Genomic DNA, 144,179 nt, shown 5'->3' with positions numbered 1-144,179 from the left:
CCATTCAGAGCTTGTATTTTTTTCCAGATAATCCGAGTGTCAGTATTTTTGTTAATAGTTGAGGCGAATTTAATCCAGGAGCCACGTTTTGCTTTTTTCCTAATTTGTCTTGCTTTGGCTCTTAGTTTTTTGAAATCTATAAGGTTGGCGGTAGTGGGGTATTTGCGAAATTGGTTCCAAGCACGGTTTTTTTCTACTTTAGCTATGGTGCAATCTTGATTCCACCAATGGTTTTGGTGTACCCGCTTGCTCTGTTTGGATCTTGGAATAGAAATTTCGGCTGCTGATAATATATGGCTGGTAATGTGTTCCGTTACGTCATCAATATGTTGTTGCTGTACATACTGTTTGTTTAGTAGGACACAAGTAGAGTAGTTTTTCCAGTCTGCTTTGTGGAAATTCCAAGATAAATGGGCTTTCGGGCATGATACGACCTGTGTTTGAATTGAGCTGATGATGGGAAAATGGTCACTGTGGAATGGATCATTCAACACAAACCATTCCATACTTGGAAAAAGAGATGCTGAACAGATAGATAAGTCTATGGCAGATGTTGTACCTGTAGGTAATTGAATATGAGTTGGAGAGCCAGTGTTTAATACAGTCAGATTATGATTATCTAGGAATGTTTCAATTAATTGGCCTCTCTTATCCATAGTGGAGGATCCCCACAATGGATGGTGACCATTGAAATCACCGAGTAAACAGACAGGAGGTGGCAGTTGTGTTAAAAGGCTGTCAAGTTCAGTCTGGGAACAAGGATAATTAGGTGGTATATAAACAGATGCAAGAGTTAATGATATTCCCATTGCTATCCGAACTGCTACAACTTCTAGGGAGGTTACTAGTTGGAGATGTCTTGATGGCATGGTAGTTTTCACAAGAATACCTACCCCTCCACGAGAAGAGTCAGAATCCCTGTCTCGCCTAAACATAGTATAGTTTTTGAATTTGAGTGAAACTTTTGGTGATAAAAATGTTTCCTGTAAGCATACTCCTAATGGGTTAGTTCGCATGAGTAAATCATTCAGGTCATCTATATTACTGCGTAGTCCTCTGCAGTTCCATTGAAGGAATTTGTTCATTGATTGGGTTTATTTGAAGAAGATTGATCTGACTGTTTTTTCTGAGGTTTCTGTCTATTTTGTTTTGATTTTTCATTTCTGGGAAAGGTTGGGCGTCCTGTGTCCATGGTATCATTGGCATGTAGTTCTAATACTGTGTCTTCGTCCTCTGACTGAACTTCCATTTCCATGTTGCTATGGCGTGGTTTCGTTGTCTTTTTATTTTCAACACTAACAGATTTTGTTCTTTCGGGTAAGGTTGAGATGGCATCAGTTGGGATACTGATTGGTGTGTTGCTAGTTTCATTAACTGTAGATTTTTTATTGTACGTTAGCAAAGTTTTGGCCCAGGTGGCAAATGAAATGTTTGGTTCTATGGAGACATCTGTTTGAGTTGAAATTGATCGGCTATTTTTAGTGACCGATGCGTATGATCGGCTAGGCATGGTTAACAGAATTTGCTTCCTTGCTTCTGGGTATGTGACTTTATGCTCTACCTTATATTTCTGGATTTGTTTGCCTGTTTTCCAAAGGTCACATGCTTTAGAAAAGGCAGGATGGCTTCCTTTACAGTTAGGGCAAGTAGGAGTGGTAGCTGTACAGTCACCTTGGGAATGCTCCTTAGAGCCACAAATAGGACACACAGCATCGCCTCGGCATGCCGTCTGAGAATGGCCATACTTTTGGCGCTTAAAGCAGCGAATGGGATTTGGGATGTAGGGCCGAATCTTGCAGTTTAAATAACCTGCTTTAACAGAAGATGGAAGAGTCGGAGTGCTAAATGTCAAAATGATGGACCTGGTTGGTAGTAGATTGCCATCTTTTTTGGTCATTATTCTCCGCGCTTGAGTCACTTTTTGTTCCCTGAGTTCTTGCATTATCTCTTCTTCTGACGCAGATAGCAAGTCCCATTCGCTGATAACGCCTCTAGAGGTGTTAAGGGTGTTATGGGGCGTAACTGTCACTGGAATACTGTTAAATGATGTTAACTTTAACAGCTTCTCTGAGTGAGTTGTCTTAGAAGTTTCAATTAGAAGGTCTCCAGATTGGAGACGCTTAACCATTTTAGGAGATCCACAAACCGATTCCAAACATTTCTGTATAAGAAAAGGCGATAATTTGCCAACAGGTTGCGTGGATAACGAGTGCATTATAAGAAATGCCGGCACGTCTTTATTCTGATTTTCCGTCCTTAGTCGCTTTGGACGATTGGAGTCATGGTCAATGTCAGGAATTTCTGACCTTGAGCTCGAGGGCTCTAACAGTGGATAGTTACTTATATCCATGTCAGCTCCTTTTGGCCCTGGGGGTTTGTCTTTACCACCCAGGTTACCGGCCCCGCCACGGGGAGGCAGGAGCAGTGCCACGAGGTGACCAAGCGGCTATTAGTTGTGTTAGTAATAGAGGAAAAAGAAACAGAAAGGTGTCTTTCCTTTCTGGGCCTTTGCCTACTACTTGTAGAGCGAAAGAGCTACTGAAATATAAAATGAAATGAAGAAAACGGTATTCAGAAATAAACAGAATATGTACTGGCAAAAGCTCTTTGGATAATTCGCTTGGAAAAACGCACTGAGATCGCTTGGCCACGGAACGCTTGGCACCCGGGGCCCCTACAATGGGCACGCCAGCATCGAAACTGGACCTTGAGTGATTAGAAGAAGATCGTCTGGTCCGATGAGTCACGTTTCTTGTTGCACAGTGTGGACGGCCGAGTACGTGTGCGTCATTTACCTGGGGAATTGATGGCGCCTGTATGCCTTAACGAAAACAAACCGGTGGTGGCGGTGTCATGCTTTGGGTGATGTTCTCCTGGGTCCAGTCATCCATGTACCGGGCACTCTGACGTCTACCACCTACCTAAACATCACATATAAATGACCCATACACTGGCCTTTACAGTGAACTGTTACACCCACAATGAAAGCAATGAGAAGATGGGGAGAACCCCTGGTGCCGTTTGACACTAAATACAATTTACTAAACATCAGTGGCACCCGTCGATATTGCACTACATCCGGCTGGTGCGGGATTTTAGTGCGCTGAGCACTGACAGTAAATAATGGACCTGGACCTGGCTCCTCGAGCTTGGGTCGGGCATTAGGTGGCAGCTGCCCAGGTGTTGACTGCTGCTGCCTAGTAGGAAGAGGCCTGACACACGTTTTTCGGCCCGTTTCACAGAGGTTTTTCTGTCGCAGGTGATCAAGGTGGAGATGGTCATTTTCCTAGGTGCCATGCTGACCCAAGAACATAAAAAACAACAAAAAAACAAAAACCTAAACATCGTTGCTGACCAGATACACCCTTTTATGGTAACAGTCTTCCCCTCTGGCAGTGCCGTCTTTCAGCAGGATAATGCGCCAATGTCACACTGCCCGCATTGGTCAAGAATGGTTCGGTGAACATGAGGAAGACTTCCAGGTATTGCCCTAGCCTCCAAATTCCCCAGACATCAGACGCATCGAGCATCTGTGGTTTGTGTTGGAACAGCAACTCCGATCTGCGGCGTCTCATCTACGAACCTTACAGGAGTTAAAGCATCTGCTGGTTACGTATTGGTATCAGATACCACAAGACACATTTAGAAATCCTGTAGCATCCATGCCTCTCCGGGTGCGAACTGTTCTGGCTGCACGTGGCTGATCAATATCATATTAGGTAGGTGGTCATAATGTTTTGGTTCATCAGTGTATATGCACATGTGTATTATGTCCATAAATTGCGTGTGTTCTCTAGTCGATTTGTCTGTTTTGTTGGTTGAAGGAAAAACAGATTTTGGGACAAAAACCTAATTCAACCATCGAGTGAAAAAAGCCGATAAAAGTTCCTTGGTCATTGATTCGATTCGAACCAGAGCCTTTTCTACCGGGCGTTGGGAGTTCGATGATTATAACTGCTATGCTACTCGCGCAGATAAGTCAAGTAAACAGATATTCAAAATTGCTTCTTTTACTTACGAGCTTGACTCGAGACTCTATAATTACAAAAATTTTGGAAATATATAACGATGTGAATGATTATTGCCTTGCACATTTGCATCCCACCTGAAAATAGATTGCCCTCGTGGTGAGCACAACGATTGGTGATCACTACTCTACCACACAGTGTGAAAAAGGCGTGTGGGTTCGAATCCCTCTGGACAGGACGATTTTTTTTTTTTCACCACCACCATGGCCGAGTAGTCGGTCTCGGTCTGGGTTACACTATTTTATCTCCTAGAAATTCTCCGCTTTGCGAGACACATTTTATTGATGCCTCGTGGCCTTAGTTGTCTTGGCATTGAGCACGCTTCAACAACCCCACTAGAATGAAATTTACAGATTATTCTGAATACATTATTAAATTAATTTTTATTAATTGGTAATGGCTACCACTTATTTATGGAATCATTTATGACAAATCGATCTGCCAACCCGCCCTGGACCAGCGTGGCAGATTATGGTCCATTTCCCTCAACATGAATTGTTGAGGAGGCTTCCATCCTGCAGTGGGTTGATAATGGCCGCACTTTACTTTTTTACTTTATGACAAATTCTCAAAAATAGGCCTACATACTAAAATAACTTTATTCTCAAATTAAAAGATGAACAATAACGTGTAGATTTACTTCCTTGTCTAAAATTGCTTTTATAAATAATTCTTATGCATTCAATTTCTTGTTCCTAAGTAGGCTTCAACAGATCTTTCCTAGATCCGTTGACCAGTTCAAAATTGCGTAATTCCCCTTCCGTCATTCAGTTCGCATGATTGATGAGAGTGGGATATTAAATTGCATTTTTTTAACATTATGAACCGTTCGATGCATAATGCTGCATATTTGTAATCTTAGAAAAATTTCGGACCACGGAAATATCGAAGATTAAAGACCTGCATAATTATGTACATAGTTTGCTTATTTGCCTTTAGATGGCAGTACAATCGCAAAAACATAGTACAGTACATAGTACAGATTTCCAGGTATTAAATTTCTGAAAGAGTAAATTTTTTTCATTCGAAAGATTATTATTATTATTATTATTAGCCATATGGTGCATGGAAGCCTGAGGCTTATGCTGAGCGAGCCAAAAAAAAAAAAAAAAATTTCTGATTTGCCCTGAGAGAGTGAGAGAGAGAGAGAGTAGTAGAAAGGAGTCACCAAGAAAGAGAAGAATGATGACATTCAGCTCAGGTGCCAAAAATTCCTTGGTGTGTCAAGTCCATACTCACCAGATTTTGCAACAAAAAAGGATTACGGCCACTTCTAATTGATAAAACGCTCGAATACTTGTAAAAACTTTACAGGTAACTGACCCCTATATAAACTTTCCTTCGTGGTAGCCCAGTGGTATTAATCGAAGTTCTACTACAACGGAAGGAAGAAGCCTGATTTCGAATCCCATCAATGACTGGAAGCATTTTTTTTTTTTTTCTTGGTGGAGAGTGACATATTTTTCCCTCCTATTAACTGGGGTTTTTCGTCCAGCAAACAGTATATCAACCAAAGCATACAAGCAGACCCAAATAACAGGTTGGGTTTTAGAAACACGGACGACTAAGACGATGTTGCTACGTGTATATTGCCTGTAAATTAAGGGTGTGTGTTCGATTTTCGGGGGCTTAAAGGGCAACAGGTATCCTGTGTGTTATCAGACACTCAGCCTAAAACACTGATGGATCCAATATCTCTCTATTACAGAAGATTTAGGAGAAGTCTGGTTGGCCTGCCTCCCTAAAATCCACTCATGCACACCTTCTCGATGGTAAGCCCTGTTACGTCACTTAGGTGGCAACGAACGTGTAGAGTGGTTCTCTTCAAGACGCCTGGTCAGCGTGAAGAGGAAAAGACCAAACCCTCCAGCAATGAGAGCACAACAACACAAATAGCCCTCAGTCCCCAGCAGCTTTCACTCTCCCTCTTACGGCAGCGAGAGGATCAGAGTGGAAGCAGACGGTGCTAAGAATCTCTGGGTACGACCAGGCTGCCATGCACGGAAATTGAACTTGGCCTGTTATAACGTACGATCACTCATCGGTGAAGACAGGATATTAGAACTGGAAAAGGAATTAGAAAATGTGAATTGGAATATCATCGGTTTGGCTGAAACAAGAAGAAGAAATGAATCACTTATAAGTTTATCAAGTGGAAATCTGCTGTGCACCAATGGAAACGGTGAAAGGAGTGAAGGTGGAGTTGGGTTTCTGGTCCATAAAGATTTTAAAAACAACATTTTGGAATTCGAAAGTACATCACCAAGGGTGTCAAGACTCAAGATTTCTAAGAGGTACAAGCTAAAGATTATAATGATTTATGCACCAACATCGAGTCATGATGATGAAGAGGTTGAAGAAATGTACACTGAAATTGAGGGTCTTCTAGATGAGCAGAAAACCCACTACACTATTATTATGGGGGACTTCAATGCTAAGGTTGGAAAAAGGCAAAACAGCGCAGAAAGAGGAACTATAGGAAGTTTTGGAATTGGTGAAAGAAATAAAAGAGGTGAAAGACTTGTGGAATTTGCAGAATCTCAAGGAATGTCAGTAATGAACACTTTTTTCAAGAAAAGGGTGAACAGAAAGTGGACATGGAAGAGTCCAAATGGATTAACAACTAATGAAATCGACTTCATCCTCACTAACAGAAGATATATTGTGAATGATGTTACCGTCCTGAATAAGGTAAATGTTGGAAGTGATCACAGAATGGTAAGATGTACACTTGATATAGACGTAGGAAAGGAAAGGAAAAAACTGACTCGAGTAAATAATACAAAGGTCTTTGAAATAACAGAGGAGGAGAAAAAGCAGTATGTACTGGAACTTAAGAACAAGTTTGAGCTTCTGCAGACTGCTCAGGACCAAGATATCGACGAGGAATATTACAACTTTCTGAAAGTGATAAAGCCCAAGAAACCTATAGGGGAAAAAGAAATCCAAAGAAGAAAAAATCAGTCAAGAAACACTTGTCATGATGAACCAAAGACGACAAATGAAGAGCAAGATAAACACTGACAAGGAGAAAATTGAGTATACTGAGTTATGCAAAGCCATTAGAAAGAGAATCAGAGAAGACATAAGAAGATTTAACACAAGAAAAGTAGAACAAGCATTAAGGGAAAACAAAGGATTTAAATCAGCAGCCATGAGCAGTAATACAGAAAGACAAATGATACTGAAACTGAAGAATAGCGATGGTGTACTTATAAACAGCAGAGAAGGCATAATCCAAATAGCAGAAGACTACTATAGAGAATTATACAAGGAGCGAGAGAATGATACCAGCAGTGGGGAAGATGGATTGCAAAGTAGCAACACATACGACATACCCGATATTCTGCCTGATGAGGTAGAACATGCATTGAAGGAAATGAAGAATCGCAAAGCCCCGGGGGAAGATGAAGTTACTGTAGAGTTGTTAAAATTGGGAAGAAGAGACATAACACAAAAACTGGCAAGGCTCTTCACAAAGTGCATTAGAAAAGGTGTGATGCCTAAACAGTGGAATAATGCAATCATAGTTTTGCTGCATAAGAAAGGAGATAAATCAGAAATTGGAAATTATAGACCAATTAACTTGTTATCCCATATCTACAAGTTGTTCACAAGGGTCATTACTAACAGATTAGAAAGAATACTTGATGAAAATCAACCGAAAGAGCAAGCTGGCTTTAGGACAGGATTCTCAACTAAGGATCACCTTCACGTAATATCACAGCTAATGGAGAAAGCAAATGAATATAAAACACCATTATGCCTGGCATTTGTGGATTATGAAAAGGCATTTGACTCCATACAGCATAAGGCAATGTTCAGGGCACTGGAAAGACAAGGCATAGATACTCCATATATTATGATTTTGAAGAAAATATATGAGAGTGATACATCCTTTATTAGACTAGACAAAGACAGTAGCAAATTTAAAATGGAGAAAGGAGTTCGATAAGGAGACACAATATCTCCGAAGCTGTTTACTGCTGCCCTTGAGGAAACTTTCAGAAGATTAGACTGGTCGCAGAAAGGAGTCAATGTGAACGGAGAGTACTTAAACCATTTACGATTTGCAGATGACATTGTGGTCATAAGCCACGATCCCAAAGAATTAGAGGAAAATCTTAATCAGTTATGCACAGTTAGTAAGGATTTTGGACTAAAGATGAATATGGCTAAAACCAAAGTAATCATGAACAAGTATGCCACGGAAAGGGAAATAATGATTGAAGGAGCAGTAATTGAAAAGGTGGAGTCATATACTTATCTGGGACAAGTTGTTAGCTGTAATAATGATAAATGGCTGGAAGCCAAGAGAAGAATAAATTTTGGATGGATAGCATTCAGGAAATATAGTCACATACTGAAGAGCAATATTTCAGTTTGTCTGAAACGTAAAATAATGAATCAATGTATACTCCCCACCATGACTTATGGAAGTGAAACTTGGGCACTCACCAAAAGAATGGAAGAGAAGCTAAGAACTACACAGCGAACAATGGAACGAATTATATTGGGAATCAGACTGTTACATAAGAAGAGAAACACATTTTCTAGGCAGCCAAACTCAAGTAAAGGACATTCTTATCAAAACTAAAGAACTAAAATGGTCTTGGGCAGGACACATAGCTCGAAGACATGATGACAGATGGACTAAGAAAATAACAGAATGGTACCCAAGAGGAGCTAGAAGAAAACCTGGAAGACAAAGGCGTAGATGGATAGATGAAATTCATGAGTTTTTGGGTAGTAAATGGATGACCAGTGCTCAAAACAGAAGGAACTGGAAAGTTGCTGGAGAGGCCTTCATCCTGCAGTGGATTGAAAATGACTGATGATGATGATGTTCGATTCTCTGTTTGATGGACGAAAATCCCCGAGTTTCCGGGAGAAAAACCATGATATTCTCTTCTGAGACCGACTAACTCAGTCACGTTGTGAAAAAGACCCATAAAAATTCCTCGTGTCATTGACAGGTTTCGAACTCAGATCTTTTCCAACCCGTGTGGGGAGGACGGTGATGATACCAACTGTGCTGCGCACGAGGGCCTGCAATCCAAAGCGCATAATAGGACTCCCCTTGTGTTTCTATGTGTGTGTACTTGAGTGTACATGTATATCTGAATATTAAAAGGCGAGAAGTCCATTCTAACATATAAAAAATCAATAAGATAAAAAATAATAAAATACAAACATTTTAATTATTTTAAATTTGTTAATTTTTCATATTATTAAAAATGAATTTAATTACTTAAAAAAAGTAATATTAAGGTCTTATTCGGGCCCCCTTGAAGAATTTCGGGCCCGGCTACTGCAACCCCTAATCTTGAAATTGAAATAAAATATAAATTTTTTATTTCATATTTCAGATTTGAAAATTTTCAACTTTCTAATATTCTGTGATTAATTTCACTAATAAATAACATGTTATTTTCGAAATAAATTCTTTATATTAGCATTTTAATTTTTTCTATTAGAGCTGGTTTCCTTTAAGCAAACACCTTCGAATTACAGTACTGTATTTAAAAAAACGCTAAAAACTTAAATGATGCGAATTCATTGAACATGATCATAAACACAGCAAAATTCAATATACCCCAACCTGTGAGTATGTCGAGAAAATCCGAATTCTGGCTGAATAAATTAAAAACATTAGGGGGGAAATGATCGCTGCGTTTTTAATGCGAGACTTATTTTGTAAGAAAATGAGATGTCGTTGAAGTATGTCCTGACATGAAAGAGGTTGAAATTAAGGACAGATCCTAGGGTAGGGGGGAGGTAATTATCTCCTCCTAAATTTTGGATGGATAGCATTCAGGAAATATAGTCACATACTGAAGAGCAATATCCCAGTTTGTCTGAAACGTAAAATAATGGACCAATGTATACTCCCCATCATGACTTATGGAAGTGAAACTTGGGCACTCACCAAAAGAATGGAAGAGAAGCTGAGAACTACACAGCGAAGAATGGAACGAATCATATTGGGAATAAGACTGTTAGATAAGAAGAGAAACACATGGATTAGGCAGCAAACTCAAGTAAAGGACATTCTTATCAAAACTAAAGAACTAAAATGGTCTTGGGCAGGACACATAGCTCGAAGACATGATGACAGATGGACTAAGAAAATAACAGAATGGTACCCAAGAGGAGCTAGAAGAAAACCTGGAAGACAAAGGCGGAGATGGATAGATGAAATTCATGAGTTTGTGGGTAGTAAATGGATGTCCAGTGCTCAAAACAGAAGGAACTGGAAAGTTGCTGGAGAGGCCTTCATCCTGCAGTGGATTGAAAATGGCTGATGATGATGATGATGATGAATTGTCTCCTCAGATTATTCTTCTGCATTACCTATAAACTGAACAATTTTCATATGTAGTTACCCCACCCCCCAGTATGGATCTGTTGTTTCTGAAAATATGAAGGCTAGATGCGCCCATGGTTGAGAAGTTATTATATAATAACGACCAATCAAATAAACCACCAATCAAGAGATTGCTCGCTGAAATAATGAGAAAAAATCTAATTAGGATAATGTATGTTTTAATCCCCCCCCCCTCTCTCTCTCTCTCTCTCTCTCTCTCTCTCTTTTTTTCTCTCATTGCTGTGGGTGGTTTCGGCCTACACAAGCCACTGAACAACGCAATGTAGAGGTGTAAGTTCAAAGAGGCGAGAGAATGTCGAGGTCACCCATATGGGACTTCCAACTGCCGTCTCTTCCTGGAAGAATCGTGTTCTAATCACGTTTCTGTTTTTTCTGAGGTCATTCCCAGTTCACGAGATATCTTGCAAACAGAATTTTGTAGTTCCTGTGCATGATACGCATGAACTATGAAACGGCGTCAAGGTTTTTCCTTTTTTTGCTGATAGGTTTCTAAGTTGATCCATCAGTGCCATTGCCGTAGAATATCACTATTTTATGCTGGATACTGGTGAAATGTTTAGCTTAAACCAAGGTTTAAACTCTTTTAGAGTTGTGTTGTTCAAAATCATAGTATATTTGAATGAAATACGAATATAATACATAAAACTGTGCCTCTTTGTCTCAATTGGAGACAAAGGGACACACAGTCTGCCTTTTAAGAAAAACTGATTGTTGAAACTACTCACGGATTACAAGAGAGCTTGTGGGGAAACAGCAGTTGCCTTCCGTAATTAAGCTAATAAATATCACAAGTGATTATGTGACAAAAAGTAATCAACAAACTTTCCCTGAAATCTTTTGTCGACCAAGATAAATTTCTGCTTTTTTCATCCACAAAATATCCATGTTCTACAAAATCTACAAGTAATCTCTCTCTCTCTTTCTCTCTCTCTCTCTCTCTCTCTCTCTCTCTCGTTCACTATAATCGTATATAATTTCTAAATACCATACTTTTTATCTAATAGATATCTCTGTATTATTTTGTAATGATCGTTTCTCAGTCCTTTGGCTAAGATCAAAGTGTATTATGAGGTATCCATAATAATAGTCAATATTATGTTCGTCATAGAACGTAAAGAACATCATATTTGTAACTTGTAAAACTCCTAGCTGTACAGCTGTAATGGGATATTATATACTATAGTACTGTACAATACAGATTCTACTACTACTTCATACATTTAACTTAACCTCACCAAAGAATAAATGTACGATATTACGATAATAATAGTCGAGTAATAGTAACAGAGTGGTGCAAGAAAGCAAGCGTATGAGCTTATGTAGCATCAGCCAGAAAAAAAAAAAAAAAAAAAAAAAAACTAATTTCACATAACCATTCCTCCAAAATTTTAAAAAAATATAATAAACTTTTCTGTTTATACTCCGGCACGACCACCAAGTCAGTAGAGTTTACAACGCTATGCACTCTTGTCCCTGACCACTCGGCTACGTCAGACCTTATTTTTATTTTTATTTTTTTTTTTGTCCAGTTCCTCCTTGAATTTATTTAAGCTATCAACTTCCACAACTACAGACGGAAGTTTGTTCCAGCAATTAACCACCCGGTGGCTAAAGGCAAATTTCTGCACATCTATTCTACAATTATCTTTCCTCAATTTGAATTTATGCCCCTCAGGTTCATAATCTGAGCAAGCGGAAGAATCCTAACAGAATTCCGGTTGCTCAACTAATTTAAAGCTTTATACACCTAAATCAGATCACCTCGCAATTGCCTAGTTTCCAGTCGTTGCTATTTGCAGAATTTAAGCATTTCTTGCTAAGAGGACCCCTTCGTTCCCTTCACCAATCTTGTTGCTCTTCTCTGTACACGTTCAAGCAACTCTGAATCCTTCCTAAAATGGGGCCTCCAGACCTGCACGCAGTACTCAAGGTGTGGCCTGACCATTTCCTTATACAAACAGATAATCACCTCCTTTTCCCTACTAGAAAAGTTCCTGTATATCATGGGCAATACCCCATGAACTGCTCTGACAGCCTATCTGCACGCTGCTCAGAAAACTTCATATCTGACTGCACAGTCACTCCCAGGTCTTTTTCATTTTCTCCAAACCTAAGTGTAGTGCCACACAGTTGGTACGTTTCTCTGTGGTTACTTCTACCCATATGGAGTACTTTGCATTTGTCAGAGTTAAACTTCAGTTGCCACTTCTCAGCCCATCTGACCAAATTTTCTAGATCCTGTTGCAGTAGCACTCTGCCATTACTGTCATTAACAACCCTGCTGATAAATGTACATAAACTGCAAATCACCTCTTGGAGACACTAAATTGTCAACAAAAATAATTAAGCTGATTATGAGAGTCAATAACTGAACAGAGGTAAGAGAGTGAAAAAAGTTAGTTAATGTATGCGGTGCTTTACATTTCAGGCGCATTAGCAAATATAATAAGTTTCTATAACAAAAAAGACCAAAAAAGCAACGATGCACGAACCGAAAGAATTTCGTTTCTGCACATCCGCCTACATTGTCCATTCCTTCAATACTCCAACCAGTGCCTGGCAACAAACATAATATCCAGTGCTTGTCGGATTTGTATCAGTCCAATTTTAAAAGAAATTTGGAATGACTCGACAAGTCTTTTTAAAAGTCCCAAATGTAAAATTCATCCACTGGGAGCCGAGTTATCATATGCAGACATTCAAACTACAATGTCGAATACTTTCATAATTTAGGATCATTCAAACCGCATAGGGAAAAAAAAGCCCTCTTACTTGATTTGTAAGGGAAAACAATCCACTCAGAAATTATAAAGCAGAACCCAACGATCCACATCTTCAGTGAATTCGTTGACAAAAGGAAATTTCTGGAAGCTGAAGCAGGGCGCACTCTGTTTCTATAAACATGAGTGCATCCGCTCAGCAATAAAAGAAAAAAAAGAATCATTTCTGTTTCTTCTCATACTAAATGAAGCGCTATAAATCAACCTATTAATTAGGATCATAAAATCTCTCGTCCAGTGTTGACTTCAGTTAAAGAGGGGGAAATAAACCCCTGGAATTATCTCCTTGTGTATGGTACTGCACTTATATTCGTATGCCCATGTCGAAACCTGTTGAGATCCGATATGCTACTATAATGCCTTGTGCCAATTAGCATAGTTGATATAATATGTTGTCATTTTAAGTTCCGAAATTCAATATTCAGTCAATTTGTGATGTCTGATCTCAGGCAAAGGGAATAGAGTCCACCCCCCCCCCCCGAGTTATTCCAGGTTTTTTTTAATCTGCTCAAAACAGAAATCGGCTGAGACACACCTATACAGACATAATTCACACAGCAATGTAGCTTTAGATGCTAATGCGCTATATAAATCACTTCTTGTCCTATATAATATACAAGTTGCTGCTTTTTTAAACCGAAATATTACTTAATCTTGAAAGCAATTGCAACAATATACCATATTTTAATTTTTATTTTGATTATAGGGGAAAGTAAAAATTTCTATATCTCCTTTGCTGGTCTAGAATGGTGTTAAGTCCTATAGTGGAGCGAAATTCTAAAAGCAGCTGAAGATCCTTCCCGTAGTTGCCCTCTCCTAAATCATTTCGCATGCCTTTCATCCATATAATTCGTGGTACCGACTGCGTTCCTTAGACCAACACTTTGTTGATGAGAAGGAGTGGAATTCCATCTTGAATGAATCTCAGAAAAGTCAGTGAACGACTTTGACCGCCTATAGACATTTCCTTTACTATAGTATATTGTAAATCCGCACCATTTAAAAATCCCTAACCTAATACCTTAGTAACATACTAACACTCAAATATGTTTCACATTTCTTTTAATATTAAAATTAGGCTTTAAAGTCCGAAATAATTATAGCATCTAATTCATTTTAAATTAAAGATTTTAATAATTTTTAAGTTCTTGTCTTATGGCTAAAAGAAATTTTAGCCTAATTATAAGGTTTAAAAAATAAGCTGAAATGACGTAATGTGACTTGACAGCTGCTCTTAAAATAACAGTGGACCATCCATTTAACAATTTGTATTAACCCTTTCGGCCTAATTTAAAAGACAATCTTTCCGATAAGGCACTTACAATCTTCAGTGAAGTACCTGTCACCTGGAGGACGGATTCCAGTACAAACTGGATACTTCCTGTGAGGAAAAAAAAAAAAAAAAGAATACATGAACTTATACAGGAAATCAGCTTCTTTGACTCTTTTATCTGTTGAATGACAGCTCAATGGCATAGCAATCCCTTGCGCGTATATTCCACTTATGAACTGTCAACTTTCGTAGGTGTCACGATAATTTCAGCTTCTGCAAACTGGTTTCAACCAAGGCAGGCAAGATATGTTGTAAGAGTAAAATGTCCTCTGTCATTAGCTGTAAGGTGTGGCGAATGGATTACTCTAGTGATAATTCTACGTTCTGAAAAGGACCAGATGTCGTCTCAGAACTTTATAAAAGCACGTGGAACATGATTCAGCAATTCTATACTGAAGTGGTGGAGAAGGGAACGGGTATTTACTTTCAGTTATCTGATCTTGAAGACACGATGCATAAAAGTAATATTATAAAGTCGTAGTAGATCAAAACTTTGAACATAACAAATGCGGACCTATTGAATTATATGAAAGGAGCACTATGGATTCTGATTTAATTTTTTCCCTAATGTGCTCTTCGGTCTGCGCTTTAGCACAATGGTCAATCATCATCTTCCCCACACCGGGTAGAAAATGTTGGAGTTCGAATCCCGTCAATGACTCAGGAACTTTTATAGGCTTTTTTTCACTCCGTGGCTGAGTTACTCGGTATTAGGCGTGGACAGCAAAAGTTTCCCCCTTCGGAAAACTTGGTTTTTCATCCAGAATAACAGGCAAATGGAACAAAGAACACACGCAATTTACGGACGCCATATACATCATTGATTGATGAGATTCTCGGTAGCCCTAATTCGATAGTTTAAGGCTACCGAGAACCTCATCTACTAATACAGGCGCGGTTAAAAAGAAACGAGAAATATTTTTTAAATAATTTATTTTTTTTAAATACAACTATTTTAATTTTGTCACATTCAAAGTATTCTCCAGCCGCGCCTACGCAGCGTTCCATTTTCGATTTCCAGGATCTAAAACTGCAACGGAAGTCCTTGGAAGATACAACCTTTAATTGCCACCGTAGCCGAGTGGTCAAGCGCGAGGGTGCATAGGTACACGTGCCTTGAGCGAACGTAGTTTGAGCTTGTGACTAGTAAATACGGTGCTGTTTCTTGTATTCTCAGTATCTTGTGAACTTCTCTGACCTTGTGGTCATCCCAGAGTATAAACAGAAAATTTATTGTTATTATTGTATTCTTCTGAATGTCTTCTGAGGTGAATTTTAATATTCAGGAACAGAAAAGAGTCGCACGGCGCCAAATTTAGCGAATAAGGCGGGTGCTCTCTTATTGTGACCTTGCTTTTCGTTAAAAACTTTCTCACTGCGACAGAGAAATGACACGGCGGATTGTCATGATGAAAAACCATCTGTCAAAATTGTCTTTACTGTTTCTTAGTCAATATGTAACTGTTCTGCGATTAGTCGAATGCTCATCCGACGGTCTTGACGCACGATCTCTCGAGTATTTCCAACATTCACGTCTATCGTTCAAGTTGGCGGTCTTCTTATCGGTGTGGACATCCTCCCGTCCCTCTCTGAACCATCTGTGCCATTAGTACACACATGGCTGATTCATAGTTTCATCATCATACACTTTCCTCAACATCTTCAACGTTTCTGCACCATTTTTATCGAGAATTGTTAAAAATTTAATAACAATTCTTTGCTCTAAATTACGATCACTCATTTTTCCGCCGAAGGGTTTAAACACTAATTCCCTCAAAGAGTCACAGTTCAATCAAAACTTAACCGATTGCAACGAAACAAAAACTGATCTGTACAGGATGAAAAGAAAGAGTTTCTTTCTGTAAAGAAAGAGTTTTATCATTGCTTCCTGAGGCTCATCTGTCGCTTCTTATATAGAAATATTAATGCGGTCCCTTTCATTTTAACACGTTCCTAATAGTGGAACTTGTTAAAATGGAAGTCTCTAGAACATTTAAAAACATTCATATGCAATTAAATAGCTACTCATCTGTATTGGGGAAGGAGGGTATAAAGCCCACTAAAAACTGAAAATATAGTTTTCTATTTTAAGAATTTCATCCCCCTACCTCTTGAAAACTTTAAGTGCCACTTGGTTATATTCTTATCGCCAGAGGGATTCCAACCTTGACCTTGCACTGCCTTTCTATTGTACAAGCCGCAGAGATAATCAGTTTTCAAAGTACAATTATTTTCATCTGTCTTTCTGATTCAAAGAAAAAGAGTACGATGTCCTGCTATATTAAACTATGGTAGCTTTCTAATGAAGTTGACTAATGATAACTCTCTAATGAAAGCTACCACAGGTTATACAACACAATTTAAGTCTGGTCGAATCATTTTATGGGGATGGCAGTTGTGCTACAGATGGTTCATGCAATGCCGGTGTCGTGCGTTATTGCTAAATAATTATTTAATAAATAAATTTATCAGATCAATAAATGTATAATATAAATGACGTTTTATCAAATACATTTTGCTATTCTTAAATCCGTACGCACCACACTCGGAACTAAGTCCTATTAAAGCTTGGAATGAATACTGTATCAATGGTTCTCAAAATGTGAAGAAAGGAAGCGTTTCAGTATTTTTTTTTTTTAATTTTTAGTTAAAAAAAATTACTGAAAAAAAAATTACTAATGTGGAGAAAGGAAGGGTTTCAGTAATTTTTTTTTTTAATTTTAATTAAAATTTATGTTATTCATTTTTTAAACAAAAATTAAAAACTAATTTATGAATTTTTTAAAAACTAATTTATTGGTTTTTTAGACTGCACTTAAGCAAATAAGTCTATACTGAGCCGTCCGTATAAAAGTAAAAAAAGTAAAGTGCAGCCATTATCAACCCACTGCAGGGTGGAAGCCTCCTCAACAATTCATGCTGAGGGAAATGGACCATAATCTGCCACGCTGGTCCAGTGCGGGGTGGCAGATCGACCGTATTCAGCAGTCAGGGGCTTGAACCCCGGTCTACTCAAAGAGCGTATGCTACTGCACTCCCGCTCCTGCCCACTCGGCTACGGAGGCCGTCCATATAGATGTCTGTAAATTGTATGTATTCTATAATCAGTATGTAGCGTAGTGAGATGAAATAAAAAAATTAAAAAAACCTCGAATTTCTAGTAAGGGGGAGTAAAGATGCGATCTTCTCCCGAGACTCGTTAACTTGGCCATTATTACAGTATCATTAAAATCCGTTTATTACCACAAGGAACCTTGATTCACCCCGGAACGGCAATGTGCCAGAAGGTGTGAATATTTACAGACTAAGGTGCGAGGAACACATGTACAATATACAAGAGTACATGCGTGCTCGACCCGAGAAATTTGCAGAATTAAATATACAATTTTACGGAGACAAAACACAGTCTTTGTTATATATAAATAGGGAAAAAAAAGAGCAGTCAGTCGTGTTCAAGAGCAGATGTACATCATAGATTCATTATCTGGTAGCAGTTCTTAAGGATTTCATTCCTGTAGGGCTTGTCTTCACAGAACCTATCAAGGTGTATCCCAAATTTATTGAAGAACCGAAGACAATAGGCTGGAAACATGTCCCTCGGGGAATCAATGCTTGTCAGCGTAAGACGCAGAGGGAGACAGAAGTCGGGGTGCTCCCCTCTTGTCTTCTTCTTCGGGCCATGGTGCAAAGACAAAAAATTTGTATAAATTCTACTAGTTATGCCAAATTTCATTACGTTTAATGTGTCTCTTTGTCTATATTTAGAAAGTCTGCAAGTAAAAGAGAAAGTGGAGGTGCAATCGACTTTGTCTAGAATTTGAAAAAGCTTTATAAGTATCGCAATTTTAAAACATATCAGTGAGTGATCTTGTCTCTATTAAGAAATTGGCCTGTTCTGCAACCGCGAGAATTCTTGCCATTATTCAACCAGTTTCTAATTTAATGTTTTTATATCGTTGTTCTAGAGAAACACCATCCATGGCAGATTTGTTGGCACGATACATCGTTCCCTGATATGTCATATTCATCATTGGAGAGGCCTGAGTTTGATTCCCATATACGACGGAACAGTTTTTTTTTTAAAATTCTCTTCAATCAAGGCCATAGTTATCCGATCTTAGACAGGAGTTGCGTTTTCCCATTAGAGTTATTCCAGATTTTTCAGCCCGCATAGCACTCTCGCGAACATACATTTCTATATCGGAGTGTAGATAAGAAAAAATGTTATTTTGTACTGAAAGTCAATGAACAAAATAAAGTTTATATAGATTTGGTGCTCCGCCAATATGGAACTTTAATTCCAAGGTGTTCTACGCAAAAAAAGATTGCACTAACTAATCCTTTTAATGATGACATAGCGATTTTTCGAAATTAAAAGTATAATATTGCAGCTGTAGCTGTTTCAAAATTATCAGAAAGTAGAAGTAGCCTAAGTTATTAGGTCAGCTTTAAGCTATCTTAGAAATCTTGGTGATCTCGCCTTAATCCACCACAGATCTAGACAAGTTTCCATAAATACTTCAGTGGTTGAAATAAAAATACTAATACCAAAATTTACGATCCCATTCAGATAAGAAGCTTAAAAGCAAGAAGGAGGACACAAATCTGAAAACTTATTTCGAATGCCGAACCTATTCGAGTATATAAAGATCTTTAGGTAATTAATACCGATTCTAGTTGGCACAGTTCAACTGGAGGTGCTGTCTAACTTTTAGTGTTTCATAGAACATGACCAGCGACGTTGCAGTAATTCAGAATTTCATTGATGGCAAATTTCAATCATCATCATCATTTATCGAAAGTTATGATCCGGCTACTAATAAAATTTGTGCGAAAGTTCCCGATAGTGGGCGCAAAGAAGTGGAAGAAGCAATAAAAGCAGCGAAACGAGCTTTTAAAAAGTATGTTATGTTTCAATAATTTAAGTTATTTAAATAATAAAATAATGTATTATCGTAACGAGTTGTTATTATTATTTTATTAGTGTACTAAATTAGTATTTACCCATTTAATTTTGAAAAATTAAACTTTTATTATGCGAGCTTCCGACTGTACGCTATAGCTGTAGTCAGTTCCTTTGAAATACATTTTTAAATTTGCTTTTTTTCCTGCAAATACAGTGATCCGGATGGCGTATGAAGTTGCATGCGCCAGATATGACGCGTGCAACTACCCTCGTGTGAGGAAACTAAATAGGACATGGTAGGGCCTGGAGGAACTTTCGTGAGTATTTTGACCCGTACCATGTCCTATTTAGTTTTCTCAGACGAAGGTTGCATGTGTGTGTGTCTCTCTCTCTCTCTCTCTTTCTCTCTCTCTGCTAACCTGAGCTTTTCATCCCTTAAAACGGCCCACATGACTGCATGCACTTTAAAGCCACAAAAACACTATAAACAACTCCCCAATCTTACCACAATGTCTTCATAGAAATGCAGTAATGTAATTCTTCACAACACCGGAAATCTTTTTTAAATGTTTTATTTGTGTCCGGATTTTTATAAAGAGATATTTCAACTGCTAAAATTGGCTGAGTAATTGAGGCAAAAAAGCAGCAGAATGTCGTACCTATAATAGAATGTTTTCTGCAGTTTGTTGATTTGCTTTCAGAAAAACCTGGAGATAAAATCATGCATTCTTCTTCCAAGACCGATTAACTCGGCCACATTATGAAGGGAAAAAAAGCCGATAAAAGTTTCTCCCATTGAGTCAGGAAGAATTGTTGACATATCGATTACTTTGGTCACGATGTGCCAATTCATAGACAAAAAAACACAAAGTGCTATTGTCTCGAAAACTTTTAGAACCATAAATATATGTTGGATATAGCCTAGTGTCCGAGATCCAACAAATAATTAAATATATGTATAGGTATCAAGCGAGGGTAGCATGGTTTTTTCCTCTTGGAAACTCGGTTTTTCGTCCAGCAAACAGAAAACTCGAACTCAGGACACACGCAATTTACAGAGAATATACACAGAACAATATAGTCTTAGTCACTGATGCTCCTAAAACCCTAAAACAACAACAACCGTATATATACACTGCATAGATAAAAAATAAACCTTTCCCTAGTCGTCAGATCGACTTCATATTTTTAGATATTACTCATGGATTTCATTGTGTACATTCAATGATTTTAAATAAGAAACTTTCATCCTATGGAGTGCCTTTACCCTTATGAAATAAATTGTAAATTCATTTACTTCTCCGTATAGTGTCCCTCGTGATTCTCCGTTGGGATCTATCTTATTCATTATTTACCTCGATGATTTATCTGCTGTATTTCACTCTGTAAATGCCCATTAGCAGCTGTTTGCAGATGATTCGAAGATTTTTCACGTGATTAACTCATTGTCTATGCTCGACTAATGCATTTAAAAAATGCAAGTTAAGCAGGTTTTATCCAAACGTGGTCGTAGTTTGCTAATATTATTTGACTTTTTTTGGTTTTAGGTGAGTCCATTGTATCTGTTGACCAATTTAAAGACCTGAGCATTACTTTCCGTTATGATTTATATATATATATATATTGTGGTTTTTTTTTAATTTTATATATTAACAATCGTTCAGTTTCTGATGTTTTTACTGGAACGGTTTTTTATTATTCCTGTTGGTTTACCAAGCTGTGTTATTCGTAATTGTTTATTTTTAGATATGTGCTTATTTATGCGATGTATATACGTGAGAAATAGTGATTGCCACTACAGAATATGTTGTCAATAAATAATTTATTGATTTTTTTTTTCAGATGGTCAATAAAAACAATTGGAGAGCGAGCGCAGATTCTCCTACGAATTGCAGATTCACTGGACCGTCGTGCAGACGAATTTGCTCAGGCGGAATCAAAAGACCAAGGAAAGCCCGTGAGTTTAGCCAAGAACTTTGACCTCAAATGTGCCATATATATCCTGCGCCAGTACGGAAACCTGGGACAGTGTGATGCGGACAAGTAAGAGATTAGCAGTACTTAATAACACTAAATATAGTTCGTAGTGTGTGTGTGTGGTTTACTATTCTCCCAGACCATGTTCGAATCCCGTCAATGACGCGACGAATTTGGGTCACAGTCGAGGGTTGCATTTTTTTTTTTTTTTTTATCTTCCGGACTTTTGGGCTTTTCCTCGAACAAATAGATAGATCAAGGAATACTTGCAATTACAACAATGAATTGGCGCCTCATTGCCTTAGTTGCATCGGCGCTTAACACACACAATCTAGCCAGAGGAATCAGTCGTATGCGTGAGAAGAGCATGGTTAACAAGCGTCACAGAGAATATCGCCAAAAAAGCAAATTAGTATCAACATAGTGCCCTCGTGGGTAGTACAGTTGGTTGGATCTCCGTACTCCCCAAACCTGATGGAAAAGACCTGAGTTCGAGTCCCGTCGATGATGTGAGGAACTTTTATGGGCCTCTTTCACAACGTGGATGAGTTTGTCGGTCTCACGCGAGGGTAGCATGGTGTTACAGACAATATACACGGAGCAATATGGCTTTAGTTTCTGATGCTCCTAGAACTGTACAAGAACAACTGTAATGTGCCACTGCTAGGGTTTTTTAATGGTGCAATTCGTTTTAAATTATTAACACCAGAGTAAAGGGGGAAAAAAGGAAAATTGCAATAGTATGGAAATGGATTCTTCTAGAATAGAAGGGATTTTTCCGATGGTGCAATATTCAATTGTGTGTGATCAACCAACCACAGAATATAAGGAAATTAAAATCCTCACTTCTTATAATAATTGAAACCATCTAATAACCAAAAAATCAAATTAATATCATTAGTGTGCTTAGGCAGACCAAACAAAAATTAATTATAATAATGAGCATTGACCAGGCTGTTCAAAAAAGTGGAGCACTCGCATTAAACCATTTCCTAATTCCAGATAAAATTCAAGATAGAAAGCTTGAAGGAGGAGTGAAGTTCATTAAAAACTAAGCATTACTTGTACATTAAGAAGAAGGAACATCAAGAATGCTGCCCAGAGCATGTTGAGTAGTTCTTAACTGGCAGTACCTAACTGGCAAAATTTGTGAATCACTCCATAAAAAAAAATGTTCTGTTTATACTCCACGACAACAAAAATTAGAGCAATCATGTGGAACTCGAACCATGGTCAACTCAGACGCAACTGTTTCCAGCGCTTAATCTCTCGAGTACTCCTTAAATTCTAATTACTGTCTTTATTTTAAAGTAATGCAGTCTCCTCACAACTTTTCAAATATTTTCTGCAAAAACGAATTATTTTATTATTATACTCATGTTAAACTAGAGCTTCCGAATAAATTATTCATTGCTTTCCAGAGCAGTAAACCAAGAAGATTGTGGGACATTATTCTACACCGTCCATGTTCCCGTTGGTGTGGTTGGTGTAATCGTTCCATGGAATGTACCTCTGCTGATGCTGATTATGAAACTTTCTCCAGCGTTGCTTCATGGAAATACAGTTGTAGCCAAACCCAGTGAACTCACCTCCATCACGGCCTGGAAACTCTGCTCTCTTCTGAAAGAAGTTGGTAAATAGGTGGTATCCTTCTCCATTTAAGTCATGAAAAAATTCAGTGTTGAAAGATTTAGAATATTTCTCGTTTTTTAAAAATGATTTTAAGATATTTCTGGATACGCTAATTTCAAAAATCAATACAATGGTAAAGTTGTGCACTAAACATTTTTAGGTGTTCCTCCTGGGGTTGTAAATGTGGTATTTGGTTACGGCCATATAGTAGGCGAAGCCCTCATTACCCATCCTGACGTTCCTCTTATTGCTTTCACCGGAAGTACCCAAACAGGAACTCATATTGCCCAAGTTTCTGCTCCAATGGCAAAGAAGGTTTCTCTAGAGGTATGTAAATTATTCAATTCTCTGTCTGAGCCCGCTAAACCGTGTATGACATTATCAGATCATGATATAACAACTCGTATTACAACCAGTTCTCAAACAGCGTAACGTAAGAGCTGCACTGGCCTACCATTAATATCCGGACACTCCTCTGTGAATGGGGAAACAGGTCCTATGCATGTAACACGTCACAGAATCTGATATAAATATGCACCCTGGACTTCAAACAGGCAATTGCAAAAGTGGGTGGGCATGCAAGATGACACGTTCAACAGAATTACCTCAACAGCTCAACAGAATTGATCACCTCAACAAATGCTCAATACCGATTAACATGGTGTAAGGAGCGCGAATCCTGGACTGTATAGCAGTGGAAAACAGTCCTATAGACACACGAGTCGAGGTTCGCACTCTGCCAGTCTAATGGCCGCTCCTGGGTGTGGCAAATGCCAGGGGAACAGTTCCTTTCTGATTGTATCCTCCCAATAGTGAAGTTTGGCGGAGGCAGTGTCATGGTATGGGGCTGCTTTTCATGGTTTGGCTTGGGCCCATTAGTCGTTATCGACAAAACCATGAACGCGGTGCAATACCAGGACAACCTTCACAATTATGCGCTCCCAACATTATAGCAATGCTTCGAGAAAGGACCATACCTGTATCAGCAAGACAACGCGCCATGCCATACTGTTCGGGTCATAACAGAGTGGTTTCAGTATATGGGTGTGGAAAAGTTGGATTGCCCAGCCCAGAGTGCTGATCTGAACCCTATCGAGCATCTTTGGGATGTGTTGGATCGTCGGGTACGTGCACGTCCAGATCGCCCAAAGAACAAGGCCGAACTGGTGGTTGCGTTAAAGGCCGAGTGGAGGAACGTATCACTGACATTTATAAAAAGCAGGTTGAGAGTATGCCGCGAAGATTGAAGGCCGTCACAAAAGCAAAAGGGTTTAGCACAAAATATTAAATGACACAATAAAAGCACTTTTTTTTTTTTTTTTTTTTTGTCTAAGGCAAGTGTCCGGATATTAATGGTTTTTGAAGTTCGAAATCCAAATATCACATTTCTATTTCACTGATATTTCCTTCCGGAGCGGGAACCTTTCTCATTCTTATTACTTTTTCCTTCTTTCACTCCTGGCTTGCTGAGAACACCTATCATATGACTGGGTGGTTAGTTCGGGATCTGAGCAGAGTAAGTCCAAAAGAAAAATAACAACTTGAGCAAAGTATAGAATTAAAAGTGGTAATCAAATTTTCTATTTATAGTTATCTTCTTCAGTTCCACAGCTTCCAATTTGGAATTATCAACTTTTCATTTAACCGCTTTCTTCCACTAAAATATACACTATTCAGTCAAAACATTAATCCCCAGGGGCTCACATCTGGTGAGTGTGGGCTTGGCACACCCAGGGTCCTGAGCTGGATATCATCATTCTTCCCTTTCTTGGTGATTCCTTTCTACTTCTCTCTCTCTCTCTCTCTCTCTCTCTCTCTCTCTCTCTCTCTCTCTCTCTCTCTCTCTCTCTCTCTCTCTCTCTCAGGGTAATAGGGAATTTTTTTTTTGGCCAGTGCAGCATAAGCTTCAGGCTTCCTTGTACCATATGGCTAATAATAATAATAATAATAATAATAATAAATAATTATGACCATCCTTCTGTTTTAGCAATCGACGGGTTCCTTCCCACCTGGTGGCACACGTGTCCCTGTGAGAACCTGTAAATGTAATACTTCAAGCTTGTGGCGTGCGGTCCATACGAGGTAATTGATGGGCATAGTCAAGAGACGTGATCTTACGGATGCCGAAAACCGGATGATGGTTGGTTCCCGGTTAAAGGGTGGCAATATTATGAAAAATGACGATCCTTTGGACTGTTCGCGGAGTGCTGTACTTGTACATCAAGAATGCTTCCCAGAGCATGTTGAGTAGTTCTTAACTGAGAGTGCCTAATCAAACTGATGTCCAAGTGCAGACAGATAGTTAACAGAGGAGCAGTTGCCGGGCCAATGACTAGCTTCAACGCCTCATCGATGGTCGTGGTGAACGCAGGCTGTCGTGCCTCTTTCGAGCCAATAGACAGAAATTGGTGAAACGGCAGACGATGGACTTCAAGGACGACTAGCGGCGTTTCAAACACCACGATCCAAAAAAACGAACCCTCCTCCGTATAGCACCCGGAGTAGGAGCCTGATCAGAGTACCCAAGCTTACAGCGACCCATCGCCAACGACACCTAAAGTTTGAATCTGAGCACTTTCACTGGACCATTGAAGACTGGAAAAAAACATTGCCTTTTCCTATGAACCACGTTTCCTGCTATGCCGTGTGGATGGTAGATGGAGGGTACGGTGACAAACTTCGGAGAGAAACCACACTAATGTCCCGGTCCAACAGAAACAATCAAGTAACGGCAGTATTTTAGCATGGGGGATGTTTTCCTGGGAATCTCTTGAAGTCCTCATATCCCAGACACCACTCTTAATTAAAAACAATCTATCCATTGTGGTTGTCTGCGTGGGTAGCACAGTGGTATCGTCACCGTCCTCCCCACACCGGGTGGAAAAGGCCTGGGTTCGAATCCCGTCGATGACGCGAGGAACTTTAATGGGCTTTTTTCACTCCGTGGCTGAGTTAGTTGGTCTCAGGCGTAGATAGCAAGGTTTTCTCCCCAGTAACTGGGGTTTTTTCGTCCAGCAAAACAGGCAAATCAACCATAGAACATACGCAATTTACAGTCACAAATACGGGTTAATGTATTTAATTACGGGTAACCCTAAAATAATAATAATAATATCCATTGTGGTTGACCAAATATACTTCCTTCGTGGTGACTGTCTTCCCGGATGGCAAAAGTATATTCCAGCAAGATATCGCGCCCTGCCACGTTTCCGGTATTATTCGAGAGTGGTTTGCCGAACATAATGTCAGCCGAAGTAGCACCTGACTTTCCAGGTGGTACCGTGGCCGCCGAATATGAATCCTATAGAATATCTCTGAAATTACGTGGATCGACAGATCCGGCCTTTGGATCGTCTACCACGGATTGCTCTACGGATTGATTACAACATACCTCCTGCAACATCCAGAGGTCTTATAGAGTGCATATCTTGCTGTGTTGGTTGTTGTAAGGTTTTAGCCGCATCAGAAACTTAGACCATATGACGCCGTATATAATATACCTCTAAATTGCGTGTGTTCTATAGTCGAATTGCTGTCTAGTGGAGGAAAAACTCGAGTTTCGAGAGAAAAACACATGCTACCCTCGCTGTTGTTGTTGTTGTTGTTGTTGTAGAGTTTTAAGCGCATCACCATCTTAAGTCATATTGCACTGTACATAATATGTCTATAAATTGCGTGTGTTCTGTAGTCGATTTGGTGTTTTGCTGGATGGAAAATTCGAGTTTGGGGGAGAAAAATCATGCTGGTTTCGGCTGAGACAAACTAACTCAGCCACGTTGTGAAAAAGGCCCATAAAAATTCCTCACGTCATTGACGGGTTTCGAACTCGGTTCTTTTCATCCGGTATGAGGAAGACGGCAATTCTACCAACTGTGCTACCCACGAAGGCGCCTTGACGCGTGACGGAATCCTGGCGGCAAGAAGAGGATATACACAATGTTTTGGCTGAACAGTGTGTACTCCAATAGGGAATGACTTATTTTAGTAAATTGTGAATAACTTTAAGAACCTATTTAAGAATTTACTTGAAATTTTAATTTAATCAGAATTGGAAAAGTTTCAATTCAATGAAAATTTAATTCTAAAATTCACTTAAATAAAACTTAAAAAATAATTTTAAAAAGTAAATAACAGATTTTATCAAATTAACTTTTTGACATTAATACATCTCGTGGATTTTACAGATGGGTGGAAAAAATCCAGCCATCGTATTTGAGGATGCAGATCTGCAAAAGTGTATTCCAGCTCTCATTAGGTAAATTTAGAAATGTTTTTCCTCTATTTGATTCAATATGATGTAACATTACTGAAAGAAAAATATATGAATATCAACGGATTTGTGATGATGCTCAATTTCCGATTTAGGCAAGCTGTGTTCTGGCTCACATATTTTTGGGGGCTCTTTTCTAATGTTTGCCAGATTCATAGGCTCGTAGATATATATATAATTAAATACATAAATAGATAAAGTTTAGTGATAAGAGAAGAGAAATAGAAGAGTGAAGAGAAATAGAAAGGAAATAAAGAGTGAAGAGAAATAGAAAGGAAATAAAGAGTGAGCAATCAGTTTAGAGACAGCAAGGAAACAAATTATACAATACAAAATGACATAATACTAAGCAAAATATATTGCCACATAACATGCAACCTTGGTGCCACTTTTTAAGAGCCCTGGTAGTAACACAGTTGGTAGGATCGCCGTCCTCTCCACGCCGGGTGGAAAAGACCTAAATTCGAGTCCCGTCGATAAGGAGAAAAAATTTTATGGGACCTTTTTCACAATGTGGCTAAGTTAGGCGGTCTCAGGGAGAGTAGCATGCTTTTCTCTCCAGGTAACCAGGGGTTTTCATCCAGCAAACAAAAAATCGACCTCAGAACACACGCAATTTACAGACTATACAGATGTCTCAAAAATATTGGTACAAACGTTTAGAGGAGGTAGGTAACATCTAAAGGAATGTGAATCGCATAGGAACCCATAATCGGAAACGTCACGAGAAAGTAGTAGCAGAGGCACAAGAAGCAGAAATGACACAGGACAGTAATTAGTGGCAAACATTTATTTGACATAATATTAACAATGGAGCACGAGATGGATGCATTTCATGATGTTACAACAGATGCTCGAAGATTCCACCATGAGACGCGACGCATGCGTGACACCGACGCAGCATGGATCGGCGGACAAGGTCGAACACACCTGGAGTTTCTTTGACAGTAGCAGCAGCGCAGACGAGTCTCGCCAGGAGATCCATTTCCGTCTCCACAGGCGATTCGCACACGATAGATTTGAGGTCCTCCCCACAGAAAGAAATCAAGGCTCGATAAATCAGGTGAGCGTGGGGGCCAGGCAACGGGTCCACCATGGCCAATCCATCGACGCCCAAAACGCCTGTTCAAATGGTCACGAACACACCTTCCATAATGGGCAGGCACCCCGTCATGTTGCGTCTCACATTTGCTGGAACATCGTCAAGTAACCCTGGTAGAGCTTGTTCAAGAAATATCCGATATTTAGCGGAGTTCACGAGGGATGGTAACAGGTATGGGCCGACTAAGCAGTCACCGACCATACCTGCCCACACATTTATTGTGAAGCGATGTTGTGCCGCATGGGGGCGCACACCGTGTGGGCCCTCTGCTAATCCATACACTAGGTGCATGTCTGCCAGCTCACAGTTCGTATATCGATGCATGCTCTTCGTGCGGTGACTACTGCTTGAATGAGTAAACCAGAAATTTTCCCTCTCGCGAACTAATGAACAGCGCCGTGTACCGATTTAGGGTAACGTTTCGGGTTATGGGTTCCTATGCGATTCACATTCCTTTAGATGTTACCTACCTCCCCTAAACGTTTGTACCAATATTTTTGAGACACCCTGTATATACGGAGCAACAGGGCCTTAGTCCCTGATGCTCCTAAAACCCTACAACAACAACAACTGAACACTCTCTCCCATAACAACACTACGAAACAACGGCTACGAAACAGGATGGCTTCAGAGCAGGAGGCAAAGGGTTGTGATAAATGGCTATTCCTCAGATTGGGTTTATGTAAGAAGTGGGGTTCCCCAAGGATCAGTATTAGGACCACTGTCGTTTTTAATTTTCATAAACGACATTGATGAAGGGATAGGGGGCGTGATGTCTAAGTTTGCAGATGATGTTAAAATTAGTAGAGTAGTTAATGATCACTGTAAAGCTAAGCTTCTTCAGACAGACCTAGATAGACTTCAGGAATGGTCAGGAAAAAAATGACAGCTATGCTTTAATCCAACAAAGTGTAAGGTATTACACCTGGGAAACAGTAATCCCAAAATAACTTCATTCACTTTGTGGAGTTCAGCTAAACCCAGTACTGGAGGAAAGGGACTTGGGTGTTACGATGCGGTCAGACATGAAATTCTCTGAGCATTGTAAACAGGTTGCAAGGAAGGCCCATGGTGTCCTATCGATGATCTATCGAACTTTTGCAAGTAGAGATAGGGACGTGATAATCCCATTATATAAGGCTTATGTTAGACCACACTTGGAATACTGTGTTCAAGTATGGAGACCGCACCTAAAGAAAGACATTGTTCTTCTTGAAAGGGTGCAAAGAAGGGTAACTCGCCTGGTGAGATCGGCAAAAGGGTGTCCTTATGAAGAAAGACTTCGAATATGTGGGTTGCAGAGTTTGGAAACTAGACACCTTAGAGGAGATTTGATTGAGGTGTTTAAGGCTCTGAGAGGCATCAGTAAAATGAATGAGGACAAAATTTTCAAGATTATAAATGATGCTAGAACTAGGGGACATAAGTTCAAGTTACGGGGGGGGAAATGTTTAGATTGGACTGCAGGAAGTTTATTTTAGCCAACGAGTTATAAATTACTGGAATAAGTTGCCTTCATGGGTCGTAGAGGCTGACAGTTTGGGTAAATTCAAAGGTCATCTGGATAGGAAATTCGGGTGAGGGAAAGGCATGTGATGAAAGGTTTAATTTCCTTTTCTTTTATTAATTATTAGTTGTTTTTTTTTTATCATTGTTTTATTCGGTTTTTTTTTTTTTTTTTTTTTGGCTGGTGCAACATAAGCCATAGGTTTTCTTGCACCATGCGGCCATTACTAATACTAATACTAAATTCTCTAGTCTAACTAATAAGTTAAATTAGGCTAACTGGGTGTTTTATTAAGAAACTTTTCGAACATTTCTCTTACTAAAGGAGCTAAACATCGACAATTTTAGCATAAGAAAGATACAACAAATAATAGTTCAATCACTCTAATACATTATGCATAAAAATTGATACTGGTCCTTGCATTTATTTAAATTTGTAAAATGTCTATTTTCTTTTGTTCCAGAGGGAGCTTTGAGAATCAAGGACAAGTCTGTCTTAGTACTAGCAGAATTTATGTTCACAAATCGATTTTCTCAGATTTCACTAAGAAGTTCGTAGATGAAGCTAAGTAAGTGTCATTCTTTAAACAAAAATATTCAGTTTCAATTATTTTTCAAATATTGTCATAAAACAACGAAATTGATGTCCCATATTTAATTTTTTTCTTTTTTTTTACTTTGAATCTTTGCTTATTATCCTTTTCTACAGTATATGAGTAACACCGGTTGCAAAAAACCTGAGTTCGAATCCTGTCAATGTCGCAAGGAAGTTTTATGGGTCTTTTTCATAATGTGGTTGAATTACTTGGTATCAGGCGAGGTAGCACGGTTTTTCCCCCTGAAACTCGGCGTTTCCTTCCAGCAAATGGCAAATCGACCACAGAGCGCGTGCAATCTACAGACATATACTGGTGTGCAAAACTTAAGTACCAGTCAGGTTTCGTTTGTAGCTACTCATAGGAGTGGCCTGGATATGGGAAAAGCATACCAAAGGAACCTCGTGAGGTGCAGAAATGATGAAGGAAACAACACCGACACAACAACGGAAACAAAACGGTACAGAGGGACTTTATTCAAAAATGGTAACATGGCACTCGCTGCCATGATACAGATGCATGACTGCCAGAGATGGAACAAAGGGAAGCGGTGGTCCTCAGTAGGAGATATGGCCACCCGTAATGTCGATGCAGGCTTTGCACCTGTCTGTCCATACTTAGAACGATGTTGTTGATAAGTTCTTGCGGTAACATCGTCCATTCCTCTGTCAGCGCCATCTTTAAATGGTGAACATTTTCTGGTGGATGTGAACGTGCCGCTAGGCGTCTCCCCAGAGCGGCCCATATGTGTTCGATGGGATTTAGATCGATAGAACGGACAGGCCAATCCATACGAACAATGTCCTCACTTTCCAAAAGCATATCAACAGCTGCAGTGCGACGGGGTGTGGCGTTTTCATCCATAAACATGATATTTCTCTTTTCCCAGAAGAACTAATTTCAAATCAGAATGACTTTTCGATAGGACTCATTCGACTGGACTACATGATTAGACTTTACTGGCTGCACTTACCTGACAATACGAACTTGCCTTCTCCTTCCATGGATCGGAGTTTTTATTTTCTGTTTCTCCACAGCTCCTAAAGGGGCAGAAATTGTGGCCTCACGAGGCGAACTCTTTTGCTGGTACCCAGGATTTGGGTTTCCTGTGGTATTGGATTGCTGGCACTCACTGCTTTCTCCATATGGATGCGAGATTATTTATTTATTTTTATTTTATTTTTTTTTTTTGCTGGCACCCAAGGACTCATTACTATCTGTGGGTGCGGGGTTTTGCTGGTGCCTGGGGTTGGGCTTCCTAGGTACGGGATCGTAGCATCCACTAGTCTTGCACTTAACCAGTGGACTTTGGATTTTTTTTTAACCTTGATTATTTATTTGTTTATTATTTTTTTTTATTTATTTATTTTTTTGTAATCTTAATTATTTATTAATTGTTAATTTTTATTTATTTATTTATTATTTATCATTGTTTTATTTCTTTATTTATTTATTTATTTTTATTTATTTTTTTTTTTATTTTATTTTTTTTATTTATTTGTTTATTTTTTTCTTTACTTATTATTATTTATTTTATTACATTTCTTTTTTCTCTTTAAATGATCCCAAACTCGTTTTGGGCATTCAGTACGAGCTACTCGAGGTCTGCCACATTACATGCGTAGTTGTGGCCCACCTCCCCGTGGTGTAGACGGACAGTGATCGCCTGTCTGGTGACAAAGAGGCCAGAAACAACTAAACAACACAACAACACACATTGCACAAACATAACATTTCTGGCCTGTTACAGTGATCTGTAATCATCACAGTGTACAAAGGCGGAGTTGAACACACGTTTAGGTGCCGTCCCACATAAGATACTATACAAGTCTACAAGTCACTCATAAACACGAACTCGGGGCCAATGGCACCTCGGAACAGACGCACATGGGAAAGGATTACCTCAGTATAGTAGCGTGCACCGGTTACAGTACCGCCTTCCAGTATCTGAAGTTATGTACGTCCATCCAAGATAACGCCTCCCCAGATGAGGACACCTCGACCGCCACATCGATCCCTTTCAGTGATGTTTGCGGGGTGCCAACACCTCGCCATATTAGCTGACGTCCAGAATCGCTGCTGAGACTGAATCTACTCTCATCAGTAAAGAGTACCTTAAGTAAATATTATGTGGTTGTAACCTTTAGAAATAGTGTTGATCCTTAAGTTTTGCACACCATTGTATTATATATGGCCTAATGTGGCCTAAGTTTCTGAGCCACCCTATAACAATCACCCAACTGCACTAACATCTGTAGAATTATATTGCAAATTCCTTCGCCAGAGTGAGTTGAGATAGCTTCATTCTTGAAACAGCATTATTTTATAACGTTGTTTCAAGAATGAAAGCATAAATATAATAGTTAAAATCATAAGCGTAAATTCAGCGTACAGCCAAAAAGAAAGAATCTCCAGTGTGTAATTTCTAAACTGGTGAAAAATCTGGTTTAAGATAGAATCTAATAATAATTAATTTGCTAAATATAATAAGAGAAATGAAGATATTTAAAGCAGATGATTTCGAGACTGAACCTAATCAATACCTTCTCTAGGAGAAAGTATCCGTCTGAGTTGATTTACAACACCATGTCAGGACTTAAAAATACTTTGGAAAATCCTTATACATTAAAGCAGTTTTTTCCGCAAGGTATTAAAAGATATTCATCCTTATCACAGCTAATTATACAGGAATTTTTCCAGCAGGGATAAGGTATTGGTATTGGTATGGTTATTTCTGGCGCAAGGGCTACTTAAGTCATATTGCGCCTATAAACGAGATGAAGATCACACGGTATCAGGGATAAGGAAGTGATTATCGCATTGTATAAGGGTAGTGGACAGGCCACATCATGCGTACAGCATACAGTCTGAAGGCCTAATTTTAGGAAGAATGTCGATCTGGTGGTACGGGTACAGCAACGAAATTAATGAGAAGATTAAAATGGTACTCTTACAAGAAAAGGCTTCAGTTGTGCAAACTGCAGCGCCTGGAGACCAGGTACGTGTGAAAAGATCTGATTCAGATGTTTTAAATCTTTGAAATGAATAGCTTGAATGAGCTGTGCTGATGGTATTCTTCCTCTTGCTCAGACTACACTCATGAAGGGGAGGAGCACAAGTTCAAAATGAGAAAGGATAGTTGCAAAATAGATGTGCGAAAGTTTGCCTTCAACTAGCTGGTAGTTGATTGTTTAAACAAACTTCCATCTGCTGTTATGGAAGTGAGCTGTTTGAATAAACTGAAGCAAGAACTAGACAAACCGTTAAAATGGGTAGGTCATATAGAAAGTGTTGGTTTTCAACAAGTACGAAGTCCGATATTAGGACATTGGGTTTCTTCACGCTTCCATCTGTTTTAGACGAGAGAAAACTAAACCCAGGGGGATTCAGAGTTTAAGTTATTTTTTTAATGCATTTTTAATTATACTTTTCAACCCTCCTGCACTTTTAACCATATGATTAGGAGATAACTTTCGTAAATACATTTAAAAACATGATAATTTATCTAAGGGATAAGATTTAAAAAATTAAAGACATTTTTAGGAAAGAATACTTAGACCACACGCCTTGGTGAGTATAAAAGGAAAGTGCACAGCTTTGAACAACACATGAAGCCTTAAATCAAAAAAAAAGAGGAGGGAACTCGTGTCATCACATATGGCATCATATAGGAAAGTGAATATAAAAAAATTAATAATAAAAATTATTAAATAAATAAACTGTGGTTAAATGTAAAAAACACCATTGTCTCAGATGGTGAAAAAAAAAAACAAACAAGAATAAATACGGTTGTTTGCATACTGCCTTTTGTCATCCTGGTACTCTTCATTTTAATCTTGATTTGACGCCAATTTATAAATTGAATTATGCTGTTTTATTTTGAAATTTTAATCATTACGTTTCGATTCGTTTATCTCCGTAGGAAAATCAAAGTTGGTGATCCAGCAGCACCAGATACTTGGCTAGGGCCTTTAAATAACAAACCACATCTGGAAAAAGTGACAAGTTATTTGGAACTTGCAAAGAAAGAAGGAGCTAAATTCCTCTGTGGAGATGAACACGATCAAAAACGTTTGAATCTTAGTCCAAAGAACAAACAGGTACAGTATGCTACCCTCAGTCTTCTCTTTTTCTGGACCACTATATGATCGGAGGGCTCCTCTTACATGGGGAAGGACAGGATCAGATTAGGGTCATTGTAAGCCTCAGGAGCATCAGTTCCGTAGCTACTTCAGTGGATACATTTTTATGAATGCATCGATTTCTGTGGGTGATCAAAATTATTTGAATTTTTTTCTAATTGCAAAGAGAACCATTCTTTTTCGAAGCAAAAGAATGTTAAAAAGCTGTCTTTGATCAACTATGGGAGAACGTTTGTCTTCCATTGCACTATTGCTACTATACCATGATAGATTGGTTGGTTGGTTCGTTGGTTATTATAGGGTTTTGGTATATCGGTAATTTAGGCCATATTTCGCGTACCTAATACAGTACGTGTAAATTGTTCTGTGGTCAATTTGCTGTTTGCTGGACGAAAAACCCCATTTTCAGCGAGGAAAAACCATGCTACCCTCGTCTGAGACCTACTAACCTTAGCCACGTTGTGAAAAAGACCCATAAAAATTCCTCGCATCATTGACAGGATTCGAACTCAGATCTTTTCCACCCTGTTGGTATAACCGTGATTATACCAACCGTACTACCCTCGAGGTTACCATGACCCTATAGTAGGCGAACCTCCTATACTGTCACGGAGGAGATTGTGCAAAAACCATCATTTTATGTTATTGCTGATCTTACAGTTAAAAAAATCTCGAAAAGTTCATCACTTCTGTTAATTTCTTTTATTTTATGGGGGAAAAAAATTTGACACTGACATGACTCTGCCTCTTGAATAAATCCAATAACACAATACAACGATATAATGACATTTGGAAATGCCCAACATTTGTGTAAGATGGGTTCCCAGAAACCTTTCCATTCATGACGAACATCAGATGGTGGGGTTATCAAAAGTGAATTTAAAATTAATTCTTGCCAATCCAAACAGCATATCGGCCACAGAACACACGCAATTTGCAGACATATTATTTATACATAACGCAATATTGACTGAGTTGCTAGTGCACCTAAATCCTTACAACAACCAACCATCCCAGGAGTCAGCTCTTAAAGAGGCAAAATACTAGTACTGTATTTGACACGATACTGCCTGCAGTCGCAATTTTGCAGCAATAAAACTGTGCTACCACTATGTCTGCCACCAAAGGGACGCCCGAAAATTTGAAGGCCTCTGTGGTGCTCTCGTGGGCAGCACAATTGGTAGAATTGCCGTCCTCCCCACATGGGTGGAAAAGACCTGATCCCGTCGATAACAAGAGAATTTTTTTATGGGACCTTTTTCACAACGTGGCTGAGTTAGTCGGTCTCAGGCGAGAGTAACATGGTTTTTTCTCCTGGCAACTCGGGTTTTTCGTCCAGCAAACAGGACAGACTACTAGTATACACGGAGCAATCTGGCCTTAGTCGCTGATGCTCCTAAAAACCCCACTACAACAACAGCTTCTGCAGTGATGGTCCTGGCGTTTAGCATGTTTATTAGTTCAGCATGTTTATTAAAGAACTAGGCCGAACCAGTTCGAGGGGTTCGCGAGTTTCGCCTCTGCAGTTTTAGGTAAGGTTTTTTTTTTTTAAGTGAATTGTTATATCAGCTCGACCACCATGTTTATTTCTACGGTACTTTATTTCAGGGCTACTACGTTGCTCCAACTGTTCTTACAAACTTGCCCGATAGCTCCCGTTGCATGCAAGAAGAAATATTTGGTCCCGTGACATGCATAATGCCGTTCAGCACCGAACAGGAAGCAATCGAGCGTGCAAATGCTGTTCAGTTTGGATTGGGAGCTACTTTGTGGTCACAAAACGTACGTCGAGTTCACGAAATTGCCCCCCAATTAGAGGTAAGATTATATACTTAATTAAATATTTTATATGCATATATGTTTTCTGATCTGCACCGCGGAATAATATCATATTTACTTCTCTGATAACGTTCACATGCATTATATTCTGTATCTCTTTTTATTATAATAAACGCTACATTTTAAACACTCCAAGTGGCTGTTCAACGCTTCCACATTCGTTTATTACTGTTCATGATTATTTTTACTTAAATAAAAATATTTCAACATATATACGACGGTGGTTCCAGTAAAGTTCCATATTCACCTAGAACTGGTGATAGAAAGTTGATAACAGACATATAGCATTAGCCAGAGAAACAATTCTGTCCAATTGTCCAACAAACTTCCAGACGTAACGTACAATAGTGTTTCTCAACCTAAGGATCTTAAAATTTTAAACGGGTCGCTCTTTCTCTTTATTGTTTTTTTATAGTTTAAGCAAGTCACAAATTATTTTACAGTTTAGGCATGTCGCCTTATAAAAGAAGTTGAGAAAAAATTATGTAGAACATTTTTATTGCCCATAAAACCATGATTCAATCTCAGAAAACATGTGCCATCATCAGAAAAATGCTTATTAAGCAAACAGGACTTCGAGGTATACAAAGGAAGACGTTTGATGGAAGAGGAGCAAGAGAAATTGCTTTGTTTCCCATCCATGTGGTTGCATATGAATTGTGCACACTGGAATTGTCGTGGTATAAACAGCATCCCTTTAGTCAGTAATTCTCACCGTTGCTCCTTAGCAGTTACATACCAAAGGGTCGGAGGTTCGGTAATATGTTCTGGCGATAGTTGTGCCCGTTTGAAGGTAATTGGTCAGGGTGACCCAGAACTGGTCCAGAAAATAACATTATTCTTACAACAGATGCATCTAACCTTCTTTCTGGAACTCGGTTCTTGATCAATGGCTAAACAGATCACAGGCTTCTCAGTGTTTGCAGGTGGCTTATGCGGATGACTTGGTTCTGGGAGTTGCTGGTGGTTCCAGAGCCGTACTCGAGTTGAAAATTCGGGAAATTCTGAACAATCTATCGGAGTGGGCTGTGTTAAACAAATTAAAGATCTCATCTAAGAAAACCAAGATGATGGTATTTAGGAAGCATTTTGACTATAACCGGCCACCCAGAGTATTGTTGAATGGACGTCAGATTCCTTTGGTGTCCAGTGTTAAGCATTTAGGCTTGATTCTGGATGATCGGCTGGGTTTTCATCTGCATGTGTCGCATTTGAGGGATAAACTCAGGAATTTTACTTCTTTTGTGATGCGCATTTCTAGGAAAGAGTGGGGTCTTAACAAACGAACTATGTTATTATATTATAAGACTATATTCTTGCCGATTGTTGCATATGCTGCAGGAGTTTGGATGAAGGCTGTGATTAAGGTAAGAATTAAAAATCAACTTATGTCGTTGCAGAGGTCTATGTTGCTAGCATTGTTGTATGCTCCTAGGACTGTTTCTACGGCAGCACTGCAGGTGATTGCAGGGGCTCTTCCTGTTGATTTATATATATTGTACCGTGGTTTATTATATGCATTAAGAAAAGGTATTTCAGCTCAGTGCCTGAACATCTCTATTAATCTGACTGCTAATCTTAAAGAAGAAAAAGCCAGAATTTAGAATTCCCTCATTGCTATATGGAGGACTAGGTGGAGTTCTTCTGAATTTGGAGAGATAACAAGAACAATTATTCCTATGGCGGATTTTGCTATGTCAAAGACAGTGTCTTCTTGGTTTTGTCCATCGATGTTCACAAGTTATATATTGACCGGACATGGATCTTTTAGAGACAAACTTTACTCAAGAGGATTGGAGCCTGATCCTTGGTGTTCGTGTGGTGATGCAGAAACTTGGACACATGTGTTGTTTGTTTGTCCGTTTTATGGATCAGAGCGCCGTCAACTTTTTGAAGAGGTTTCTCCCTTTACTGAGATCAACGTGGGGGTCCTTTTGAGTGATGCATCTCACTTCCAGGCTCTGCAGAGGTTTGCTGCTGCTGTGTTTGCCAAAAGAACAGTTATAAGAAACTTTTCAGATGTGGAGTTGGCAGCATATGTGAATCATGCTTGATTGCATCTGGGTTCGGGAGCTTCAGTCTGGGAAGCTATTTGTCCGGTCTGTGGCTCCTGAACATGTACCACTACGGTGGTTTTTTTTTTTTTTTTTTTCCTTGGTTCTTGGGTTTGGGCGGCCTAAGACCAGGGATGTTGGCACCCAACAGTATTGCACTTCCTCTGTTAGGTGCAGGTTTGTGCTTTGCACTTCAGAATAAAATAGTAGAGACAGGTCCGGCTCCACGTGCCGGAGACGGGCATCAGATCGCAGCCGAAGATATTGGCTGCTTTCTGATGGCAGAGTGACCTGACATAAACAACATATTAAGCTCACAAACATTTCTTTAACACAATTTTAATCTTTCCTATACAAAATTTGATTGTTTATATTTGGATACATCTATCTACCTCAAAATTTTGTTTGAATATTCAACTTCTTAGCTATATTTCAGGCCCATTTTACAGATTTCTGTTTTATTGAAAGAATTAGGTGGAGATGGGCATATGCTTGGGAACCACCCCGACACAGTTTACACACACACACACACACACACACACACATAACCTTCTTTGGGGAAGGTGAATAAGAAAGTTCTCCCTGCTTGGAACATTTCTTGGTTTCATGTTCAAAATGGCGAATCCCAGTCTCATCTTTAGTCACCATCCGAAGAAGTCCTGCTTGGAACATTTCTACCCAGAATCATCAGTCATGTCCAGGTGACTGATGATTCTGGGTAGCCAAGCGGTCAGACACAACAACAGAACACACACAGAACACACACAAACATACACTACTTATTTCTGGCCCTTCTACAGTGGTACTATTCTTCACAGAGATACGAGGCGGAGATGAACTGACGTTCTAGGTGCCGCTCATTACAAAAACACATGTCCACATGTCCACATAACCTTCTTTGGGGAAGGTGAATAAGAAAGTTCTCCCTGCTTGGAACATTTCTTGGTTTCAGGTTCAAAATGGCGAATCCCAGTCTCATCTTCAGTCACCATCCGAAGAAGTTCTTCATTGTTGCACATGGCTAAAATTTTCTCTGCATAATTAATTTTTGCATCTCCATGAAAGTTCACAATAGGCAAGAGATTCATTGGGGAAACCTTATGCTACCTTATGCTCGCACAAGTTGCTTTACTTATTGACTGTATGGATAACATCAGAAGGGTATATTCTCGTGAGTCAATTCTCTAACTCTGCAACTTCCATAACAAATTTTTTCACTTTATTTAGACTCTCTTCCGTTAGAGAAGTTCCTGGGTGTCTTAAAATTTCGGCATTAGGAACACTAACGCATCCTGACACTTCATTGTCAGTACTCCAGGACAAGACTATAGAATCAACAGTCCTCCCATATATATTGCACTCATCTCACATTCTTTTACCTTTCTTTCCTTGGAAAAATGGAAGCGGATGAAGGATGGCATTCCGTTCTATCCATGGTCACATTTTCCTCTGCTGTATGCTCTGTAACAAAAATAAATTGTTTATTTACTGAACTACTATATTGAATATGAACTATTTGACGAAAAAAGGCATTTTTACAATTTTAATGAATATGAATCTTTATTGAAGAATCCTCGTATAACATTTTTTATTATTAAATTAATACGATGTCCTATTATTACTGAGAACAGTTATTTATTTTCCTCAAGGCTGGAACCGTGTGGTGTAACACCTGGATGCAGATCAATTCTCAAATGCCCCTTGGCGGAATGAAAATGTCTGGAATCGGGAGGGAAAGCATCGAAGATTCGAGGGATTTTTATACCGAAAAGAAAACCATTTGTATAAAATATAACTGATAAAAAATGTATGCGAACTACAAGCATAGCACCCACGATGTTTGATCTATTTTTAAATTAAACAAAATAGCAAAACTTTATACGTTTCTAGACATACTGCTTAATCTGTGTGTGGTTTAATAAAAATAATTAAATAATAATTTTTATTTAATAATAAATAATTCTTATTACTAAAAAATTTAATAAGAATTAAAAGGCAAAGAAAATTAAATGTATATTTTCAATTTTTAATTGATTTTCAAGTTCATTAAACCACACAGAACAAGAGGTATATCTCGAAACGTAGACGCTTCTAGGTAATTGAATTTATGTTCAGGAGTGAAGTAATACCAGAAGCAAAACGTTTCATGCCAGATATTCTTCATTTAGGATATTTGGTCATCCACTAATGATTACCAACTACTAATCAAGAGAGCATTGAAGAGATAATAAAGAAGCACTCCTTGCTGAATAAGTTAGAGATATTTATTTCTAAATTAAATATATTTCTTTCTTCACCAGCGATTACTATCTCGGCTATCACTGTTAAAAAACTTATTCTCTTCATTAACAACATGAAGTTTAAAATTCAGTTTAACAACATGAACTTGTGCGTGTTGTTAAACTGAAATTTGTGATGATGGAATAGCTAAGACAACAATCACTGAGGTGGTAGACTTCATCACAAATTAGTGATCTTCTTCTTTACCACTCGGATAAAGTATTTCTTTATTATATTTTATAGATATCTCAATCACCGGGTGGATAAGACTTGAGTTCGAATCCCGTCAATGACGTGAGAAATTTTTATGAACCTTTTTCACAACGTGGCTGAGTTAGTCGGTCTCAGGAGAAGGTAGCATGGTTTTCCTCCCGGAAACTCTGGTTTTTCGTCCAGCAAACAGAAAATCGACCACAGAACACAGACAAATATACACGGAGCAATATAGCCTGAGTCGCTGATGCTCCTAAAACCCTATTACAACAACAACAACAATCACCGGCGCATCATATGACTCAAAGAACATCTACAAGTATTATTTACAACTTTGTAAATAATTGTTCTTATTATAAGCAGTGAACAAAATAGAAACTAACAGCATATTACTTTGTAAGGCGTTGTGCTTCAACATGCAGCGAGGATGAAAATTATGTGTGACAGAGTCAACTAAGGCTTGGAACTATTCGGCAGTCATGTGGTACCAGCCGTTCATAAGAAATTATACAATTCTAAGATTGTACCGGTACAGATGTAAATAAATTCAGTTTTTTTGTGCTTAATATTTAATGAAACATCCTCTAAACTCGATCACTAGGTATACCTTTCTAAAATCTGTAAAATTTTAAATCCAGCATCTCTAGATCCCAAAGATACCGTATTTTAAAAATTTTATTGTATTTTAACATATTTATCTTTTTAGTTTAGAAACGAGGAGGAAAATATGCGTTCATCCTGCTATTTAAACTTTAGCTTAACAACATGAATATGACACAACACTTTCATTCAAAGAAAGAATTTACTCCGACAAATGCAAAATGCCCTAAGTGTCTGTCATCGTTTTTAGTTTACTTTCCATAAATAGAAAGAAAGCATAAAAGGAAATCATTAGTTAGTTTTAAGGTCCTTAAAATTTTAAAAATTTAAAAAGATTAGGTTTTAATCCGATTAAAAACAAATTTTTAGTACGTATAGTACAATCCTAGGGTACCTTGACGGAGACTTTTTTTTTCGTCCTGGCACCTTGTTTCTATTTGGTAGCTCAAAATAAATAAACAATTTTTTTGTTTATACTCAGGGACGATTACACGATCAGAGGAGCTCACAAAAGCAAATAGAATACAAGAAACAGCACCGTATTTAGTAGTCACGCTTGCTTGAAACCCATTGAAGTACTCTAGGATCTTCTCAGATGCGTTATATCAGACTGCAAACACAAGAATTCTAAATGTGTGAGAGCTTATAGTTTGGCAAACCTCTTTAGACTTTTCAGCGTTTCCAAACGGTGAGTACACTATTTGGGAACATTGATCTAAGTATCTAAACCAGCCTTTCATAAGAAATTATACAATTCTTAGTCTTGCTGGAGTCTACTTAGTCTCGCTGGAGTTGTTCATGCATGCTATTATATAATTAGGACTCTCTAGCCTCATGATAACGCCGAAATAAGTATAATAACTTCGTTGGTTTCCTGGTTATACCGGAAGGGACAGGATAATATCATCTACGAAGTAATTAATCCTTACATTTCTCTACTTTCCGGATGCATTGTATTTGTATGAACAGAAGGGGTGTTCATACAAATACGGTCCGTTAGGTCCTAGTATATATACTGTATGTATAAACTTTTTCTAATTCATATTTCAACAAATTTAATAATCAGTCATCATAATTACTGATTAATATAATTTTTGGATATAATTAATCTGTTTCGATATAATTATTCCCTGAACCCATCACCTGGCATCATTGCTAGGTGATGGGTTCAGGGTGTCAGACATATGAGTGTCTGCTTTGACTACAATCAAAGCAGACACTTATATGGTCACTTGTGAAAGCTGAAATGCCCAGCACAAACTCGGTATTTCAGCAGGATGACTACAAATCGACCTTCATAAAGGTAAAATCATTTGGATAGATCTGGGTTCAAATGAAGCACAACTGGAGAAGTTTCTTAAACACCTTTTCAATCGGGCTGTATTTTAATCGGTCTTGTAAAGTGTAACCTTCTACCACCATTTAAGTCAAGTACAAAAATTAAAACGAAAATTACTACAAAAACTTGAATTGTTAAACAAAACCTAATTAATGTGTCTGACGAAGGCTATACTGAGATTTACACACTGGTCACTTAATCGGACACAGCGAAAATCACGTGGTTTGCCCCTCAGAGAAATTCAGGTTTCTCGTCTCGAAGAACAGATAATCCGCCATAGAATACATCTATAGATGTGATATGCTGTTTAGTTTCCTCAGCGTAAATCCTAAACAAACTACAACATAAATCTCACATTACTTTCTGCAATTCTTTGTGAATCTCAAATTTAATCTGCAACCAACTTCCTACTTCCGGAAACCAGATGATATAAATAGATAAATATCAAATGTGTTTCAATAAACGAGACCTACGTCATAAATATTATAATAAATTTGGAGTTCTGTCCAATTAATATAATCATACAAGCAGAATCACTGACGTCCTTCTGCAAACTTTACAATGTGGAGTCCTCATAAATTTGGCAAAAAACTGCTTGGCATGTGCCCAAAGAAACATCATGTTAAAGTTCGCCTTATTTCTCCAACGGTTACAGGTATGGATATTTTTTACTGCTCAATCATAAGCTATGTACAAAGGCAATGGTGTAGCCAATGAAGAGAAAAAATATCCAGACATACAATTCCATTACATATCTGGATATTTTTCACTTCATTGGTTCCCCTACTAAGGCACAACTATTGTTATTTTTAAACTGTTACTAACTACCAATCTAAAATATTAATTATTTCATAACATTGATCTATTGCTTCCTGTTGGTGATAAGAGCTGGAAAGAGTGTTATAAAATTGGTTTAATAATATGCGTATCAAATAATTATTGCATGAACGAAACCGAAAATAATGTTGACAATGACGTGGCATTAAAATTTTGTATATTTTTTACATGTAAAGAACCTGACTACTCTGCAGTACACGATATGTTTCTGTAATAATATGCTGTATTTTTGTTATGTATTTTTCTACTTGACTAATAAACTGATATTTATTTATGAAACGTTCCGATATTTTCATCTTCAAACTTACATACAGTATGAACATACACTGTCCTACCATTAATATCAGGACACCCCTCTGTGGATGGGGAAACAGGCCTATGCACGCAACACGTCACAGAACCTGCTATAAATATGCGCATTGGACATCGAACAGACAATTGCAAAAGTGGGTATGCAAGATGACACATTCAACAGAATTACCTCAACAGTTCAACAGAATTGATCATCTCAACAAATGCTAGACTCCGATTAACATGGTGTAAGGAGCGCGAATCCTGGACTGTACAGCAGTGGAAAACAGTCCTATGGACACATGAGTGGAGGTTCGCACTCTACCAGTCTAATGGCCGTTCCTGGGTGTGGCGAATGCCAGGGGATCAGTTCCTTCCTGATTGTATCCTCTCAACAATGAAGTTTGATGGAGGCAATGTCATGGTATGGGGCTGCTTTTCATGGTTTGGCTTGAGCCCGTTAGTCGTTGTTGACAAAACCATGAATGCTGTGCAATACCAGGACAACTTGGACAATTATGCGCTCCCAACATTATAGCAATACTTTGGGGAAGGCCCATACCTATTTTATTAAGACCACGCACCATGCCATAGTGCTTGGGTCGTAACAGAATGGTTTGAGGACATGGGTGTGGAAAAGTTGGATTGGCCAACCCAGAATACTGATTTGAACCCTAACGAGCATCTTTGGGATGTATTGGATCGTCGGGTATGTGTTCGTCGAGATCACCCAAAGAACAAGGCCGAACTGGTGGCTGCGTTAAAGGCCGAGTGAAGGAATATATCACCTGACATTTATAAAAAGCTGGTTGAGAGTATGTCGCGAAGATTGAAGGCCGTCATAAAAGCAAAAGGTTTCATCACAAAATATCAAATGACACAATAAAAGCTCTTTTTTTGTCTAAAAGCAGGTGTCTAGATATTAATGTTAGGGCAGTGTATATCTCTACAAACACGATACGGATATATACAGGGTGATTCAGGAGGAATAGTAAATATTTTGGGAAGTTATAGTATCGATTATTCTTAGTAAACAAGTTCATATAAACCTGTGTCCAATTCTCGATGGATATGGAGATACAGTTGTTTGAAACTGGCGCGCACAAAGCCATCATGAGAGGTATTAAAGAACGATAAATGACTTGTTGTTTGTATTTATTGACATTTTGAATGATATAAAAAACACAAATAATTGACTAATTTTTTACGGTTCACAATAAATATTCGAAAATCCCACCGCCAACCTCAATGCACTTTGCAACTCTTGTGGTAATATGACGGGTTGTTCTTCTAAGGTCGTCTTGGCGTTCCTTTACGAGGGCAGCAGTATCCAAAATGTGAGCGAGAAATTCGACTCTTGTATTCATCTTTTCTTTGTGTTTTTCATCCAACTCCACAAACAAAAATCTAACGGAGTGAGGTCTGGAGACTTTGGTGGCCAATAAACGAGACCACCGCGGCCGATCCATTGTTCAGAGAAAGTTCGATTTAGATATTGTATCACCAGACGGATATAATGTGCAGGAGCTCCGTCATGCTCAAAGTACATACTAATCCTTTTAGCCAAGGGAATATCCTCCAAAGAAGTGGAAGTTCGTTTTTCAGAAATTCTAGGCCCTCTAAATGGGCCCTGTAAGACGATTTTGTAACACAACAGGTCCAATCAACTGATTGTCGATGATACTGCACAACATCTTTACAGAGAAGCGATGTTGAAAATTTATTTCTACAGTGGCATGTGGATTTTCGTCTGACCACCTATGAGAGTTACGGGTGTTGTTGATACCGTCAGGGGTGAAAGTAGCTTCATCGCTGAACAGTATTAATGGAATTAATCGGCGATTAGCATTTACCCACCGACAAAATTCCAATCGCTGGCCGTCGTCTCCTGGTTGAAGGTGTTGCACTCGCTCTATGTGAAATGGATACAAGCCGTAATGTTCGCCATACTCGTGTCTGTGGAACACCGATACGCGTAGAAATTCTTCGTGTGCTAATAGAAAGACTACGTTCTACCGACTGAAGAATGCGTTCTATTTCATCCACATTTTGTTCATTTGCTCGTGCAGAAGAAATATGAGCACTGGGAACTGTACCAGTCTCAAGCAGTTTGGTGTAAACGCTAGTAAACGCTCTTGAATCCGGTATTCTGCGATTAGGAAACCGTCGACGATATTCTCTACAAGCAGCAGTAGCACTTCCACCACAAAAACCGCAGCTAAACACCATACGGCATATTCAGCATGTGTGAAGATGTTCTTAACAACACTTCTAACACCAAACAGTGTCAGGTTATAACTGCTTCTTGGTCACATCTGATTCAGGGAGCTGTGCGCGCCAGTTTCAAACAGCTGTATCTCCGTATCCATTGAGAATTGGATATATGTTTATATGAACTTTTTTACTCAGAATAATCGATACTATAACCTCCTGAAATATTTACTATTCCTCCTATATATATATATATATATATATATATATATATATATATATATATATATATATATATATATATAGGGTGTCTCAAAAATACACGGCATAACTTCAGGAATGAGTTCCTCATATGTAGACAAGAATATCTTATATCAACATAGTTCCGGAAATTCTTGGTTCCCTAGTTTTGAAGGTCTGTCTATGACACTTAACTGTTCACATTACCTTATAGTAATTGTTCAAAATGTTCACCTTCTGCCTGAATACAGGCCTCACATCGACGTCTCGTGGACTCACAAAGACGAAGCCAAATTCCTGGCATGTTTCGTATTGTCTCACAAACTTCCACAATTCGATTGCTGAGAGTTTTCACATCAGCTACCGGAGTCGAATACACCAATGACTTTAAATGGCGTCACAAGAAGAAATCTAGTAGGTTTAAATCAGTGAGCGTGGAGGCCAGGCAGTTGGTCCGTCCCTCGACCTCAGGAGTCCTAGATCTTGGTCGTGCTCTGTCGGCAGCAAGAGGTGTAAAGGTTCCATATTCACAAAACGGCGATGGATACCTTCAAACGTTTTCCTGTTTGGACATCTTCGTTCTGGGAACCTTTCGTGGTGCAAACGACGAGTCTCCAGAGCATTTCCATCCGCCAAACCGTACATAAAGTGCATATCCGCTTGCTCCTGATTTGAGTACATGGTCGGAATGGAAAATCATCAGATTCTGTCAGTACCTTGTGATGAAGGAAATCACCTGCGGGAGATAAGACATTCCGGTTAATAACTCGGGAACCAAGCATTTCCGGAACTATGTTGATATAAAATATTTTTATTGTCTGCGTATGAGGAACTCATTCCTGAAGTTATGCCGTGTATTTTTGAGACACCCTGTATATATATATTTCAATTACCATATCTCTGCCAAATAAATTATATTTACCCAGATATTTATTTGATTCAAATAAATCTTTCCTTCCATGTATGAGTGTGCGAAAAATATTCAGCACCCCTCACTCTGCAACAAAGCTAACAGAAATTATAGAAGGAAAACATACTTTTAGCGGAAATAACAGGAGATTGGGGTGCAGACGTTTTTATCTTTATTCCATAGAACAGCGCTTCTTAAAGTGAGGTCCTCGGACCCTTAGGGGACCGCACAGCTGTTGACGGAGGTCCGCGAGTAAAATTTTTTGTATTTAAATGCGAGTATTTTTTGTATTTAAAAATTGAACTTAGCGAATACTTTTTAAATTAATTTCGTGTGAATATCGAATTGAAATATCTAAATTTAAGCACGCTATGCAAAAATTATGAACACATTAATAATGTAGTAAGAACAATGTATTGTCACAGTATTACTGTTCTTCAAAGAAACGCTTGTTGTTTGTTTGTTATTTGTTTTTAGGAGCATTAGCAACTAAGGCCATATTGCTCCGGAATATGCAGTGGTCATTCCCTAACCTTTCCGCATCCTCCGTATTTGGTGGTGATGGGCTCGATCGAACCCTGAGTCTAATCAAGAAGCGTATGCAACCACCAAGTAACGCGTAGGTCCACCTCGCCGTGTGACTGCCCTGATAATGGCAGTCACACAACGAAGCATTAAATTCACGAAAGCATCCACAAATACTTCCATACATGCTTGCTGCACCGCTGTCCATAATTTTGTCGCATTCCAGGGTGTAGGATCCAAAGCTCGAACGGATCTTTCCACAGTATCCCAAAGATGCTCCACAGGGTTCATGTTCGGTGCACAGGGAGGCCATTCCATGGTAGTAAAATCTGTGGAATGCTCTTAGAACCATGTTCTAGTCACCACGGCTCTGTGGGGGACGCATTGTCCTGCTTGAAGAGTCCATTACCCTGTGGGTGACCATGAAGGTATGCAGATGGTCTGCAAGGATTGACACGTAACCTAGACCGTTCAGAGAAGCGTCTAAACGTACCAGAGACGTACAACATGCCCCAAACCATTACCGAGCGTCCACCTGCCTGAACAGTTCCTTGGTGACATGACAGGTGCATAGTTTCGTGCGGTTTCTGCCAGATACGCACTCTTCCGTCCGCTCTAAATAACTGGAAACGGGACTCATCGGACAGGAGACCCGTCTCCAGTCATCCAAGGTCCAGTGCGGATGTTCTTTCTCCCAGTTGAGGCGTAAAGTCCTGTGTCGTGGTGTTAGCAATGGGACTCTGGTGGGTCGCAGCTCCCATAACCTATTGCGTTTAATGATCGCCTGATGGTCTTGGTGGAGATGTTTCCGGCACCTCCCTCGTTGAAGTCGGCTGTGATTTGTGCCACTATCGCTCTCTGGTTGGCTGAAACATGTGTCGGGTACCCACTATCATCCCTCTTTCAAAGTCGGTTAACTCACAACGTTTATCCATACTGACATAGAATTACCGTATACGTGAATGCAGTGATGCTGTATACCTATATGAGTACCTTGGCAGGTACTCACCTGCCAAGCGGTGAGTTCGTCCGCTAGCGAGAGGGGTGAGGGCGTTACATTGCCCAGGAACCAGGCATCCCAATGAATTCATGAATTCTGTCCTTTCAGCGTATATATTAAAATTTAAATATAATTCAATAACTAATAAAAATAATTTATCTGTATTAATAAATATTCCTATAATATTATATCATGTCATAAATATCATAAATAAACCTATTCAGAGGCTATTTAGAGAGGGGAAAAAAATTATTCTTATTTCTTGGAAATTTATCAGTACATTCCCCTGTATTGTTTCATGATAAGAGTAACCAGAATTTCATGTTTTGTTTTTTTTCCAGGAAATATTTTCTACCGGATATATTTGCCGATAATTTTTCCAGGATTCCTCTTAGGTAAGAATGTTACCTACTGGACCAATTCTAGTTAAGATTTTAGCTTAATTCTAGCAACTACCGTTCTATGGAGATTATAGGGATCAGAGCTACAGTATTTTTTAATAAAAATAGCGAATTACCTCTGAATTACCTTTGACACTGACCAAAGAATTAAGAAGGGAGAAAAAGGAAAAAGGATGCCACTGGTCGGACTACAAATAATAACACTGCCAAACAAATAATAACAAACAAATACACTGCCTACAATGCTAACAAGCTGAAATGGTGTCATCTATTCCAGAGGTTACTTTTAAGTTATTTAAGAAGGTAAAAGAATAAGGAGAAGTTAGAAACAGAATAAGATAAGAGGGAAAAAAGTGTTGTATAACAGGTATGCAACATACATTGAAGTCTATGACAAGATCTTTAATTTGCATTAAATAAAAATAGAAATGTAGGTGATGAAATTTATTAATGTAGTTAAAGTATTAATTATGATAAGTGAAGATGCACTGAGATCTTAAACGCCGATAAAATACATACATGTATTTTGAATCACTGCATGTTGTCTAGATGGCAGTGGAAGAGTCAGTGGTGGGGGCGAGGAAGAGAAAGAGAGAGAGAGATGTACTTTCTGAAATGGAATGCCGAAAGAAGAAAAGTAAATAAAAATGTACAAGGGATACAAATTATGACATATAGGTTTACTGGTACATGTATATTGAACAGTGCTTCCGGGACCAACTTTAAGAGTTCAGTTTGCAGCATAGTGTGACCTTTAAATTCCATGAATTGTTATTTCTTTCCTAGGAATAGCAAATGTCACTATCTCCTCTTCTAGAAAATAAACAGTACAGTAAGCAACTATTACAGGGAACCTTTTCCCTGGAAACACACAATGATTTGATGCAAACTTCAGAACTCTATTTATTCCTGGATATATACAACTACTATCATTCGATCAATGTTTAAAGGCTGAACCCATGGTTTCTTAGGCAACGCAATGTTTGGGAAGTAAAACACGCCCAGCTGTCATACAAAGAAACTGCATCTGACATGGTATTTCTTTTTTATTTCAAGCAAATGAAAATTGAAATACCTGACACATAAAATACACTCCGTTCTACAATGGTCTATATCCAATGAAAGAGAACCCTAGTTAGAACTGCAAAGTCCTAGCAGTTTCATTACTATGAAAGCTAAATTGTGATTTGAAAGTTTCTAGGAACAAAACTTTCCAAAAAAAGAAAAAGAGAAGGGAAGTTGCGTCCTCCGGGTAACATTCCATCCTTATAGTTTATAGAGAATTAACTGATTATTTTGATTTTGTTTATAAAAGAACACATGGGTATTCCTGGGTATAACCTCCGTTCACAAGTACTGTACATGGTGGCTGACCACCCAGGTGTGAACCAACGTAACCAGGGGTCGAGGTATGGCGCCCACACCACATGGAGGAACGCCGCCACTCTATGTTACGAGGCAGTACTAGGTGGTAAATGACTCTCATCAACCGGTGCAATACCACCACTTTGCTTATTGGAGGCTTGAAGTGGTGGAACCCATGTTTAGTCTCTAGAGCTAAGTTACGGTCAACCATTCCATATCTCTTCCATAATGCAGTATGATTTATGACTTTTGAGGTTATGATGAACATCGTGGCGAGATCCAATATTCCTTACATTTCGAGGGTACAGCTCTAAACTGGTGTTCGCAGGCCGGCCGCTAGTTAGTACACCGGACCGAACCTATTGGTAACTCTCAAGGAGGCTTCCGGATCAGCTAGTGTATAATCTTGTTACTTCTACTCTGCCAGATAGTGACTGGAGGGAGTCCGAGTACTGTGCATGCGGGGAGCATCGTCGAGGCCACGTTATGTCAAGGATCTGGGTATATTCTTACCCTATGTACGCCATATCCAAAAATTTCATTACTTCAAACAGTATGTCCCACCCACATTTTCTTACTATTGAATACACCATGAATTGTCAAACTAATAGAGCAAGCTTATCTGCGAAAAGATCTAAACCTCCCAAGCACTTCCTAATTCATTTCACAAATATACGTGGTCTCAATTCTAATCTCAACGATGTCCATTTCCACTTGCAGTCTGCCAAACCCCATGTACTTTTTCTGACAGAATCTCAGTTATCGGTTGATTCAAATACTGCTCATCTCAGATGCCCAAATTATTCGCTGTATGATTCCTTTCGCCTCAAAAGTGATACTTGTGCATATGTCCGTTCTGATATTCCCTGTCAGAGACTTGGCAATTTGGAATCTCCTCTCTTTGATCTTCTCTGGCTTAAAATCTCTCTACCTCATTGCGTCAAATTCATCTGTTGTCTCTACCGTTCTCCCAATTCACTAATCACTTGGAGCTCTTTGACTTCCTCTCTTTGCAACTTGACTTTCTCCAAATTTCCAACTTTCCTAATAGTGAGGTAATTTTCCTTGGTGATTTTAATGTTCACAACTCCAGCTGGCTTCCGTTTTCTAGTCACACCGACCCAGCTGGTCGAGATGCTGAGGCTTTTGCAATTACTAATGACCTTGCACAGATTGTTCATTTACCTACAAGAATACCGGATAATCCTAATCATACAGCCAAAACGCTTGATCTTTTTGTCACAAACAACCCTTCTAAGTACACAGTCGAAGTGGGAGGTCCTTTAGGCACTTCAGATCACAACTTGGTGATTGTCTCGTCTCCAATGGAACCTTTATCTCATGGCTATTCCCAACCTCGTGTTGATTGGCATTACAAGAATGCAAAATGGGATGACCTGCGAGATTTCTTTTCTTCTTTTCCTTGGTCAGGTTACTGTTTCAAAACTTCTGATGTCAACATTTGCTCAGATCGTGTCAGTGAAATTATTCTTGCAGGAATGGAATCCTTTATCCCACACTCCACTTTAAAATCTCGTCCTTTATCTAAACCTTGGTTTTCCAATAAATGTGCTAAGGCTGTTCAAGAGAAGAATGTTGCATATCATAATTGGCTTGTTTCTAATTCTTCAGTTTCATTTTCTGCCTACACCAAAGCTCGCAACAATTGTAAAGCAGTTATTAATCAGTCCAAACTAGAGTTTGAACAGGCTAAGAGTAGAAAACTTGCTTCTTGCCCTAATGGTAGCCGAGCATTCTGGTCTCTTGCCAAAGCTATTGGCCGCAACTTTTGTCCGTCTCTACTCACACCTCTGTCCAAACCAGATGGTTCTGTTGCCACTTCAGCAAAGGATAAAGCTGACCTGCTAGCATCCCATTTTTCTTCCAACTCATGTATTAATGATCTTGGTAAAACACCTCCCACCATTCCCAACACGCTCCATTCAATGCCTCCGATGGTCTTCCGTCAAAAGGATGTCAGAAGGATTTTGACGAATCTTGATGCTAAGAAAGCTCCAGGTCCCGATGGTATTTCTCCACTTGTTCTCAAAACCTGTGCTCCTGAACTTACTCCTATTCTTTGCCGTCTTTTTTCACTTTCTTATTCCAAAGGTGTTTTTCCTTCTGCTTGGAAATTTGCTCATATCCAGCCAGTTTCTAAAAAGGGTGACAAATCCCTCCCATCCAATTATCGTCCCATTGCAATTACTTCTACTCTTTCTAAAGTAATGGAGATATCAATTAACCGCCAACTCTTAAACTACCTAGAAACCTTCCGTCTGATCAACGATCGCCAGTATGGATTCCGTCAGTGTCGATCCACTGGTGATATTCTTGCTTATGTTACCCATTTATGGACTAATTCAATGGAAAGTTTCGGGGAAACACAAGTAGTTGCTCTTGACATCTCAAAGGCTTTCGATCTTGTTTGGCATAAAGGTCTTCTAAACAAGCTTCCATCTTATGGTTTGCCAACTGTTTTTAGTAATTGGTTATCCAGTTTTCTCTGTGATCGCTCACTGAGGGTAATGGTAGATGGCTCTCTGTCTTCTAACTTCTCCACTAATGCCAATGTCGCCCAAGGTTCAGTTCTTTTCCCCCACTCTTTTCCTCTTGTATATTAATGACCTTTTTCCATTGACTGGAAATCCTATCCATAGTTTTGCCGATGATAGCACATTGCATTCCACTTTCCATTTTGAGAAACCTTGTCCTGCTTAATCAGCTTCAATTTCTCGAAAATCTGCTACCAATTCCTTAAATGCCGATCTTCAGGTAATTCTCCAGTGGGGCAAAGACAACTTAGTTGATTTCAACCCTTCTAAAACTCAGTCTTGTCTTATATCTCGCAAAAAGGATTCTTCTGCTCCTATGCTTATCTTTAGTGACACTCCGATTTCTAGGCAAAATGATATATCTCTTTTGGGGATTACTCTGACTTCTAATCTCTCTTGGCACAAGCACATTACAAATATTGCTTACTCTGCATCTGAAAAACTTGGTTTTCTCTTTCGCTCTCGGCGTTACTTTTCTTCCAAACAGCTGCTCACTCTGTATAAATAGCAAATCCGCCCTGCCATGGAATATTGTTCCCACATCTGGGGTGGTGCCCCCAAACCTCTCTCAGGCTTCTTGATTCCATTCAGAAGAGGGCAGTTAGGTTAATTAATGATTCATCTCTAACAGAGTCTCTCCACTCGCTTTCTCATAGACGCACTGTTTCTGCTGCATGCCTCTTCTACAGATACGTCCGTGGGCACTGTTCTTCTGAATTGTCTTCTATAATTCCCACTCTCTCTTTCAAAACTGTCCGAACACGTGCCGCCACCAGCCAACATCCATTTACTGTCCAACTTCAAACTCACAGAACCAACTTTTCATCTTCCTCGTTTATTCATTCAACTGCCGTTTTCTGGAACAACCTTCCTTCATACGTATTTTCTGAAAATTACAATCTACAGAAGTTCAAGTCCAATGTCAACCAATATCTTCTTTCATCTTCTCAACCTCCAACCCAAGCACGGTACTAAGTTCTATAGGTTCTAATACCTCTCGTGTTTGGGGTTTACCTAAAAAAAAAAAAAAAACATATATAATTAAAGATTAAACATTGTGTAATATCTAAATGGTGTCCATAAAGTCTGGAATGAATGTAAACATATTTTATTTTAAAATACAATTATAATACCTGTTCAGAGTGGCCACTCGCCAATTTCAAAACATATTTATAAACAATCATGTTTCTTGAATACTTTCCAATATGTCAGCATTGATAGATGCAACTGCCTGCACGATTCTGAGATTAACTGTTGCAAAGTTTGTAATTTTAAGAATAAACTTTCAACTTTAAATAATCCCACACACCAAAATCAGTGGGATTCAAATCGAATAACATTGCAGTAAAACTCTTAGTATTCCACCACTCAGCTTCGACCAATCCAGCGAAGAAAAGTTTCATTTAACCTGTGTCCAAAGGAAGTGCATAATGAGGTGGTCTTCATAAACAACTGAGGTTCGCCTTCCAGCCAGTCAAGTTGGGGCATTAAACCACCAAGCACATTCAAGTAAGAAAGTTCTCCAAACCGCTCTACTCCCAGTTGAAAGATAACTGTATTTAACTGAAATCTAAACGGTTCTGTACTGAACAAGGAAGTATATCCATGATATCGTGTTGAATTTATGTATAGTCCGCGAGGTGCTATCAAATTGAAAACAAATACAGCCATATTCGAGGAATTCTAAAGCAAATTCTGTTAAGGATCTGTTTATTTGGTGAGTAATGGCAATTATATTTTCTAAATAAAGCGTAAAAGTGTTTATCATGACAAATATTTAGAAGAATTATTGTTACAGAAAAATTGGTGTCCCAAATAGTATCACTTATGGGTTACACCAGGGCTGGTAATTAAGGAGAGGAGAAGGGTTGCAGCGGATGCGATGCACCCAACCTCAACTGAAAAGGGCCAAAAATCCCAGCAAAGAGTTCTCAATCCAGACAAGGAGAATTCATTGCTGTTCTTTTTTGTCCAAACATTAATTCCTGCATTCTTCCCTGAATCCTAGAATCGGCCCTGAGTTGTATGAATCGCACCAGTGTGATTTGGGAAACGTCACCTTAAATAAAGATTTCTTTATGTATACTTCAAATCAGGGGCGGATCCAGACTGTTTTTCTTTGAGGGAGAGGTGTAACGATGATATATTTTAATTGGGGGGGAGAATATAATGATCATGCATATGTCATTGATAGTAATTGAAAAAAAAACTCAAATTTAGCTTGAATTGATGTCGAATTTTTAACCAGCCTATATACAAATAACACAAATAGCTGACACACAACTTAATATCAAAACCACATAATATTTTTTTCCAATTTACTCAAGCTGGTGGGGGGTGATCACATCTCCTTTCCTTCTAGACCTACTACTGCTTCCGACAGTAACTTGGCTAAAAGAAAATTAGAAGCTGGTTCCCTGAAGCTAGGGTGAACACTATAAAAGAATTCAAAGTGAAAAAAAAATTGACCTTAATGAGTGTTGCGGTAAATATAAAATTCCTAAGCAGGCATATATGCTGTGTGTGTGTGTAATTAATTAACCTGTAAAAATTATCGAAAGCTGTGACTTCGGACAACTTTCAAAGTTGAATTTTTCGAATTGTACAAACTATTTGATCATGCGTCATGTTACAATGCCAGAATTATACAGACTAGTTCCAGAAACGTGAGTGGAATGAGGGGAACGAGCTCTCCGAAGTATTATTATTATTATTATTAGCCATATAGTGCAAGGAAGCCTGAGGCTTATGCTGCACCAGCCAAAAAAAATTTCCCAAGTTACCCTGAGAGAGAAAGAGATAGAGAGAGAGAAGTAGAGAGGCATCACCAAGAAAGAGAAGAATGATGATATCCAGCTCGGGACCCTGGGTTTGTTCTTGCATACTGAAATATATACGTAGTTAGCATCAACTAAACAAACTCCTTTATAGAAAACCATTCCATCCTACCCCAGCCAATATCATATACTTCGTTAAATACAGCCCATGGAAATATTTTGTTTTGGTCTGTACATAACCATTGCAAAATGTATAAAAAAAAATTCCAGTTATAAATCTTCGCAAAGAGAAAGTAAATTTAGTTGGATTTTTGTAAACTACATTTCCCCATATGTAGAGATGCGCAACCACCCAATTTGTAACTGTGGAGAATAATTGAGCAAATATGGACCAGCATCAGTCTCACAGAACAACTTGGTATGTGAGAGGGATGGTGTCATAAGGACAGCATTACAAGAGTTCACAATGTGGCTGAGTTAGTCGGTCTCAGGCGAGGGTAGCATGGTTTTTCTCCCGGAAACTCGAGTTTTTCGTCCAGAAAACAGAAAATCGACCACAGAACACACGCAATTTACAGACAATATATACGGAGCAATATGGCCTTAGTTTCCGATGCTCCTGAAATCCTATTACGACAACAACAACAAAAATTCACCGAAGAAGTGGTACAAGAAGTATTACGAAACATCTGAGAATAATCTGTAATTCTTTAAGAAATTAAAGGCAAATTACGCTGCACGCAGGTTTAAGTGCTCATTATTTCACCAATTTCCATTTCTTGATATAGCTACGCACCACAGCGCTAAAAGAATATTTAATATTACCACTGGCATACACAATCTGCCGAAAGATCAGGAAGATCACCCCCTCTCCAGAAAACTTTCGTCTTATGTAGTTATAGTGGGGGAGAGGGAATCAAAGATACCTGAGCGTGCTGATATTTCATAAAAGTGCGAAAGTACACTGTCCAATCAAAACATTACGACCATCCCCGTGTTTTAATAATTGGCCATTCTCCTGCCCTGATGGCATATGTCTCGTGATGAGAACCGGTAAATGTGATAATGTAGGTTCGTGACCCTTCGTATGCGGTCCATACGAAATACTTGGTCGACATGGGCAAATGACAGATCTGACATGCTAAAAAGGGATGATTATCGTGTACTGGTTGAAGGTTGGCAGTATTACAGAAACTGAATATCCTTTGGGTTATTCAAGGAATGCTGTAGTTAAAGTGTTCCAAGGGTGGACAGACAATGGACACAGCAGCAGTTGCTGGGCCAATATCGGACGTACACGCCTCATCGATAGTCGTGCTGAACGTAGGCTATCCCGCTTTGCGTAAGCCGATAGACAGAAAAGGGTGGTACAGCTGACCATGAATTTTAAGCAGCGAACGACCAGTGATTTCCAAGAACACGATCTGACAAATCCTCCTTCATATGGGCCTCCAGAGGAGACTCCCGCTCAAGATAGCATTAATAATGGCAAATGATGCAAAAAAAGCTAGCTTATAAAGCATCAACAACAACAAAAAAAAAAAAAAAACACTTCCGACATTACCTCTTCATCCCTTCCAATAGTTTATCTACTTCTTCCTTGAATTGCCCCTGCCCATTTTCACAACAGATAGAAGTTTTTTCTATCAACCACCCGCTGGCTGAAAGCAAACTTCCGCACATCTATCCTGCAACCATCCTTCAGTTTGAATTTATGCCCTCTTATGTGTGTGTGTATTCTAAGCAAGGGGAAGAATGCCATCAGCATTGAGCTTGCTCAACTCATTCAAAGCCTTAAACACCTCAATCAGATCACCTCGCCGGTGGTTTTTTCCACGCGCTGCATTTTGCAGACCTTATGTCTTTCTTCTTAAGAGAAAGACATAATCATTTTGTTTCTCTCACCAATCTCGTTGCCTTTCTCTGCACACATCCGTTCCAACAGATCCATATCCTTCCTAAAATGAGACCTCCAAACTTGTATGTAGTACTCAAGATGCGGCCTTGTATAATGGGATAATCATCCCATTATACAAGGCATGTATAAAGCACCAAAATCAGTGTATACAAGCATGTATAGATCATCCTTTTATACTAGGCATGTAGCAAAGTTTCTGTATATCATTGACAAAACACCATGAGCTGTCCTGGCAGCTTGTTTGCATTGCTCAGAGAACTTCATATATGACTGCATTATCCTAGGTTTTCCTCATTCTCTACTACTCTGAGTGTAGTACCGCACAGTTGGTACGTTAATCTAGGATTACTGCTACCCATATGCAGTACCCATTTATTAATGCAAAACTTCAATTGCCATTTCACAGCCAAACTGCCTAATTTTCTAGCTCTTGTTGCAATAGCTTACCCTGATTACTCTCATTTACTGTCACCCTGCCACCATTTGTATTATTTTAAAACTTCGACATTAAGATTGAACCCTGGGCCCCACTAACAACATTAGTCCATGAAGAGCAGCTTCAATTAACAACCACTCTCTGTCTTCTACCACTCAAGCATCCCTTACCCATTAGGTACCCATTCTTATAGCCATCTATCGCTAATGACGCCTAAAAGTTTACATATGAACATTTTCATTCCATGACAAATAGAAATAAGTTGCCTTTTTCCGATGAATCATGGAATCATGGCCCTGAATGCTAAAAACTACCTATTCATCGTGGCTTTACAGGTACGTCCCTTCACAGTAACTGTCTTCCCGATGGCAAAAGTGCGTTCCAGCAGGATAACGTGCCTTGCCATGTTGCCAATATTGTTCAAGATTGGCTCTCCGGAACCGAAAGTTCTTTTCCTGGAAAAGCACTTTCGTATCCTCCATCCACATTCATATAACCATATAATCCTCATATAAACGCTGTATCTGTGGATCCACGTTTGAATTGACAGATCCAGCGTTTGGATTCTCTACCACCAATTATTGCAATTATATGATAAAAGGCGTTCCTGGCAACATATACAACATTATTGAGTCGTACCTCGCTGTGTGACAGCGGTACTGGAGGAGAAAGGGGGACATACCCACTATTAGGTATGCGGTCATATTGTTTCATTTTTAATGTACAGTGGATTTTATATATACACTCATACATTATATAACATTGTATAATTTATATAAGAGTACTCTCATATATTATGTAAATAATGCCTTGATTGAGCATTTTTCTGACATGAATTGTGATTATGTATTTATAATTTGACCATTAGTTTCCTTATAATTGCACTGTGTCAGTTTGCGCACTCCGACCAACAAATAAAATTGAGGAGGATAATTTTTCTGACTTCCGAGTGAGTATTCAATAAGAACATCATTAAAATTTTAGCTTCCGGGAGATAGAACATCACCAGGAAGCTGAAAATGTTGAATCATTATAGCGATGTTTGAAATGCTGAATCACTGTGATGATGCTAAAAATGCTGAATCACTATTGTTCGAGAGGCTAATTGTCTAATTGCCTTTTATGTCATAAAGCGAATTGTACCCATTGTGGAGCATCACGAATTACTATATAATAATAATAATAAATTACATCGATTAAGAACTACTACAATTTTGTGAGACCATTTTTAAAGAGTAAACCCTAAAGAAATGGAACAATGGACTACTGTTAAAGGCGTTTTCTAGTAACATTTGCCAAGCACTTATGAATGCATTACTGGGATATGGTGTTACTAACAGATGCCTTATCTTTTCAAAATAATCGGAAGGATGAAAGCTTGCGGCATTCATATTTCTCTGGGGGACACATTATAACAACTAAGGAACTCTTGCATATCCCTTCCTCATGCAAAAATGACAGCTTCCTTTTTTATCGTGATAAACGTGACCTCTAAAAGAGAAACCAGTTTATCATCGAAACACTAAAGACCTTTTCCTGTAGCACAGAATTCCAGTGTTTTATAATTGGTTGGTACGGCAAGGGAAAAAAAATCCCAAGGTCATATAATGGTACAGCATTACACAGTTTAGTTCACTACCAACTCTCAAGAAGAAACGAAATAGGTAGATAGGCGTCAGCATGGAAGGGAAGGGGGTGGGAAATTAGAGCTGGATGGTACCATCCCAGGTGCTTCCATCTGTACCAATTCTCTTAAATTTTATTAATGATTAAAATGCTTTCAAAACATCACACTCTTAATAAATTTATGCCGTCTGTGCAAAGATAAGCTGGTTGCAATCACATGGCATTCCATCAGTGGCGAATCATCTTATAATTCAGGTGGTTCAGTTGCACAGAGCCTGAGCTCAGGAAGGAGCCCAAAAGGAAAAGAGAAAAATAAGAGTTATACAGCCAACTCTCGGTTTACGAACATTCGCTATAACGAACGTCATAATCATTCAAAATTTCTTAAAGTCGCCAATAGATAGAGTTCCTTATAAAACGAAATGCCAAACGTATAGTGAACATAATTGTAAGATTTAAATCTTAAACTTTTAAAAAATGTATTTATTGCAATAATTATCAAGAAATTGTTGAACTGGGCAATAAAATGGACCTCGACCTTGATGTGACTGATGTGGGAAAGCTTTTGGATTCGCATTTTGAGGAATTAACGACCGAAGAAATAATTGAAATAGAGACACATCTAAATTCTGAAGTAACAGAAGAACCTGATATTCCACAGCCTCCCAGAACATTTACAAGACAGAAAATGGCTGCAGCTTTTAAACCAATTTCTGAGGGGTTGGCAATCATTGAAGAAAAAGACGCAAATATGGAAAGAATTGCAAAAGTTAAAAGAGGCGTTTATGACTGTCTAGAAGCTACAGTTATATTTTTGAAGGAAAAAAAAAGAATCTAACTGTACAATCTTCTATAAAAACATATTTTTAAAAAGTGGAAAACCCAGCTGTTTCTTCATTATCAGACGCCCTTCCATTTACCTCATCTGTACTTATGTGGAAAATATTGAACTCTGATGAAGATATTGACGAGTAAAAGTTGAACACATATGTATGTACAGTACGTGTATTATGTTAGTACTCATTTTCTTTATTTCTATTTTGTAACTCATGTTTTTAATTAAAATTAACAAGTACGATATCTTGTTTTTTTTTATTCTTTTTTATTTTATTTTACGTATCGTATACGATAAACCATGACCTACATTATAATAAAACGTATTGTATAGACCATTCGATGTTTAGTACATGGTTTTAAGGCTTTAAAATGGTTGCTAATTTGTACGATACGTAGAGTAAAAGCTCAGGAATGCAAGTACACATACCGAACAAAACGTATAATGAACAACGTCTTGGAACGAAACTAGTTCGTAAACCGAGAGTTGCCTGTATTAAAAAACAGGGTTTTTTATTATAACTTTTTTTCCTTCAGGGTTCTCCCCGTCGGGTCCGCCACAACAATACATGAATATCCCTGAATAATAGAATATATTAAAAAACATAAATAAATTTCATTGCACCAGGAATCCAAGCTCGTGATGCTACATCACTGCATTCCTGTAGCATAGTGAAAAAGTATCGCTGCTCAAGTGATACAACCAATGTTTCTAAGACACCATTCTTTGGGTGAAGAACTCAGAACAAAACTTGGGTGCAACTATGCTAGTAATCATCATATTCTACAACTATACATTCGAATATGGGATAAAACCGAATTTTTTCACTCCTGTTAATGTTGCATTCACAGGCTCGCTGGGTAAAAGAAAACTTCCTATAGTTTAGTCTAAACTATTTTCTTGTAATTTTAATTTATGGTCCTCAGTTCTGGAATTCTTTATAACAGGGAAAATTCTACCTTCATTCGTTTTACTAACTCTCAGAGCCTTATCAATCTCAATCAGGTCACCTCTGAGGTGCCTGGCTGCCAAGCTCTTTAGCCCGCATAATAGGAGTATTTTCTCTTACAGTCGCCATTTTGGTGATCTCACTATACGAGTTGCCAGTCTTTGGGCCCTTTCAAGAAGCTCAATGTCTTTCTTCAGATGAGGTCTTCATACTCGAACACAATATTCCAAATGTGTTCTTGCAATTGCCTTATACTCGTACAGTGGCATTTTCCCCTCCCTATCTCTACAGGATAGTGTTCAATAAATCATCGGTAGGACACTATTGGCTTTTCTGGCTGCCTGTTTACACTGCTCAGAAAACATATATCTGCCCGTATAGTAACGCTCAGATCCCTTTCTTCCTCTGCTATTTTTAATTTGATCTCACCAAGTGTATAATTTATTTTGTAGTTGCCAATCCACAAGTGTTTTCCGCATTAAAGCACAGCTGTCACTTTTCTGGCCATTTTTGAAATCTGTTCAAGTCATCCTGAAGAAGCACTGCTTGGCATTAATCGTTAACGACTTCCAATCTTTACGTCGTGTGCAAATTTTGACCGGCATGCCTTCTATCCCTTCGTCGATGTCGTTTATGAAAATCAGAAACAACAGGGGTCTCCAAAAACTGATCCTTGGGGAACTTCACTCCTGACGTTACACCAATCTGAAAAATCTTCTGCCTTCTGCCCTGCAGCCACCCAACAATCCATCTTAGAATCTTTCTAGTAATCCCAACATGCTCCAGCTTATATAGTAACCTCTCATGTGGAATTTCTTTATGAAATTTTATATTTGATCCTTATAAAAATATTTATCGTGTTATTACAGATTTCATTAAAATCGGACAAACAGAAATCACGCAAAGATTATTTATTTTTTCGATAAAAATTGTATGGAAAATAGAAATTCATAGATTAAATGCACTTTTAATGCAGTAAGTCCATACACGTTTCGCTTGCATTGTTATGTATGACTCGTTAACGAGTTGTCGCTTGTGGAGGTATATATATATGTATAGTTGTTTATTGTAGTAGGGTTTTAGGAGCATGAACTACTAAAGCCATATTGCTCCGTGTATATTGTCTGTAAATTGCGTCTGTTCTGAGGTCGATTTTCTGTTTTGCTGGACGAAAAACCCGAGTTTCCGGGAGAGAAAAAACCATGCTTCCCTCGTCTGAGACCAACTAACTCAGCCACACTGTGAAAAAGACCCATAAAAATTTTCCTGTCATCGACGGGACTCGAATTCGAGTCTTTTCCACCCGGTGTGGGGAGGATGGTGATCATACCAACTGTGCTACCCACAAGGGTATATACATAGTGAAAAGAGACTTAAAAGTATTTGGGAGAATAGCAATAAATATTATACAATTGTAATTAAACAGAACGGATAAGTTTAACGACCGTAAAAATAAAGAGCTTTATTAAGTTAATTCATAAGGAGTATTTACTTTTCGCTTCTATTAATTTAACCAAAAAATCGAATGTTACTGAAATGTACATGCACATAGTACATTAACTAACTTGTTATATAAAACTCTGTGATCCCTCTGCTGTAGAATCGTCTTCCTGCTACAATTCGTTCATCTGGAAGTTGTTGTTGTTGTGGGGTTTTAGGAGCATCAGTGACTAAGGCTATATTGCTCCGTATATACCGTACATACTGTCTGGTGCTGGTCTGTAAATTGCGTGTGTTCTGTATGGTCGATTTTCTGTTTGATGGACGAAATCCCGAGTTCCCGCTAGAAAAAAACCATGCTACCTCGCCCGAGACCAACTAACTCAGCCACATTGTGATAAAGGCCCATAAAAATTCCTCATGTCATCGACGGGATTCAAATTCAGGTCTTCTTCACCCGGTGTGGGGAAGACGGCGATTCTACCAACTGTGCTACTCACGAGGTCATCTTTCAGAAGTGAATACCCCGACTTCCAACAACTTCTTATACATTTTGTAAAATGGAAAATCCAACTTCTTTCGGATCAACACTTTTTTTTTTTTTTTTTTGAAGTTGATTATCAAGCGTTTTGTCTGACCAGACGTTGAATTTTGTAAGTTAACTACGCTAATAATCAGATTGCGATGTGACCGTCTGATTTCCTTACTAAAAATATTTCATTTAAATAATAAAAAAAATAAATATATAAAAATACAAACAAAATAAACAACAAATATATTTCTCTCCTTAAAGAGGTAACTATCCAGCTGACCTGTAAATATCTAAGCCGGCAGCCTCAGCTACTCACGGAGGTAACTTATTCCAGTAATTAATAACTCGCTGGCTAAAAGAAAATAAATCAGATTTTGTGGATATTTCTTGGTCGTGTCTGGGCGAAGTTCTTGAATCGACTCAATATTTATTTATTTATTATTATTATTATTATTCATTTATTGTTTTATTGTAAATTCATTTATTGTAAACGAATTCTCTTGATAAATTGTATTATTATTATTATTATTATTATTATTATTATTATTATTATTTTAATATAGTAATGAGTTAATAAAAATTCAATAAAAATTATTTAAACTTCCGTACTGGTCACGTGTATTATTATTTTCACGCAGTAACTGAAATTTATAATCGGATAAAGGAAACAAAAAAGGAGATAAAAAATGAAGCAAATTACTAGACAACAAAATAAAATACCAATCAAGCTGAGATGAGCTGGATATCATCATTCTTCTCTTTCTTGGTGATTTCCTTTGACTTCTACTCTCTCTCTCTCTCTCTCTCTCTCTCTCTCTCTCTCTCTCTCTCTCTCTCTCTCTCTCTCAGGGTTATTCACAATTTTTTTTTTTTTTTTTCTGGTGCAGCAAAAGCCTCAGACTTCCTTGCACCATATGGCTAATAATAATAATAATAATCGCTTCATTTTTAACTGCCAATTAAAGCTCATCGTTAACAGCGCTATCTATCGACATAACTACAAAATCATTTCTGTAATGAAGTCTATAAACGGACAGGGAGGAAGTCCGTGTTCTTGACACAAGAATCAACTCAGAATATTCGCAACAGGTGAAACGGGAATGGACAGTGAGGAAGCGAGTTTCTACTGGCGGGATCTACAATTTTCCGTCCTACGATGACGAATTTCAAGGCCGAAGTCGAATTGCGCAATATGTGCAGAAATCGTACAGCCAGCGACGCGAGGAAATTCCCATCATATATTTAAGCACCCGATATTCGTTTCCGTGTGTAGTTTTGTGTTCGGCGGTAAAAGTAAAATTATGGGTAGCGAAGTTATAACAATTCAGAATTTCATCGACGGGAAGTTTGTTTCCAGTCCGAAACATATCGACAGTTACAATCCAGCGACGAACAAGGTTTGTGCAAAGGTACCAGACAGTGAAAAGGAAGATGTTGATGAAGCAGTTAAAGTAGCAAAACGGGCTTTCAAAACGTAAGTTTTTGTATTATTTTACCCTATATTTAGGGTGACCAGACGTCCCGATTATGGGTATAATTACCCGATATATCCTCAAAAAGTTTTAGGAACGCTGTTTTGTCCCGATTTTTATGTAAAGCTACTTTTCTGAGCTAAATGCATGATGTTAAAATTAATAAAGTATAATTCTGTTAATTTAAAATATCATCATCGTAATTCTTTAATCTGTAATCATAATTCAGTAATCGTATTTCTGCACTAACAATAGCAGCATTCGTACAATTTACATTTAACATCGTTAAAGTGAGAAGAAGAAATCACTATGAACTTTTTAAGTTCCGCTCATTATGTACGAGGACCGTTCAATAAAGAATGATCACAATTTTTTTTCACAACGTACTTTTATAATCATCCATATTTTGATGGTCCTTTTAAAAGTAGTCCCCATTTGATGGAATACGTTTACTCCAGCGTTTCTGCCAGTCAATCAAACACAGGGTGGAAATCATTTTTTTGAACAAATGTTTGAGAATCGCTTCCGATGGCTTTACAATTTCTGACAACTGGATACGTTTTCCTCGCAGCTCCTTTCACTTTGGATAAAAAAAATCGCAGGATGCAAGATCAGGGCTGTAAGCCAGATGAAGAACACATTGACATTAATGCTGGCTAATACTCGATGACAGTATTATTATTATTATATTATACTGGGTTATGTCTAAGCAAAGACATAACCCAGTATTTTGTGTCTGTAAATTGCATGTGTTCTCTGGTCGATTTGCCTGTTTTCTGGACGAAAAATCCCCAGTTTCTGGGGAGGGGGGGAACCTTGCTATCTGCGCCTGAGACCGACTAACTCAGCCACGAAGTGAAAAAAGCCCATTAAAGTTCCTCGCATCATCGATGGGATTCAAACCCGCACCTTTTCCACCCTGTGTGGGGAGGACGGTGACGATACTCGATGACAGTATGAGCAATGTCAGGTTTCGCATTGTTGTGATGCAGCGCCCATCCACATGCGTGCAGTTCTGATCGTTTGCGACACAGTACTGTACTGTAAAGTGTGCAGGACAGTTCTGCAGTTAGGTCCCTTAACAATCGTATGGCATAGCACAATGTGCTGGTAAACCATTCTTTGAATGTCCAAAAAGATGACCATAGTCTTTCCTGGAGAAGCCACAACTTTTGCTTTATTCAGTATTGGCGATGATGTAGACTTCCAAACATAGATTTGTCGCTTACTTTTGGTCGAAATGATGAAGCCATGTCTCATCCGCCATGCTGAACCTCATCGTCTTCGGTAACCATACAGTGTAGCTCCTGACAAATCTCTGTGCAAATTTTCTGTTGCTCAGGTCTGAGTAGTCTTGGAGCCCAGCATGCACAAGCATGTGTCATGTGAAAATGGTAATGGAGAATACCATGCGTACTTCCTACTGATTTTCTCAACATCTCGGTCACCTGCCTTCCTGTTATACGACGATCTTCTCTCACAGTTACAGAAGCAGTGTTTATGGTTTCTGCAGTGACAGCAGTGGTTGGAACTCCAGGATTGCCGATTTTTGTGATCGATTCACGTTCATCTTTAAGCATTCTAAACCCCTGTGAGCTGTGCTATATGGAAGCGTAGATTCACCATAACCTTCTTTAATATTTCATACGATTAGGCTAATGTTTTCTTTGGACAGACAAAATTTGAGAGCGGCATACTGTTCTTCACATATCATGTCCATTGTTATGTATGCGAAACTGAACAGGCATAAACTTGACTGACTGCTAAGGTCACATCGTGTGCATGGGTGAACTGCACAATTGTTATGTGATGCAGTTTAATTTTGTTTTAAAATTCCGCAGCTCAACTAGAAATCGCAAGCAGTACGGTTGTTTACGAAAAATTATGATCATTCTTTATTGAACAGTCCTCGTACTACTTATTGACATGGTATTTTACTGTTGAAGCTTGTTATTTAATATTTATAATTATTAACAAAAACAGAACACCAAATATTTTTTTCCTCCACATTTAGTAAAATGCCCATGCATAATTATGTTTATAAGGAACAACATTAAAAAATCTTTCGAGAATAAAGGCAAGTAAGGCTCCCGGAGTTGATGGCATATAGCCAGTAATTTTAAGGGTGCCCTCCAGGGAGTAGGCGCCTCCGTAGCCAGGTGGGAAGGAGCAGCAGTGCTTAGCATACGCTTCTTGATTAGATCGGGGTTCGAGCCCGTCACCACCAAATACGGAGGATGCGGAAAGGTCAGGGAATGACCACCGCATATTCCCGGAGCAATATGGCCTTAGTTGCTAATGCTCCTAAAAACCAAATAACAAACAAACAAACAAACCTCCAGGGAGTGTATTGAACCACTGAGGTTAATTATGAGAGCATCTTTGGACTCAAGAGAGATTCCTTTTGATTGGAGAAATGCCAATGTATCGTCAATACATAAGGGCGGTTCTAAGAGCGTAGTCGATAACTAAAGACCGATTAGTCCTACTTCAGTAGTAGGGAAAATCTTAGAGGCAATGGTTAAGAGTGCAGTCTAGGGACATTTTGATAAATATCACATTCTGAAGAATACACAGCATGGTTTTGTTATGGGAAAATCGTGTTTAACTATCTGGCTAAGCTATTTTGACACATTTTTTAGTGACCTGGATATAGGGAACAATTTCGACCCGGTTTATTTCATTTTAGTAAAGAATTTGATTCAGTCCCTCATGAGAGGTTACCGTATAAGCTGGAACATGTTGGGATTACTCGAAAGATTCTAATATGGATTGCTGGGTGGCTGCAGGGCAGAAGGCAGAGGGTTGTAATTAATGAATAGATTGGTGTAAAGTCAGGAGTGCAGTCCCCCAAGGATCGGTTCTTGGACCGATCCTTGAAAGACCACATTGTTTTTTTCTGATTTTCATAAATAACATTGATGAAAAGATAGGAGGCACGATGTCAAAATTTGCAGACAACGTAAATATTGGTAGAGTCGTTAATGATCAGTGCCTCGCAGTGCTCCTTCGGGATGATTTGAACACACTTCAAAAACGATCAAAAAAGTGGCAACTATGTTTTAATTCAGCAAAATGCAAGATTTTAAACTTGGGGAACAGCAGTCCCAAAATAAATTATACACTTGGTGGGTTTGAATTAAAAACAGTAGCGGAAGAAAGGGATCTCAGCGTTACGATACGGCAGATATAAAGTTCTCTGAACAATATAAACTGGCTGCCAGGAAAGCATATGATGTCCTATCAAATATTTATCCAGCAATATCCTGTAGAGATAAGGAGGTCATAATCTCACTGTATAAGGCAATTGTAAGACCATATTTGGAATATTGTGTTCAAATATGGAGACCTCATCTGAAACAAAAAAGATGTTGAGCTTCTTGAAAGGATCCAGAGACGAGCAAGTATGGTGAGATCGGCAAAAGGGCGACCGTACGAGAAAAGACTCCGTATATGTGGGCTACAGAGCTTGGCAACCAGGCACCTCAGAGGTGACCTGATCGAGATTTATAAGGAACTGAGGTGGGTTAGTAAAACGAATGAAAGTAGAATTTTCATTATTATAAAGAATTCCATAACTGGGGGTCATAAATTCAAATTACAGGAGAAGAGGTTTAGACTAGGTTGTAGGCAGTTTTATTTTAACCAACGAGTCGTTGATTGTTGGAACAAGTTGTCGTCACATATAGTTGAGGCTGACAGTTTAAATAAATTCAAAAGTCAACAGGATCGTCGCCTTTGTGAGGAGGCAAGCACATAATTTATATTTTCTATTGCTTGTTTTTTTTTTTTTTTTGGCCAATGCAGCAAAAGCCGCACTTCCTTGCACTATATGGCGAATGCTATTACTATACCACTACACTTCTAGACAAAATTAACAGAACGAAATGTTTTTCATGAATATTTTATTGCGAAGAGTGTCGCTGAAGGCGAATATTTGATATAATTCGCATCCTGACATGCAATTCCGATTATCCAATAGAAATCGATCTTTCACCTTGCACAGCCGCACAAATTATGCAAATTATATGCGGCTGTGTAAGGTGAAATTAAAGTGATGTGTTTGCAACCTGTGTTTTTATAGGCATGAGCTTATAAAAACACGGGTTGCAAACACGTGTTAAGAAGGCTCAGTTCAATTGAACTCTACTCAAGGAAGCCAGTGGTTTGTATCCCTTTAATCCCAAACCACCGCAGAGTGAACATGTGACTTGCAGCTCTGACAATTGAGGTACAGTTCTGTTCTCTGATGAGTCCCGTGTTTGCCTACATGCAGATTCTAGACGTTATTTCATCTGGAGACAACGAGGAATGCTGCACCATCCCTCCAATATCAGAGAAAAAATGGACACTTGCGTTGGAGGGGGTGTACTTGTGTGGGGCGGAATAATGATCAACGGCCGTACCCCTCTTCATGTTTTTGATACAGGTACCGTAACTGTGCAGATGTACCGAGAATAGATCCTCAAACCCTATGTGCTGCTTTTTAAGGTTGCGGTTGGCCCAGATTTTCTTTTAATACGAAACATGCCAGGAATTTGGCCACTGCACATAGCACTCAAGTGATTGAAGAATATTTTTAAACTGGAGATATCCAACGACTACTGTGGCCAGCACGATCAACAGAAGTCGGCTTCGATCCGATCGAACGAGTGGCCGCCCTTGGGCGTCACATTGCACGCCGACAGCCAGCTCCTTGGTCACTTGGTTAGCTAAGGTCTGCGCTGGTGGAAGAATGGGATTTGTTACCACAGAATCTTTTAGCCACCCTTATATCGAACATGGTTCACCGCTGTCAGGCCTGTTTAGCTGTTGGAGGGAATCATACGCTGTATTGATGTCATGTGACCATATTTTCAAGCATATTGTATGGACTTCTGTAATGCGACGGTTTCGATAATTTTTATACGAGCCTTATAAATGTCCATTATACCTGTCCGAAGTTTCTCGCTGTATTCTCATTTCATTGTTATTCTATGGTACACCACCATATCAAATTTTGTCCCGCTTCATTTCAAGCTGTACGAGTTACACCACGTATTCTACATGTTCTGTTTGTTGAGCAATGTACTAGTATTGAATAACAAAACAAATGGAAAAAAAAAAGAAAAAGATGAGTTACATATCTCTATTTATTATACAGGGTGTCTCAAAAATACACGGCATAACTTCAGGAATGAGTTCCTCATATGCAGACAATAAAAATATTTTATATCAACATAGTTCCGGAAATGCTTGGTTCCCGAGTTATTAACCGGAATGTCTTATCTCCCGCAGGTGATTTCCTTCATTACAAGGTACTGACAGAATCTGGTGGTTTTCCATTCCGACCATGTACTCAAATCAGGAGCAAGCATGCACGTTATGTACGGTTTGGCGGACGGCAATGCTCTGGAGGCTCGTCGTTTGTACCATGAAAGGCTCCCAGAACGAAGACGTCCAGACAGGAAAACGTTTGAAGGTATCCATCGCCGCCTTTGTGAAAATGGAACCTTTACACATCGTGCTGCCGACAGATGACGACCAAGATCTACGACTCCTGAAGTAGAGGAGGAGATTTTTTTTTTTTTTTTTTTTTTTGCATGCCACTCCTGGAATCAGCACACGCAAAATAGCAATGCAACAGGCTGTTCAACGTTTGACTATTTGTAGAGTGTTGTGAGAACACCAACTGTATCCTTACCATGTGCAACAGGTACAGGCCTTGTCACCATAGGTGGTAGATGACTCTCATCGACCGGTGCAATACAACCACTTTGCTTATTGGAGGCTTGAAGTGGTGAAACCCATATTTAGTCTCTAGAGCAAAGTTTCCGGCATTCCCCCCATACTTCTCTTTCAACCCATGCACGGTACTAAGTACTATAGGTTTTGATACCTTTCGTGTTTGGGGTTTCCATAAAAAAAAAAAGCAGATTACCCTGCGCGAGTAATGTTCTGCCAGTGGTTCTTGCAGCAGTGTGGTACAACTCCTCACTTTCCTGCCTTAGTGATATTCACAGATGAACAATAGTTCACACGAGACGGAAATCTAAAACTTTCACAATCAGCATGTATGGGCTGAGGAAAACCCACACATTCAATTCTTCCATCACATCACCAACAGCGGTTCAGCCTCAACATTGGGGCGGGTGTTTTTGGCGATAAGTTTTTTTTTTTTTTTTTTTTTTTTTATGAAAACCCCAAGCACGAAAGGTATCAAAACCTATAGTACTTCGTACCATGCATGGGTTAAAGGAGAAGTATGGGGAGAGGGGGATGCCGGAAACTTTGCTCTAGAGACTAAACATGGGTTTCACCACTTCAAGCCTCCAATAAGCAAAGTGGTGGTATTTCACCGGTTGATGAAAGTCATCTACCATATTTGGGCCCATGTGCTTCCAAACAAACTCACAGGGCAGGCGTACAGAAACTTTCTGGAAAACAACATGCCTGATTTCTTGGACGACACGCCACTGATCATTCGTCAACAAGCCAACTCCTTTATGCACGATGAAGCACATTTCAGTCACCTACCCCACAATTACCTGACTCGAAGGTTTCCTGGCCGGTGGATAGGTAGAGGTGGGCCAACTGCCTCCACGCTCAACTGATTTTAACACACTAGATTTCTTCTTGTGGGGCCATTTAAAGTCATTGGTGTATTCGACTCCGGTAGCTGATGTGGAAACTCTCCGCAATCGAATTGTGGCAGGTTGTGACACAATACGAAACATGCCGGGAATTTGGCATCGTCTTCGCAAGTTCATGAGACGTCCATGTGAGGCCTATATTCAGGCAGAAGGTGGACATACTGAACAATTGCTGTGAACAGTTAAGTGTCATAGTCAGACCTTCAAAAACTCGGAAACCAAGCATTTCCGGAACTATGTTGATATAAAATATTTTTGTCTACATATGAGGAACTGAAGTTATGCCGTCTATTTTTGAGACACCCTGTATATACAACTGCACACGCACAACAACACACATGAATTTATTTTTATTTGAGTCGGTCTTCATAAAACAAGATGGCAGTCTTTGAAATTAAAAGCACAATCTGTTTAGAACTCGCGTTTACAAGTTCGAATTCGAGTTCTAAACTCGAATTTACGATCGATGCTCTGATCCTCATAGTTAGGACATCAGGATGGGGGATCTATAGGAGAGCCCCACATCATTGAATTGAGCCCCATAATTTTTTTTTTTTATGCAAACCCCAAGCACGAGAGGTATTATAACCTATAGTACTTAGTACCATGCTTGGGTCGGAGGTTGAGAAGACGAAATAAGATATTTGTTGATATTGGACTTGAACTTCTTTAGACTAATTTTCAGGAAATACGTATGAAGGAAGGTTGTTCCAGAAAACGGCAGTTGAATGAATAAACGAAGAACGAAGTTGGACAGTAAATGGATGTTGGCTGGAGGCGGCACGTGTTCAGACTGTTTTGAAAGAGAGAGCGAGCGGCAATTATAGAAGCCAATTCAGAAGAACAGTGCCCATGGAAGTATCTGTAGAAGAGGCATGCAGCAGAAACAGTACGTCTATGAGACAGCGAGTGGAGAGACTCTATTAGAGATGAATCATTAATTAACCTAACTGCCCTCTTCTGAAGGGAATCAAAAAGCCTGAGAGAAGTTTTGGGGGCACCACCCCAGATGTGGGAACAATATTCCACGGCAGGTCGGATTTGCGATTTATAGAGAGTGAGCAGCTGTTTGGAAGAAAAGTAACGCCGAGAGCGAAAGAGAAAACCAAGTTTTTTAGATGCAGAGTAAGCAATATTTGTAATGTGCTTGTGCCAACAGAGATAGTAGAAGTCAGGGTAATCCCCAAAAGAGATATATCATTTTGCCTAGAAATCGGAGTGCCACTAAAGATAAGCATAGGAGCAGAAGAATCCTTTTTGCGAGATATAAGACAAGACTGAGTTTTAGAAGGGTTGAAATCAACTAAGTTGTCTTTGCCCCACTGGAGAATTACCTGAAGATCGGCATTTAAGGAATTGGTAGCAGATTTTCGAGAAGTTGAAGCTGATTGAACAGGGTAAGGTTTCTCAAAATGGAAAGTGGAATGCAATGTGCTATCACAAAACTATGGATAGGATTTTCAGTCAATGGAAGAAGGTCATTAATATACAAGAGGAAAAGAGTGGGGGAAAGAACTGAACCTTGGGGGACGCCGGCATTAGTGGAAAAGTTAGAAGACAGAGAGCCATTTACCATCACCCTCAGTGAGCGATCAGAGAGAAAACTGGATAACCAATTACTAAAAACAGTTGGCAAACCATGAGATGGAAGCTTGTTTAGAAGACCTTTATGCCAAACACGATCGAAAGCCTTTGAGATGTCAAGAGCAACTACTTGTGTTTCCCCGAACCTTTCCATTGAATTAGTCCATAAATGGGTAACATAAGCAAGAATATCACCAGTGGATCGACACTGACGGAATCCATACTGGCGATCGTTGATCAGACGGAAGGTTTCTAGGTGGTTTAAGAGTTCGCGGTTAATTGATTTCTCCATTACTTTAGAAAGAGTAGAAGTAATTTCAATGGGACGATAATTGGATGGGAGGGATTTGTCACCCTTTTTAGGAACTGGCTATATATTAGCAAATTTCCAAGCAGAAGGAAAAACACCTTTGGAATAAGAAAGTGAAAAAAGGCGGCAAAGAATAGGAGTAAGTTCAGGAGCACAGGTTTTGAGAACAAGTGGAGAAATACCATCGGGACCTGGAGCTTTCTTAGCATCAAGATTCGTCAAAATTCTTCTGACATCCTTTTGACGGAAGACCACAGGATTCATTGAATGGAGCGTGTTGTGAATGGTGGGAGGTGTTTTACCAAGATCATTAATATATGAGTTGGAAGAAAAATGGGATGCTAGCAGATCAGCTTTATCCTTTGCTGAAGTGGCAACAGAACCATCTGGTTTGGACAGAAGTGGGAGCAGAGATGGGCAAAAGTTGCGGCCAATAGCTTTGGCAAGAGACCAGAATGCTCAGCTACCATAAGGGCAAGAAGCAAGTTTTCTACTCTTATTAGCCTGTTCAAACTCTAGTTTGGACTGATTAATAACTGCTTTACAATTGTTGCGAGCTTTGGTGTAGGCAGAAAATGAAACTGAAGAATTAGAAACAAGCCAATTACAATATGCAACATTCTTCTCTTGAACAATCTTAGCACATTTATTGGAAAACCAAGGTTTAGATAAAGGACGAGATTTTAAAGTGGAGTGTGGAATAAAGGATTCCATTCCTGCAAGAATAATTTCACTGACACGATCTGAGCATACGTTGACATCAGAAGTTTTGAAACAGTAATCCGACCAAGGAAAAGAAGAAAAGAAATCTCGGAGGTCATCCCATTTTGCATTCTTGTAATGCCAAAAACACGAGGTTGGTAATAGCCATGAGATAAAGGTTCCATTGGAGAAGAGACAATCACAAAGTTGTGATCTGAAGTGCTTAAAGGACCTCTCACTTCGACCGTGTACTTAGAAGGGTTGCTTGTGAGAAAAAGATCAAGCGTGTTGGCTGTATGAATAGGATTATCCGGTATTCTTGTAGGTAAATGAACAATCTGTGCAAGGTCATTAGTAATTGCAAAAGTCTCAGCATCTCGACCAGCTGGGTCGGTGTGACTAGAAAACGGAAGCCAGCTGGAGTTGTGAAAATTAAAATCACCAAGGAAAATTTCCTCCCTGTTAGGAAAGTTGGACTGGAGAAAGTCAAGTTGCAACGAGAGGAAGTCAAAAAGCTCCAAGTGATTAGTGAAGTTGGGAGAACGGCAGAGATAACAGATGAATTTTACACAATGAGGTAGAGAGATTTTAAGCCAGAGAAGATCAAAGAGAGGAGATTCCAAATTGCCAAGTCTCTGACAGGGAATATCAGAACGGACATATGCACAAGTATCACTTTTGAGGCGAAAGGAATCATTCAGCGAATAATTTAGGCATCTGAGATGAGCAGTAGTTGAATCAACCGATAACTGAGATTCTGTCAGAAAAATTACATGGGGTTTGGCAGACTGCAAGTGGAAATGGACATCGTTAAGATTAGAATTGAGACCACGTAAATTTGTGAAATGAATTAGGAAGTGCTTGGGAGGTTTAGATCTTTTCGCAGATAAGCTTGCTCTATTAGTTTGACAATTCATGGTGTATTCAATAGTAAGAAAAAGTGGGTGGGACATGCTGTATGAAGTAATGAAATTTTGGATATGGCGTACACATGGTAAGAATATACCCAGATCCTTGACATAAGGTGGCCTCGACAATGCTCCCCGCATACACAGTACTCGGACTCCCTCCCCTCCAGTCACTATCTGGCAGAGTAGAGGTAGCAAGATTATCCGGCTGATCCGGAAGCCACCTAGAGAGTTACCATTAGGTTCGTTTCGGTGTACTAACTAGCTGCCGGCCTGCGAACACCGTTTTAGAACTGTATCCTCGAAATGTAAGGAATATTGGATCTCGCCAAGATGTTCATCATAAACTCAAAAGTCATCAATCATACTGCATGATGGAAGAGATAGGGAAGGGTTGACCGGAACTTAGCGGAACTTAGCTCTAGAGACTAAACATGGGTTCCACCACTTCAAGCCTCCAATAAGCAAAGTGGTGGTATTGCACTGGTTGATGAGAGTCATCTACCATCGAGTACTGCCTGGTAACATAGAGGGGCGGCATTCCTCCATGTGGTGTGGGCGCCACACCTCGACCCCTGCTTACGCTTTTTCACACCTGGGCGGTTACCCACCATGTACTTGTGCATGGAGGTTATACCCAGGATTACTGACAGTCCCACCATCGTGAAGGTGCAAGCAGACGATTTGGCTGTCACAGACCGTCCGGACGTCGCCGAAATTGGGTCCATTTGACTTGAGTGTCACCCGAATATCAGTTCCATCAGCGTTTTAGACTCCCAGGTAGCAAGTGCAGCTTGTCTGGCATATCTGAGAGAATGTCTGTGACAACCTCAAGGACCAATTGAGCTCATTGCAAAAACTCCTGAAAGTGCATTTGCCTATACCCGTGTGTATTCTCTAGTCGATTTGTTATTTATTTCTAGGCTCAAAACCCGAATTTTCGCAGGGAGAACCATGCGAACCTTTACCTCAGATCAAATAACTCGACTACAGAGTGAAAATAGTCCATAAAGGCTCTTCCCATCCCCGACGGGAAGGAAACCCTTATCATTCCCACCCAACAAGAAAGGAAACGATGCTATCCACTAGGCATGAGCTGGTTTACGTGGCTGATCAACAATCGCCGCCGGAACAAACAAAAAATTTGGATCATCGACTAATAGGTACGACAGGATAAGGGATTCAAATGGGGCCAAAGTTCTTGTGAGCCACCATGGCCAAAAACTGCCATCATGCCCTGCTACCTACTCGCTCGTAAGGACTGACATTATGACAATAATTTCAATTCAAACTATGAGAGGCAGATCTCCAATATGATGGTTACAGCACATACTTCACTTCCAATCTGGTTGTTGCGATCGAAAATAGTATTCGCTAAAATTGAATGTAGTATTCTCTAAAAATTGCAACTCTTCCCCTCCACAATGTGAACAATTCTTAATCATAAATTTAATATGAATATTTTTTGAAATACATCGTGTCCCAAAAGTCACTGCTATTTAGATGAAACAGTGTGGTTTTCAAATAAATTTCATTACGACAAGTATATTTATTCTTTTTTACATAAAACATAAATATTTGTAATGTGTTAGAGATGTTATTATAATTTTTTAATGTTTTCTTTTCAGATCTGTAATTCATGATGAATGTTCAAGAGCGAATTTTTGTTGTAACATCCCGCATCAAAGAAATGAAGGGAAAGATTTACAAGGAGATTTCATATCTCGGTCCTACAGACAATGCGATTCGTGCACTGGTGAACAAATTTAAAGAACTGGATCTGTGCATGACGAGGAGAGATGTGTACGCCTAAGGACAGCACGTGAAAGCATTGAATCAATTCGAGAAATGTTCAAAGAGGACTTAAAATTATCAGTTAGGGACGGATCTCGAAGACTGAACATACCCAGACATCAGTTCACAGAATTTTGCGTTCAACACTGATGAAAAAGCCCTACTGCATTCAACTGTTGCATGACCAGCAATGGCGTAGCTACCATGTAGGCAGGCAATAAAATTGCCTCCGGGCCCAGGCCCTTTAGGGGCCCGGCATCTTTGGCTGTCTCCTGTTTTTGCAATTTTCATTAATTAAGTAGGGGCCCGAACATGTTCTTTGCCTCCGGGCCAGAAAAAGGGTAGCTACGCTACTGATGACCAGTATGAAGAAGATTTTCCACCTCGAGCAGCAATGTGTGCAGAACTTGTCGATCAAATAAAAATAACAGCTTAATGGACCACACTATAAAATCTCCTTGAAAATCTTCCCCTAATTTCACAAAACTTCCTTCCTTTGATGCGAGATGTTACAACAAAAATTCGCTCTTGAACATTCATCATGAATTATGGGTCTGGAAAAGAAAACATTAAAAAATTAATAAAAATTATAATAACATCTCTAACACAATAGAAATACTTATATTTTATGTAAAAAGGAATTTTTTTTGAAAATCACACTGTTTCACCAAAATACGCAGTGACTTTTGGGACACCGTGTATATAACAGCAACCACCACCACCTACGGCATGACTTAACTCAAATGAGAAGTTAAATTTAAGTAAATATATTAAATGATTTAATAAATAGCTGTAATTTAGCAAGTTAAAGTTCTTAAAGACGTAACATAAGTACTACTGACTTCAGTAAAAAAAAGTTGACATTCATCGCTACATTGTAAATAACTGATCTAATAGTTTGTTTACAATTCAGTGACGAAAGTCACTTCTTTCCAATATTAGCTATAGATGATAGTGATGAAAAAAAAATTACTTTATCTACTTACCTTATTGAATAACCATTTCAACTTTGTCTGTTAGTTTTCCTAGTATTAAACGCACTTCTGTGTTTTGATTACGAGTTTCTGACAGTAAAAGTGGAAGTTGGCTGTCAGGAACACTTGTAACAACAGCTGGTGGACCTGCACGACTGGGAAATGATGACTGTGGATGAACAGGAAACGGTATGGTTTGAGTTGGATATGGAATGCATGGACCACCTGGCTTAAATTGAAAAACACTTCTATAAATGGAAAGTAAAGATTCATTTAAAATCATATTTAACTTGCAGAGGTAACCTGCAGATTGAGCATACATAACTTGGCTGTACAAACGTAAATGAACAATGAAATTAAATAACTGCATTAGCTGTATACAACATTATATACATTGATTGTGTACTACTATAGTACATAGTGTATAGTGTTAACTGTAATGCAGCTCCGGGGGTTTCCTCCAACTCCGCTGGCAAGGACTGTCAGTGTGTACGAAATTTCAATCTGCTTCGTAAAATTTGAACCACCGATTCAAAACTTACGTTTAGTTAAACACAAACGAATCACACTACATGTAATGGGAGGAAGGGGTCATAAGAGTATCATGGTATGTTTATATTGTTTTAATCCACCATCTTGATAGAAGAACTGAAATATACTCCACTTTCATCATTTTAAAAGACAAAGTAAGCTCCATTACTTCTACTTACAATTTGTTAAAACTGTTCGTATACATTCGTGTAATCTTAAACTGTAGTGGTGAACCTATCAGGAAGCCCCCCTCCCCTGCCTGGCTGTCATCATGCCTCCTTGTTCATAGGCATGTCGTGGGATCTGCTGACCCTGGTCTGGTCTGGCCAGTGTGACATCTGTGAGAAAGAAGTACTGTGCACCTACGGTACAATCTACCTGTCCCACATAGGGCATTATAACTTATGACTTTAGTCTCCCTTAATACCAGCATCCTTTCCCAAACCCCCACCCAAACTTTTCCCCTAGTAGACTCTATCACCCTGAACCTTTTTTCTGCTCATAACAGTCCTCCCCGACTTTGGAGGGTGGGTTCTATTCACAGGGGTCTCTCCCCTCTGTCCCTTTAACTTCCAATTTCCAGGTGAAAAGTCTTCATATCATCCACCTTCCTTATCTTCACTTCCCTTTTCCTAACACTCAACTATCATCTCCACACTCCCATTCCAACAAAAACCAAAAACTTGCAGAGTTTTTTCTCCCTTTGGTGCCCCTCCCTGACAAGTTCAGGCGAAGTCCAGGATTCGCCCCGCCAGTCTTTACCTATATCCTACACCCGGTCTACCTCCTTGTGGTGGTGGGCGGGAAACGGGTCCCACTAGGGGCCCCCAGGGTTGAGTAATCGTTCGGAGGAATAACCCAACACTACATTATGCAAACTACACCAACACTCACACTATCTATGGCCCTTTCACGGTTTTTATTGCTACACAGAGTATACTACGCGGAGTGGGGGGACCACCGGCGCCGCTTGACAAGAAGCACTATACACTATATCCGTGTTCTCTTGGAACACCTTAACTACAGCACTCCGCAAACATCCCACAAGATCACAGTTTCCATTGTACTATCACCCTTCAACCGGTACCCGACAATCGTCTCTTTTCAAGAATTGTCAGATCACTTCCTATGTCCATGTCCATCAAGTAATTCGTATGAAGCCCGTGCCACGAACCTGCGGTATAGCGTTTACTGGTTCTTACCGCAACACTTGTGCCAGAAGGGAGGGAGGAACGGCCGATTGCTAAAACATGAGAGTGGTCATAATGTTTTGACTGGACAGTGTATATATAATTTTTATATAAACAAATCAACAAAAAGATTTTCGCCATCCATTCCACCCAGTTCTGTTCACCATTATATCAACAGGGGGAAACTATGCCGGGATGCAGTTGATTGCAATCGATTACAAATTCTCAAGAAGAAAAGTTTACCATTATTAATCTGCGCAGTTGTTACATTTCGCCATGCAGTCGCTATTTCTTCCGTTTATCGATTGTGATTCTGATCATAACTTCAAAGAGCATGGCGCGGAACTTTTTAGCCTTCTGCATTGGTCAACAAAATGAAACTTTTTTGTTATCAAAGATGTAAACACTTTTTTAAACCAGTTTTGCGTGCTAATTTACAGATGTTCTCCTTCTCTCTCTCTAGCACACGTGTAGTTTTCGTAATACGACTACTGATAATATCATTACAAGTTAATTAAGATGATTTCATTACAAAACACGAGACTGGTTGCAATTACATTTTAAAACACACACACACATAATTAAAATAATACAGTACACTACGTAAAACAAAAGATATGTCCAATTTAAAAATGCTGTGCATATAAATTTCTTTAAATCTTGGTACATTCTTCCTTTGACTTATTGTTTCGATTGAATCATTCCCCTATGCTCGTCACTCACAAAGAAGTAACCCCAGGGGCTCACATCTGGTGAGTATGGGCTTGGCACACCCAGGGTCCTGAGCCGGATATCATCATTCTTCTCTTTCTTGGCGATTCCTTTCTACCACTCTCTCTCTCTCTCTCTCTCTCTCTCTCTCTCTCTCTCTCTCAGGGTAACTCGGGAATTTTTTTTTTTTTTTTTTTTTTTTTGGCTGGTGCAGCATAAGCCTCAGGCTTCCTTGCACCATATAGCTAATAATAATAAGTCTAAAGGTGAATACCAGAAAACGAAGTTTCAGCAACATACGTCACCAAATTTCTTTAAATGCGTCAGGCGGTTTCTGAACATCATCCTTGTACGCGTGAAACTTGTGGTTATTCAAAAGATTTCCACAGAACCATTTGAAAGCCTGCCAAGCTTTTAGTTCTAATATACTGATACATTTTTCAATTCTGCAGAAGCTCTCTGATTTGCAGAAGCTCTCTGATATGCTGCATAAGCTTGCTTTCTTGCATCAAATGCCTCTACTAATGCTAATGCTAATTTGAAGACCTACAAAGATTAGCATTAGCATTAGTAGAGGCATTTGATGCAAGAAAGCAAGCTTATGCAGCATCAGCCAAAAAAAAAAAAAAAAAAAGTAACATAAATAAATAAAAATAACCACTTCCACTTCACCCCTCTGTTCGTTCGAAATACCTGTCCAGCTGAGCCTTAAACTTATTTAGGCTATCAACTTCCACGACAAGGGATGGAAGTCTGTTCCACCCACCAACCACCCGCTGGCTAAAGGCAAATTTCCGCACATCTATCCTACATCTGTCTTTCCTCAATTTGAATTTATGCCCTCTCAGGTGATTTTTCTGAGCTAGAGGAAGAATCCCATCAGCATTGAGCATGCTCAAACCATTCAAGGCTTTGTACACCTCTATCAGATCACCCCGCTGGTACCTAGTTTCCAGACACTGTAATTTGCAAAACTTAAGCCTTTCTTCGTAAGAGAACCCCTTTGTCCCATTCACCAATCTAGTTGCCCTTCTCTGTACTCGTTCCAGCAGCTCTACATCCTTCCTGAAATGAGGCCTCCAGGCCTGTATACAGTACTCTAGGTGTGGCCTGACCATTGCCTTATACAAGGGAATAATCACCTCCTTATCCCTGCTAGAAAAATTCCTATATATCATTGACAATACACCATGAGCTACTCTTGCAGCTCGTCTGCACTGCTCAGAGAACTTCATATCTGCCTGCACCACCACCCCCAGGTCCCTTTCATTCTCTACCACTGTCAGTGTAGTACCACAGAGTTGATACGTTGCTCTGGGGTTTCTGTTTCCCATATGTAGTACTTTACATTTTCACTTTCCGGGCACTAATCATTGGAAATTAATCACTCAAGTAATGAAATCCACTCTAATTCATCTTTTCCATCGCTTTCACAAAACTCCTCACGAAGCACAATATAATGTGAAGATGTGGAAGATAAATCTTCACTGGATCTACTAATAGAACACACTGAACGGTATTCATTCCTGGCTCATGTGTTTCTTTGAAGCCAGTCACGTCTGATGTAATTGTCTGTGGTAGAATGACTGTTCCATAGGCATAAGAATCATTTTGTGAACCCTTCTTTCATACCCAATTAACATACCAGTGAGTTTGAGGTCGCCCCAGATATTCCATCGTTGGTTGTTGTAATGAATTGCTTTGAATAATCTTCGTGTTATAGTTGTAGGGTTTTAAGAGCATCAGCGACTAAGGCCATATTGCTACATGTATAGTCTGTAAACTGTGTGTATTCTGTGGTCGAGTTTCTGTTTGCTGGCCGAAAAACCGGAGTTTCCGGGAGAAAAACCTGCTACCCTCGCGTAAGACCGACTAACTCAGCTACGTTATGAAAAACCAAAAAAATTCCTCACGTCATTGACGGTACTCGAACTCAGATCTTTTCCACCTGGTGTGGGGAGGAGGGCGGTTCTACCAACTGCGTTACCCACAAGGGCTCGCTATAGTGTTTCATTTAAATGAACAGTGTGGGCAATGGCAAAGGATAGCTTTTAAGTTCCCATTATGCAAGAGAACAACTTTCAAGCTTCGCTGTGAGGAGTCGATCATTCAGATGTAATGCGTACTTGTGAGAATTCCCAAAAAAAACTCCATTGGTATCGTAGCAGAGCAGACGTTTTACTCTAAAGAATGTCACCAAAACTTGGTTTCTTTTCCGATAGTGAGACACTTTGTGGTTTTTCTTAACCATGTTTCTGCTTTAATCCCAAGGCGAGGAGTGCAGCTTTATCTTTGGAGAGAATTAGATCTCTGATATCATTGAATGTTATTTGTTGTAGAGTTTTTAAACACATCAGCAACTTAAACCATATTGTGCCATATGTATTATCTGTCACTTTCAAATATTCTCTGGTCGATTTGCCTGTTGTTTGCCTACTCGAAAAACAGACAAATCGACGTTTTTCTCCCGGAAAACGAGTTTTGGAGAGGAAAGCCATGCTACCATTGCCTGAGATCAACTCACCCACGTAAAAAAAGCCCATAAAAATTCCTGACACCATTGATGGGATTGGAACCCGGGCCTTTTCCATCAGACGTGGGGGGCATTGTGATATATGTACTACTACCCGTGAGGTAAAGGTTATTGAATTAATCTTTGGTAAAAGCTCTGGCTCCATCTTTGTCAGGTGTACTCAGGCCTGGCTGAAATTCTTAAATTGCACTTAAATCGCACCTTCATCGCATTCCATTTCATCAAAAAAATCTAGCCCATGCTGGAATTGATCCTGGATCTGAATCCAGGTTTGTACAAACAAAAATCTTGTGCTTACTCTTCTCTGAGAATCCAGTGATTTCACCATTGATTTCCTCCATGTAATGGAGTGAGCCAAAAAAGTTGATGCCATTACACAAAAGGCATAGACTTTTTTCCTTTTGATCAACTAGTCGTGTAATCCATTTGAATAGACTAGTGTTTCAATAATTCACTAGACCTTACCTGAAACAATTTAATCATTAAATTATGAAATAAGGATATAGGTTTACAAACAATAAAACTGTACAAAGGGTAATAAAAAAAATTACATTCATTAGGTTGACTGAATAGGTATGTGAGTGGTGTAATTAGTCTCATCACATGCCCAAAGGAAAGCCAAAAACAGATTTGCACTCAGTGTCCAAAGATCTGTCTATTCCACTTTTTCCTGCTTAAAAATATTTGTTGACCTGTGTAAGTTGAAAGTTTATCATATAACATAGTGTTTTTCAACCTTTTCAGGAGTAACAGAATACCTTGATATGGTAAGAAATTGACATTACACCAAATATATATATAAACTTTATTTTGCTCATTCAATTTCAGCATTAAAAAAATATTCTTTAACTAGAAATAAAATAGCTAAACTTATGCCAAAAGAATCTGTTTTTAGTATGGACATATTGAGTATATTTTTGTTTTATTTTAAAGTACAACAAAATATCGAAATATAGATAAATATTATTTTTGGTGGGACATTTTGCGGAACACTGGTTGAAAAGCATTGATGAAGTCCAAAAATTATATATGTTAGATATTCGGAAATAATTTGGAAAAGTTAAAGTATATGAGTAACGAGTTGTTTTGTTTTGGGCACATCAACAACTTAGGCCACTATATTGTCTGCATAAGCATGCATTCACATGCCAATTTTCATGTTGTGCAGGCCAAAAAAACTCAGATTAACTCCCCAGGCAACCCTACTCATACACTCAGTGATCACTGAATTGTGTCCGGAGCAATATGGCCTTAGTTGCTAATGCTCCTAAAAACCAAATAACAAACAAACTTTTTTTTTTTTTTTTTTGGTAGTTGTTGGCACATCAGTTTTTGTGGCCATAATGCACCTCCCAAGGTTTTTGCAGTACTTTGATCCAAGCCCGAGGCGAGATTCGAACCCTTTGGGTTGCTAGGCAGGCACTTTACCCACCCGGCTAGCCCGGTCGGCAAATAAACAACAAACAACTGAATTGTGGCCACCTACCTAATACCATGTGGGCCATCATTTGAACAGATAACAGCTGCTATTTGCCTAGACACTCAGTCCACTAGATGACTGGGGACATCCATAGGATCTGCAGCCATGCTGCCTGCAAGGATTTTCAGCATCAGAACAGATGATGGTTGCATATCCATATGCCTCACTTCCTGTTCCAAAAAATCCAACAGGTGCTCAGTTGGATTGAGGTCAGGTGAATTTCGAGGCCAAACAACGTGGGTGACATCTTCACTGTTCTTCAAACACTCATGCAATGTTGACCCAACGATACAGAGCATTATCATCTTGAAAGATCCCATTTGTCTGGAAAAAAATGCAAAATGGCAGGGTGCACGTGGTCTCCTAAGAGCTGTTGGTAGACCACACCAGTGAAACGTTGGTCCATATGCACCAGGGATCCTAGTTCTTGCCAGAAAAACATGCCCCAAATTAAGCAACCACTGCCATGTGCCTGGACAGTGGGCACCATGGACTCATGTTACTTGTGCCACACATGAAGGCATCCATCAGCACGTTGCACCAAGTATTTGGACTCATCCAACCAGCACACTGCTTTCCAGTGCCCAACAAGCATGTTGTTGACACCATGGCATTTTCCGTTGATGATGATGAACAGTAATCTGCTGTGGAACTCCACTCATCTGAGTATGCAGTGCTTTGTCATTTGGGATAGTGTTTTTGCATTGTCCATATTGTAGTGATGTCAAACTGTCACACAGTGACCTGCCATTGAGCCCATGCACTGCACTCACCACAAACATCCACCTTTCTTAATTCTTTACAGTTCTGTTGGTAGGTGGTTTGAACTGTTCAACACCATTCTTAGTATACCTTAACCAGTGAGCCATGCACAGTTGATAAGATGTGCCATTTCCAATATGGAAGCACACATTCACAAGCTACCACAATCTTGCTCCTTTGAAACCCAATACCTTTACTGCATCCCATAATTTTATCACTTTAACTTGCACAACCAGATGCATATTACCAGTGCTCTAGTGTACAAAGCTGTTCAGCTTTTTATACTGTGAGCTATGCAGCACGGTCCATTATGGATTGGGGTAGTCACAATTCAGTGATCACTGAGTGTATATGTTATTGCATAAATGTCATATTAAATTTAGTGATTTTTTTTTCATAAAAATTACATCCTTCTTTACTGATGCTTAATGAGGATCAAGCTGCAGGGTTACAAGCTATTTAAATAGTAAAGTGTGTTTCTTAATTCTGAGTGACTCTTAATTGAGAGATCCCATATCAAAAATCACTGTTCTTAATATCAAACATATTTTGATAATTTATTTTATTTTAATGAGCGACTCTTATTAAATTGTCAGTGGGCTCTTTTTTTAGAACTATTGTGTCAATGACTTTGAAAGAAAACTTGTGTCAAACTGATGCAATATCTTTTAATGCTGCCTGAAAATTTGATAGGTGTGCTACAAAAATAATGAGATCATTATTTACCACATTATAAATTATCTTAATGGTAGGCAAACAACTCTGATTAGTGATATCAATATCTTACACAGTATATTTAATGAACTCCATGGATTTTTTTTCCCAATTATTTTCCAGATGGTCTGCAAAGCCACTCACGGAGCGAGCAAACGTTCTTTTGCGTCTTGCAGAGTTATTCGAAAGCCGTATGGATGAATTTGCAGAATTAGAATCTAGAGATCAAGGAAAGCCAGTATCTTTAGCCAGAAATTTTGATATGGTTTATGTGCTGTACTTTCTGCGAGAAGCTGGAATTCTTGCACAGAGACAGTCTGATAAGTAAGTACTACATACAAAAATGTATATTAAATTTTAATTTTTGATATATGAAGTGCATTCAAGCTACAAAGTCTCCAAATTCATATCTTATAAAATGGACAAGATGCAAAAATGAAAACAATTTTTCAACACCTCCTAGAAGGAACATTTTTCACCTTTTTTTTTCTAAGCTGTGAAGTACGCTACCAAGGTTTGTTTAGACCAATGGTGAATGGCTGAAGCAGCTGCTGCTTGTCGGCCTAAAAATGTTCCACACAATGACCATCTTTCATCATTGGAAAGAACCAAGTCACTAGGTAAAAGGTCAGGCTGGTACAGAGATTGTGGGGTTATCCCACATCCCCTATTTTTCTTATAAAAAAATTTGCACATTAGCACCAAGATGGGGATAGAGCAGTCCTGATGAATTAATGTGATTCAGTCATTTTGACATTTCTTCTGACATTTCTTTTGACATTTTCTTCACACTTGCAACATGGAACTTTTTTGAGCAGAGGTTACTCAGTGTGCTTCCTTTGAGTGGACCAATGCTTAGTTTCAGGAATGAACAGTGGAATTCATGTCTCATCCAACATTACAAACAAGAAGTGCTCTTTGTGGCAGAACTTTTCCTAGCCTACAAGCAGCTTCTTCAGCATTTCCCCAGTGGGTGAATACACCTAGAAATGAACTTTGGTAGTAGCCTTGGAAGAGGTGAAAAATGTGTCCCTTTTAGATTATGTTGAAAAATGACGTTTCACTTTTTTTTTTTTTTTTTTTGTGTATTTTATAAGAAATAAATTTGGAGACCCTATACTTGAATGCACCTCATATATATTACCCTACCAAAAATCAGGGAACCCTCTAAGATTGCAACTAAAAAATATTTTGTAAAGGCTGATTTTTGTAATTGCAAAAATAGTTTAGCTTTTGTAAAGGTAAACACGGATAGTTTCATGGGGGGGGGGGGTATTTGGATGTGTGGATGCCTTTTCCACTGGGTGTAGGAGGTTGGTGATTATAACCACTATACAACCTGCAAGGGTGACCCAGTTGAAATTGATCCTGACATAAGTTAAGCTGCATGCCCTTCCATTCCAATGGAAGCATTTGGCTTACTATTTGAGTGTGTTCTTCAAGCTGTGAAACTGGGAGACCATGATCTGAGGGATTTTCTCATTATATGGAGTAGATCCACTGGTTGCAGTGTCCAGTATCATGAATATTACATCCCATGTTGTCCTGGCCAATTCTCTGTGCTCTACATTGTGCCAATTTTATGGACATAGCCTTTGCATCTTCAAACACAAGGCTCCAAGTCACAAAGCAAGAGTTGTGAATGTGTAGTTTGAAGACTTTGGAACACTGTGGTGGCCAGCACAGAACCACAGCTGAATATTTTTGGGATGAACTGAAACTCAGAATTAGGGAAATACCAAGGTGACCTTCTTCATTAGTGGAACTTTAAAATCTTTAAAGGAGTGGAGCACAGTACCACTATTAATTTCATTGAATATATTTTATGATTAGATTACAAGTGTTCCATGGCTTTTGACAGGATAATCCTTGCCACCCTCTCCTAGCAAGCTTCCACAAAACAATTTTAATTCACATCAACAATTTTGCCCACTGCTATAATATTTCAGAGAAGTCAAAGTGATATAAATCAGACTAGATTTCCATTTCACAAATGAGACATTTTCTGGACATACAATGCCTCTGCCTTGGCAGACAAATGATGTTACAGAGTTCTGCTGTTAGATGGTGGATAGCACATTACATTTGTGAATGGCTGAATGGCAACAATTCTTTTCTGCATCTAACTTGATTCTGTATTATTTTACGTGCCTATGAGTATGACTGTCGAGCACCGTTTCCAATTTACACATACCTTCCAGTTTATGAACAATCTTAAAACAAGAATTTTTGACACCTTAAATTTCATTTAAAAAATTGAAAGTGCTATATGAACCTTTGCTGAACTTAGCAACTATACAGTATATTACTTTTTGAAAGTAAAATTAATGAGAATGAGCACTTTCAACATTCATGTATTTAACCCATATTTTAGACATGTGCAATAGCACTATAGTAGTTTTGTTTTATAAAATTAGTGTGGCCATTATGATATTTAATTTTCTTGTTGAGCTAGTCTCAGGACCAATGTGAGCTTTTGTGAAATAAGGGCATGAAAATTCACAGTCACAAATAATAATAATAATAATTTTAAATAATTATCCAGTATTATATTATTTAACAATGTACATACAATCATTTAAGTGTGAGGCTGGGGGTGTCAGCTCCATTTGTTGCAACTGTCCCACCAGCTATATGTATATCAAAAGAATTTGCTTTTTCTGAAAAGTTTTAAAAAAAATTTCATCTCAAAATTTGGCTTGACCTTTATAATTTCAAGATGAGACCTTATCAACACATACCACCTTGTACAATGCTGTATCGTATATAAAAAATATAGTGCAATGTACACAATAAATAATGCATCACTCAATAGCTCCTTTGCACCATTTGGCAAATCGAATACTAACCAAGCTAATATTTTCTGTAATAAATATGCAAAAAAAAATTTTAAAAAATGCAATCAGGAGCACACTGCCCATTATATCTATATGCAGGGTACTCCTCATTTATAAAAAAGATTGATGTAATGTTTTGCACACCATCATAAAGGCATCATTAGCATTTGTTTAGCATTAGTAGAGGCACATGATGCAAGAAAGCAAGCTTATACAGCATCAGCCAAAAAAAAAAAAAAAAAAACCCTTCCCATTTCACTGATCCATTCATTCCAAATGTTTGTCTAGTATTAGTAATGGCCGCATGGTGCAAGAAAGCCTATGGCTGCACCGGCCAAAAAAAAAAAAAAAAAAAAAAAAAAACAAATAAAACAATGATAAAAAAATAAATAAATAAAATAAAATAAATAAATAATAATAATTAGTAAAAGAAAAGGAAATTAAACCTATCATCCTATGCACTTCCCTGACCCGAAGGTACTATTCAGATGACCTTTGAATTTCCCCAAACTGTCAGCCTCTACCACCCATGTAGGCAACTTATTCCAGTAATTTATAACTCGTTGGCTAAAATAAAACTTCCTGCAGTCCAATCTAAACATTTCCCCCTTAACTTGAATTTATGTCCCCTAGTTCTAGCATCATTTATAACCTTGAAAATTCCGTCTGCATTCATTTTCTGATGCTTCTCACAGCCTTAAACACCTCAATCAAATCTCCTCTAAGGTGTCTAGTTTCCAAACTCTGCAGCACACATATTCGAAGTCTTTCTTCATATGGACACCCTTTTGCCGATCTCACCAGGTGAGTTACTCGTCTTTGCACCCTTTCAAGAAGCTCGATGTCTTTCTTTAGGTGTGGTCTCCATACTTGAACACAGTATTCCAAGTGTGGTCTAACAAAAGCCTTATATAATGGGATTATCACGTCCCTATCTCTACTTGCAAAAGTTCAATAGATCATCGATAGGACACCATGGGCCTTCCTTGCAACCTGTTTACAATGCTCAAAGAATTTCATGTCTGACCGTATCGTAACACCCAAGTCCCTTCCCTCCAGTACTAGGTTTATTTGAACTGCACCAAGTGAATAAGTTTTTTTGGGATTACTGTTTCCCAGATGTAATACCTTACACATTGTTGGATTAAAGCACAGCTGCCATTTTTCTGACCAGTTCTGCTTTGAATTTATTTAAGCTATCGACTTCCACAACAGATGGAAGTTTGTTCCAGAGATCAACTACCTGCTGGCTAAAGGCAAACTTCCGCACATCTATTTTACAACTGTCTTTCCTCAGTTTGAATATATGCCTTCTCAGGTTTGTAATTCAGGTTTGTAAAAAACACAAAAGTATAACATTATTTTGTGATTTTCTGATTAATTTGGTGTATTTATTCTTTACTCGGCCTTGTAATTGCATAAAAGTATCGGTAAAGGTTTCCACGTGTTTCAACTCTGCTACCGTTCGTAATTTTCATGCCTTTGTGATACGATAGTTATATACCGTACTAGATAGCGTTAGTTGAACTTCGTTAGCAGTTAAATTGTACGTTTAAATAAATACATATAACGACTTAGATTGCAAACGTAATATAATTAATTATATTTAACATAATTAATAACATAACATATTTAATTATAATTAATTAATATAATCATGACTCAGACCAGAGCAGCAAAGCAAAAGGCTCAAGCTAATGGAAGTGCTGTGGCTCAGAGCAGAACTGAGGGGGGCAGTTGTCCTCTGACTCACAGCCTTATAAAATGCACTGTTTGCTTGATGTTTGCAGAGCAATCGGGTACGGGACATGATACTGCTAAGGGGGATGTCTTTGTGTGTGCGCGATGCAAGGAGTGTATCGATATCAGGCAACAACTCGGCGTTCTTGTGGGCCTATATGAGAGCTTGAAGGACAGGGTGGATGCCCTCGAAGAAACTAAATTGAGGGGCCCATCAAGCTCTCAGCTGCCCACATCAACGCCAGAGCTTGCACTTGGGCATCGCGTGACACAGAGACAACCCCCAAGGCAGAATGCGCTGGTCCCGAAGGAACTAGTAGTTGTTGGTGACTCTATTGTCAGGGAAACGGGGAACATGCTTTGTAAAAAAGATAGGTGGAACAGGACCAGGGTATGTCTGCCAGGGGCAAAGGTTGATGACGTTGTAGGGCGAATATCATCTTTTAAGGGCACAAAAGGTGATATAGTTGTACACGTTGGCACTAATAATATTAAGAGTAGGAGACCGGCAGAATTACTTAACAAGTACAGGTCACTGTTGAACAAAAGCCGAGAATTAGGGTTGAATTTGAAAGTGTCTGCAATTCTCCCCAGACACGATAGGAGGGAGTATATGATGAGAGCCTTGTCGATCAATTCGGCCCTGGAAAGATTGTGCAAGGCTCAAGGGGTAGAATTTTTTTCAGCCTGGACTGTACTTGTTAACGGGAGAGATTGCTTCTACAGGGATGGGATACACTTAAATAGAAAGGGTGCAAGAATATTTGCTGATGCTATTGAGGCAGTGTTAGGTGGGTCGGAAAACTGCTAGCTTGGGGGGAGACAAAGACCAATAGATTGACAGTAGCCACTGGCAGAGGTGAAAGAGATTCTTGCACTGCTTCTATTAGAATGAGCAGAAGCCTGAAAAACAAGATGCATGGTATTTCAGAGACTGCTGGGAGCCATTGCGGTACAAGAAACACATGGGTTGTGTTAGGGTAGCTAAGAATAGAAACAGGTGCAGGTATACTTGCGTGTACACCAATGCTAGGAGTTTAGTAAATAAATTTGATGAATTTGAGGTATTGCTCAAAACATCAAAGGCAGATATTGTTGGGATATCAGAGACGTGGTGTCACACAGATATAAGGGATGCAGAACTGCAATTTGGGGAGTACAACGTCTACAGAAAGGATAGACAGGATAGGAAGGGGGGAGGGGTTATGCTATTAGTTAAGAAACACATAAAAACCAAGGAAGTGAAGCCAGTCGACATCGCTGGACAGTGCAGTGTTGAGTCAGTTTGGTGTGACATAAGCATTGGGAGATCAAAATTGAGAGTAGGAATGTGCTATAGGCCTAATGACTCTGATGAGTATAATAAGGAACTGTACAGGGAAATAGAGTGGGCCAGTAAATCAGAGAGTCTTATAATGGGAGATTTTAATTTCCCAGATATTGACTGGAATTTGGGGGCTGGTTACTCATACACTAGCAGGGCTTTTGTGGATTTATTGGATGATTGTTTTCTACATCAGCATGTTCGGGAGGCAACTAGAGGGAGTAATACTCTTGATTTGATTATCAGCAGTGATTCTTCATGCATTAAGAATCTGCAGATAAATGAACCACTAGGTGGCAGTGATCACAGTGTGCTTAAGTGGGATTTACTCAAAGAGGTAACTACCATTAGGGGTAAAGGGAAGGGTTATTGCTTCCGTAAAGGCGACTACGATGGACTGAGACAGTATTTAAATTCTATACAGTGGGACCAACTGATGATGTTACCAACAGCAAATTCAAAATGGGAAGCATTCAAAGAACTTATCTTGGAAGCTACTAGGCTTTACATACCAACTAAGAAATATTGTTCAAGGTTTAGGCCAAAATGGATGTCAGATGAACTAATGAGGCATATGGCAGAGAAGAAAAATGCATGGGATACTTACAAATTAACACATGACACAGAAGCCTATGATAGATACAAGTTGATATGCAACCAAGTTACAAAGGAGGTTAGGCAGACGAAGGCACATTATGAGAAATCCTTGGCAAGGGATGCAAAGAAAAACAGCAAAGAGTTCTTTACTTATGTAAACTCTAGAAGGAAGGGGATGAATCAGATTGGTCCACTTGATATTGATGGGTCAACTGTTGATGATCCTGCTCAGGTAGCTAACAAACTAAATGAATATTTTGCATCGACATTCACACATGAGGAGTTATTCAGCAAGGGGAATGCCAGAGGTGTATTCAACTCTAGCAGTAAGCTACAGAATCTTGAAATAACTGAGAGTAAAGTGGAGGAGAAATTGTTGAAGATAAACACAAGAAAGATCTATCCAGTTATATTAAAGGAGGCAGCAAAGGAAGTAAGCAAACTCTTAGCCATAATTATGAGAGCTTCCTTGGACTCAGGGGAGGTACCCATAGACTGGAAATGTGCAAATGTGACCCCAATTCACAAAGGAGGATCAAAGGCTGACACAAGTAATTATAGACCTGTGAGCTTAACTTCTGTTCCAGGAAAATTAATGGAGACACTGGTTAAAGAAGCACTGCAGGATCATTTAGACAAGACTTCAGTTATAGCTCAGACACAGCATGGTTTTGTTAAGGGGAAGTCTTGCCTGACCAACTTGATTGGATACTATGATGCAGTCACAAAAGAACTGGATGCAGGGAATAACTTTGATATTATATACTTGGATCTTAGAAAGGCTTTTGATACTGTTGCACATGGAAGACTGCTACACAAATTGGAGCAGTGTGACATTGGAGGCAAATTGCTGCTATGGATAAAGGGGTGGTTGAGGGGGAGAAGACAGAGAGAGTGGTAATCAATGGACACTGCTCATCGTGGACTAATGTTATTAGTGGAGTCCCTCAGGGTTCAGTGTTGGGTCCTTTATTGTTTTCTGTATTTATAAATGATATTGATGATGGTATATCAAGCTTAATGTCCAAGTTTGCAGATGATACAAAGGTTGGCAGGGTTGTCAAGGACACTACTGACACCATGCTGCTGCAACAGGATCTGGAAGGCGCCTCCGTAGCCAGGTGGGAAGGAGCAGCAGTGCGTAGCACACGCTTCTTGATTAGACCGGGGTTCGAGCCCGTCACCACCAAATACGGAGGATGCGGAAAGGTCACAAAATGACCACCGCATATCCCGGAGCAATATGGCCTTAGTTGCTAATGCTCCTAAAAACCAAATAACAAACAAACAAACAAGGATCTGGAAAGGTTGAGCAGATGGGCTGAGAGGTGGCAAATGAAGTTTAACATTGACAAATGTAAAGTACTACACATGGGAAACAGCAACCCCAGAGCAACGTATCAACTCTGTGGTACTACACTGACAGTGGTAGAGAATGAAAGGGACTTGGGGGTGGTTGTGCAGGCAGATATGAAGTTCTCTGAGCAGTGCAGACGGGCTGCAAGAGTAGCTCATGGAGTATTGTCAATGATATACAGGAATTTTTCCAGCAGGGATAAGGAGGTGATTATTCCATTGTATAAGGCAATGGTCAGGCCACACCTAGAGTACTGTATACAGGTCTGGAGGCCTCATTTCAAGAAGGATGTAGAGCTGCTGGAACGAGTACAGAGAAGGGCAACAAGATTAGTGAATGGAACAAAGGGGTACTCTTACGAAGAAAGGCTTAAGTTTTGCAAATTACAGTGTCTGGAGACTAGGCACCAGCGAGGTGATCTGTTAGAGGTGTATAAAGCCTTGAATGGTTTAAGCATGCTCAATGCTGATGGGATTCTTCCTCTAGCTCAGAAAAATCACCTGAGAGGGCATAAATTCAAATTGAGGAAAGACAGATGTAGGATAGACGTGCGGAAATTTGCCTTTAGCCAGCGGGTGGTTGGTTGGTGGAACAGACTTCCATCCCTTGTGGTGGAGGTTGATAGCCTAAATAAGTTTAAGGCTCAGCTGGACAGGTATTTTGAATGAACAGAGGGATGAAGTGGAAGTGGTTTTTTTTTTTTTTTTTTTTTGGCTGATGCTGCATAAGCTTGCTTTCTTGCATCAAATGCCTCTACTAATGCTAATGCTAATGCTAATTTGAATACAATTTACAATTGTATTCCCATTACAATTTGTAATGGGAATGCAATTAAATTAAAGAGTCCTAATTTTTTAAACTTAAATACTTTCTTAATTTTAAATAAGCTGACAAGGTAAACAGGACCGGAACCAAATAAATTTGCTGAAAACTTGGACCATGTGGAATGGCAAAATAAAAAATCTATTCTGTAATTTTATTTATTAAAACAATAAAAAACATTTAAACTAATGAAATAAAATATAATAAAATTATGCAAGTATGAAAAACATTTTTGTTTTGATAACTATGTATGTTTTTTTTGACAAATATTTTTATTGACAAAAAACGTTTTTTTTTCGGTAGAAATTACCTTGAATTAACTGTAATTTAGGTTAACAAGACATATTGAGACTACTATAATTACAAAATGTAAATTAATGGGTTTCATTTCTTTTTCCTCAGATGTAACCTTTAAAGCATAATCTACTTAGATCAGTCATTTTTGCTAAAGAACAGCAGCACATAATATTAAGTAGATACGGGTACTACAAAATATAGCCATCATTGGTTTTGATATTCGGAAACTAACAGAAAACAAGTTTTAGCTGAAATGGAATGGCTTAAAAGTCACTTATCTTCATTAAAGTGATTTTTTTTTTTTAAATTATAAAATATCATTTATTGTATTTTTTTTTTTCAATCATGACAGTTTTGCAAAGAAATTTTCTGAAGCAAATCATTTTTTGCACATTTATATGTTTATTGACAAATTTAATTCTTAATTAAACACTAATGATCTCCCTTTAATTGTAGGTTAGTGTATAAAGAAGAAGCAGGGACCCTATTCCATACTGTGCACATACCTGTTGGTGTAGCTGGAATAATTGTTCCATGGAATGTACCTCTGGTGATGCTGGTCATGAAGATCAGTCCAGCATTAATACATGGAAATACTGTTGTGGCTAAACCAAGCGAATTTACATCACTTACAGCCTGGAAATTTTGTTCATTGTTGAATGAAGCTGGTAAGCAAGAAAAGTTTTATATCTGAATTATCCTTTTATGTACTAAGTTCCACATAGTTAATACTACAATATTTGATCAAAAACGTTTGGAAAATGATCTTATAATTCCTGAACACATAACAGCAGCTAAAAGATTGTGAGTAGAGTTTACACACATCGTTCGAGAATATGTGCACCAAGTTTTAACTTTTTAAATGCTAGCCTAGTGGAAAGTTACTTGGAGTGAATGCTTTTTTTTTTTTCAGTTGTTGCAAAATGAAAATGACAAAATTGCAAAATACTGAAAGTAATTCTAAAATAAAATCAAGACATGAGAGGCAAATCATCTGAGTTAATTCACGTAATCCAATCAAATATAACATACAGCTAAAAGGACTCACAAAAGAAGACTTCCAAAAATGTTTTGATTGCTGGTGGGCATGATGAAACAAGCATGTGATTGCAGAAGTATATTATATTGAAGAATATTAACAATGTAAATAATTATCATTGAATAAATTTAAATTTTTTCAAAATTCATTCACTGAACTTTTGATAAAACCTTACGACTTTTTTTTCTCATCAGAATGACTATAAACAGCGATCCCAACAACAAGGATTTGCAATCCCTAAAATTAAATCCTTGCATTAAATTCAACAAGAATTCAACATGGTGTGCCACTATGGATGTCTCAGCTCATTACTTAAGGTGTAAAATTCTGATATATCAGTGTATGGGGATGATGGCTAACTACATTTTAAAATATTTATACAGTGGGCAGGTTTTTTTTTTTTTTTTTTTTGCTTTTTTTTTTCTTCTTTTCAACAGCTAAATTGGTGCAATGTCAGAAGTGAGGTCACCAGAGGATCAGCTCTTGGACAACTGTTGTTTCTGATTTTCATAAACAACATTACACCCTCTATCCCGTTGTCAATGTTGTTTAGGAAAATCAGCTGGTGACCTCACTTCTGACATTACATAATCTGCACACAAAGTAAAGATCAGGAAAGTCAATAATTATCGGTACCAAGTAACACTCCTTCAGGATGACTTGAACAGGCTTCAAGAATAGTCAGAAACGTGGCAGCTATGTTTTAATACAGAAAAATACAAGGTTTTTCACTTGGCAAACAGCAACCCCAAATTAACTTTAATTCAACCCCACCAAGATAAACATGGTGGCTTGAATTAAAAACAGTAGAAGAAGAAAGGGATCCGGGAGTTAAGATAATGGTAGATATGAAATATCTTTGAGCAATGTAAACTGGCAGCAAGGAAAGCCCATGATGTCCTATCAATGATTTATCAAACAATATCCTGTAGAGATAGGGAGGTTATAATCCCATTGTATAAAGCAATTGTAAGACCATATTTCAAATACTGTGTCCAAGTATGGAGACATCTGAAAAAAAAAAAGACAAAGCTTCTTGAAAGGGTCCAGAAATAGGCAACTTGCATGATGAAACCAGCAAAGGGGCAACCAATGAGATAAGACTGCAATTATATAGACTACAGAGCTTGGCAACCAGGAATCTTAGAGAAGACCAGACTGAGGTTCATAAGGCTCTGAGAGGGATTAGTAAAATGAATGTAGGCAGAATTTTCACTGTTATAAAGAATTCCAGAACTAGGGGCCATAAATTCAAATTACAGGGGAAAAGGTTTAGACTAGATTATAGGAAGTCTTCTTTCTACCAGCAAGTTTTGATTACTATAACAAGTTGCCTCTGTAGGCAATTGAGGCTGACAGTTTGAAGAAATTCAAAGATCAACTTGATATTAACTATGTGAGGAGTGTATTTTCTTATATACTTTTTTTTCCCCTTTTTTTTAAGCTGGTGCAACAAAAGAATGTGGTTCCCCTGCATTATATGGCAAATATGCACTACAAGGGCTGTTCAACTAAAAATGATCATAATTTTTCATAAAGAACCATACTGCTTGCTATTTATAGTTTACTATGGAATTTAAGACCAACCAAGCTGCATCACATAACAATTGTGCAGTTGACTCGTGCACACAGTGTGACCTTAGAAGTCAGTCAGTCAAGGAAATTGAGCATGTTTTCAGACCTGAAACATGCTTAATTTCCTATTACCCTGTCCATACTACAGTTTCCTTAACGAATTTAATTTTCTCCACTCCCCACTTCACAAAATGGGATGACTCCATGGCAATGTAGTGAGCTTGATACTTTTTGCTGATAAGGAGGAGTCTGGGTTAAATCCCATCAGAGACTGGAGGAATTTAAAAGGCAAGCTCATTCAATCAAGAATATTAGTGTCTTAGGATCAAGGATCTTAGCTGATCTTAGTGTCTTCATTCCAGGTTTATCAAGCTATGGTTGATTGTTGTAGGATTTTAAGCACATCAGCAACTTAGGCCATATTGCACCACATATAATATATTTTAAATTGCATATGTTCTGTGGTCAATTTGCTGGATGAAAAACCTGAGTTTCTGGGGGGGGAAAATGGCTACCCTCACTGATCAATCCTATGCAGCACGCAAATTGCCCACTGACACATACATCTGTGCAAACATAATACACAAGTACAGAGTGTGCACAAATTTCCTTTACAAAACTAAAACATTATTTTGAACAGGGTATATAGGCCTCCTTAGCCTAGTGGTCAGGAGCGGGAGTGCAGTAGCACACGCTCTTTAAGTAGACCGGGATTCAAGCCACTGACTGCTGAATACGGTTGATCTGCCAACCCGCAATGGACCAGTGTGGCAGATAATGGTCCATTTCCCTCAACATGAATTGTTGAGGAGGCTTCCATCCTGCAGTGGGTTGATAATGGCTGCACTTTACCTTTTTTTTTTTTTTTTTTTTTTTTATATGATACAAATCTGAAACCACTTCCTGGTGATAGAGAATATCTTCATGTTTTTATCCATCAATTTTGAAATGTTACATTGCAGTACATGGCAGCATAATCACACAAAACTGTAATTATAGCTGAATTTTCAAACCTTGAAAGCACAGAGCAAACAAAGTTTAAAAAGAAGCTACCAGGTAGACCTAAAGTTCTGTAATGATATGGAAAATTCATAAAGGATGCCTGTTTGTGCAATTGTCCTGACCAAGGTAGTGAAACAAATGTCAGTGAGAGACAAAACAACATAACTGTTCGAGGAAGTTTCAAGTGAAGCCCAGAGAAATTCACACAATGTGCCAGTCATAAGCTTTGCATGTTAAGAAAAACAGTGTGTTATGTTGCTATCTGAGGATGAAACTATACAAATTATAGCTCATATAGAAGCTGTCAATTGATGACAACACTAAGAGGATGGAATTTTGTTGGTAAATTCTGCCTGCCATGATTACAGTTTTACAATTATGCTGCCATCTACAGTACCATGCACATTTTCTGGATGGTGAATAAAAAAACTGAAGATATTCTCTAACATCTGGAAGCACTTCCTAATTCATTTCACAAATATACACGGTCTCAATTCTAATCTCAACGATGTCCATTTCCACTTGCAGTCTGCCAAACCCCATGTAATTTTTCTGACAGAATCTCAGTTATCGGTTGATTCAACTACTGCTCATCTCAGATGCCCAAATTATTCGCTGTATGATTCCTTTCGCATCAAAGGTGGTACTTGTGCATATGTCCGTTCTGATATTCCCTGTCAGAGACTTGGCAATTTGGAATCTCCTCTCTTTGATCTTCTCTGGCTTAAAATCTCTCTACCTCATTGTGTCAAATTCATCTGTTGTCTCTACCGTTCTCCCAACTCCACTAATCACTTGGAGCTCTTTGACTTCCTCTCTTTGCAACTTGACTTTCTCCAGTCCAACTTTCCTAACAGTGAGGTAATTTTCCTTGGTGATTTTAATGATCACAACTCCAGCTGGCTTCCATTTTCTAGTCACACCGATCTGAGGCTTTTGCAATTACTAATGACCTAGCACAGATTGTTCATTTACCTTTTTTTTTTTTTTTATGAGAACCCCAAACACGAGAGGCATTATAACCTATAGTACTTAGTACCGTGCTTGGGTTGGAGGTTGAGAAGATGAAAGAAGATATTTGTTGATATTGGACTTGAACTTCTGTAGATTGTAATTTTCAGGAAATACGTATGAAGGAAGGTTGTTCCAGAAAACGGCAGTTGAATGAATAAATGAGGAAGCTGAAAAGTTGGTTCTGTGGGTTTGAAGTTGGACAGTAAATGGATGTTGGCTGGTGGTGGCACGTGTTGGGACTGTTTTGAAAGAGAGAGCGGGAATTATAGAAGCCAATTCAGAAGAACAGTGCCCATGGAAGTATCTGTAGAAGAGGCATGCAGCAGAAACAGTGCGTCTATGAGAAAGCGAGTGGAGAGACTCTGTTAGAGATGAATCATTAATTAACCTAACTGCCCTCTTCTGAATGGAATCAAGAAGCCTGAGAGAGGTTTTGGGGGCACCACCCCAGATGTGGGAACAACATTCCATGGCAGGGCGGATTTGCGATTTATACAGAGTGAGCAGCTGTTTGGGAGAAAAGTAATGGCGAGAGCGAAAGAGAAAACCAAGTTTTTTAGATGCAGAGGAAGCAATATTTGTAATGTGCTTGTGCCAAGAGAGATTAGAAGTCAGGGTAATCCCCAAAAGAGATATATCATTTTGCCTAGAAATCGGAGTGCCACTAAAGATAAGCATAGGAGCAGAAGAATCCTTTTTGCGAGATATAAGACAAGATTGAGTTTTAGAAGGGTTAAAATCAACTAAGTTATCTTTGCCCCACTGAAGAATTACCTGAAGATCGGCATTTAAGGAATTGGCAGCAGATTTTCGAGAACTTGAAGCTGATTGAGCTGGACAAGGTTTCTCAAAATGGAAAGTTGAATGCAATGTGCTATCATCGGCAAAACTATGAATAGGATTTCCAGTCAATGGAAGAAGGTCATTGATATACAAGAGGAAAAGAGTGGGGGAAAGAACTGAACCTTGGGGGACACCGGCATTAGTGGAGAAGTTAGAAGACAGGGAGCCTTCTACCATCACCCTCAGTGAGCAATCAGAGAGAAAATTGGATAACCAATTACTAAAAACAGTTGGCAAACCATAAGATGGAAGCTTGTTTAGAAGACCTTTATGCCAAACACGATCAAAAGCCTTTGAGATGTCAAGAGCAACTACTTGTGTTTCACCGAACCTTTCCATTGAATTAGTCCACAAATGGGTAACATAAGCCAGAATATCACCAGTGGATCGACACTGACGGAATCCATACTGGCGATCGTTGATCAGACGGAAGGTTTCTAGGTAGTTTAAGAGTTGGCGGTTAATTGATTTCTCCATTACTTTAGAAAGAATAGAAGTAATTGCAATGAGACGATAATTGGATGGGAGGGATTTGTCACCCTTTTTAGGAACTGGCTGGATATGAGCAAATTTCCAAGCAGAAGGAAAAACACCTTTGGAATAAGAAAGTGAAAAAAGGCGGCAAAGAATAGGAGTAAGTTCAGGAGCACAGGTTTTGAGAACAAGTGGAGAAATACCATCAGGACCTGGAGCTTTCTTAGCATCAAGGTTCATCAAAATCCTTCTGATATCCTTTTGACGGAAGACCACAGGAGGCATTGAATGGAGCGTGTTAGGAATGGTGGGAGGTGTTTTACCAAGATCATTAATACATGAGCTCAAAGAAAAATAGAATGCTAGCAGGTCAGCTTTATCCTTGGCTGAAGTGACAACAGAACCATCTGGTTTGGACAGAGGTGGGAGCAGAGATGGGCAAAAGTTGCGGCCAATAGCTTTGGCAAGAGACCAGAATGCTCGGCTACCATTAGGGCAAGAAGCAAGTTTTCTACTCTTAGCCTGTTCAAACTCTAGTTTGGACTGATTAATAACTGCTTTACAATTGTTGCGAGCTTTGGTGTAGGCAGAAAATGAAACTGAAGAATTGGAAACAAGCCAATTACGATATGCAACATTCTTCTCTTGAACAGCCTTAGCACAATTATTGGAAAACCAAGGTTTAGATAAAGGACGAGATTTTAAAGTGGAGTGTGGGATAAAGGATTCCATTCCTGCAAGAATAATTTCACTGACACGATCTGAGCAAACGTTGACATCAGAAGTTTTGAAACAGTAATCAGACCAAGGAAAAGAAGAACCTACAAGAATATCGGACAATCATAATCATACAGCCAATACGCTTGATCTTTTTCTCACAAACAACCCTTCTAAGTACACAGTCGAAGTTGTTGTTGTTGTTGTTCTTGTTATTTGGCTTTTAGGAGCATTAACAACTAAGGCCATATTGCTCCAGGAATATACGGTGGTCATTCCCTGACCTCTCCGCATCCTCCGTATTTGGTGGTGATGGGCTCGAACCCCGGTCTAATCGAGAAGCGTGTGCTATGCACTGCTGCTGCTCCTTCCCACCTGGCTACGGAGGCGCCACGGTCGAAGTGAGAGGTCCTTTAGGCACTTCAGATCACAACTTGGTGATTGTCTCTTCTCCAATGGAACCTTTATCTCGTGGCTATTCCCAATCTCGTGTTGTTTGGCATTACAAGAATGCAAAATGGGATGACCTACGAGACTTCTTTTCTTCTTTTCCTTGGTCGGATTACTGTTTCAAAACTTCTGATGTCAGCGTTTGCTCAGATCGTGTCAGTGAAATTATTCTTGCAGGAATGGAATCCTTTATCCCACACTCCATTTTAAAATCTCGTCCTTTATCTAAACCTTGGTTTTCCAATAAATGTGCTAAGGCTGTCCAAGAGAAGAATGTTGCATATCGTAATTGGCTTGTTTCTAATTCTTCAGTTTCATTTTCTGCCTACACCAAAGCTCACAACAATTGTAAAGCAGTTATTAATCAGTCCAAACTAGAGTTTGAACAGGCTAAGAGTAGAAAACTTGCTTCTTGCCCTAATGGTAGCCGAGCATTCTGGTCTCTTGCCAAAGCTATTGGCGGCAACTTTTGCCCATCTCTGCTCCCACTTCTGTCCAAACCAGATGGTTCTGTTGTCACTTCAGCCAAGGATAAAGCTGACCTGCTAGCATCCCATTTTTCTTCCAGCTCATGTATTAATGATCTTGGTAAAACACCTCCCACCATTCCCAACATGTTCCATTCAGTGCCTCCTGTGGTCATCCGGCAAAAGGATATCAGAAGGATTTTGATGAATCTTGATGCTAAGAAAGCTCCGGGTCCTGATGGTATTTCTCCACTTGTTCTCAAAACCTGCGCTCCTGAACTTACTCCTATTCTTTGCCGCCTATTTTCACTTTCTTATTCCAAAGGTGCTTTTCCTTCTGCTTGGAAATTTGCTCATATCCAGCCAGTTCCTAAAAAGGGTGACAAATCCCTCCCATCCTATTATCATCCCATTGCAATTACTTCTACTCTTTATAAAGTAATGGAGAAATCAATTAACCGCCAACTCTTAAACTACATAGAAACCTTCCGTCTGATCAACGATCGCCAGTATGGATCCATCAGTGTCGATCCACTGGTGATATTCTGGCTTATGTTACCCATTTATGGACTAATTCAATGGAAAGGTTCGGTGAAACACAAGTAGTTGCTCTTGACATCTCAAAGGCTTTTGATCGTGTTTGGCATAAAGGTCTTCTAAACAAGCTTCCATCTTATGGTTTGCCAACTGGTTTTAGTAACTGGTTATCCAGTTTTCTCTCTGATCGCTCACTGAGGGTGATGGTAGATGGCTCCCTGTCTTCTAACTTCTCCACTAATGCCGGTGTCCCCCAAGGTTCAGTTCTTTCCCCCACTCTTTTCCTCTTGTATATTAATGACCTTCTTCCACTGACTGGAAATCCTATCCATAGTTTTGCCAATGATAGCACACTGCATTCAACTTTCCATTTTGAGAAACCTTGTCCTGCAAGCTTCAACTTCAATCAGCTTCAACTTCTCGAAAATCTGCTACTAATTCCTTAAATGCCGATCTTCAGGTAATTTTCCAGTGGAGCAAGGACAACTTAGTTGATTTGAACCCTTCTACAACTCAGTCTTGTCTTATATCTCGCAAAAAGAATTCTTCTGCTCCTATGCTTATCTTTGGTGACACTCTGATTTCTAGGCAAAATGATATATCTCTTTTGGGGATTACCTTAACTTCTAATCTCTCTTGGCACAATCACATTACAAATATTGCTTACTCTGCATCTGAAAAACTTGGTTTTCTCTTTCGCTCTCGGCGTTACTTTTCTTCCAAACAGCTGCTCACTCTGTATAAATCGCAAATCCACCCTGCCATGGAATATTGTTCCCACATCTGGGGTGGTGCCCCCAAAACCTCTCTCAGGCTTCTTGATTCCATTCAGAAGAGGGCAGTTAGGTTAATTAATGATTCATCTCTAACAGAGCCTCTCCACTCACTTTCTCATAGACGTACTGTTTCTGCTGCATGCCTCTTCTACAGATACTTCCATGGGCACTGTTCTTCCGAATTGGCTTCTATAATTCCCGCTCTCTCTCTTTCAAAACAGTCCGAACACGTGCCGCCACCAGCCAACATCCATTTACTGTCCAACTTCAAACCCACAGAACCAACTTTTCATCTTCCTCATTTATTCATTCAACTGCCATTTTCTGGAACAACCTTCCTTCATACGTATTTCCTGAAAATTATAATCTACAGAAGTTCAAGTCCAATGTCAACAAATATCTTCTTTCGTCTTCTCAACCTCCAATCCAAGCACGGTACTAAGTACTATAGGTTCTAATACCTCTCGTGTTTGGGGTTCACATAAAAAAAAAAGAAAAAAAAAAAAAAGTAGTTTCAGATTAGTATCATGTGCGCTATTCACACAATAATGTTTTAGTTTTGTAAAAGAGGTCTGTAGGCATCCTGTACAATAAACCATAAGAACTAGCATTATAATCAAAGTAGTCATTGCACCAAAAAATTCCCAAAACAACTAACCAATCAACCAGTTTAGGGGTACCTGATTCAGTTTTTTTTTATTAATGAATACATGATTTAACATTTTTAACATTCACTGAACAATTTTGTTCTTTCAGGTGTTCCTCCAGGTGTTGTAAACGTAGTGTATGGTCTGGGTCATAAGGTTGGAGAAGCTATAGTTACCAATCCTGATGTTCCTCTCATTTCTTTCACTGGGAGCACAGCAACAGGAACTCATATTGGCAAAGCTACTGCACCAATGGCAAAGAAAATTTCACTAGAGGTAATTTATTTTATTATCTAACTAACTAATTAAATTAAAATAACCATACTGGTATACTGCTTGTGATCAACCAACTACAGTACATTAAAAATACAACTAAACAAAATAAACTAGGTTTTAAAGTAAAAATAAAATATACATAAACCACCAAAAACAATGAATAACTTTTGAAGCTATATACTCCTTCACCAGCTAATTCTGAAATATGAGTGGGGTTACTTAGAAAACAAAAGAAAACAATCATGCGACCAGTACATATCAATCCCACACACTTGCCTTCTCCTATCTGTGAAAGCAAGTTATATTCAACTGAAATTGGAAAATAAGAATGGGAAACTGGAAAAACAGAAAGGGAATGAGAAGCGGGGAGGAGAAATTAAACTTATCCTTTATCTTTTCATCAATCTTTGGTTGTACTCCCACGTAACATCAGTCATGTTAACAGTACAATCAAAGAAAAATATAGTAGTAGAAGAAAGGTGAAATAGTAGTAGAAGAAAGGTGAAAGGCCAAAAAGCAAAAAAATTTACTACTATGGACAAGTATAAAAATGCAGTGTCATCCTCCAGAACAACTTATTCATGCAGTGAGACAATGGAAAAAAATGGAGAAATTGTTAGTGTTGTGGGTTGACGATATGAACCAAAATAATGTTCCTGTTGCACAGGCAGTAATTCTGGACAAGGCGAAGTCGTTATTTGATGAAATATGTGAAGAGTCTGGTAGCACTGAAACATTTACAGCCAGCAAAGGGTGGTTTCATCAGTTTAAAAACCATTCTAAAATTCACAACTTGAAAGTGACTGGTGAGGCTGCTAGTGTTGACATTTAAACTCAAACCGATGTTGGTATACCATTCAGAGATGCCCCGTGTAATGAAGGGCATGGTGAAGACACGACTTCCTGTGTTTTGGCACTCTAACAAAAAGGTATGTGTGACAGACAATTTTTAGTTAATGGTACACCTCGTACTTTTGACCAGAGGTTGCTCAGTTTTGTGCAACAAATGACTTGACTCCCAAAGTCATGTTGGTGCTGGACACCCAGCCAACCTCCAAGAAATCCACAATGACCATTTGGAAGTTTAAGTTGTGTATTTGCCTCCAAACACAACTTCACTTTTGCAACTGATGGACCAGGGTGTAATTGCGACCTTTAAGGCATATTATTTGCATACGACTTCAAAGGGATTGTTGAGGCTGTGCAGTCTGATATAACTGTAAGGGGACTACTGGAAGTCATATAACATCCTGAATGCCATCACAAATGTTGATTCTGCCTGGGAGGAAGTGTCACAGTCATGTATGAATGGCATCTGGGCATAAATTGGGGTCTGAAGCAGTGATTGATTTTGTAAGGATTGAGCCAGTTTTGGAAGTTGCTAAAGATGTTTCTCGCATGGCTAAGGAAGTTGGCATTGCAAAACATTGATTCAGATGATGTTGACCAGTTGCTGGAGAGTCATGGTGAGCCACTTTCGAGGGAGGAATTGGAGGAACTGATGGTGCAACTTCAACAACATGAGGCTGACACACCAGATGGAGTGGAAGAGTTGGAGTCAATCAGAACATTAAAAACAAAACATAATCAGAGTGCTCTTGCCAAAATTCGTAGTGCATTTGATGAACTTTGTGATAATGATCCTGACTGGGAACGTAGCCATGGCATCCAGAGAGGTGTCAACATGATGTTGAATCACTACTATAACATCTTGGAAGAAAGAAGAAGGAAGTCATACCAGACGTCAATACTACAGTCCTTGACAAAGAAAAGAAAGGAACCCTCAGAACCCAATGACCCACAACCAGGAACCTCCCATTATGCCATTGTCACATAAAATATCAGTGAAGTAAATACGTACTGAAGCGATGACTCCACAGGACCAAAGTAAGTTAAAATTTTATTTTATTAATTGTTTTATGCATAAGTATAAATAAAACATGTGCATTAAATGTTTAAAATATTTAATTATTTATAAAGAACAGAAATATTAGTACATGCATGGGAAAATTTTGGGAATTTTGCAACCTATCTCATTCAATTGCATTATAATTTGGTCTTGTTTTATGACTTTTCATTTTATGATCCTGTTTTGCTAAAAATTCACAATGCCCTAACCCTGCCATAAAACGGGTCATATCTGTACACACACACCATTATACACTGAGTGATCAGTGAATTATGACTACCTACCTAATACTTCGTTCGTCCTCCTTTTGCCCTCAGTACAGCAGCTATCCGATGTGACATTGATTCAACAAGATGTTGGAAGCGTTCGGGAGGTATGGCCAACCGAGTTGTGTGTAATGTGGCCAGCAATGCACATATGGAGGTGATTGGTGTATCCAGATGCCTGATATGCCTTTCCATGTTGTTGCTGTTATTTGGTTTTTAGGAGCATTAGCAACTAAGGCCATATTGCTCCCGGGATATGCGGTGGTCATTCCCTGACCTCTCCGCATCCTCCATATATGGTGGTCACGGGCTCCATATGTGATGATTTATGGCATATGCAAAACAAGTTTTCTCCTTCCGAAGCAAAGAGGTTAATTTTTTAAAAGTTTAAAAACACATAAAGCAATCAATTGGCTAAGTTCCTTTTAAATTTTCAGATGGGTGGAAAAAATCCAGCTATAGTGTTTGAAGATGCAAACATGGAAAAGTGTATTCCTGGAATCATAAGGTAAGGTTTTTTTTTTTTTTTTTTGTGGGTGGGGGTTAAAGAACAGCCTCATGCATAGTTAATAACATCAATTTTTCAATTCTCATTAAAAAAAAAAAGTATAAAATATACAAACATTAATACGTTTTCAAAAAAGGAAAACAACACACTTACAAAGTTTCTTCCAAGTTTGTTTATAAAGGTGATTCAATACATGAGGTAATGATTTAAGTGCACCACCTCTAATTGTATCCTCTTTTTTTTCTGTCCAAAAAGTTTCTTCATTTTCTCATGTACTGCCAAAAATGTGCAAACAGTGTGACCACTAATGGATAAAAATATTAAGAGGGGACAGTTAATAATAATCCCAATTATCAATAGTCCACATATAAATTCCACTCCTGCCTATTCTATTGTCTTTGTACTAATTAAAAATTCTATTTCAGATCAAGCTTTGAAAATCAGGGTCAAGTATGCCTTGCCACTAGCAGAATTTTTGTTCAAAAATCCATTTATCCAGAATTCATTAAAAAGTTTGCTGAAGCAGCTAAGTGAGTTCAATTTTAAACTTTTAATTAATATAAGATATCGGTAAAGACAATAGTATATTTAATGTCTATATTATTCTTATCTCCTTTTCCAATTTTGGTTATCCCATCTGAAAAAAGTACAAAATATTTCATAAGAATTTTAAATGTAATCAAATTTTCTGATATCAATATTGGAAAAAATTGAGTTTTACTGCTTCTGCTAACTATAGGTTTGACTATTGAATGAGTTATCATATAAAAATATATCAATATATATATATCAATTTATTAAGCCATCATATAAAAATTTTTTGCTATGTAACAAAGATAATATCATAGTTTTTGGCTGTTGAGGTTATAATTACAAGCTACGATAATGTTTTAATACAAATATATGACCATTTTAGAAGTCTAATTATTATTAAAATCATTTATTTTATAAAAACAGAATACACAATATGGCAGTAATCAGAGATTCTATCTTTGCAAAATGTCTAATCCCAAAGATAATTTGGAGAAGAGGGAAAGGGGGGAATGAAACAGTTTAGGCAATTCTGAAATTTTTTTGTCTAAAATAGATATTTTTTAGATTACTTTGAAACCAAAAAAATTACTATGTTAAATGTTATTAATCAGGTAAAAAATTACAAGGGCTTCTTTTTTTGTGATAAGTACTTATCTAGATTTCTAATTATAGTTTGGAACCTTATTAACACCACAGTTTAAAATATTGTAGTACATGATACAAGCATTAAATAATTTCACAAATTACATAAATTGTAAAAAAGTATTTAATAATATAACATTTGTCTTGGAATGGAACAAAGTTTTTATTTTTTCTCTGTCATTCCATGACACAGATAAATGACAAGGAAATTTGGGAGGTCCCTGTAGACTGGAGATGTGCAAATGTATCCCCAATTCATAAAGGAGGATTAAAAGTGACATGAGTAATCACAGACTTGTTAGCTTAATATCTGTTCCAAGAAAAATAATGGAGTCACTAATTAAAGAAGTAATGTAGGACCATCTGGATGGGAATGCCATTATACTGCAGTCACACCAAGGAACTGGATGCAGGGAATAATTTTGATATCATATATTTGGATCTTAGAAGGGCTTTTGATACTGTTGCACATGGAAGACTGCTGCACAAATTGTAGCAGTGTGGCATTGGAGGAAAATTGCTGCTATGGATAAAGGGATAGTTGGGGTCACAATTACTGCCTCCTTTAATATAACTAGATATTGCAAAACTGGACCAGAACCCACTGCCTGACGATATCAACAACAAAGACGTCCTCTGTCCTGCTAAAAGGCAAGCTTGATATACGTAGACCGCCACAAATAAAGGTGGGACCTACCACAATAAAATTAGTGACCCAGTTAAAATATTTAGGAGTTATACTGGATGGTAATCTTACTTTTAAACACCATCTAACTTATATCAGAGCCAAAATCAAAAGATACTCTGGATTGGTGGCTGGGATCGTCAAGCGGGACTGGGGGTTAAACCAACGCACCCTGTCATTGTTTTATAAAACAACCTTCCTACCGATCATCACTTACGCCTCAGCAATATGGTCTTCCAAAACAGGAACTGTAGTAAACCGACGCATCCTTGATGCAACGCAGAGAACAATCCTACTGACAGTGACACGTGCTTGTAGGACAACCAGTACCCACGCGCTGCAGGTCTTGGCCGGAGCTCTTCCCCTTGACTTAGAGATCATGCGTAGGGGAATGAACTACCACATAGAGAAAGGAATACCTTGTATATACCATGGCTATACTGTGGACGTTAATGCACCACAAAAAAATGAAAAGACAAGGCTGCAAAAACACCTGATGCAAGTTTGGCAGGAGCGCTGGGCCAACTCAAATAAGGGAAATATCACCAGGAAATTCATTCCGAACATCGACAGGATGTACCCCAGTCCCCCAACTTGGTTTCAACCTGGCTTATACACCACCTATTTATTGACTGGTCACGGGGCCTTTACAGCCAAGCTGGCAGCGCTGGGGATTGAGGTGGATCCGAGATGTGCCTGTGGGGAGCTTGAGTGCTGGGAGCACATTATGTATGATTGCACCCATTATGAGGACCTCAGGTGCAGACTGATCACTGCAATACACTACCTCCCCAAGAACTTGGAATCACATCTATTGGACTCACTTGAGGAATACAGGGAGCTAAAGGAATATGCCCAAAAACTATTTGGTAGGCGTAAAACATTGATAGCCATCTACAGAAGGTAAAAAAAAAAAAAAAAAAACACAGAACATGCGTGGAGAGGACTCAAGGAGAACCTCGCCCAGGAACCTGCTTACTACTAATCATTTAAAACCAGCGATCGCAAGAATAACCCCATGGAGCTGCGGATCTTCCCATGATGAAGAGAACCACAGCCATAGCTAACAGACCAACAATGGACCTGACCAGTGTTCATAGCTGAGGAAAAATATGGCTACCAATGACAGAGAAGACCAACGAAGATAGAGAAACTCCAAGTTGCTGCCTCAACGGAGCCATATTGGCTCTATGCTCTGCACTCTCTTGTGCAGTGCAATTCTTTTACTCCCACACCCGGCAGGGGAGGGAGGTGACGGCTTGCTGTCGCCTCTCTTCCCTGCCACACCATTTCTTCCCTCTGGTGGGGCATGGGCATGCCTCACTGAAAAATTGGGGGTCACCTACCCTATCGACCCTCTTCTTCCTATTTCACCCACCAGCCTTCATTCTCCCCTCCCAGCACTTTTTCTTGCACAGCGTATAGCCCTACAAGTCCAAATTTAAATACACCAAAAAATTTCGCCCAACCTTTTAGGCACTTCAGAAACAGGCTTTCAGCGTCAAACCCCATATTAGTGCTTTAATGTAAGTGATTTAAAATCAACCGCGGTCGTTCCAATTTTATTTTAGGTCCTAGCCACTAAAATCCCAGGAAAGTAAGTGGCAGGACCTGCCAGAGTACAATTGACTCAATGGTAACACCCGGCTAGCCTCCACGTGGCGAGGTATGGACAACGTCTGGTCCTATTAGGGGCCTGGCGGCCAATAAGCCGGATAAACAATGGGCACAACATATAACACTACTCATGACCCACACACTTCTAAATCTCTGGCTTTGACAGGGTACTGTCACCGATACATAGAACATTCGCGGAGATGGGAGAAATCCCAGGAGCCGCTAGACCCTCAATATACCTCATACCTCATACCTCCCCTTCTAGTTCTCTCTCTCTCTTTCTCTCTCTCTCTCTCTCTCTCTCTCTCAGGGTAACTCGGGGAATTTTTTTTTTTTTGGCTGGTGCAGCATAAGCCTCAGGCTTCCTTGCACAATATAGCTAATAATAATAATAATAATAATTCCACTCCCTGAATAACTCCTTGTGTTTAAATGTACAAGCAAAATACTCATTCAGTTTGTTAGCTACCTGAGCAGAATCATCAACAGTTGAACCATCGATATCAAGTGGACCAATCTGATTCATCCCCTTCCTTCTAGAGTTTACATAAGTAAAGAACTCTTTGCTGTTTTTCTTTGCATCCTTTGCCAAAGATTTCTCGTAATCTGCCTTTGCTTGTCTAATCTCCTTTGTAACTTGATTACAGACTATTTATATTTATCTTCTCTGCTACATGTCTCATTCGTTCATCTGACATCCATTTAGGCCTAAACATCAAACAATATTTCTTAGTTGGTATGAAAAGCCTAGTAGCTTCCAAGATTAATTCTTTGAATGCTTCCCATTTAGAATTTGCTATTGGTAACATAATCAGTTGGCCCCACTGTATAGACTTTAAAAACTGTCTCAGACCACCATAGTCACCTTTACGAAAGCAAAAACCTTTCCCTTTACCTTGAATGGGTTGAGCATGCTGAATTCTGATGGGATCCTTCCACTTGTTCAGATTACGAACCTAAGGGAGCATAAATTCAAATTAAGAAAAGACATATGTAGAATAGATGTGCGGAAATTTGCCTTTAGCCAGCGGGTGGTTAATTGCTGGAACAAACTTCCATCTGTCATTGTGGAAGTTGATAGGTTGAATAAATTTAAGGAGGAACTGGACAGGCATTTGGAAGGAATGGTGTGATTTTTTTTTTTTTTTTTGGCTGATGCTGCATAAACTCATACACTTGCTTTCTTGCATCACATGCCACCACTACTACTACTGCTACTACCTCTTTGACAGTAGTTACCTCTTTGAGTAAATTCCACATGAGCACACTGTGATCACTGCCCCTAGTGGTTCCTTTATCTGCAGATTCTTAATGCATGAAGAATCGCTATTGATAATCAGATCAAGATTATTATTCCCTCTAGTTGCCTCCTGAACATGCTGCTGTAGAAAACAATCTTCCAATAAATTCACAAAAGCCTTGCTAGTGTGTGAGTGGCCAATCTACAAGTTCCAGTCAATATCTGAGAAATTAAAATTCCCTATTGTTGTTGTTATTATTTGGTTTTAGGAGCATTAGCAACTAAAGCCACATTGCTCTGGGAATATGCGGTGGTCATTCCCTGACCTTTCCGTAACTTCCGTATTTGGTGGTGAAGGGCTCGAACCCCAGTCTAATCAAGAAGCGTGTGCTACACACTGCTGCTCCTTCCCACCTGGCTAAGGAGGTGCCCAAAATTCCCCATTATACGACACTCTGATTTAATGGCCCACTCTATTTCTCTGTAATTTACATTTCCTTTATACATTTTTATGTTATAAAGGGGAAATACATTCTCATGATCAAATTTTTGGACTTACCAACTTAATTTAAGCTTCACTTAACTCCTCATTAAAAACAAAAATTTAAAAAGGTTAATATTGAAATAGGAAAGTGATAAAAGTATACATATAATATTGCATGTATATTCAAGCTTTTATTACTATATTAGTCAAGCTTTTATTACTGTATTAGTCAAGCTTTTATTACTGTATTAGTTCAAGCTTTTATGTACTGTATTAGTTCAAGCTTTTATGTACTGTATTAGTCATGTGAAAATATTCACATTTTAAGAAGCTGTAGAAAGAAGTCTGAACAGAATTTTGCTTCTTCTTCTTCCTCTGATATATAGTTCATTACAGCAGTCCATAAAGTTATTGTAATTGAATGTCATCATTATTTAGTTTTTTGTTTTTTTTTTTTTTTTTTGTTATTTTATATTAAATGCTAAATTCACTGAGTTACTACAAATAAAGAATTCTCAATTGATAAAAATAAATACACATGTAGATATAAAATAGGGTTTTCTTACCAAATTTGGAAGCCACAATTCACCCGATTTCTCATTAATAAAAGCTAAATCTATAGTTAAGAGAAAACAGAAAACCAAATCTGTCATTGTTTTTTTTTTAAATAAAATGTTATCCTTAAGAGTTACATAATCACTTTTGATGTTTAGTTTTTGCATTCTTAAAAAATTATTTATATCTTTAGGAAACTGAAAGTTGGTAACCCAAAGTCACCAGATGTAAAGATTGGTGCATTAAACAATAAACCGCATTTTGATAGAGTGAAAAGTTATCTGGAAATTGCAAAGAAAGAAGGAGCTAAATTTTTGTGTGGAGATGAAAATGATCAGAAAAGCTTAAATCTTTGCCCAGAAAACAAGCAGGTACTTTCAGACATATTTCTTATTATTTTAGAGAGAAAACTATAATGCATAACAATAATAAAAATTAGTGAAAGTATTGATTTTCAAGATGTGAATTTAAAATTTTTTTTTTTTAAAACACTCAGGTGTGGTATATCAAGTTTCATAATTTAAACCATAATTAAAAATCGGTCTTAAAGAATAAGCACCATGATATCTAAACCTATAAAAAATTTCTCTATAGCTATAATTAATAATTCAATCCGCAGTGAAGAAATAGTCTTTCATATTCTACATTATAAAAAAACATCAAATATAAATACAATTTCCTTATTTATCAGCTTTATAAATCTACGATTCATTAATTTTATTATCATCTTCACAAACTATAATCTACTCCAATATCATCTGAAATTCTAAACATTTCTGTTCACAACGCAAATCTGATCAATATGCAGACATAAATATTACCTTACTTTTTTTTTATGATGACAGCAAACAGGAAAAGTTACTGGAACTCACAGTACTCTAGTACCTCGACTGGTTTGAAGTCTGGATGTGAGAAGGAACACACTGTCACTGGACTTTAATTTCCCTAGATTAATATTTCAAAAAATACACAGTGAGGAAGGCTTTTCAGAGAACAGACAGAGAGAGGAATAAATGAAGAACAATGCACTGTATATGAATAGATACAAGTGAAGAAAGAACACAATCCCACGAGTTTTAAAACAAACTGTTGTTTTAAAATTAACAATAGCTAATGCTATCTGTCCTTCTCAAAATTATGAAAAGGAGAAGAGCTTTCTTTTATCTTATGGACAACAGAGTTAAATGCAATGCCCATGGTGGAATATTTTATTGTGAATTTCTTTAATACTTTACTACTTTTACACAAACAGCATTGTAAAATGGTTAATCTTCAATTTGTTTCAAAAATGAGACACTGCTATACAGTATAATTTGTAGGTCTCTCATTAGATAGCAAGTGGTCTGTGGTGATAATTACCTGAAAAGACAGTGGTTTAGCTACCATGAAGTATGTGAAGTTATAATGTTGAAATTATAAATTATTTAACTATTTTGTTCTTTTCAAAATTATAAAATAGGAGCACCTTCTCATCCACTCTTGTCCAGCAGGATTTAAACTGTTTAGCAAATCTGACATAACCATTCCAAGACATCAAGTAGGCATTAACTCAGCATTAATAGTAAGGAACACAAATTACCCTGTATCATTAAAAAAGCAATAGTTTCATTGCCACTGATGAAATCATCAGTGGCAATGAAATAACTATTTTTTGAAACCATCAATGATAACTATTGCTTTTTTCATAAAATAATACAATTTGTGTTCATTTACTATTAATGTTTAGTAAATGCAATAGTCTTATTTCTCATAATAGAATAAACTTTATGTTATCAAAATTTGCTTGGTAACCCTGCCAGCTATAAATAGAGATTATGAGAAAGTCATTCCTTTTCATAAGACTATACTGTACTATTCCACATGTTAAATCTAAAATTCCTAAATTTTCCTAAGAATTTAGGACAATTTTATATTAAAATGCACTTACAATATAAAATCTAAACACTTTCCACCAATCTTTCTTGACCCTTTTCAATAGATGACTGCTACATGCTGAACAAAGGCTATCTTAAGAGTACATTGGATATGAATCTTAGATTTAATGCATTGTGAATTAGCACACACTAATTCACAATAGAACAATACAGTTTTACAAATGTATGATAGCCTTATAAAACACAGTGGATTGTCCTTTTTTTTTATATTGAAGCATTCAAAACATATTACAGTACTTTGTTAGTTTGGTAAATTCAAAGATGAGCTGTGAAAGGATTCTGGCTAATTACGATCAGGTTTGCGCTAGTTTAGAAAGAGAAGGAGAAGCAGCAAATTCTTTCTATGTGAAAAAAGATAAAATTGTGTTTTTAGAGAGACTGCAATTGACTAAGTTCTCCATTCCCACCCCTACCCCCCACTGAAGAAATTAGTGAAGTAGTAAATAAATTCAAGCAGTTCCAGTTGTATATGCAGAGCAAAGTTTGTAAAATTGGAGATGGAAAAGGATGAACCACATTGGTGCACAAATTATGAATGGTATAATAATTGATGATCTTGTAGTTTACTAACAAACTGAAATATTTTGTATCTACATTCACACACTTGCACCTTCATTCATTCACATGCTTGCACTTATAGTGGGACTGTTAATAACCCTGGGTATAAACCCCAAATGCAAGTCCCAAAATATGGCACCTAGTGTGACTATGCAGGTATGAACCAAAGAAGCAGAGGTCAAGGTGTGCTGTCTACCACACACAGAGGAATGCCGCCCCTCTGTATTACCAAGCAATACTTGATGGTAGATTATTCTCATCAACTAGTACAATACCATCACTTTGCTTATTGAAGGCTTGAAACACATATTTAGTCTCCAAAGAAAAGCTTTGGCAACCCCCTTATCTCTCTCCTATCATGCAGTATGATTGATGTCTTTTGAGGTTACGATACGTATCATGGCGAGATCCAGTCTTCCTTACATTTTGAGGGTACAGCTCTAAAACGGTGTTCGCTGTTTGTTATGTTATTTGGTTTTTAGGAGCATTAGCAACTAAGGCCATATTGCTCCGGGGATATGCCGTGGTCATTCCCTGACCTTCCCGCATCCTCCGTATTTGGAAACAGTGTTCGCAGGTCAAACACTAGATAGTCCGCTGAATCAAACTTATTGGTAACTCGGACAGGGGTGGAAAACCCATGCCATGAATGCCCAAAGTGGGACATGTACAAATTTTTAGGGCACATGGAATTCAGTTCCCAAACAAATTTCAAACTTTGAAACAACATCACTCCAGGAATCCATCTTGAAGTAAATCACACCAGGAATCCTCCATAAAGCAGCATTATGAAACTGTTCACAGACAGCTTAGCAATAAAAGTGAGCAAGAACAAAAACAATACATTTCTTGAGAAATGAGCAAGTAAAAATCTAGTCAGATGTTTTGATCAAATTTGTTTCGAGTACTTCCAACTTAGTTGCTGCTAGGTTTGAGATTTCAAAAGTTATGGTTCAACATGGAAAACCACTGAGTGATGGGCAATATATTAAAGAAGCATGACTAGAATCAGCTCCTTTCCTTTTTCACAATTTTTCTGAAAAGAAAAACATTATTCAATGCATTGAAGATTTGCCAGTGAGTAGAAACACAGTTAAAGACAGAATAATTAAGTTGGAAAAGAATACAGCAGAACAGTTAACAAAAGATTTGGCTTCATGCACATTCTTTTCTATTTGTCTTGATGAGAGCACTGATGTTACAGCATCAGCTAGGCTAGCCATTACTGCTCAATTTTGTAGGGGTGATGAAGTGTGCAAAGAATTGATTAACATGGTAACGTTACCTGAACATACCATAGGGACTGAAACACTATATGTAAGGTAGTTATAAACAAACTGTGTCATCCACACGTTGAAGTTTCAAAAGTAGTTTCCATCACAACCGATGGTGCACCCAGTATGATTGGTAGAGAAACAGGTTTTGTAAATCTATTTGCAAAACATGTTGGTCATCCACTGGTAGGCTTTCATTGCATCATACACGAAGAGGCTTAGGGTGCAAAAGCCGTTCTAAAGGAACTTGAAGACATGCTGCAAACATTAACCAAGGTTGTTAATTTTATTTCTTTGAATGCTTTGAAAAAAAGACAATTTCAGAATTTATTCAACGAGGTGCATTTGGTGTACAAAGGACTACTTATGTACAACAATGTTTGTTGGCTGAATCGAGGACTGTTCTTAATCGATTTGTTGAATTTCTGGATGAAATCGAATCTGTTTTTGACAGATCAAAATTTTTCTTGTAAAGATATGTCTAACATTGTGTGGAATTTGTAAGCTGATGTTCTTTACAGATTTCTGCTCCCATTTAAATGACTTAAACATCAAATTACAGGGCTCTGGTAAGACCCTTGATGTTATGTTCGATACCATAAAGGCCTTTTAAATTAAGCTGGGAGTTTTTAAATGCAATGTCAACAGTGAAAATATTTTTTAAAAATTTTAAATATTTTCCAAACCTAAAAAGATATATCACTGATCTTGAAACTGATGAGAAAACAAACCCTTCAGAGCCTTCAAATGCTATGTCTGAATGTCATTGAGTCAATTATTGACTCAATGACATTGTTCAGAGAATTGAAATAAACTGCAAAATTCATTAAATTTGCAGACAGTGTAAAACTAGCCAAACTAAACCTGAAAACGTTTCAGTGGATTGTCCTGGATGATTTTGAGATGCAACTGATTGATTTTCAGAGCAGCTCAATTTGGAGGCAAAACTTTATTACTCAGAGTTGCTTTCTGATTTAGAAAATATTGAAAGGGAATGATTAGTTACAGGATTAGTAAAGAAAATTGCACAAAATGTGGTATTAAAAGTTTGGAATTCCATTCCTGAAACTTTTGTCTGTTTAAAAAAATCTCGCAACAACATTACTAACAATTTTCTCATTGACATATTCTTGTGAGTTGTTGTTCTCCTTGATGAACTTTGTTAAGTTTAATCATAGGCATAGTCTTACGGATGAAACTAGTGCTACTCACATAGCTCTAAAAGTTGCAAAGTATAAGCCTGATGTAAAGTATCTGTCATTAATGATGCAGCAACAGAAGTCTCACTAATGTTAAATATACTGTACTTACTTTCTTTTAGTTCTGATGTTTTGTATTTATAATGTAAAAGAGGTTTATCATGTTATATTAAATTTATCCTGTAAGATAAAAATTACATTTTTATGAAGGATTTTATTTTAATACCTTTATTAAATTATCTTTCAAATAGTCTTTTATTTCAATCTTTTTTTTTTTTTTATTCTGTTGTCAAGAAAAACGTGTATGAGAAGAATAATAATATACTGTGCAAAACTCTGAGGGGCATGCAATGGTAGTTTTTTAAAAGGATTCAGCCAATTTTGGCATGCACCCTTAAAAAGGTTTGCCACCCCTGCTCTAGGAAATATCTGGATCAGCCAGTGTATAATCTCACTGCCTCTACTCTGCCAGATAGTGACTGGAAGGAGTCTAAGTAGTGTCTGTATGCGGGGGCCATTGTTGAGCCCACATTATGTCAAGGAGCTGGGCATATTCCTGCCATGTGTGTCATTTCATTACTCCCCCCCCCCACACACCTATTCTTTACTCTTGAATACATCATGAATAGACAAACTAATTGAACAAACCTTTATGCAAAAATATCTAAACTTCACAAACATTTCCTCATTCCTTTCACAAATATACTTGGTCTCAGTTCCAATTTCAATGATGTCCATTTCCACTTAGAGCCTGTCAAGCCCCACTTACTTTTTCTGACAGAATTCCAATTATTGGTTGCTTCAACCAGTGCATGTTTCTGTTACCCTAATTATTTTCTTACAATTCCTTTTGCTTCAAAGGTGGTACTTGTGCACCCATTTGCTCTGATATTCCCTGTTAGGGACTTAGTAATTTGGAATCTCCTCTTTTCAGTCTTCTCTGGCATAAAATCTCTCTACCCCATTCTGTCAAATTCATCTGTTGCCTCTATCGATCTCCCAATTCCATTAATCACCTGAAACTCTTTGAAGCTCGACTTTCTCCAGTGAGGTAATTTTTCTTGGCAATTTTGACGTTCACAACTCCTGTGGCTTCAGTTTTCTAGTTGCAAAGATCCAGCTGGTCAAGATGCAGAGGCTTTTGCAATTACTAATGACTTACACAAATTATTTATTTACCAACCAGAATATCAGACAATCCTAGCCACACAGCCAACGCTATTGATCTTTTTCTCACAAACAACCCTTCTAAGTACATGGTTCGAAATCACTACCTGCTGGAATCACCAGCATGTAATTCATGAATCACCAGCATGATTTCATGAATATATACAGAAAACTTCTGATATGTTCTTTGTTTGATAAAAAACGGTTTTACTAAAAAAATATGATGCATAAAACAAATTTTAAAAGTATAAAATCATAAAAAATAATTATTTCATTGCTCCCTGCTTTTAGAAATTGAATAGTGAAGTTCTAACAGATTTATTTCATTTTAGGGCTACTTTCTGGCACCAACTATTCTGGCAAATTTGCCAGATAATTCACGTTGTATGCAAGAAGAAATCTTTGGACCAGTAACTTGTGTATCTGCATTTAGTACTCAGGAGGAAGCTATAAAACGAGCTAATGGTGTTCAGTATGGACTTTCAGCTTGTATATGGTCAGAGAGCTTACGCCGAATTCATGAAGTTGCTCCCAAAATAGAGGTATAAAAAAAGTTACATGTTTCATGTCTTATAAAACTTTTTCTATTTTCTTTACTCAATATTTTAAAATTCTGAATTCTTTAAGTACCGTATTTCCCCATGTATAAGACGCACCTTAATTTTGGGGCCCGAAATTTGAAAAAAAATGTATTACATAAAGTTATTGAACTCAAGTTTTATTCATCATAAAATTCATACAACTCCTCATAACATGAATTCAGCACTGTACGAAAATCTTTTCTGAGCCATTTCTGGGCAGAACGTGGCAAAACATAACCTAATATACCGGTAACAAGTGCGAAACAATGAGCACAAAGACAACAAGCGCGAAAAAGCGGGAAATGCAAGTAAAAAAATCTACAACCACTGTATAAGACACACCCAGTTTTTTTAACTCAATTTTTTCAAAAAAAAGGTGCGTCTTATACGTGGGGAAATACGGTATGTTGGCTATTAAAAATATATTCAGCTAGCAAATTATGCAAGGAAGCAAGCTTAAAAACATAAAAAAAAAAAAAATTTTCACATTACCTAACTATCCCCTCTAATAATTTGTTGAAGCCTAATTCTTTCTTAAATTTATTCAAACTACCCACTTCTACACACTACATGGGAGTCTGTTACAATAATCAATGATCTCTGTCCAAAAGCAAATTTTTGCATGTCTACCCTGCAACCAATGAATTTAAATTTATGCCCTGTGTGTGTGCGCGCATGCGCGTGTTGGCTGCGCATGAATAAAGAAGCCATCAGCATTTAGTTTACTTAATCCATTAAACTTCTTAATCAGGTCTTCCTTGCAGATGTCCAATTTCCAGATGCTGCAAATTACAGAACTGAAGTAATTCTTTGTTAAGAGTACCTTTTGTGTCCCGATATCAGAGCAATATCAGTTAACTGAAGTGCATGGGTAGCATTTCTGGAAGGCTTATGCTAATTTGTGGCTTTTTTTTTCAAATTTAAGCTTTGTGTAGTCTTCTTATTAGCCTTTTACATTATTGTAGAATGTAAAACCTGTTTATCAGTTTTTATGAATGGTTCCTTGTGCACTTCCAATATGCCTCTTCATTTTCTTTACATTAAGACCACTGAGTAATCGGAGACCACGGAGGGAGTAATACTCTTGATTTGATTATCAGCAGTGATTCTTCATGCATTAAGAATCTGCAGATAAATGAACCACTAGGTGGCAGTGATCACAGTGTGCTGAAGTGGGATTTACTCAAAGAGGTAACTACCATTAGGGGTAAAGGGAAGGGTTATTGCTTCCGTAAAGGCGACTACGATGGACTGAGACAGTATTTAAATTCTATACAGTGGGACCAACTGATGATGTTACCAACAGCAAATTCAAAATGGGAAACATTCAAAGAACTTATCTTGGAAGCTACTAGGCTTTACATACCAACTAAGAAATATTGTTCAAGGTTTAGGCCAAAATGGATGTCAGATGAACTAATGAGGCATATGGCAGAGAAGAAAAATGCATGGGATACATACTAATTAACACGACACAGAAGCCTATGATAGATACAAGTTGATATGCAACCAAGTTACAAAGGAGGTTAGGCAGGCGAAGGCAGATTACGAGAAATCCTTGGCAAGGGATGCAAAGAAAAACAACAAAGAGTTCTTTACTTATGTAAACTCTAGAAGGAAAGGGATGAATCAGATTGGTCCACTTGATACTGATGGGTCAAGTGTTGATGATCCTGCTCAGGTAGCTAACAAACTAAATGAATATTTTGCATCGACATTCACACATGAGGAGTTATTCAGCGAGGGGAATGCCAGAGGTGTATTCAACTCTAGCAGTAAGTTACAGAATCTTGAAATAACTGGGAGTAAAGTGGAGGAGAAACTGTTGAAGATAAACACAAGAAAGGCACCCGGGGTGGATGGGATCTATCCAGTTATATTAATAGAGGCAGCAAAGGAAGTAAGCAAACCCTTAGCCATAATTATGAGAGCTTCCTTGGACTCAGGGGAGGTACCCATAGACTGGAAATGTGCAAATGTGACCCCAATTCACAAAGGAGGATCAAAGGCTGACACAAGTAATTATAGACCTGTGAGCTTAACTTCTGTTCCAGGAAAATTAATGGAGGCACTGGTTAAAGAAGCACTGCAGGATCATTTAGACAACACTTCAGTTATAGCTCAGACACAGCATGGTTTTGTTAAGGGGAAGTCTTGCCTGACCAACTTGATTGGATACTATGATGCAGTCACAAAAGAACTGGATGCAGGGAATAACTTTGATATTATATCAAAGAAAAACAGAAAGGAGTTCTTTACATACTTGAACTCGAGAAGGACAGGGATGAATCAGATTGGTCCACTGGATATTGATGGTTCAACAGTTGAGGATCCTGCTCAGGTGGCTAACAATCTAAACGAGTATTTTGCATCTACATTCGCGCATGAGGAGTTATTCAGGAAGGAGAATGATGTAGGTAAAGTAAACATTGGCAGTGAGCTGGATGATTTTGTAATAACTGAGAGGAAAGTGGAGGAGAGACTGTTGAGGATAAACATAAAAAAGGCACCTGGGGTGGATGGGATCTATCCAGTTATATTAAAGGAGGCAGCAAAGGAAGTATGCAAACCCCTAGAAATAATTATGAGAGCTTCTTTGGACTCAGGGGAGGTACCCATAGACTGGAGATGTGCAAATGTAACCCCAATTCACAAAGGAGGATCAAAGGCTGACACAAGTAATTATAGACCTGTTAGTTTAACTTCTGTTCCAGGTAAATTAATGGAGGCACTGGTTAAAGAAGCACTGCAGGATCATCTAGACAAGAATTCAGTTATAGCTCAGACGCAGCATGGTTTTGTTAAGGGCAGGTCTTGCCTGACCGATTTGATTGGATACTATGATGTAGTCACAAAAGAACTGGATGCAGGGAATAACTTTGATATTATATATTTGGATCTTAGAAAGGCTTTTGATACTGTTGCGCATGGAAGACTGCTGCACAAATTGGAGCAGTGTGGCATTGGAGGCAAATTGCTGCTATGGATAAGGGGATGGTTGAGTGGCAGAAGACAGAGAGTGGTAATCAATGGACACTGCTCAACGTGGACTAATGTTATTAGTGGAGTTCCTCAAGGTTCAGTGTTGGGTCCATTGTTGTTTTCGGTGTTTATGAATGATATTGATCATGGGATATCAAGTTTAATGTCTAAGTGTGCAGATGATACAAAGGTTGGCAGGGTCGTTAAGGACACTACTGACGCTATGCTGCTGCAACGGGATCTGGAAAGGTTGAACAGATGGGCTGAGAGGTGGCAAATGAAGTTTAACATTGACAAATGTAAAGTACTACATATGGGTAACAGTAACCCCAGAGCAATGTATCAACTCTGCGGTACTACACTGACGGTGGTGGAGAATGAAAAGGACCTGGGGGTAATTGTGCAGGCAGATATGAAGTTCTCTGAGCAGTGCAGACGAGCTGCAAGAGTAGCTCATGGTGTCTTGTCAATGATATACAGGAATTTTTCTAGCAGGGATAAGGAGGTGATTATTCCCTTGTATAAGGCAATGGTTAGGCCACATCTTGAGTACTGTATACAGGTCTGGAGGACTCATTTCAAGAAGGATGTAGAGCTGCTGGAACGGGTACAGAGAAGGGCAACAAGATTAGTAAATGGAACAAAGGGTTGCTCTTACGAAGAAAGGCTTAAGTTTTGCAAATTACAGAGTCTGGAGACTAGGCACCGGCGAGGTGATCTGATAGAGGTGTATAAGGCTTTGAATGGTTTGAGCATGCTCAATGCCAATGGGATTCTTCATCTTTCTCAGAATAACCACCTCAGAGGGCATAAATTCAAATTGAGGAAGGACGGATGTCGGATAGATGTGCGGAAATTTGCCTTTGGCCAGCGGGTGGTTGGTTGGTGGAACCGACTTCCATCACTTGTTGTTGAAGTTGATAGCCTAAACAAATTTAAAGCTCAACTGGACAGGTATTTCGAACAAAAGGAGGGGTGAAATGGGAGGGGTTTTTTTTTTTTTTTTTGGCTGATGCTGAATAAGCTTGCTTTCTTGCATCATATGCCTCTACTAATGCTAATGCTATATACTTGGATCTTAGAAAGGCTTTTGATACTGTTGCACATGGAAGACTGCTACACAAATTGGAGCAGTGTGACATTGGAGGCAAATTGCTGCTATGGATAAAGGGGTGGTTGAGGGGGAGAAGACAGAGAGTGGTAATCAATGGACACTGCTCATCGTGGACTGATGTTATTAGTGGAGTCTCTCAGGGCTCAGTGTTGGGTCCATTATTGTTTTCTGTATTTATAAATGATATTGATGATGGTATATCGGGATTAATGTCCAAGTTTGCAGACGATACAAAGGTTGGCAGGGTTGTCAAGGACACTACTGACACTATGCTGCTGCAGCAGGATCTGGAAAGGTTGAGCAGATGGGCTGAGAGGTGGCAAATGAAGTTTAACATTGACAAATGTAAAGTACTACACATGGGAAACAGCAACCCCAGAGCAACGTATCAACTCTGTGGTACAACACTGACAGTGGTAGAGAATGAAAGGGACTTGGGGGTGGTTGTGCAGGCAGATATGAAGTTCTCTGAGCAGTGCAGACGAGCTGCAAGAGTAGCTCATGGAGTATTGTCAATGATATACAGGAATTTTTCCAGCAGGGATAAGGAGGTGATTATTCCATTGTATAAAGCGATGGTCAGGCCACACCTAGAGTACTGTATACAGGTCTGGAGGCCTCATTTCAAGAAGGACGTAGAGCTGCTGGAACGAGTACAGAGAAGGGCAACAAGATTAGTGAATGGAACAAAGGGGTGCTCTTACGAAGAAAGGCTTAAGTTTTGCAAATTACAGTGTCTGGAGACTAGGCACCAGCGAGGTGATCTGATAGAGGTGTATAAGGCCTTGAATGGTTTAAGCATGCTCAATGCTGATGGGATTCTTCCTCTAGCTCAGAATAATCACCTGAGAGGGCATAAATTCAAATTGAGGAAAGACAGATGTAGGATAGACGTGCGGAAATTTGCCTTTAGCCAGCGGGTGGTTGGCTGGTGGAACAGACTTCCATCCCTTGTGGTGGAGGTTGATAGCCTAAATAAGTTTAAGGCTCAGCTGGACAGGTATTTTGAACGAACAGAGGGGTGAAGTGGAAGTGGTTTTTTTTTTTTTTTTTTGGCTGATGCTGCATAAGCTTGCTTTCTTGCATCAAATGCCTCTACTAATGCTAATGCTAACTCTAGCAGAGTTCTCAAGTATGTACCTTAAGTATCCTCTTAAAACTTTAGATAATCAAGGTCCCTTCACACAATTCACATTCTGTGTTAAACTTTGCTTCCTTTCTTGACATCCTTACTGTGATACCACTAAATCCATATATATGAGAAAAGGCTATTGCTAATGAACGTGGGTAAAGTAAATGTTCAGCTATCAGAATTCTGAACCAATAGTTTTATCTATTCCTTGTTTACTACCGTGAAATTTAAATTTAGAAAATTATTTGGCTAAGGTAAACAAAGCCAACATGAGAACGATGAGAAACATCGGCTAACTTATGCGGAAAATTAGTTTCCCGACACCAGACTCTAGCACTGCTCGCTCAGTAAACAGACAGTAGGTGTTATCAGTCTGGAGACAAAATCGAGATGGATATATTGATTGACAGTTAAGTGTGGCAAACAATGAAATGATTGGTTGTGGGCGCGATGACAAGCTACTGTGGAGTCATTGGTTGGCATTATGATAGCTGATGCTATCGAGGCAGTGTTAGGTGGGTCGGAAAACTGCTAGCTTGGGGGAAGACAAAGACCAATAGAGTGACAGTAGCCACTGGCAGAGGTGAAAGAGATTCTTGCACTTCTTCTATTAGAATGAGCAGAAGCCTGAAAAACAAGATGCATGGTATTTCAGAGACTGCTGGGAGCCATTGCGGTACAAGTAAACATATGGGTTGTGTTAGGGTAGCTAAGAATAGAAACAGGTGCAGGTATACTTGCGTGTACACCAATGCTAGGAGTTTAGTAAATAAATTTGATGAATTTGAGGTATTGCTCAAAACATCAAAGGCAGATACTGTTGGGATATCAGAGACGTGGTGTCACACAGATATAAGGGATGCAGAACTGCAATTTGGGGAGTACAACGTCTACAGAAAGGATAGACAGGATAGGAAGGGGGGAGGGGTTATGCTATTAGTTAAGAAACACATAAAAACCAAGGAAGTGAAGCCAGTCGACATCGCCGGACAGTGCAGTGTTGAGTCAGTTTGGTGTGACATAAGCATTGGGAGATCAAAATTGAGAGTAGGAGTGTGCTATAGGCCTAATGACTCTGATGAGTATAATAAGGAACTGTACAGGGAAATAGAGTGGGCCAGTAAATCAGAGAGTCTTATAATGGGAGATTTTAATTTCCCAGATATTGACTGGAATTTGGGGGCTGGTTACTCACACACTAGCAGGGCTTTTGTGGATTTATTGGATGATTGTTTTCTACATCAGCATGTTCGGGAGGCAACTAGAGGGAGTAATACTATTGATTTGATTATCAGCAGTGATTCTTCATGCATTAAGAATCTGCAGATAAATGAATCACTAGGTGGCAGTGATCACAGTGTGCTGAAGTGGGATTTACTCAAAGAGGTAACTACCATTAGGGGTAAAGGGAAGGGTTATTGCTTCCGTAAAGGCGACTACGATGGACTGAGACAGTATTTAAATTCTATACAGTGGGACCAACTGATGTTGTTACCAACAGCAAATTCAAAATGGGAAGCATTCAAAGAACTTATCTTGGAAGCTACTAGGCTTTACATACCAACTAAGAAATATTGTTCAAGGTTTAGGCCAAAATGGACGTCAGATGAACTAATGAGGCATATGGCAGAGAAGAAAAATGCATGGGATACTTACAAATTAACACATGACACAGAAGCCTATGATAGATACAAGTTGATATGCAACCAAGTTACAAAGGAGGTTAGGCAGGCGAAGGCAGATTACGAGAAATCCTTGGCAAGGGATGCAAAGAAAAACAGCAAAGAGTTCTTTACTTATGTAAACTCTAGAAGGAAGGGGATGAATCAGATTGGTCCACTTGATATTGATGGGTCAACTGTTGATGATCCTGCTCAGGTAGCTAACAAACTAAATGAATATTTTGCATCGACATTCACACATGAGGAGTTATTCAGCAAGGGGAATGCCAGAGGTGTATTCAACTCTAGCAGTAAGCTACAGAATCTTGAAATAACTGGGAGTAAAGTGGAGGAGAAACTGTTGAAGATAAACACAAGAAAGGCACCTGGGGTGGATGGGATCTATCCAGTTATATTAAAGGAGGCAGCAAAGGAAGTAAGCAAACCCTTAGCCATAATTATGAGAGCTTCCTTGGACTCAGGGGAGGTACCCATAGACTGGAAATGTGCAAATGTGACCCCAATTCACAAAGGAGGATCAAAGGCTGACACAAGTAATTATAGACCTGTGAGCTTAACTTCTGTTCCAGGAAAATTAATGGAGGCACTGGTTAAAGAAGCACTGCAGGATCATTTAGACAAGACTTCAGTTATAGCTCAGACACAGCATGGTTTTGTTAAGGGGAAGTCTTGCCTGACCAACTTGATTGGATACTATGATGCAGTCACAAAAGAACTGGATGCAGGGAATAACTTTGATATTATATACTTGGATCTTAGAAAGGCTTTTGATACTGTTGCACATGGAAGACTGCTACACAAATTAGAGCAGTGTGACATTGGAGGCAAATTGCTGCTATGGATAAAGGGGTGGTTGAGGGGGAGAAGACAGAGAGTGGTAATCAATGGACACTGCTCATCGTGGACTAATGTTATTAGTGGAGTCCCTCAGGGCTCAGTGTTGGGTCCATTATTGTTTTCTGTATTTATAAATGATATTGATGATGGTATATCAAGCTTAATGTCCAAGTTTGCAGATGATACAAAGGTTGGCAGGGTTGTCAAGGACACTACTGACACTATGCTGCTGCAACAGGATCTGGAAAGGTTGAGCAGATGGGCTGAGAGGGGGCAAATGAAGTTTAACATTGACAAATGTAAAGTACTACATATGGGAAACAGTAACCCCAGAGCAACGTATCAACTCTGCGGTACTACACTGACAGTGGTGGAGAATGAAAAGGACCTGGGGGTAATTGTGCAGGCAGATATGAAGTTCTCTAAGCAGTGCAGACGAGCTGCAAGAGTAGCTCATGGAGTATTGTCAATGATATACAGGAATTTTTCCAGCAGGGATAAGGAGGTGATTATTCCATTGTATAAGGCAATGGTCAGGCCACACCTAGAGTACTGTATACAGGTCTGGAGGCCTCATTTCAAGAAGGACGTAGAGCTGCCGGAACGAGTACAGAGAAGGGCAACAAGATCAGTGAATGGAACAAAGGGGTGCTCTTACGAAGAAAGGCTTAAGTTTTGCAAATTACAGTGTCTGGAGACTAGGCACCAGCGAGGTTATCTGATAGAGGTGTATAAAGCCTTGAATGGTTTAAGCATGCTCAATGCTGATGGGATTCTTCCTCTAGCTCAGAATAATCACTTCAGAGGGCATAAATTCAAATTGAGGAAAGACAGATGTAGGATAGACGTGCGGAAATTTGCCTTTAGCCAGCGGGTGGTTGGTTGGTGGAACAGACTTCCATCCCTTGTGGTGGAGGTTGATAGCCTTAATAAGTTTAAGGCTCAGCTGGACAGGTATTTTGAACGAACAGAGGGGTGAAGTGGAAGTGGGTTTTTTTTTTTTTTTTTTGGCTGATGCTGCATAAGCTTGCTTTCTTGCATCAAATGCCTCTACTAATGCTAATGCTAATTATAATATGTATTTATGAATAAAGAATGATGCATAATAGTTTTGTGATGAATGGTAAACAGGTAATAGTAATGATGAATCTTTTAAAGATGGAAGAAATTTGTAAGAAAAATAAAGTGTTGGTTGATTTTTTGATGAAAACTAAATTAATAAAAGTTTCATTCTGTTCATTTTTATGTTCTTCATTGTTTTTTTATCATTATTAAAAGCAGATTTTTGGAGCTAATGAATGTTTTTACTATACTGTTGATTTAGGTTTGGTTATGAAAAAAGGAAAAGGTTTCTTCATTTTTCATTATATTTTGTAACCTAACCTTCAAAATAAAAGTACAGTAATAAAAAATTAATATTTTGTTAATAAATAATTTATGCACTAGTCCACCCATGATTCTAAAGAAAAAAGGTTAGGTTACCCCTTCCATTTCGGGAGGGGTCAAGCTCCCATGGGATTCAGGTGGAGGTAACCTGAACTTTTTCACCATTAGGGCATATTATTGAACAAGAAAATAAAAATACAGTTATAAAAAATTTATTTTTTTTATGAATGTATTTCTAAATATGACTGTGATTCTAAAGAAAAAAGGTTAGGTTACCCTCTCCACTTTGGGAGGTGATCAAGCTCCCATGGGATTCAAGTGGAGGTAACCTGACCTTTTTTCACCATTATGAAAAGCGTTCATTAGGGCAAGTTACCATTAGTGCTTCTGAGTGCTACTAAAATGATACTAAACCAATGTTATTGTGTGTTGTGTTGTGTTGTGTTCATGCACCAATCAGCACATCATTTGCCACGCCTACCTATCAATCAATATATTGTTCTCGACTTTGCTCCAGACCAGTAATACCTACCGTCTGTTTACCGAGCGAGCAGCGCTAGAGTGCCATATCAGGAAACTAAATTTCCGCATAATCTGGCATTTCTCGTCATTTTTGTGTTGGCTTTCTTTACCTTCACTAATTATTTAAGAAGTTTAAGTTCTGAAACTGGTTGTTGATCCATCTCATAGATAATGAACTGTTGTCCAGGATTTCCTAGTTAACATTCATTAACTATGAAATAAGTGAAGTTTCCCAATGATGACATAGTAAATGTTATGTTCATTATGTGAACAGAAATACACATTGGTATGCCAATGCCATCATCTAGTTCAATGAAACATAAATGGTTGATATGCAGAATTTTAAAAAATTAAATCGCTGTAGCAAGTTTCAGTCATTCCTTCCTTCATGTCTTTCCTGAAAATTACAGTCTGCAGAAGTTCAAGTCCAATGTCAACAAATATCTTCTCTCGTCTTCTCAACCTCCAACCCACACACAGTACTAAGTACTATAGGTTCTAATACCTCTTGTGTTTGGGGTTTTCATAAAAAAAAAAAAAAAAAAAAAAGTCACAGAACGATGCAAAGTAACACCTCAATAAGGTTCTTCCTTTGGCTCCCACATTAAAACATCTGATTTCAGCAAGATGGAGTGCCTGTGACTTTGATGTCTGGCATGTGAATAGCTGGACATTCATTTCAGTGCCATGGATTGAAAGGAAAGAAGTAATTAAATGACTGGCATATTTGTATAAGCTAACATAGCAATGGCAAACCAATGATATACATGCCACATACAGGAAAATATACTGACGTATGGGCTCTCAAAAATACAGTAGTTAGTTTATACTATAAAAAAGTATTTTTTAAGACAAATTTGTTTTATGTCAGCCACATCTAGCAACAAAAAGTATAGGTGTAATTGTGCACAAGCTTATGCGGCAACAGAGTAACTCAAAAGTTATTAGAAACTTTTAAGTATTATTGTTACTTTTTGTGAATATTAATAAAGTCTATTTACTAATTTTAGTCTGTTTCCCACAGCACATAAAATGTGTTAAATTTCATCAAAACACCTGACTGGTTTTTTAGCATGTAGATCAAAAAAAAGATTTGACCTCACTGACACAACACAACCACAGATTTCTTCCATTGGAGCTACTTGAAGGAAAGTGCTACCAGTTCTTACAATTCTAAATAACTTGAACAACAGATGCTGATGCAAATGTTCCACAGAATATCTTTATAACTATCATAACTGTGCAACTGCCTATACTTTCAATAATTATACATAGATTTGCACTGCAGGTAAAGGAGGGACAGCAATTTCATTCTGATCTAATCTTTCAATCCCTTAGCTTACCTGCTTTACAATTACAATGACTTCACTGCTTACTTATATTCAGCTTTTCAACAGAAATTCTGTTGAAAAAAAAAATCATTTCTTGTTCTTGGGAATTTCTCATGTATGGACTCCTCCTTAAGTCACAGTGCACCACTTCTAATGGTATTCTAGTTCACACAGTTTGTCTTATATTATGTCTATATAGGGTGTTCCAATTAAAAAGCACTGGAGTTGATATCACAAATTTTTGGCTTTAGACTATTTGTTTTCTGGACCTTTTTGCTATATTTTAGCTGAAATTTTCAAATTATTTTATACCAAAGTTGAGCTATGTATCATCATTTAGAATTCACAATTTATAAATTTAACTTTTACATAATCATTTGTTTGTTTGTTTTTTTCCTCAATGAGAAAATTGCTCTTCTCTATTTAGTCTAAAAACATCAGGTGTACTTCTGAAGCATATGTAAACTGATTTTATTCAGAGGGTAAAAAAATGGGTGTAGCATGAAAAGAAAGTGCAACACAGTTATCTTCATAATTAGCTATGAACCTAAACACCAGTACTGAAGAGTGGATATCACATATAACCATTTTTTTTTTTTTAATCAAATGAAATTGATTTATGTTCACTTCAGAAGTACATCTATGGTGTTTTTAGACTAAACTAAGGACAGGGAACAACTTTCCCATTCAGAAAAAAGGAATTGATTACGAAAAATTTTAATTTAGATATCATAAAATATAAATGGTAATACTTAGTCCAATTTTAAGATAAAATTCAAAATTTCATTCGAAATGTGACAAAAAAGATCCAGCCTAAACCTAAAAATAAGTAAGACAGATCTGGTGCCTTTGAACTAAAACATCCTGTAGGTAGTCATGGGCTGATTCACATGTTGCATAGACTGAAAAATCCAGAATAACTCACAGGGGAAACCTCTACTTCCCTGCTTGAGACTGATTAAGCACAAATTAAGAGGCCCTTAAGAATTCCTCTAGTCTCCAACAGGATTCAAACTTGCTTGAATCAACAGCATCACTTCCCATCCTTCTATTTTTATTTTGTATGGAATACATCTGGGATGGTCAAGACTTTTGATTCTCCCTGCATAACTATCTCTTCCAGGTATTTCTCCCTTAGAACAAATCACAGTTTCTTCCTTACAACACACTGACACCTGTGTGGACTCACTTGCCATGGTAGCAGTTCATACAAATAAACAAACCACAGTTCCTTGCAACATTATAATAATAACAACCCAAATTTTTATTTAAAAAATGTTTGAGTAAAAAAATGTTTGCATAAACTGATGTAACTATATTTACTACTTACATTGTTTTGCTTCTTTCTTTAAAGGCTGGCACAGTTTGGTGCAATTGTTGGCTTGAAATTGATCCTGAAATGCCCTTTGGTGGATTGAAAATGTCAGGAATTGGAAGAGAAAGCCTAGATGATTCAAGAGATTTTTACACAGAGAAGAAAACCATTGGCATTAAATATAATTAAGATAACTACACTAATACTGCACCGTATTCATTCTTTAGTAATGCAAATTTTTTAAATTAGTGAGAAAAATATTTTTCTTTTATCATTATCATAGCATACTATATGAGATCTCAAAATAAATGATCAATTAACCTTATAATTTTATGACATATCATGCCCAAAATAAGAAAAGAAATAAAAACACATTTTCAGTGAAAACAATATATGTATTTTTCTTTCTTTCACTTACTTACTAGGTTAACAATTGAATAAATTGTAGGATTCCTTAGGGTACCAATTTGATTGTCTTAATAAATAGTAGCAATAGCTTAATTTTCAGTACTTACCGTAATATAATCTGCAATTGGGCTTAGAGTGAATAAGGTGGAATAGACTAAAAATTGGATTTAATGTGGATGAGCTTAAATTTTTGAAACAGAGTTAAAATATGCTCAAGGAAATAGAAGTGCATCCTTGGTTGTCATGAATTAAAGTTGAAAAGAATTGGGACTGTGAGAGTATAATCAAGAGACCAATAGCCGTAACGATAGTCTTTCGTTATTAACGTCTTCAGTTGGTAATAGTGAAGAGAGAGAGCACGTGTATTTTAAAAAGTATTTTAAAATCTATTTAAGCTATCACGTATTAAATGCAAAATTACCCTACAACCTCTCCCTGGTCTGGAATCTCACGCACCTGAGATTCCCACATGCATCAAAGAGCATCATGGGAACTTAAAGTACTTTTTTAAAATACACGCGCTCTCTCTCTTTCTTCACTATTACCAACTGAAGACGTTAATAACGAAAGTCTATCATTACAGCTATTGGTCTCTTGATTATACTCTCTCAGTCCCAATTCTTTTCAACTTTAATTCATGACAACCAAGGATGAAGAAGTGCACTTCTACTTCCTTGAGCATATTTTAACTCCATTTCAAAAATTTAAGCTCATCCACATTAAATCCAATTTTCAGTCTATTCCACCTTATTCACTCTAAGCCCAATTGCAGATTATATTAAGGTAAGTACTGAAATTAAGCTATTGCTACTATTTATTACGTTACTAGGTTAACTTAGTATGCCAACCTCGTACTTTCACCATATATTAGTACTTAATATGCACGTATTAAATGCAAAATTATTTTGCATTTAATACTTGCATATATAATACGTGCAAAATTATTTAATTATCCAAGATGCAAGTTTTTATTTCATCACAATTAACCGATGTACTAGCTGCATATATTAGTACTTAATATATGCAGCTAGTACATTGGTTAATTGTGATGAAATAAAAATTTGCATCTTGGATAATTAAAATCTCTTCAATTTTGATTGTAAAAATAGAAAGAAACAGCATTTAAATAATGTGAGCATTAGCAAAGACACATGATGCAAGAAAGCAAGCTTATATAGCATCAGCCAAAAAAAAAAAAAAAAAAAAACCCTTATTTCACCCATCCACTCGCTCCAAATTTTTGTCAAGTTCTGCCTTTAATCTATTTAAGCTATCAACTACAACAAAGACAGATGAAAGTTTGTTCCACCACTCAACCATCCGCTGGCTAAAGGCAAACTTCCATACATCTATCCTACAACCGTCTTTCCTCAATTTGAATTTATGCCCTCTCTGATTATTCTGAGCAAGAGGAAAATCCCCATCCTCATTAAGCATGCTCAAACCATTCAACACTTGATACACCTCGATCAGATCACCTTGCAGGTGCCTAGTCTCCAGACACCGTAATTTGCAAAACTTAAGCCTTTCTTTCATAAGAGCAATCCTTTGTTCCATTCACTAATCTTGTTGCCCTTCTCTTAACTCGTTCCAACAGATCTACATCCTTCTTAAAATGAGGCCTCCAGACCTGTATACAGTACGCAAGGTGTGGCCTGACCTTTGCTTTATACAAGGGGATAATCGCTTCCTTATCCTTGTTAGAAAAATTCCTATATATCATTGACAAGACATCGTGAGCTACTCTTGCAGACCATCTGCACTGCTCAGAAAACTTCATATTTGCCTGCACAATTACCCCCAGGTCCTGTTCATTCTCTTCCACTGTCAGTGTTGTACCACAGAGTTGATACGTTACACTGAGATTACTGCTTCCCATATGTCTACTTTACATTTGTCAATGTTAAACTTCATTTGCCACCTCTCAGCCCATCTGCTCAACTTTTCTAGATCCTGTTGCAGCATCCTGTTGTCATTAACAGCCCTGCCAACCTTTGTATCGTCTGCAAACTTGGACATTAAGCCTCATATACCATCATCAATATTATTTAAAAATACAGAAAACAACAGTGGACCCAACACTGAACCCTGAGGGACTCCACTAATAACATTAGTCCACGAAGAGCAGTGTCCATTGATTACTACTCTCTGTCCATAGCAGCAATTTGTGTAGCAGTATTCAATGTGCAACAGTATCAAAGGCTTTTCTAAGATCCAAATATATGATATCAATGTTATTCTTTGCATCCAGTTCCTTTGTGACTACATCATAGTATCCATTAAAATTAGTTAGACAAGACTTCCCCTTAACAAACCCATGCTGTGTCCGAGACATTAGCATTAGTAGAGGCATATGATGCAAGAAAGCAAGCTTATGCAGAATCAGCCAAAAAAAAAAAAAAAACACGCTCCCATTTCACCCCTCCGTTTGTTCCAAGTACCTGTACAGCTCAGCCTTAAATTTATTTAGGCTATCAATTTCCACAACAAAGGATGGAAGTCTGTTCCACCAACCAACCACCCGCTGGCTAAATGCAAACTTCTGCACATCTATCCTACATCTGTCTTTCCTCAATTTGAATTTATGCCCTCTCAAATGATTATTCTGAGCAAGAGGAAGAATTCCATCAGCATTGAGCATGCTCAAACCATTCAAGGCTTTATACACCTCAATCAGATCACCTCGCAGGTGCCTAGTCTCCAGACACTATAATTTGCAAAATTTAAGCCTTTCTTCAAAGAGCAACCCTTTGTTCCACTCACTAATCTTGTTGCCCATTTCTGTACTCGTTCCAGCAGGTCTACATCCTTCTTGAAATGAGACTTCCAGACCTGTATACAGTACTCAAGATGTGGCCTGACCATTGCCTTATATAAGGAGATAATCACCTCCTTATCCCTGTAGAAAAATTCCTGTATATCATTGGCAAGATGCTATCAGCTACTCTTGCAGACCATCTGCACTGCTCAGAAAACTTCATATCTCCCTGCACAATTACACCCAGGTCCTTTTCGTTCTCTAGCACTGTCTAGGGTTGCTGCTTCCCATATGTAGTAATATACATTTGTCAATGTTAAACTTCATTTGCCACCTGTCAGCCCATCTGCTCAACTTTTCTAGATCCTGTTGCAGCAGCATACTGTCATTGGTGTCCTTAACAACCCTGCAAACTTGGACATTAAGCTTGATATACCATCATCAATATCATTTATAAATACAGAAAACAACAATGGAACCAACACTAAATCCTGGGGGACTCCACTAATAACATTAGTCCACGAAGAGCAGTGTCCATTGATTTCCACTCTCGTCTTCTCCCACTCAATCATCCCTTTGTCCATCACAGCAATTTGCCTCTAATGCCACTCTGCTCCAATTTGTGCAGCAGTCTTCCATGTGCAACAGTATCAAAAGCCTTTCTAAGATCCAAATATATGATATCAAAGTTATACCCTGCATCCAGTTCCTTTGTGACCACATCATAGTATCCAATCAAACTTGTCAGGCAAGACTTTCCATTAACAAAACCATGCTGTGTCCAAGCTATAACGGAAGTCTTGTCTAGATGATCCTGCAGTGCTTCTTTAACCAGTGCCTCCATTAATTTTCCTGGAACAGAAGTTAAACTCACAGGTCTATAATTACTTGTGTTGCCCTTTGATCCTCCTTTGTGAATTGGGGTCACAATTGCAAATCTCCAGTCCATGGAAGCTCTCATAATTATGGCTAAGGGGGTTTGGTTACTTCCTTTGCCGCCTCCTTTAATATAACTGGATAGATTCCATCTATCTCAGGTGCCTTTCTTGTGTTTATCTTCAACAATTTCTCCTCCTCTTTGCTCTCAGTTATTACAAGATTATCTAGCTTACTGCCAGAGTTGAATACACCTCTGGCATTCCCCTCCCTGAATAACTCCTCATGTGTGAATGTCAATGCAAAATATTCATTTAGTTTGTTAGCTACCTGAGCAAGATCATCAACAGTTGAACCATCGATATATCAAGTGGACCAATCTGATTCATCCCCTTCCTTCTACAGTTTACATAAGTACAGAACTCTTTGCTGTTTTTCTTTGTATCCTTTGCCAAAGATTTCTCGTAATCTGCCTTGCATGCCTAACCTCCTTTGTATCTTGATTATAGAGCAGCTTATATTTATCATAGGCTTCTGTGTCACATGTTAATTTATATGTATCCCATGCATTTTTCTTCTCTGTCACATGTCTAATTAGTTCACATGACATCCATTTAGGCCTAAATCTTGAACAATATTTCTTTGTTGGTATGAAAAACTAAAATGGTCTTGGGCAGGATACATAGCTCGAAGACATGATGACAGATGGACTAAGAAAATAACAGAATGGTACCCAAGAAGAGCTAAAAGAAAACCTGGAAGACAAAGGCGGTGATGGATAGATGAAATTCATGAGTTTTTGGGTAGTAAATGGATAGCCAGTGCTCAAAACAGAAGGAACTGGAAAGTTGCTGGAGAGGCCTTCATCCTGCAGTGGATTGAAAATGGCTGATGATGATGATGAAAAGCCTAGTAGCTTCCAAGATTAATTCTTTGAATGTTCCCATTTTGAATTTGCTGTTGGTAATATCATTAGTTGGTTCCACCGTATAGAATTTAAATACTCTCTCAGACCACCACAGTCACCTTTACGAAAGCAAAAACCCTTCCCTTTACCCTTGATGTATATATACATCAAGGGTAAAGGGAAGTGTGTAAAGGGTGTGTGTATTTATATACACACACCCTTTACCCTTGATGTATATATACATCAAGGGTAAAGGGTGTGTGTATATAAATACATTAAATTCCCTCTTAAGCTTTCCTATAATGAAATTCTCTCTCTTATATCAAAATTCTTGGCTTAACCTTGAATTTCAGAGAAAATTATTTGTAATTTTACCTTCATATAATAAAATGATACCTCTCTCTCTGGAAGTTTTAGCCAGAAGCTTTGTTCAACATTTTCTTATTGTAGCAGGTAATGCTAAGTCCAAATAGCACCAATGCTTTTAGTTCACACAAATATGAAACTGGCAAGTTCAGCAAAATTTACAAAAAAGATACTATGAAAACTCTATAAGCAACCTGTTTTTTCACTACATACTCATTGGTTTGAATCAACTTGTAATAATAAAAATATAATAATAATAAAAAGGCACTGTGTCATAAATTGCACACAAGTGTTGTTGGTAATAGAAACATTTGCTTTGCAATGCAAAATGCAAAAACTGCACGTGTAATTATACAAGAGCTCAAAGAGATACCATGCAATATAGTTTTTTTTTTTGTTTTAATTATACTACATGTGGGGAATCACCCCTCAATCAGTCCAAATTTTAAAAGCTCTTCATCAGAAAGAAACAATGAGTGCTTTAATAAAGAAACATTTTCTGAAAAGACATGCTTCCTATTGTACCATCCAGCAAAAATTATGCATTCTTTAAACACTAGTATATTCTGATATATATGATGTGCATAATTCAATTAAAAATATACAATATGGATTTCATGTTTACCATTGGCTTTCTTAACACATTACTTCTTGCCTAAGGTGTTCAGAAAATTCAATAGTTCTCTACAGCAAACTTTTTTGCTGGTGATTTATGCACTTTGTTATAGAGGAATTCACAGGGGTAGTGCTAGAACAGCTTACAGAAACTAGCACCCTAAGCAAACAGTACTTTCTTCTGCAACACCGTAGGTGTTCTTAATCCCTCAATGGTGCCCTTAGGTGCCTGCCTATGGCTACCCATGGGTATTCAAGTGTATATGATATTATGAATATGAATATATATGATATTATAAATAACAAACATATAATAACACTCAAAATGGAATTTTTATATATCTACTCATTATGTCATTTTTGCAGTAAACCTAAAAACTACTTGGAAGTTTTTTTGTTTTTTTTTTTTTTGTTATTACTACCATATGGTGCAAGGAATATAAGCCATATAGTGAGGCTTATGCTGCACCAGCCAAAAAAAATTTTCTGAATTACCCCGAGAGAGAGAGAGAGAGAAGTAGAAGAGAATCACCAAGAAAAAGAAGAATGATGATATCCAGCTCAGGACAATGGGTGTGCCAACCATTTTCAATTCAACACATCCATTTCCTCATTTTTCAATTTTTTTGGTATACATTCAGTCATTATGGCTGTGGATTGTAGTTTGAGATTATTTATCTATAATAATCCACTTTGGTAGAATCTTAATCCTTTTCATGATTTAACAAACAGTTAAAAAGATACCTCAATTGTCAGTTCAAATAACATGCACACTCCAAATAATAAAAGTACTAGTTTTTCCCTTTTCCATACAGATCCATTATTATATTCTTCCACCAGCACATACAAGCATCCCTATATATGCAAGATTTAAACTGACAAAAGCAATTCTCCACACTGAGCTAATCAAAATAATAAAAATAATAGATGTCTTGTATAATCACCACAAGTATTTCTCTCTCTCATCATATGACTCTTATTGTACTAATTAATCTTTGTCTAGATATTTAGTTTACTTTTGTTAGATCTGTTTTAAATGTGTTGTCCTAAGTATAATGCATGTTTTTCAAAAACAGTGTAAAAATTGGTGTAAATAAAGGAAACTGTCCATCATAAGTCTCTCACTATTTTGATGTAATTTTTGGTGTTAAAATATTTGTTACTTTATGTATATCACTATATGATCAAAAGCATTCTCTCTCTCACACACACACACACACACACACACACACACACACACACACACACACACACACACAGGAAGGACTTAATTCAAAAACATATTACATCTACTGAATACACTGAGTGGTCACTTTATTAAGTACACCTACCTAATAGTGAGTAGGTCCCCATTCAATCTTTGGAATAGCCTGGATTTATCATGACATGGACTCAACAAGTTGTAAACACTGTGTCACAAGGATGATGGTCCATGTTGACTCAATTACTTCCACATTGTTACAAATTGGATCATTGCAGATCTCTACTCTGAATAGTTTGTTCCATCTTATCCCAGAGATCCTCAACTAGATTGAGATCTGGTGACTGAGGATGTTGTTGTTATTTAGTTTTTAGGAGCATCAGCAACTAAGGCCATATTGATCCAGGGATATGCATTGGTCATTCCCTGACCTTTCCACATCCTCCATATTTGGTGGCTCATGGGCTCAAACCCCGGTCTAATCAAGAAGCATGTGCTACGCACTGCTGCTCCTGCCCACCTGGCTACAGAGGCGCCCGTAACTGAGGAGGCTACCATAGTAGACTGAATCACTCTTATGTTACTAGAACAAGTTCTATACAATTCTGGCCTTGTGACATAGTGCATTATCCTGTTGGAAGAACCCATTTGCAGACGGATATAATGCAGTCATGAAGGGCTGCACTTACCTAGTTGGAAATAATTTCCAGTATGGCATCGAAATGTTACTCCACTGGTATCAAGGATTTCAATGTTTGCCACAAAAACATCCCTATGCCATTACACTTCCTCCACCAATTTTTATTCCTCTCTCAAGATGGGTCCATAAATTCATGCTCTTTTCACCATATTCTCCCATCAGTATGAAAGAGCAGAAACCAGGATCCTTCAAACCATACAATGTTTTTCCATGCCACGAATCCAAATGCATTTTGCACTGCTGTGATACTGGACTTATGTGCAGCTGCCTTACCAATGAACCTAAGATAATGCGACTCCCTGGAGATGACTGACAGACATTCCTGTTGTTGTTTGGTTTTTAGGAGCATTAGCAACTAAGGCCATATTGCTCCGGGGATATGCGGTGGTCATTCCCTGACCTTTCCACATCCTCCGTATTTGGTGGTCACGGGCTCGAACCCTGGTCTAATCAAGAAGCGTGTGCTACGCACTGCTGCTCCTGCCCATCTGGCTACGGAGGCGCCTAGACGTTCCTGTGACCTCTTGAACTTGCTCCATCATGTTTTCTGCAGACAACATGCTTAAAGCGCAAACCAGCATTTTTTTGGAACATTAAACACATTCTGTGAGTCTGTAAGGCTGTCCAACTGTTTTGTTTGTTTGTTTGTTTTTTTTAATTTACATATCAGCTATAATTTACATATCAGTCTTCCATCTTTGAATCACATCCACCATAGTGAATGTGATTCAAAGCTATGATGTACAGCTATAGCAATAAGTTCTGCATAAAATTTCACAGTTACTGAACTTAGGTAGCATTTTAAAACAAAACACAATATTGTATATCACGCGATGCAGAACTTAATGACTAACTAATTAATACCGTAGAACCAACTGTAATACATTTACAGTTGGTTCTACAGTATTAACAACAGTGTCAAAAAAGCATTGTTATAAATAAAATGTGTTTATACATCTAAAAGATTAACATTAGTTTCAGGTTCATATGCATTTATTTAAGAAAAGCGAATACTGTATAAAAAAGCACAGAATCAAAGTGAGATCTCAGTGTTTTGTAGGCATATTTTTGCATTGAATGAAATAGGTTCTTCAACAGGTTTTGAGAAATGATATGATTCCACACATTGAAATGATGTGATTCCTCTATCAATTCCTGCTTTGCCATAGGTCGCTGCATACCTAACTTTTAATCTACCTTTATCGGGTGATTTTTCAAGCCAAGAAATCCTCTTACTGTTATTGTTTTACAGCTATTCTTGTACTCTTCTGGCTTGGTAACAAGGGTTATTTAGTATTTTCTAATATTACCATTTTAGAATATAAAACTTCCTCTAGGAACATCAAAAATATAAGCAGCTGATGTCAACATCTGACCTATAAAATATCAAATGAAAATGTCAATGTAAACTGCAGCATTGTCAGTACAATCAGTTATATGAAGGCAACCTACACTTTGTGAACTCATGGATCCTCCCCACATTCAATAAAATTTACACCATGACTTTTGTTGATAACCTTCGTTTGTTAGAATGGCACTTTTTTAAAAAATTTTTTGTTATTTTTTAAAATTGTAAATAAAATCATACCTTCTCATGTGCTTTTCCCCACCAATATTCTCTAACTGGTTATTCAGTATTTTCTTATTTCATTTCTATATATCATGAATTACAAAACATTAAATTTTTGTCGAGCATTTAACAGACACCAGGTGAGCAAAAACATCTACCTTTCTTCTAGGCAACTACTATTCCTACATGGTGTCTGTGAGATGCTAGATAAGGTTCTAATCTTGCCATAATGCTTTGATTTCTAGCTAAATACAAACAGCTAACAAAAATACAGTCCTTCATATTGCATCTGCCAGACACCATGTGAGCATCTGAGCTTTAATCTTGGTGGGTCAGTGACCTTGAAAATTCAAAAAAAATAAATAAAATGATAGAAACTTTGTTTATTATTACTGGTCTTCTCACCTTTCTTTTCATTCAATATTTTTAATTGGGTTTAGCTCATCATAATTAACAGATCATTTTCTATTCAAAAAAATATCATTTTCTAGTAAAAAAGCTAAGAATTAATATTTTATAATTAAAACAAAACAGGAGGGTTAAATAGATGGCACACAAGCATCCTTATTACAATTGAGAGTGAAAGTGAGTGAAGGTTAAATACAGGCTATAAATGCTCAGGATGATATTTTTCATGTGTCACATGCTGAAAAAAATGCACTGCAATGATTTCCACTGCTACAAAAGCATTTCTCTGTTAAGCAATACATTATCCTCAGTAATTCTGCTCATTTTAATTATCCCATTCCACAAACTGTTTCCCTTGCACTTGTGCAAGAAATGGCTTCTTGACAATTCAATAGCCATGTAGATCAAAATCAAGAGTTTGCAATGTACCATCCTTGAAGAACCATATCTCTTAATCCATTGCTAAAGACGTTCCTCTGATCTAGATTGAAGCAATGAAAAACACAATCCTGACAAACAATAGTTCCTCCTTAGTTATCTACCAAAGTCTGTCTGCCACATATTTGTAGTTTTTGATTTTTTTTCAGTAATCTAATCACTAGAATGGTTGAAGCCTAACTCTGCTGGAATCTTATGAGAAGAGCAATCTTCATCACAAAGGTAGATGACTTTTATATAAATGTTAACAGTAAAAACTTAAAGGTTCACATGATTTGTACTTTTGAAGGCTTGAGAAAGGTGCCTCTCTACCAAAATGATGGATTAAAATAACAGAAAAGTAAAAAAATGAATAGTTAGTGTTGATTGACTTGTCAAAAACTAATAAGCTAATTTCAATCCATATGTCGATTTGTGTTTCTTTACAATTTTAAATAACTTCTTTTGAACAAAAATATAATTCTGTAAAAAGTAATGGGTTGAGAATTATATTCTACATAAAGGATAAGTGTAGTTCTTTTGAATTTAGTTATAAAATGCAGCCTAATTATAAAATTTTGAAAGAACTTACTTGCACAACTATAAAACCATAACTCTGTGACTGTTTCATTTTTCCAATTGCTAGGAACTTGCTCAATTATATGACAGTAGTTTTGCTCAATATACGAATTTAGAAAATAATAAGATGGCATTTGTTTAGTAAAAATAATGAAAAAAAAAAAAAAGCAAAAGGAGGATTTAGTGACTGAGGTTTACCTGCCTCAAATACAAGGTTGGAAGGGTTGCAAAAGTTAATTAAATTAGTAGTGCAAATTCAAATAATACAGTTATATGGGGAGAGAACTTATGAATAGCTCTCATAGGGTACAGACCTCTCATCCCAGCTCTGTTGAAAACATTAGAAATTGACCAAAGTAAGAGGCCCTGTTGACCCAAACTCAGGGATGATTTAAAAATGTATGAATCCTTGAAAAAATATCCTCAACTGAGAGAGACATGAAAGCCTGCACTGCCCTGGGCAAGTGGCCTCACCATCTAGCTGACCTGTCTTTCCCAGCAGGGGGCACCCAATTCCTCCACAATCTCCAGGCCTGAGGACAGTTAACCCACCTTCCTCAACAATCAAATTTAAACAAAATTTCAAATGGATCCCTACAGGGGAGGACTCAAGGAAAAAACACCTTTTTACCTAAAACTAAAACTAATTTGGGGAACTAATTTTTAATTTTAAAAAATTATAAAATGACCATAGCATGTACTGTGGCTTACAGAAACCCACTGTCTAATATTTAGAAAAGGGGGAAAAAATGCTAGACATAAAGGATAAAAATAACTATTTGGCTTCAATCATGTCTTTAAATGAAATATTTTCTTTGTGACTGATATGCATCAAGAAATAAACTATAACAACACTTATCTGCAGGGTATAAAATAACAATTATAATAATATAAATAATAAAAATAAATATGATAAATAAAATAATCTAAAATAAACTATTCTAAGGGAAAAACTGACATTTATGAGCACCTAATTTCAAGAGATAAATCTAATTTGTG

General features: G+C 38.3%; 2 protein-coding genes across 2 annotated transcripts; both read left to right on the top strand.

Annotated features, from left to right (window-relative positions):
* Positions 1-19,257: 19,257 nt before the first annotated feature.
* LOC150080224 (2-aminomuconic semialdehyde dehydrogenase-like) lies at positions 19,258-38,103 on the top strand. Its single transcript, XM_090380651.1, has 9 exons — positions 19,258-19,430; positions 21,278-21,478; positions 22,834-23,045; positions 23,205-23,371; positions 27,229-27,299; positions 30,387-30,491; positions 34,441-34,618; positions 36,269-36,478; positions 37,900-38,103. The coding sequence occupies exons 1-9, from the start codon at positions 19,258-19,260 to the stop codon at positions 38,101-38,103; spliced, it is 1,521 nt and encodes a 506-aa protein (XP_090236777.1).
* Positions 38,104-64,967: 26,864 nt separating this feature from the next.
* On the top strand, positions 64,968-132,765 carry LOC150080223 (2-aminomuconic semialdehyde dehydrogenase-like). Its single transcript, XM_090381267.1, has 9 exons — positions 64,968-65,307; positions 86,254-86,454; positions 95,561-95,772; positions 104,755-104,921; positions 107,534-107,604; positions 108,030-108,134; positions 113,555-113,732; positions 119,826-120,035; positions 132,415-132,765. The coding sequence occupies exons 1-9, from the start codon at positions 65,135-65,137 to the stop codon at positions 132,562-132,564; spliced, it is 1,467 nt and encodes a 488-aa protein (XP_090237393.1). The 5' UTR covers positions 64,968-65,134; the 3' UTR covers positions 132,565-132,765.
* Positions 132,766-144,179: the final 11,414 nt, after the last annotated feature.

The sequence above is a fragment of the Mastigoproctus giganteus genome, chromosome 9 (assembly GCF_048544385.1).
Source record: "Mastigoproctus giganteus isolate SK-2022 chromosome 9, ASM4854438v1, whole genome shotgun sequence".
NCBI classification, from domain to species: Eukaryota; Metazoa; Arthropoda; class Arachnida; order Uropygi; family Thelyphonidae; genus Mastigoproctus; species Mastigoproctus giganteus.
The sequence above is the reverse complement of the archived record's forward strand: the minus strand, read 5'-3'. Positions and strand labels throughout refer to the sequence as shown.

What these genes read in the sequence shown, in the direction of transcription:
- LOC150080223 (XM_090381267.1), top strand. Translation starts at nt 65,135, where the DNA reads ATGGGTAGCGAAGTTATAACAATTCAGAATTTCATCGACGGGAAGTTT. An exon ending in GCAAAACGGGCTTTCAAAAC is followed by an intron (nt 65,308 to 86,253) that starts GTAAGTTTTTGT and finishes ATTATTTTCCAG; the next exon opens with ATGGTCTGCAAAGCCACTCA. An exon ending in GCACAGAGACAGTCTGATAA is followed by an intron (nt 86,455 to 95,560) that starts GTAAGTACTACA and finishes CTTTAATTGTAG; the next exon opens with GTTAGTGTATAAAGAAGAAG.
- LOC150080224 (XM_090380651.1), top strand. Translation starts at nt 19,258, where the DNA reads ATGACCAGCGACGTTGCAGTAATTCAGAATTTCATTGATGGCAAATTT. An exon ending in CAAAGAAGGTTTCTCTAGAG is followed by an intron (nt 23,372 to 27,228) that starts GTATGTAAATTA and finishes TGGATTTTACAG; the next exon opens with ATGGGTGGAAAAAATCCAGC. An exon ending in AAATTGCCCCCCAATTAGAG is followed by an intron (nt 36,479 to 37,899) that starts GTAAGATTATAT and finishes ATGTCGTTGCAG; the next exon opens with AGGTCTATGTTGCTAGCATT.